This window comes from Paramisgurnus dabryanus, chromosome 4 (genome assembly GCF_030506205.2).
Source record: "Paramisgurnus dabryanus chromosome 4, PD_genome_1.1, whole genome shotgun sequence".
NCBI classification, from domain to species: Eukaryota; Metazoa; Chordata; class Actinopteri; order Cypriniformes; family Cobitidae; genus Paramisgurnus; species Paramisgurnus dabryanus.
Window position 1 is genome coordinate 18961858 of NC_133340.1, and position 134052 is coordinate 19095909.

At 36.9% G+C, this 134052-nt stretch overlaps 8 protein-coding genes, 1 long non-coding RNA gene and 1 pseudogene across 20 annotated transcripts; 3 read left to right on the forward strand and 7 right to left on the reverse strand.

Annotated features, from left to right (window-relative positions):
- Window positions 1-14978: 14978 nt before the first annotated feature.
- LOC135760523 (uncharacterized) lies at window positions 14979-23965 on the reverse strand. The gene is made up of 5 exons (XM_065274534.2): window positions 23527-23965; window positions 23107-23431; window positions 20801-22787; window positions 20301-20403; window positions 14979-15813 (listed from the first exon to the last, which is right to left on the reverse strand). Exons 1-3 carry the CDS (start codon window positions 23677-23679, stop codon window positions 21817-21819), a joined length of 1449 nt encoding a protein of 482 aa, XP_065130606.1. The 5' UTR covers window positions 23680-23965; the 3' UTR covers window positions 14979-15813; window positions 20301-20403; window positions 20801-21816.
- A 759-nt stretch (window positions 23966-24724) lies between these two features.
- Window positions 24725-27702, reverse strand: LOC135752413 (uncharacterized). 2 transcript variants are annotated; one of them, XR_010533153.2, is made up of 4 exons: window positions 27555-27702; window positions 26619-26753; window positions 26326-26409; window positions 24725-25542 (listed from the first exon to the last, which is right to left on the reverse strand). It is a non-coding gene; the product is annotated as an uncharacterized lncRNA (long non-coding RNA). The 2 variants fall into 2 exon arrangements; XR_012336604.1 differs by lacking the exon at window positions 24725-25542 and adding an exon at window positions 25955-25977.
- A 3446-nt stretch (window positions 27703-31148) lies between these two features.
- Window positions 31149-77889, reverse strand: LOC135760498 (NLR family CARD domain-containing protein 3-like). Of its 7 annotated transcripts, none has more exons than XM_065274495.2 (9): window positions 59002-59276; window positions 58431-58623; window positions 58190-58330; window positions 57938-58024; window positions 43557-45500; window positions 35821-35994; window positions 34343-34519; window positions 33974-34020; window positions 31149-32880 (listed from the first exon to the last, which is right to left on the reverse strand). In XM_065274495.2, the coding sequence occupies exons 2-9, from the start codon at window positions 58580-58582 to the stop codon at window positions 32336-32338; spliced, it is 3267 nt and encodes a 1088-aa protein (XP_065130567.1). In that variant the 5' UTR covers window positions 58583-58623; window positions 59002-59276; the 3' UTR covers window positions 31149-32335. The 7 variants fall into 7 exon arrangements, with proteins under 7 accessions (XP_065130567.1, XP_073670597.1, XP_065130573.1 ...); XM_065274496.2 differs by lacking the exons at window positions 31149-32880; window positions 33974-34020; window positions 34343-34519; window positions 35821-35994; window positions 43557-45500 and adding exons at window positions 51461-52616; window positions 53693-53739; window positions 54015-54191; window positions 54266-54439; window positions 55127-57076 and having other exon boundaries at window positions 59002-59256; XM_073814496.1 differs by lacking the exons at window positions 43557-45500; window positions 57938-58024; window positions 58190-58330; window positions 58431-58623; window positions 59002-59276 and adding exons at window positions 74538-76385; window positions 76848-77007; window positions 77648-77889.
- LOC135752283 (glutathione hydrolase 1 proenzyme-like) lies at window positions 60875-77680 on the reverse strand. Of its 2 annotated transcripts, XM_065270756.2 has the most exons (14): window positions 77648-77680; window positions 68159-68251; window positions 67497-67640; window positions 67244-67377; window positions 66939-67028; window positions 66621-66813; window positions 66385-66545; window positions 66138-66287; window positions 64596-64732; window positions 64111-64298; window positions 63842-63957; window positions 62826-62950; window positions 62572-62685; window positions 60875-62454 (listed from the first exon to the last, which is right to left on the reverse strand). In XM_065270756.2, the coding sequence occupies exons 2-14, from the start codon at window positions 68233-68235 to the stop codon at window positions 62311-62313; spliced, it is 1773 nt and encodes a 590-aa protein (XP_065126828.2). In that variant the 5' UTR covers window positions 68236-68251; window positions 77648-77680; the 3' UTR covers window positions 60875-62310. The 2 variants fall into 2 exon arrangements, with proteins under 2 accessions (XP_065126828.2, XP_065126827.2); XM_065270755.2 differs by lacking the exon at window positions 77648-77680 and having other exon boundaries at window positions 68159-68332.
- An 826-nt stretch (window positions 77890-78715) lies between the features above and the next one.
- Window positions 78716-81883, reverse strand: trim35-1 (tripartite motif containing 35-1). The gene is made up of 6 exons (XM_065270804.2): window positions 81225-81883; window positions 80748-80843; window positions 79446-79667; window positions 79338-79360; window positions 78967-79085; window positions 78716-78858 (listed from the first exon to the last, which is right to left on the reverse strand). Exons 1-6 carry the CDS (start codon window positions 81606-81608, stop codon window positions 78716-78718), a joined length of 987 nt encoding a protein of 328 aa, XP_065126876.2. The 5' UTR covers window positions 81609-81883.
- A 515-nt stretch (window positions 81884-82398) lies between these two features.
- Window positions 82399-96142, forward strand: colgalt1b (collagen beta(1-O)galactosyltransferase 1b). Its single transcript, XM_065270754.2, has 13 exons — window positions 82399-82463; window positions 82630-82942; window positions 89949-90059; window positions 90149-90266; window positions 90961-91095; window positions 91178-91382; window positions 91468-91587; window positions 91678-91754; window positions 91978-92084; window positions 92241-92373; window positions 93918-94045; window positions 94157-94363; window positions 94445-96142. The coding sequence occupies exons 2-13, from the start codon at window positions 82734-82736 to the stop codon at window positions 94710-94712; spliced, it is 1818 nt and encodes a 605-aa protein (XP_065126826.2). The 5' UTR covers window positions 82399-82463; window positions 82630-82733; the 3' UTR covers window positions 94713-96142.
- A 1552-nt stretch (window positions 96143-97694) lies between these two features.
- anapc11 (APC11 anaphase promoting complex subunit 11 homolog (yeast)) lies at window positions 97695-98808 on the reverse strand. Of its 3 annotated transcripts, none has more exons than XM_065274567.2 (4): window positions 98703-98806; window positions 98402-98520; window positions 98128-98269; window positions 97695-98028 (listed from the first exon to the last, which is right to left on the reverse strand). In XM_065274567.2, exons 2-4 carry the CDS (start codon window positions 98508-98510, stop codon window positions 98013-98015), a joined length of 267 nt encoding a protein of 88 aa, XP_065130639.1. In that variant the 5' UTR covers window positions 98511-98520; window positions 98703-98806; the 3' UTR covers window positions 97695-98012. The 3 variants fall into 3 exon arrangements, with proteins under 3 accessions (XP_065130639.1, XP_073670640.1, XP_065130641.1); XM_073814539.1 differs by having other exon boundaries at window positions 98402-98510; window positions 98703-98784; XM_065274569.2 differs by lacking the exon at window positions 97695-98028 and having other exon boundaries at window positions 98124-98269; window positions 98703-98808.
- Window positions 98809-98962: 154 nt separating this feature from the next.
- On the forward strand, window positions 98963-102835 carry nxnl1 (nucleoredoxin like 1). Its single transcript, XM_065274563.2, has 3 exons — window positions 98963-100770; window positions 101248-101581; window positions 102262-102835. Exons 2-3 carry the CDS (start codon window positions 101256-101258, stop codon window positions 102572-102574), a joined length of 639 nt encoding a protein of 212 aa, XP_065130635.1. The 5' UTR covers window positions 98963-100770; window positions 101248-101255; the 3' UTR covers window positions 102575-102835.
- Window positions 102836-103279: 444 nt separating this feature from the next.
- Window positions 103280-106280, forward strand: LOC135760546 (caspase b). 2 transcript variants are annotated; one of them, XM_065274565.1, is made up of 3 exons: window positions 103280-103373; window positions 104959-105229; window positions 105300-106280. In XM_065274565.1, the coding sequence occupies exons 2-3, from the start codon at window positions 104968-104970 to the stop codon at window positions 105461-105463; spliced, it is 426 nt and encodes a 141-aa protein (XP_065130637.1). In that variant the 5' UTR covers window positions 103280-103373; window positions 104959-104967; the 3' UTR covers window positions 105464-106280. The 2 variants fall into 2 exon arrangements, with proteins under 2 accessions (XP_065130637.1, XP_065130638.1); XM_065274566.1 differs by having other exon boundaries at window positions 105312-106280.
- Window positions 106281-107845: 1565 nt separating this feature from the next.
- Window positions 107846-107962, reverse strand: LOC135752483 (5S ribosomal RNA; annotated as a pseudogene).
- Window positions 107963-134052: the final 26090 nt, after the last annotated feature.

Consider the following 134052-nt stretch of genomic DNA (forward strand, 5'->3'; position numbering starts at 1 on the left):
CATAAACATAGCCGTGACGTTAAGACTGCGTCTTAAGAACGATTCTGACTAACTAGCAATCAGTTAGGGCTAATCAGTCTTATTATTTGGATTTAAATTATACCGATCTACCTTTCTATGTAACATACTTAAAACAGTTATGATCAGTCTTGAAGAAAAAAGTTCATGACTAACTTTTAAGACTAGTCTTAAAGTTTTATGCAACCGGCCACTGTGGTGTTATTTTTTTTAACCTATTTCTGTGTAACTCTTAGACAGAACACATGTTGGGTTAATAAATAAACCTTGGGTTGTTTTAATGCAATGCTGAGTTGTTTTAACTCATGGTTGGGTTAGCAGCACAGCAAAATCCCCTGTGTTAAATTATATAATACACACCCTGATGGGTGTTAAAAAAAGACTGAATCAGTGTTTAAGGGGCCATAAGACAATGAAGTAATTAAGTTATTAATGGTCTGGCACCTGCTGGTCATTCCATGTCAAATCAACTACGTTTTGAAAATTTTCCGGTCTTTAATTTTTTATTTTGATGTTTTTTTTTCTGGAGAAAGTAATACTAAAATGATGAAGAAAGCCAAAATATTAAATGCAATATGTGGATCTTTTGTGATGTCATTGTTTATGTTTGTCGCGTTGCATCATGGGAATCGTGTGGCAGGAAACACCACTAGATACCTGTAATTTGATTGTTTTGCACGTTTGGAGGAGGATTTAGAGAAGAGGATGGTTCACTCTTGCTGTGTGGTCGATTGTACGGCTCGTTGGGGGCCTGATAAAAGTTTTTTCGAATTCCGTCAGAAAAGGATTTTGTTCATGGTAAGTCTTAGGCCCAATCCCATTTCTCTGTCTTACCCCTTACCCCAACCCCTTAGTTTTGCACATTCACGTGAGAGTAAGGCCCAATTGAGATAACCCTTTCGCTCTTGTGAACGTGCAAAATTAAGGGGTAGGGGGAAGGGGTAAGACAGATGTATTTATCAGAGGTGTAAAATCCATGTGCCATGAGTAAAAGTCCTCTCCAGTATTTTGTTCCAATCACCTGGATTTGCTAATTAGCACAGTTTTTCAGCAGGAGGTGACCTCCTGGCTCGTTGGTGTTTTAAGCCCTCAAGGAAGCCTTCAAGGCAGCACTGCCTGGAAGGCACTCCACGTGCCCCAAACGTTTCAGCCAATCACAGCACTGGTGCTAGATATCAAGCCTTCCGCCAATGTGACTGTTTTTGAATTCAGCTCGAAATGTTTTGTGCGTTTAAGTGACGTGTTTCCGCGTTTTCACGTGTCTGAGGCACAACTTTCTTTTGTGCCAGTTTCACGTATTGGTTATGGGCTTTTTTCCTTTTTTCAAATTATTGGGATTTGGGTTAGATTTGTGGTTTTCGTCTGATTTTTAAACTGTTTTCGAGCAAGGATTTGGATTGGGTTTGGCATAAATGCAGATGTCATTTTAAGCATTGGTTTTATGTTTATTTGTCAGAATTTTAAACTGTTTTTGCTTGGGGTTAGAGTTGGGTCAGGGTTAGGATATCATTTTATGTAACAGAAGGTTGTTCTAACCCATATCCCAAGTGACAATGGTTAGAAAATAGGAAAAACAATTGAGCAACCAATACGTGCCACAGACACATGAAAACGCAGAAACACGTAACTAAAACGCTCGAAACATTTCAAGCTAAACTTAAATACAATCACATTCCTATTTTACCATATCTCGCTACTCACTGGACCAACAGTGAGCTCAAACTGCCAGAAGCTGGCGGAAGTTTGAAAATGATATGAAATTATACAAACATTTTTGATAGACCTCTTTTGGTCTGATTGAATCTTTCAGTGTGCGGACAATTTCCACAATTTATTGGACTCAACGTGATGAGGCTTTAAAATGATTGCTCTGCACCTGATAAAACCTGTTAAATTACATGTTTCATTTATTTAGTGTCACATTGAAAACTTGTCAACTAGCAGAAGACACTAGCCGTTTCTCAATACCAAGTACGCCAAGTTCGGACTTGTATCCTTTCTAGTTCGGACTTGCAAGTTCAGACTCGGAAGAACGAACTTCTGACGCGAAATGCATTCTGGGAAACTTCGCTGTCATAAGTCCACACAAGTCTCCTCTGATGCATCCTCGATAAAATGGGCGGATCAAGAACACATCCGGGGATTTTATGTGAACTTGGGCTTGATGCGAACTTTGAATTGGAACAGTACTTGGGCCGCGACTGATGACGTTTCACAAGTCCACAAGAACGCAAGTACAGACAAGAACGCATATTGAGAAACGGCTACTGACATTTGCTCTTTAACCCTTGTGTGGTGTTCGGGTCTGTGGGACCCGTTTTTAATGTTTACCAAAAGAAAAATTATGCGATTAATTGTTGTTTCAACCTCAGATTCATTGGCCTTGGCTCATTTTCTATAAAGAACATAAAAATAATCAACTTTATAATGACTGTACACCCCCCTACACATTTATATTACATATGTGGTGTTCGGGTCCACTGGACCCGGGGGTAATAAGAGAGTGAAAATTTAATGTGCTATGTAACTTTACTCTGTTTTTCTCCTATCTGGGACTCCTGTGAGTGCATGAGTGTGTTTGTATATATGTCTGTACATATGTGATGGATGCATGGCAAAGTTTTGTCCTTCTGCACTTACAGTAACAGCACAAGGATGCAACATGTTATATATCAAGCATGAACACTTATCTGCCCCCACTGTCCCAAACACTTTACCTTTTGTCTAACAGGAACCATTCTACATTTTACCATTATATCCCTTACAAAAAATAACCATGGTTGTATTATAGTAAAAGTGTAGTAATCATGGTAAATTGGTGTATTGATTACCATTTGTAAAACCATGAGCCATGTGTTTGTGTGTGTGTATGAGTGTGTGAGAGAGAGTGAGAAATAGAGAAAGTAAAATTTCATATCTAAGCATTTTCATCATTTTAAGTTGTAGCCAAAAGCAACACATTGTACTGCAGTGTGTGTGGACATAAGATGGACAGGAAGACACAGTATACATGTATAAAATGCAAGAAATGCATATGCAACACAGCTACACAGTAAAAATCTGCTTCTTATGTGTTGTGGCTGGCATGAACAGGTTATGGGTTCAGTATGGATGATGTGTTATGATACTGCATCTTTTCAGATGGGGCTTGTGCTGTGTAAACGGACACAAATATGTACAATTTCAAACTAAGTTCAAAGAACTAAACATCAAAGTGATGAAAAACTTATTTGAGATGCAAAAGTGATGAAAATACTTATTTTAGATAAACATCTGGAGGAGTATAGAATTTTCTTCTCTTATTTCATATTATCACAAAAACGAATAGCACTTTAATCTATAAATAGTCCTCAACCAGTGGTAAATGACAAGTATTAACCATAAATTCTGTCTATATTACTTGCAATAAGGCTAAAGTAATCATCTGTAAACAATATTACATAAATTTGTATGACTGCATTGGTTTAAGATACAAATAATACAGTGGGTCCACTAGACCCACAAACATTGTCTAAGTAACAGAAATATGAACACCACACGAGGGTTAACCAAAAACAACAATAACAGCAAAACAAAACAGGTTTGCAGGGCAACATACTTTTCTAAATGAGGTTTAAATGAGAAATTGCAGTTTGTCACGAAAGAATTTGTGAAATGAATTTAACCCGTAGTACAAAAGCTTAGGAATGTTTATCTTTACATCAAACATGTTTAACAGGAGTATGAAAAAGTTTTCAAAAGAAAAACATGCAGACACACCCAATGATGCATGAGGAAACGTAGATTGTAATGTAGATTGCAGCACATAAGAATTTAGCAAAAAAGAGATGTGATGTGATCCAAAGTGTTGATGTCTCTGAAGCAAAAACCACAGCAGACACATTTGCAGCAATCTTAGGCATAAGAAAAAAATTTGTTTGGTTCCAATTTCCGACCGACCCTGCAAATTTATGTGCGACCCAAATTTATTCTATGAGCTTGGGGAAGAAATAATACACATTAAATAAATACACAAAAACTTTGAGGCGAAGTATAATTTACCTTTTAGTACAGCACCGTTTTTGTAAAGCACGCGATGCAACGTCCTCTACCAATGCTAAAAACAAGGCAGCTATACGGTCGTTAACACAATCGTTCACACATCGTTGTCGTCACTTACAAAAGCACTGGTAACTTTTGGTGTGCATTCGAGATGCTTTTTCGTGCACAGCAACGTAATCTTTTGCGCCCGCCGAAAGTTGTAACTTACAGACCAAAAAAGACGAGCTGAACAACGATAAACAAGTGGGCTTTTCTCTTCCAGAGAGGACAAGCCAAGTCTCATTTTTGCGGTCAGAAAGTGAATTATAATATTTGAATTTATGGTATTATGACCAGGGCTTGACATTAACACCCGCCAAATGCGGGTAGATTTCGGCATTGGCGGGTAAGACCAGTAGCGACTCACTGCAGAACACGACATCCAGGGGGCGGGGTTGGATTTAGATCCAGGGGCGGAGCTGGATCCCGATCCAGAGATCCCATTGGTCGCCAGTTTTACCACAAGACACGTCATACACGTGTTGCTGCGTTACCATTTCCGCATTTAGTCGTAACTAAATTAAGTTATTATTTTGACATAATAACTAACTTCACTTATGACTACAATAAAAGTAGTGCCTTTAGGGTGAAATGTAAGTTTTTTGCTATAATGTTTTGGAGTAAAACATTTCGGGTAAGCCTACTACGAGTAATCTTACCACATGCAGTTTAAGACCTATTAATGCAGGGGTGGGCAATTCCTGGTCCTGAGGGCCACAGCCCTGCAGAGTTTAGCTCCAACCCTAATCAAACACAGCTGAAAAATCTAATTGAAGTCTTCAGGACGCGTGATTTTTTTCCCAAACCAGTTTAGATAGGAGTTTTACTTAAACATGAGCTCAGGGGCAGAAAGAAATTTGATTGGTTCACAAAAATGACCAATGAAAGTCCTCAACCGGAGCCTTCAAGGAAGCTTCTGCAGTGAAGCAGTTCTAGCTCACCGTTGGTCAGGTGAGTAGCGCAGATGGTTAGATAGGAATGTGACTGGTTTTGTAATTCAGCTTGAAATGTTTCGAGTGTTTAAGTTACGTGTTACCACGTTTTCACGTGTCCGTGGCATTACTTTCTTTTTCGTGCCAGTTTCACGTAATGGTTACTCAATTGTTTTTTCCTTTTTTCAAACCATTGTCGTTTGGGTTTGGGGTTAGATTTGTGGGTTTTTTTCATTTTTAAACTGTTTTCGCGCGAGGATGAAGTTGGGTTTGGGTTAGAATGGCGGTGGTTTATACATTTATTTGTCAGAAATTTAAACTGCTTTCACTTGATGTTGGGGTTAGAGTTGGGTTTGGGTTAAGATGTCATTTTACATAACAGAAAGTTGTTCTAACCCCAATCCCAAACAACAATGGTAAGAAAATAGGAAAAACAATTGAGTAAACATTACGTGAAACTGGCACGAAAAAGAAAGTCGTGCCACGGACACGTGAAAACACTTAACTTAAACGCTCGAAACATTTCGAGCTGAATTCAAAACAGTCACATTCCTATCTAACCATCTGCGCTACTCACCTGACCAACGGTGAGCTCGAACTGCTTCACTGCAGAAGCTGCCTTGAAGGCTCCGGTTTAGAGGACTTTCATTGGTCATTTTTGTGAACCAATCAAATTTCTTTCTGCCCCTGAGCTCATGTTTAAGTAAAACTCCTATCTGAACTGGTTTGGGACAAAAAATCAAGCCTTCAGGACTGTTTGGAAATGACATTCAGGTGTGTTCGATTAAGGTTGAAGCTAAACTCTGCAGGACTGTGGCCCTCGATGCCCACCCCTGTATTAATGGATACAGTATTAATATGCATAATTATTAAGATATATAGGCTATGGCATGTTATTTAGAAATTAATAAATTGAATGTTTATCTTGTATGGACTTTGAACTTGTTTTAACGTCTTTGCTTACAGCTATTAGGAAACAGGTTTACTTTTTTTTTAAATTTGCTAATAAAAGATATCAAATAAATAAGTTTATATATTTACTCGTATAGGAATAGCTGTGTAAGTGGGATAATGTACAAATAAATCCCTTCAGTGATATCAAACTGTCGGGAACGTGTCCTTACCTCCCCTTACACCTAACTGTGATACTTTCTAAATTATGAATCTTTCTCAACTATATTATTGATCAAACGTACACTTAAATTGATAAGAGCAAACGTTGGTGACCACAGGTTGCAACTAATTGCGGGCTGCAACAACGCAAATATACTGGTTCATTTGGCGGAACAAAGTATATAAAGTGGGAGGAGTTGGATCTAGATCCAACCCCGCCCCCTGGATGTTGTGTTCCGCAGTGAGGACCATCTCGGTAAGACAGCCAATCCCACTAGCCACTTTGCCAGGTTGAATATAATTTTTTAATTATAGTTTTCTTAAAAGTTATGCGAAATGATAAACAATACGCAATGCGACAACTTCCATGAGCACTCTGCACCCAGCGCAACGCAAAGAGACCGTTTGTTGAGAGACGCGCACGCGATCAGCGGGGCGTTGCGGACCAAAGCTTCACCTTCCAGAGAGCGCGCAAGAGCTGATGGATTTGCGAATGCACAAGAGGACGCAGTCTGAGCGCATACACACTTCGGGAAAGATAAAACAATTGCATGGAAGTGATTGATTAGATATAAATTGCGTGCAAACTCTCAGGGCAAGAGCGAAGAGAAATTCAGCGCATACCTGAATGCACACGAAATCAAAGAAAACCCGCCAGCTGAGAGGTTTGCGCATCATTTTAATGTTACAATAATGCCCTCTCAACATTTGTCATTAAAAAGTCTTAAATCACTTTTATCAGTAACCATGATCAAGCTTATTAAATACAAATGCATAAACTAGCTGACAGTAAAATTAATGTACATTTCTTGACAGTATTTAATTTGTTGTTAATAAATATTTAAAGTGGTTGTCGATGGTTTTTGTGTTTATCTTTTCAGTTTAGAATTAGTGTTTCTTCTACACCCCTGCTCTACTTTTAATATATTCATTCAAAGTTAATCTATTTATGCTTTACTTACTAGCATGTTTTTCATGCACCTAAATATGATATGATCTATACTGATATACCAGCTATATACCAGCTAATAAATGTTGTCTGAATTTGGGTAGTCAGACTGCATTTGAAATTCAGTCTGCATCTAATTTATCAAGTACATTTGCTCGAATTAAAGTCATTTTAGGATGCCAAAGTCAAGTTTAATCATATAAAATTGATTTTACCAGCAACTAAAATTTGGCCAGTGAAAATGCTGAGTGGCTAGTAACTTTGAAAAAGCCACTTTGGCTGGTGAGCAAAAAAGTTAATGTCAAATCCTGATTATGACAAAAGAGATAATCTGTGGAGACGTGCTGCGCTGCGTGAAACAAACACGCAATATAGCCAAAGTCACCTCATATATCCGCTATTCAATTTAAAAATGTAACAATTTCCTACCTATCCCTTGCTGCCACTGAAAAAAAAATAAAAATAAAATAAAATCCCTACCGACCCATGACCTAAAACTGACAACCAACCAGAACCAAACTTTTTTTTTTGCCTTATTTAATACATTGTGTCTATAAATCAGCATAGAGTGTCACTCTTATACATTTCAGTTCTTGATTTTTATTTTACCATTTAAATTTAGATTTTAGGCCACATAACATAAAAACAACCAAGCTTAGATGACACCATAAACAATTCTCCTTTCAAACAACAAACAAATTGCAATTGCTATGAGCAAAACCACTGTTGCATTGTTAAAAGTGCAGAGTCAGTTCTGTGAAGGTCAAGGGACAAAAGCTTAACTAAAGGAAACACTAATCACCATAGTGGTGACTTCAAATGAATCTAAAAAAAACACAAACTGTAGATTGAATGTGATAAATGTTGTGGTAAATATCCATTTGACTTACACGTCACTTGTATCTTGTTCTGACAGCATTTGTTTAGAAGTTAAACATCATCCATGTAAGAAAATAACTGTAGATAGGAGTTTTCCTTACTCAAACATGTTCTGAGGGCAGAAAGAATGTGATTGGTTCACAAAAACGACCAATCTAAATGCTCATTACTGGTTTAAGCCCTCGGCGGAGCCTCCAAGGCAGCTTCTGCAGTGAAGCAGTTTGAGCTCACCGTCGGTCAGATGAGTAGCGCAGATATCGTAATATAGGAACGAGACTGTTTTTGAATTCAGCTCGAAACGTTTCAAGCTTTTAAGTGACACATTTTCACGTGTCCGTGGCACGACTTTCAATTTCGTGCCAGTTTCACATATTAGTTATTCAATTTTTTTCCTTTTTTCAAACCATTGTCGCTTGGGATTGGGGTTAGATTTGTGGTTTTCGGCACATTTTTATACTTTTTTCGCGCGAGGATAAAGTTGGGTTTGGGTTAGAATGTCATTGTTTATACATTATCTTGCTTGAAGTTGTGGTTAGACTTGGGTTAGGGTGAGGATGTCACTTTATGTAACAGAAAGTTGTCCTAACCCCAATCCCAAGCGACAATGGTAAGAAAATAGGAAAAACAATTGAATAACTAATACTGTATGTGAAACTTGCACGAAAAAGAAAGTCGTGCCACGGACACGTGAAAACGCGTCACTTAAATGCTCGAAACGTTGAATTCAAAAACAGTCTCGTTCCTATCTTACCATATCTGCGCTACTCATCTGACCGACGGTGAGCTCGAACTGCTTCACTGCAGAAGCTGCCTTGGAGGCTCCGCCGAGGGCTTAAACCAGTAACGAGCATTTTGATTGGTCGTTTTGTGAACCAATCACATTCTTTCTGCCCTCAGAACATGTTTGAGTAAGGAAAACTCCTACGTGAACTCTGCACGCAAGTTGTAATTTTAGGTTTCAAACAGAGATGGTGATAGAGAGGCAAAAGTGAAAGATTGCAGCAGGGGTTATTGCACCCATAATGCAACATGTTATTAAAAAAACAGGTAAAACGCCTGTAAAACACAAATACAGAAAATTACTTCATATTTACACAGTAATTTGTCCGTTTTTTTACGGATTTTTTTTAGAGTGTAACAATGTATCATGAGCCAGCTCACGTTAATGTCCCAATATGTTTTTTAGTTCTGGGCAGGAATAAATAAAACGGAATATGAATATGACTTATTAATAAAGTGATTTTGATCTTAATAGCACTGTATTTAATGCATTAGCGTGCATTAAGCGTCATGTTAATGTCCCTAAGGTTGTGTTAAGTTTTTTTTCAAAGAACTAAACATCAAAGTGATGAAAAACTTATTTGAGATGCAAAAGTGATGAAAATACTTATTTTAGATAAACATCTGGGGCCTCATTTATAAAGCGTGGTACGCACAGATTTGATCGTAAAGTTTGCGTACGCAAAAATCCACGGCAAAGTGCATATTTATAAAAGCTGTCTTTGACGTGGAAAAGTGCTTAGCGCCACGTCAGGGTCTGAGCAGACGTACGCTCTTTTGCTTGTCTGATTGCTGCAGGTTTTTGGAAATATAAGCCAATCTTGCTGCTCGAAATTTGGTTTAAACATTGAGAAGTGCTCTTTTATATGTCTGTGACATTAATTAGGCATCGTTTAAAGGCGGAGATCTGAAACTGCTCGGCTGCGCACAAGTTCAAGTTCATTTGCGATTTATAGATTTGAAAGGGGTACGCGCGTACGCATTTTTGATAAATGATCGTAAGATCAAATGTAGGATGGTTTTTACGCAGGATTTTATAAATGAGGCCCCTGGAGAAGAATAGAATTTTCTTCTCTTATTTCATATTATCACAAAAACGAATAGCACTTTAATCTATAAATAGTCCTCAACCAGTGGTAAATGACAAGTATTAACCATAAATTCGGTCTATATTACTTGCAAAAAGGCTAAAGTAATCATCTGTAAACAATATTACATAAATTTGTATGACTGCATTGGGTTAAGATACAAATAATACAGTGGGTCCACTAGACCCACAAACATTGTCTAAGTAACAGAAATATGAACACCACACGAGGGTTAACCAAAAACAACAATAACAGCAAAACAAAACAGGTTTGCAGGGCAACATACTTTTCTAAGTGAGGTTTAAATGAGAAATTGCAGTTTGTCACGAAAGAATTTGTGAAATGAATTTAACCCGTAGTACAAAAGCTTAGGAATGTTTATCTTTACAGGTAGACGTCCAAAAGGGGTCCGGGAAATCAAAACAAAAATATTTTATACAAATGTGGTCTATGAGTTCTGAGTCAAAAAACATAAACATCACGTGTATTTTTGTAGAATATTTTGTTAAGATGTTAAAATAATGTTATCTTTATATATGAATGAGTGTTCAAAAGCATAGCACTGCTCATAGATAAAGTTCCACCTTAAATGCTCTCTCTCTCTCTCTCTCTCTCTCTAATAAAAGAGATGTATATGCTGACGTTTTATTGAAAATCTTTTGTCACCATAATGACGATCAGTGATTCCTTTAGTTGGGTAGTTTGACTCTTTGACTTTTCATTTGAATATTTGGTCTTTGTAAGAGTGTTTGCTAAAGCATGTTTTTTGTTGCAAAGAAATTTTTTTATAAACAAAACTCACATGTGGATCTTATAACTTCACTGAACGTTTATCAACAGTAATACCACATATGTAAAGTCAGTAAATTCATTTTGTAAACCATGTAGTATTGTCTCAATTTCTCAGTTGATTTGAGAGGTCACATCCAACTTCTAATTTAGGTTCATACCACCACTGGGAAGCACTTATATAAAATTAAAAGTCCAGACGTTACTGTCACATATGCAGAGATCAAGAATCACCCCATGAATCACAACAGTGGTGACACTCTCTGGACTCATGAGTTTTTATAATACGCTGGTGGAATGCACGGCAACATTTAGAAAACTCACCATCGTTGTGATTCATGGGCTGATTCTTGATGTCTGCATCTGTGTCAAAAATTCTAGACTTTACATTTTTTATTACAGCCATGAGGTTTCATTTTTTGTTACAGTAGGCAGCAGGATGCACTGAAGTGTGTTTATTGCAGCTCCAAACCAAACTGAGATATAAGTTTACTTTTAAACAAAATTTATCATGTTTTATCTGTGTTTTTAGTTCAGCTACATTATACCAGCACTTCTGACAACCAATGTAATTAATAGGAAGCCACAAGCATTGGTCACAAACACTTTGTGCAATAATAATGTATTTTAGAGAATACCATCATCAAGCACACAAACTAAAATATAAAAACAAAGAGTCAAACTACCCAACTAAAGGAAACACTGATCACCATGATGGTGACAAAACATGTTCAATAAAACATCAGAATCTTTTAAATTCTCAAAAACGAGCCGTAGAAATGACAAAAAAACAAAGTAAATTTGGTTTGTTTAGTATGGTCCTACTTCAAAACAATTTAGAGTGAACCAAACTTTTTTTATGCCTTATTTAATACAGTGTGTCTATAAATCAGCATAGAGTGTCACTCTTATACATTTCAGTTCTTGATTCTTATTTTACCATTTAAATTTAGATTTTAGGCCACATAACATAAAAACAACCAAGCTTAGATGACACCATAAACAATTCTCCTTTCAAGCAACAAACAACTTGCAATTGCTATGAGCAAAACCACTGTTGCATTGTTAAAAGTGCAGAGTCAGTTCTGTGAAGGTCAAGGGACAAAAGCTTAACTAAAACACTAATCACCATAGTGGTGACTTCAAATGAATCTAAAAGAAACACAAACTGTAGATTTAATGTGATAAATGTTGTGGTAAATATCCATTTGACTTACACGTCACTTGTATCTTGTTCTGACAGCATTTGTTTAGAAGTTAAACATCATCCATGTTAGAAAATAACTCTGCAAGCAAGTTGTAATTTTAGGTTTCAAACAGAGATGGTGATAGAGAGGCAAAAGTGAAAGATTGCAGCAGGGGTTATTGCACCCATAATGCAACATGTTATTAAAAAAACAGGTAAAATGCCTGTAAAACACAAATACAGAAAATTACTTCATATTTACACAGTAATTAGTCCGTTTTTTTACGGATGTTTTTTAGAGTGTAGCAATGTATCATGAGCCAGCTCACGTTAATGTCCCAATATGTTTTTTAGTTCTGGGCAGGAATAAATAAAACGGAATATGACTTATTAATAAAGTGATTTTGATCTTAATAGCACTGTATTTAGTACATTAAGCGTCATGTTAATGTCCCTAAGGTTGTGTTAAGTTTTTTTTTATTCTGTACAGGAATTAATAAAACTGTACACAGCAAAATCCCCGGTGTTAAATTAACACCGGCTCGGTGTTTATATGGGTACCACCAGCAGGGTGTTAAAAGTAACACCGAAGCAGTGTTAGAGTTAATTAGATACTTTAGCAATCATTTGAGTGATTATTTGATTATTGAAGACACCTGGTGATAATGAGCCGAACTACAACTACAACTTCCAGTCACTGCCTTAGATAAAATCAACTGAAAAGACATCTCTCTTATTACAAACCAGACTGACTTTTGTCTACTTTGAAATTGTTTGGTCACCATTATGGTGATCAGTGGTTCCTTTAGATGGGTGGGTTGACTCTTGTTTTTGCCTTTGAGGTCTTTGCAACAGTGTTTATTAAACATGTTATATGTTTCAAACGTTGTTAAAGCAAAGTTTATATAGATTTATAACGATATTATAGATTTAAGTAAATTGTTTACACAGTCAAAAAATTCAGTATTCGTAGAAAATTAGATGTTGACAGACACATATTATTCTGCATTGGATATCAGTGAGATAGCTTTCCTCAGATCAAGCTTTTTCAATTTTATTGTTAAATACTTGCTGGAAATACTTCTTTGCCTCACGTGCAGATATAATGAATCACCCCACTAATCGGAATCATGGTGACAAACATCATGTTGCAAAGCATACTGGGATCTACCATAGTATAAAACTCATGACTCCCATCATGCATTGCAACATAAATTATGTCACCATTGTTGCGATTAATGGGGTGATTCATGATATCTGCACGTGAGGCAAAAAAATAAACTTTCCAGCAAGTATTTAAAAATAAAATTTAAAAAGCTTGATCTGAGGAAAGCTCTGTAAGTTAAAACAAATAAAGAATATATATTTGATCAACAATTTATTTTCTATGAATACTGAATTTTTTGACTGTGTAAACAATTTACTTAAATCTACAATCACTGTTATAAAAACTACATAAACTTTGCTTTAACATCCTTTGCAACAAATAATGTGTTCAATAAACACTGTTGCAAAGACCTCAAAGGCAGAAACAGGAGTCAACCCACCCAACTAAAGGAACCACTTATCACCATAATGGTGACCAAACAATTTCAAAGTAGACAAAAGTCAGTCTGGTTTGTGATAAGAGAGATGTCTTTTCAGTTGATTTTTTCTAAGGCAGTGGCTGGAAGTTGTAGTTGTAGTTCGGCTCATTATCACCAGGTGTCTTCAATAATCAAATAATCACTCAAATGATTGCTAAAGTATCTAATTAACTCTAACACTGCTTCGGTGTTACTTTTAACACCCTGCTGGTGGTACCCATATAAACACAGAGCCGGTGTTAATTTAACACCGGGGATTTTGCTGTGTATATGAAGTATGACTCATTAATAAGGTATATAGTAAACTTGATCTTTAAAGAGCACTGTATTTATGCGTTAAGCGTCATGTTAATGTCCCAATGTTTTTTTTTATTATTCCGGACAGGAATGAATAAAACGGTTTAAGACCCAAGATGTATGAATTTGATTCTGATATAGCACTGTGCGTTAGCTCACTTTATGTCCCAATGTTTTTTATGAAATTCTGGGAAGGAGTTAATAAAACTGTACGAGCCTAGGTGTATGAATTTTATACTTAATAGCGATGTATTAATGCATTGAGCTGCGATAAGCGTCACTATTCCGATAATTTTAATGAAATTCTTGGCAGGAATTTATAAAACTGCATTTAGTATGCGTCATTAATAATGTCTATAGTGAATTTATTCTTTTAATAAATATGTGTTAGCATTGTGTTAATGTCCCGATGGTTTAAATGAAATTCTGGGCACTAATTCATAAAACGTGGGCTCGATTTAACTTAATAGAGGGAACGAATTACTAAAACGTGGGCACGATTTAGCTTAAACGAGGGAACGAATTATTAAAACGTGGGCACGATTTAGCTTAAACGAGGGAACGAATTACTACAATTGAATTGTCAAGTCCTTCTTTTCTCCCTCTTTCTCTCTGCACTAAATGGAAGTGCTGTGGTTGGATAGTGCAGATAAAGGGGGCGGTATTATTGTAATTTGCCTTACTACCTACACTGTAAAACCTAATAAATTCACAGAACTTAAAATTTATTTTGTAACAGATTAAACAAAAATATTTTAGTGATGTTTTTAAATGTTTTAAGTTTACATAAAACAAAAATTACAATTTCAGTTGCCTTAAATTATCTCAATGTTATCTTATAAATATTTATATTCCTCAACTTATAATTAGGGAGTATTTCACTCAAAATGTTAAATATTCTTCAACTAATATATTGTGGGAAATACACTCAAAAATTTAAATATTCCTCAACTCATAATGTGGGAAATACACTCAAAAAATTTTATATTCCTAAACTCATATAATGTGGGAAATACACCCACATTTTTTATATTCTTAATTAATATTTATGAATAAATATTCAGTTATATCAGCTAGTAATGTTAGAAAACACAAAAGTGACACCACAGTGACAATTTAACAACTTTTTTATTAAACACAATGTGCTTTTAAAAGGCACAAATTAATACAGGTCTGTCAAAACAAAGTGCTTGTGATAAACTAAAACAAAAGAAAAAGACTAAAACATACTTTGTTTTTATAAAGTACCGTACACTGTGTTATTATTTCCATATTCTGATGGTGGTCAATGCTTCAGAGGGTAGATTCAGTATTTTGGTTCTAATAATATTTCATTATATTCAGTAAAAATTAGGATTAAAACTCACAAAGGATTTGAGATATAATTTAACAAGATTCTAAGTATAATCTATCCTCAACAGCAATAACAACTATTAGAATGTGGAGTCATTTAACACGATTTAAAAACATTTTCCCACTACTGTACCTTGAAGGCTGCAAATCACTTTTTCTTTAAATTAAACATTTGAATAAAGTGCTGGTTTCTACTGTGCCATACTTCAGCTGGCAACATCAAGGTAGGCATAAGGCAACAAAACATTAAACATGTATAGTGCATGAATTGAATGTCAATGTTTTTCATATTTAACAATAAATGTATTAAATCTGAGGTAGAACAGGCAAATAGTGTCACGTCTTAAATCTGAGGTAAAAGAGGCAAAGGGTTACATTTATAAAGAGGGGGGGGGACACTAAATATCTAAATATCCTAAAAATCTCAACAAATAATCCATTCTCCACTCATTTAACAAATCATTCTTCAGCATCAATAGACGCCATTTCAGTGGTTTGTTGTCCTCAAGACGCATGGCAACTTTTGGGATAAATCTCAATGTAAGCTCGTGATTCTTTGGGTACTGAAAGTCTATTGCATAGATGTACCCAAAGAGCAGGAGAAATTAGTCAAACCAGATTTATGGGACCACTCACAAGTATTTCATCCTCCACGACAATACTGATCCTCTCAGGGCTGAAGAGGGCACCATCAGTAGGGTCATACATGAAGACTGTTCAAGAGAGCCACCGGAGTGTCAGTGAGGTCTGGACCATCTGGTGACTATAAAACACAAATAAGACAAGAATGAGTTCAGACCCTCAAGGACACAAAACATTCTAATGATGTTAAGACATAACTGTCACTTAGCCTGCAACTAACCTATATGTTTAAACTATTTACATATGCTGATATCTTATGTTAGTTTCACACCTATCTGTTCGCATACTTTTTGTTTAATTGAATGCTTTATACTTACCTTTTTATTTATGTAATTTCTACATGCCAGTTTGAAGAATAACAACTCAAGTAAACTTCAGGTTATGCGGGTATTCCAGAAAGGAGGTTCAACAAACTCTGAGCCTAACCCTGAACTCTGAGTTGACTTACCCTGTTGAAGTGAAACTGAGTTTTCAGTTCCAGAACAGCTGATCTGAGTTAGGCAAGTCAACTCTGAGTATGTTAACTCTTAGTAGAGCTCCTGCATGACGACTAGTAAAAAGCCATCATCAATGGAGCTCCAATAATGAGATTCTCCATGACAACAGGAAAGAAAACAGGAAGCAGACATTTTCTAGCTGCGGCCGTAATAAAAATCACAGACCAGTCACTGAGTTTTAAGATTCAGCACAACTTTTCCATTCAGCTAGGTTCCTCGACCATCACGCCTTCCAAGACGGCCAAAAACCTGGGAGTGGTCATTGATGATCGGCTTAGCTTCACGGAGCATGTTGCCAGCACCGCTCGCTCTTGTAGATTCATCCTCTACAATATTAGGAAAATTAGACCTTTCCTAGATGAGCATGCTACGCAGGTCCTGGTCCAAGCTCTTGTCCTGTCCAGGCTGGACTACTGCAATGCGCTACTGGCAGGACTTCCAGCCTGCACGACCAAACCCTTACAGATGATTCAGAACGCAGCGGCAAGAGTGGTCTTCAATGAGCCAAAGAGGGCGCACGTCACTCCTCTCTTTGTCAAGTTACACTGGCTTCCTATAGCAGCCCGCATCAAATTTAAGGCTCTGCTCCTGGCCTTTAAAACCACCACTGGGTCAGCACCCCCTTACCTTCGCTTGCTTATAGAGCCTTATGTACCCTCTCGATCACTGCGCTCTGCCACCGAGCGACGACTTGTGGTACCATCTCAAAAAGGGAAAAAAACACTAACGCGTACCTTCTCAGGAACTGTCCCACAACTGTGGAATGATCTGCCGGTAGTGACACGATCAGCTGACACTGTAGCTGTCTTTAAGACTCGGCTAAAAACCCATCTCTTCCACCATTACCTAACTTCCTAATTACAGATTTACTATCTTTATTTAGTTACCCTTCTCTTTATCTCTTTCTCTATCTACCTTCCTCTTTATCTAAAAAATAAAAAAAAAATAAAAAACTACTAACATACCCTTGGCTACTAACATACCCTTGGCTATGTATATTGTGTTGGACTTGATGAGACTATTTCCAGTGCACTTATGTATTGCTGTCTTATGTTGCCATAATTGCTTCTATTGTTTACCTCACTTGTAAGTCGCTTTGGACAAAAGCGTCTGCTAAATGACTAAATGTAAATGTAAATGCAGTTGTCTTTTCATATTGAATTTAACATCACTTTCTTTTATATTAGCCTTTGAGGAAGTGGCTGAATGTTGTTCAATGTTTTATTTTAGGCTCATGAGAGCTGTTCCTGGGTTACGGTTTCCCTTTGGAATGGATAGGTCAAGAGTTTTTTCTTATCTCAGGGTTCACTCTAAGTTTTCAAATAACCTGCTTTCTGGAATACCACCCGGTAGAGCTGGCGAAAAAAAAATCATCTGCGATTCTCATGCGTGTCTCATTAGTAAAGCCAATACGGTGATTAGTAGTAAACCACTATCACCTGCTTTCAGATAAAGCGGCATTTACTACACAGAGCCGTATTTCACTGAAAGCTAGGCAAAATCGCGTTCATAATCGTGAAAGATCGTCTTCGATTATGAATGCGATTTTGCCAAGCTTCTTGGTGAAATACAGCTCTGTGTAGTAAATGCCGCTCCATCTGAAAGCAGGTGAAGGCAATTTACTACTAATCACCAAACCGGCTTTACTGATGAGACGCGCATGAGAATCACAGGCGATTGCTAGAGTCCGTTGAGTGATGTCATATGTAAAGCTGACTGAATAGCTACTGTAGGCAAAGGGATTGGTAGTGAGGCCAGTACCCCTGCAAGTAAGCTTACGATGGGCCTGTATGGGCATAGCCTAAGGGCCCCGCACAGGTTTGCTCACTGGCGAAACGTTGGCCCCTAGGGGGGCCCCCAGGAAGCCCTCACATAGAGAAATCCCCGGAGTTAAATGAACACTGCTGGATGTATATATTGTCCCATCTTACAGAGTGTTAAAAAGTAACAATGAAGCAGAATTAAAAGCGCTGTTATCCTCTCTCTCACCATCTCTGTCTGAAATCTAAAATTGCATTTTACATCTTACTTGTAGAGTCATTTTCTTACTTAGGTTGAGATTTTGTTTCATTTAAAGTCACCACTATTGTGATCAGTGTTTGATTTAGTTAAACTTGACTCGTGACTCTTACATTGTTCAATCGTTTGATTGTTATAACTTTGTGTGTTTAAGACATGTTTGTTATGGCAGAGTGCTAAACTTTGGTGGTGGTCAGTTCAGTAAATAAAGTCTAAACATCATCATATGAAAATGAATGTATTAATGTATTGTTTGCACACTTATGAGAAGCATCTCTGACAATGTGATACTACAGTACGAGATCCAGCTCGCTCTTAGCTGTTTGTCTTTCTGAAGAATTTTGAAACACTGACACTTAAAATTAACCGCTGCATGATGTAGACACACAAATATCAAGAATCAGAGTATGAATCACAATGATGGTGACAATAAAATGAAAAGTTTCATGCTGCAATGCATGCTGGGTATCAACAAATTACAAATCTCATCCAGGACTTCCAGAATGCACTGCGGCATGAATAAATAATGACCTTTATTTACCATTTTCTTTGTCACCATTGTTGAGATTCATACTCTGATTCTTGATGTCTGTGCATCTACATTATGCAGCGGTTAATGTTTATGTACACACTATGAAAATCCTTCAGAATAATAACCTGCTATGAGAGTTTTGGACCTTACACTGTAGTATTTCATTATTAACAGAAAATGATGCTTCTGATAAGGGGGAATAACTATATTATTAAATCTGTTCATTAAATGTTTATGTTTGATGTTGTTTATGTATCAACCATCAATATTCAATTACTATTGTCTTTTCTTTGCTATAACATGTGTTTCAAACACACTTAGATATAGCAGTTAGAAAACACTAACAAACCAACGGTCAAGAGTCAAAGTCCAATTAAAACAACCACTGATCACAATAATGGTGACTTTAAATGAAACAGCCAACATCTTAACATAAGTTAAGAAAATGACTCTACAAGTAAGATGTGAAATGCAATTTTAGGTTTCAGACAGAGATGGTGAGAGACGGGATAACAGAGCTTTTATTCTGCTTCATTGTTACTTTTTAACACTCTGTAAGATGGGACAATATATACATCCAGCAGTGTTCATTTAACTCTGGGGATTTTTCTGTATGAGGGCTTCCTGGGGGCTAAGTGAGGGCTGCCCGCGCAGGGCCAGCGCTAAAGGGCCAACGTTTTGCCAATGAGCAAACCTGCGCGGGGCCCTTATGGCGCTTTTCCATTGCATAGTACCCCACGGTTTAGTTTAGTTTGGGTCGGGTCAGCTCACCTCACTTTGGTGTGGTTAGCTTTTCCATCGAGTTTAGTATCACTTCGTAGTGGGAGGGATTATAGGCGTGTCGTTATATTTATGCTGCCTACTGCTGTGACATCATACACGTGAGAGCGTTGTTGTACATTCCCATACATTCATTTATTTCTCAGTCTACCACAAAATTAAAATTGGCCACCACAAATAGATGTTTGCACATCGCGTTTATAACTACCTCTGTCTCACATGACAGTTTCTGTTCAAACACCCGACCCGTGGCGTCAGTCGACGGCGCTCTGCTGAGCCTCATTCAAGTTGCATTTATGCATTTATAATACAGACGTGCACGTCGCGAATGTGCCGCCACAAACTGCAAGTCTGGAAAAAACTGTTATTGTGTCCCGGATTCTCAACCTGTGGATGTTTTTCATCGCTAAAAGGGTGTTTGGAAACTTATAGCAGAACACAGATAACAACATGTATGCTCAAGGCAGCGCAAGCTAGCAGTAAGCTAAAGCTAATATTTACATTGTAGGTCACTGATTGGTCTGAGAGAAGCGTCATCGCTATAGTGTTTTCGCGTCACGTTTGGTATCAGCTCGGGTCGCTTGGAACCCCAACCGAGGTGGTACAAAAAAAAGTATTGGGTACTACGTACTGCACCCAATGGAAAAGCTCCCAAAAGTAAGCTGACCCGACCCAAACTAAACTAAACCGTGGGGTACTATGCAATGGAAAAGCGCCATTAGACTAGCCCTGAGTGGGCCCATAAAGGGCCATCGTAGGCTTACTTGCAGGGACACTTACATTGCAGTTCCTGAAGAACTTGAAGACATCTTCACGCAGGTACACAGGTCGTGCACAAAGGACAAGGGCTCGTCTCATTTTCATCCTTTTCATCACTTTGTTCCTAGATGGACCAAAAAAATCCATTGCAATAGTCATTACAAAAATGCAGACCAAACGCTCAAAAAATTAAAGTGTTAAATAGCTCCATATTCTGATGTTGCTCATTGCTATACATGGTAGATTCAGTTTTTTGGGTCAGCATTTCTTTATTAAAACATTTTACAAATCAATAACTTTCTTTTGTAGATACTTTAACTCACAAAGGAAAAACACTTAAAATTGTAAATCAAATTAAACGACAACAGAAGTTATTTGGACTTCTCCAATTTAAACTGCTTGACAACACATCAGTAATTTGATGAAGTCTTCTGCTGCAAAAACCTTAAAGGAACACGCCCAGATTTTGGGAATTTAGATTATTCACCGTATCCCCCTTAGTTAGAGAAGTCCATACATACCTTTCTCATTTCCGTGCGTGGTGTAACTCTGTCTGACGCAGCCCTCGCTAGCTTAGCACAAAGTCTGGAAGTGAATGGCTCCAGCTAGCAAACTGCTCCCAATAAGTGACAAAATAACGCAAACATTTTCCTATTAATGTGTTGTGATTTGTATAGTCACACAATGTACAAATAACAAGGTGATATGAGACACAGCCATCTTTTAACAGTATATATACTGAGAACTATATTCTCAGAAGGAGAAGCACTGCTACATGGGCCACGACGAATTAATTCAACATTCAATTCAAGCAATATAACACACTGATCAATCACACAAAAACATTAATAGTAAAAATTTAGAGAGTTTATAAATGTTACCTGGCGATGAGAACTAAATCTTTGCTTTTGGCACCACAAATAACCAAGGTCAATGTAAAGTCATAGAAATAAATTGTTTTTGTTGTAGTACATTATCGAATCAAATATTCTCATCGCATATACACAACCAGTGTGTCAAGACAAACACTACAATGATTTCAGTGTACTTCGTTCTTTAGCGTGTTTCTTCTGATGATGCTGAAGACTTCCAGAATAAGAATCTCTCTCCACAGATCGAGCAGACATGAAGGTTTCTCTCCTGTTTGAACTCTCTCATGGACTTTTAATTACTTGACTGAGTAAACGACTTCTCACACTGAGATCTTTTGTAAGGTCTTTCACCTGTATGATTTCTCTGGTGTCTCACTAAATGTTCACGTTGACTGAAACTCTTCCCACAGACACTACAGTGATGAGGGTTCTCTCCAGTGTGAACTCTCTCATGAACTCTAAAACTAAATAAATGTGGGAAGCTCTTTCCACAGATTGAGCAGACGTAAGGTTTCTCTCCAGTATGAACTCTCTGATGGGCTTTTAAGTGTTCTGATCGAGCAAACGTCTTCTCACACTGAGAGCATTTGTAAGTTTTCTCTCCTGTATGAACTCGCTGGTGCTTTAAAACCTTAGCATGTTGCCTAAAACTCTTCCCACAAACATTACAGTGATGAGATTTTTACTCCAGTGTGAATTGTCTCATGGACTATCAGCTGAGATTTCTGACAGAAACGTTTATCACAGTGTGAACATTGATAGTGTTTTTCTTCAGAGTGAATTGTCTGGTGTAATTTTAATGAACTTGAATCCCTAAAGGCTTTGTCACATTGACTGCACTGATGCGGTCTCTCATTGGTGTGTATACGCACATGACTCTTCAGATGAGGTTTGTGGTTGAATCTCTTCTCACAGTGAGGACACTTGTATGGTTTTTCTCCTGTGTGAATTCTCTGATGAATAACAAGATTTGTTTTCCTGCTGAAATATCTGCCACATTCAGTGCAGTGGAAAGTTTTTTCTCCATTGTGAATTCTCTCATGGAGTATCAGCTGAGATTTCTGACAGAAACGTTTATCACAGTGTGAACATTGATAGGGTTTCTCTTCAGAGTGAATATTCTGGTGTGATTTTAATAACCTTGAATCCCTAAAGGCTTTGTCACATTCACTGCACTGATACGGTCTCTCATTGGTGTGTATAAGCACATGTTTCCTCAGATTAGATTTGTGGTTGAATCTCTTCTCACAGTGAGAACACTCGTATGGTTTTTCTCCTGTGTGAATTCTCTGATGAACATCAAGAGTTGTTTTCCTGCTGAAACATCTGCCACATTCAGTGCAGTGGAAAGGTTTTTCATGACTGTGTTTACTTATGTGACGTTTCAGATAAGATAAGAAGCCAAAATCCTTTCCACACTGCTGACAGTGAAACTTTATCTTCTTCTCTTTGTGCTCTTGTGAATGAAGTTCCTTCTCTTGTAAGGTAGTTAAGCTGATTTTAGATCTGGTGCAGAGTTTCTGTTCTGTGTGTTTTCTCTTTAAATGTCTCTGTGAGCTCAAAGTCTCTCCACCGGTGATGCAGGAAAGAGTCGAGGACGTTATTTTTCCATCCGAACATAAATCACTCTTCACATCTGAAAGAAAAATGAAACAAATAAATTCACTTTGATTTTCACACAGAAGGATGAATTGAGATTCTGTGTGTATTCACACAGAGACTGAAGACAGCTATCAGTCCCGTTTTTTAAAGCTGGGTCATTGATCATCAAATAAATCAAAATTTGGAAACATATGCAGCTAATTTTTTTAGTTGTTGTCCTAAAAATAAATGTTAGTCCTTATATTTTTTTGTCATTTGGTTAATGAGTCTGTGACTTAAACCCTCCTTTATAAAACAGGTACTCACATACAGTTAAAAATTTTACAAATACTACAATGATTTAGGAAACATACCTGTCAGAATAAAATCATAAGCATCATTGTGATTGTCTTCATATTCATCTGCTGTGGTTTCAGTTATTATTTCTGTTGGTTCAGTTTTTATCTCCATCGTGAGGTTCGAGCAGTCCATGGGTTTGACTGAACACATCTTGAGTTTGGTCTGCAGGATCTGCTGCTGTTCTCCAGCGTTCCAGACAGAATCCAGAGACTCTGTGGAGGTTTGATCAGTAGATTCCTCATCCTGTAAGCCCTGATTACTGTCACACACTGTAGTGTCCTGAGCGTCTGTGGGCTTTGACTCAGTATAACAGAGTAAAGTCAGACTGAGCTCGGAGTCCTGTGTGGAAGATTCACAACAAACACACACAGAGTAAGATTAGAAATGATTTGATGTTGTCTGATTCAGGTAAAGGATGTTTAAGCTGTACAAACCTCTCTCTTCAGTACTTCATCTCCTCTTAACCTCAGCTTTGTCTCCAGTAACGCCACCTCTTTCTTCAGCTGAGAGATTTCTGTGATGAAATCATCAATATCCAGCATGGACAGATCAGTTCCTACGGATTTACAGCACATCACATCCATCATCAACACTAAAATACACAGAGACAAGACTCTGTTTACACTCAATAAAACACTCAAGAGAGAAAAACAACAAGTACGTTAAAAATAAATCTCAAGTAAACTAACAGCGGGTGATGTTTGTGTCTCTTCGTTGGTTTTAACGGCGGTTTGAATTCATAGAGTGACTCTACTGCCATCTTCTGGAGATGTTTTAACTCCTGCACGCAGTCAGGTAAAATTCCTCGTTTTTAATAAACACCAGAAGTTCGTGTTATTCTAATTCTTCCTTTCATTCTTTTATCATTTATTTTTCACTAAGAAACATCAACCATCTTGTGTAATGAATGAGAGATGAATGAAGTGTGGAGCGTCCTTTCTCTCCAGTACAGCAGGAGGCGCTCTGCAGCTCTTTAGTCCGCCGATAAACCCACTAAAGAAAGAAAGAGCTCGCGACCCGGCGGGAGCTGGGAGGTTGGCTGAATCCCAAACCAATATCATACTATATAGTACGCAAAGTAGCGCTTTTTACATACTATATAGTATGGAAGTAGGCGGTTTGGGATTCAGCCGTTGTCAGTACCCGATGCGTGCCGCCTGCCCGATCTGTATTGCGCATGCGCATAATTGCGTAGTAGAAAACGTCACCATTTCACTGTGCGATTGGTACCACGCATGTGTGAAACACTTTACGGCTAAGCATAACAACTGGCAGCGTATTTTTGTAGGCTACACTTTTGTGTAGTTAATAAAGACTCTTTTTAAACATATTTAAATGAAGACTTATTGGCAATTATCCAAAACGGCGTCCCAGCTAATACACAGCGGCTCATTGTTCATAATCGTTTAATCACTCTAACCTAAATGTCTTTCAACACAATAATAAACAATATACAATAGCAACTGCAAATTTATTAGTTTCAGTAAACAGAATAAATATACAAATCCATTTACATTTATCAGATGCATTTAACCAACGAATAGAAACATTCAGTTTACACTTTTTTTCTGTCCCCATGCAAACGTTTTCTATAATTTTTTACCATAATTTGCAGTAAAACCACGGTAAATATAAAATCAACCATGGTTTATTAATACATAAAAAATAATCATGCTCTTAAACAAACATATAGTAGTGCATTTTAGTAACCACAAATTTACCATGATTTAAAATAATATGGTTACCACAGTTTCATTCCAGCATTTCAATATTGTTACTGTAGTAGAACCATGGTAACAAAACCTTGAAATAAGATCTGCAGTTTGACCATAGTAAAACCAATGCATGTTTCAAGGTTACAAAAAATCCCTTAATCAGTCCGAGGTAACAGTGACTCACTGAGGAGAATATTCTGGAAACAAAACAATATTAATATCACAATAGCTCTAAGATAATACAAGTCATGTGTTTAAAGTCATGTTCAGTTAAAAGACAATTATTATTATTATAGGGTAAGTTGGCAGAATTTCAACCCACTTTGTGTTGTTACAATGTCTGTAATTTGTAAATGAACCATTTGGATGATGCAAAACATAATTTTGGCAAAGTACTGTGGATAAAAAAAAGGGAATAAATCAGCACAATTAACTCAAGAATAAAGAAGAAACATTTTCTGTTCAAATGTTAGCATCTATTGTATTTGTAACAATATAAAGTGGGTTAAAAATCTGCAAACTTGCGCTTTGGGGCAGTAATTACAATATTATATTTGGCAATTTTGTATGTCCATCTATAGTTGCCATCATCTAAAGTCTTTGTGAGTGTTGCTTCATCTATTGTTGCCATCGTCTTAAGTCTCTGTGAGTGTTGACATCATCTGAAGTCTTCACAAATGAAGCTGGATCCAAAAAGGAGCTTCCGTAACCTCTAGTAATTTTAGGATGCGTATCCTGATGGGAAAAAAACAGGAAAGCAAAATTAGAAGGATTAGGATTGCTGCGGTTCATATTATTTCAAGCAAAAGCTTATGTGCACTTCTTATCATTTCATCACTGGAGAACAAGGTCATAAGATGTGTATGCAAATGCTTGGCTAGAAGAGGTGTTTTTCTTGATTAAGACTGGTAGAGTTTAACTGTTTTAGGTAAAGTGCAACTAGGTCTGATTCACTTTTTTGCATTTCCTGGTGTGTAAGTGTGTATTAGTAAGTGTTAACGATATGCTAAAGGTACAAACCACAAAGTAAAAGATGACACAAGTTATCGTCTCCATTGTAAATCTTTTTTCTTGGACAACAACAAACACACGGATTGTAGGCAACAGTTTACTTCCTGGGATTGGTGATGTAGACAAGACTGACAATATCATAATTCCTCCCACTTTGGCCTGTAAGTTTACTCCTGTTAGCATTGCATTGTGAGCGAATCTTTTAAACATGGTAAGGAGCGTCACAATGTACAGATTAGCTGGTCAATTAGGAACACAGAGCTTTTTAAATCACGGAGTTCTGTACAAAATCAATGCGTTTGAGGAAGGAGGGAAATCTAAACCTACAAAAATGTACGGTATGTGGAAAATAATGTTTTTTTTTTTACCAGAAACCACACAAACACATTATATTATACCATATACACAAGATAACGTTGTTTTCAGCAATGAAATGGGTGCATTTTAAATAAATAAAACCACAACCATAAACCTTTGAATAGCAATGTAGTTTGAGGTTCTACTTACTAGTCATAGGATTCAAAGCGCCTTAGAGATGTTTTCTGACAGGTCTGCTTCAACTATGCTGCATGGCCATCAGCATGGACAAATCTACAAACACAACATTTAATTTGTCACAAAGCAAACAATAGTATGCAGTGCGAGATTCATTAAATGGAAACAACCAAGAGCAGATGTAAAACACTGAAAAGAAAATAATAGTATACAAAAGATGATTGTCTGAAAAAGAGATGATTGATTAATTTATTGATTTACTGGTCTGTTTGTCTGTCTGTCCAATGTTATCTCAACTAACTTACCATCTACAACGAAGTGGTTGGCCACCCGCATGACTCTCTTCCAGTCAACCGCGACATCGACATCCCACTTAGTAGGTACTGCCGAAGGGCAGCATGAAATAAATACTGGTCCATGTTGGTCCTTTATACAAATTACTAAAAAAAAAGATATCTTGACTCACCATATTCTGCTACAATGTTAACACATAGATATAATGATGAAAGACTAAATCAAATTAAATCAACTTTATTTATATTGCACATTTTTAATGTGACATGCTCACACAATGAAAGGGATTAAAACAAAGATGACATGACGAAACAATAAAAATAAATTAGATAAACATAAAAAGATAGAGATTAAAACACACCCCTACTGGAAAATCCAGCTAAAACCAGCATAAGCTTTAAGGTGGCAGTAGCTGGTTTAAGCTGGTCCTCCCAGCCTGGCAAAGCTGGTGGGTCAGCTGTCTAACAGCCTGACCAGCTTAAACCAGCAAAAACAGCTACCAGCTTATGCTGGTTTTAGCTGGATTTTCAGAAGGGAAACCAAAAACTTGAAATTATGAAATGTAGTGGAGTAAAAATATGATAATATGCTTTGGAATGTATGTTTTCCAAAGTAAAACACTGATTAAAAAAGGAATACTTTTTATGTTGAAAGTAAAATACTTAAGTAGTGTCCACCTCTGGTATCAACAAGGATTGTAGTTTACATGTCACATGAATCTAGTCAGGGCCAATACACCATCAAATAAATGTAAGTTTAAACACTCGAAGTTTTCAGGTAACCGGACACACTGCATTTCATTGTAAGCCTAACCAGCCACCTAGGCTAGCTAACTACATGCTGATATGAAATACTGTATATTATGTCTTAGTGACCTTCTTGTTTATGCATAAAGAAGCCTGTATATCTGCATTAAAAACTTTTGAACGAACATTTCCGTCATTTACCTTAGCCTCCATATGTTCGCCGGTGTTGTTATATGACGCATTTCTTCACTATTTTTAAACTCCGGTTGTCGCGCATGCGTAGAACAGATCAGGTAGGGTCGTAAACTGTCGTAAAACACGTTGAGCTTCTGCGCATGCGCATAATTATGCGCATGCGCAAAACAGTTCGGGCAGGCGGCACGGATCGCGTACTGACAGAGGTCAAGGAGCTCGAGACGGAGAATGGCGAAGGCGATTGGCAAAAGCTGGATTGTAAATGGACAGGAGAGTGTGGAGGGAAGTGACGGATCAGGAAGTGATCTATAGGACAGTGGTTCCCAAACTTTTTCAGCATGCGGCCCCCCTTGTGTACAGTGCATTCCTTCGCGGCCCCCCAAAGAAAATTTGTGACAAAAAACTGTTCTAAAACTCAACATTTTAATACAAAAAAACATTAAATTATAAAAAAGTAGGGCTTTTGCTTAGTAGCCTTATTTTTTTAGGTTTAATTATACAGAATTCATGATAAGTTAATGTATTTCATAAAATGTCATAAAACTAGGGGCCCCCCTGGCACCATCCTGCGGCCCCCCTGGGGGCCCCTGCCCCCAGTTTGAAAACCACTGATCTAGGAAGTATGGAAGTAGGTGGCGTGGTGTATGAAAAATGGGAGATAACTAAAAATAACAAACGGAAAAAGAAAAGGAAAAATAAAACGTATGAAAGTGACTCAGAAAGGGGATTGATTACGGAGGAAAAGAGACGAGAGGAGTATGTGGTTTTTGCTAAACTTTTGGATGAAAGAGACTCATTTGGAGGTATGAATCCAGTACAGTTAACAAAATCGTTAAATAAAGATATTGGAGAAATAAAGAGTGCTAAGATATTAAGAAATAGTGCCCTGTTGATTGTTTGTAAAGATGACAGACAGCAAGCAAAAGCAATCAAAGTGAACATAATAAATGGGAAGAAAGTAGAATGTTCTTTGGCATTCAGGAAAAAAGGAGTTATTACTGGGATTCCGATAAACGTGTCAGTTGAAGATGACAAAAGAAATATAGCAAATGCAAGGGTAAATGAAGTCAGACGGCTTAAAATAAACAGGAATGGAAATGTGCAAGATAGTCTCTCGGTTTTGATAAATTTTGATCAGGAAAAGCTCCCTGAAAAAGTGTACATTGGATTTATTTGTTATGATGTGAGATTATATATACCCCCGCCAATAAGATGCTTCAAGTGCCAAAGATTTGGACATGTAGCGGCAGTGTGTAAGGGAAAGCAAATGTGAACGATCCTCAGTCGTATCCTGATCATCCAGAGAGATTTGAAGGTGTTCCTCAGCTTCTGTGTAAAGAGAGTCTGACTGGACGCTGTTACTGGGAGGTTGAATGGGAAGTGTGGACTCGTATAGTCATGACACGGAGTCAGCAGAAAAGCAGGGGGTAACAGTAGGCTTGAATGGATTCCAAAACGGTAAGAATTAAATGTTTAACTCAAGGGAAGCTGGAAAATTAGCATATATTCAAAAAAGTGGAATGTCCCTGTAAGATATAATAAAAGTTATGCTTGGAATTGAGATTTGTATGTGTACAAAGAAACTCTTTATATATATATATATATATATATATATATATATATATATATATGTATATGTATGTTCAATGATAAATGTATAATGTATAAGAAATGTCTTATTCAAATATTCCTATCATGAGAGCAGTTGACTCCTGGCTGGATCCCCACTGGAGCTTCTGGCTTCAGCACGGATCAAACGTGGAGTCATCTTTTATGTTCTTGTTACGTTACGGACTTACTATTGGGCTAGACTGCACTTGAGCCCACAGGTCTCACCCAGTAGGGGCCCCTCATGCTTCCGTTAGTTTGATTTGTAATAATGTCGGCGTTCTGAAATTTTTTTGTGTCCGAGAAATTTGGTGACTTTAAGAGGAGCATATTTATGAGTTTCCTGTGTGTTAAAGCGCCACTGTAATTATTACAGTCTTCTAATCTCATGCAAATCGATGATGTCATAATGATAGTTTATGCTTCAGCATTGAAAGAAGTTATGCATGTATTGTTACTGTTATGCTGTTTATGCACAATTTTTCATGGATTGTATCGTGTGTGTCTATTTCAATAAATACAGCAATTGATTTGCCACAGGAATTGAAAGGTGTGAAAGTGATACGCGCCAAAGATATTAGAAATATTTTTTTGTGTACTACTGTATTAGTTTGAGTCTTGAACTGTTAATAACATTATCAAAGTATTTTTATATTGTACTAATGTATGTGAGAGTCTTGACAACTGTTGGTTATGGTATAAATAAACAGTTTTATACCATAATAAAGTTTCTGTTGTAATGATTTTGTGGCTTTTGTGTTTTGCTCAGTTGGTATACATAACTGTCAGACGTATTAAATTTCATATTACTGTTTCTCAATTGTCTTCCCCAAAATCTGAATGTTTAGAAACATGGTTAGGTGGTGAAATTATAAACCACAAACTTTCACAATCTTTAGTCATTCTAGAAGTTTCCATGACTATGCTAATATTTAAATAAATAATCAAATAATAATAAGCCACATTGTGATTTGACATTAAAGGGATACTTCAACGATTTAGCATTCAGCTTTGTATCTGTAGAAACCCGGCAGTTTTACTGAATGACCATGTTTCCCTCCCTCATTTCCCCCTGAGAGGAGAGATATCTGCATTTTGGTTCTGCAAAAAAGTCCTCCGATGATGTAATATGACGATTTTTGCATCATCGGAGGACTTTTTTGCAGAACCAAAATGCAGATATCTCTCCTCTCAGGGGGAAATGATGGAGGGAAACATGGTCATTCAGTAATACTGCCGGGTTTCTACAGATACAAAGCTGAATGCTAAATCGGTGAAGTATCCCTTTAACTAAGTATTTTTGAAGCTAGGAGGATGCCACATTTTGCCTAAATTATTTTTTTATTAATCTCTTTGACTTCTGTTGTATGTAAAATACTTGCAATGTTTTTTATGGTTATCATGTGGTTGCGAATGCATTTTCTATTGTGTTATCTCTTGTTTAGCAGCATTTATAAAAACAGATCAGGTGAAGATGTTGTGTCTCTCTACAAACAGTTGCGTCAGTAAAATAAATAATGAATGCTCTCGTCTCCTGAAACAACAAACTGTGATGTTAAAAAGTAAGTTTCTTCATAGACATCTAGTCAAAAGAAGGATGGTTTCTTGATGAACCTGACTGAACATACAAGAACTTTCCTAAATGTACCAAGTGGAGCATATCATTTTTCATAACAGCCTAGGTAGTCAAATAAACCAGAAAATTAGCTTGTCCACTTTTGTGTCATCTTACATATTTCTATTATATCTAGTGAATTACAAGTGTACTTGGTTAATTATAATCAATCTGATAAATCATTATTAGATTTATGTTGTTATTATTTTGGAAATTGCGATAAGTATTATAATAATGTAATAATGTATTTACTATACATTAAAAGTAAATTATTTCCTTCAATATTTCAAGAATGGATCTACTTGTAGATAAAACAAATCACAACTTTGGTAGGTGGAATTAAAAAATTGATGCACAACGACTAATGTGCTGTGTAACATTATGTTGTTTATGTGGAGCTCATAGCTATAATCAGTATTTCTCTATTGCTGTCAGTATATTTTAACACACAAAGTTACAGCAGCCATGGAAAAACTAGTAAGCTGTAAGTCAAGGGTCAAGAGTCATAAAACAAATACTGATCGCCATAATGGTGACTTCAAATGAAACAAAACATCAACATCTAAACCCTTATAAGTGAATTGTGTCTTCTACAGCAATATTTTTACCAAACATTCAGAATTTTTTTTAACAGCTTTAAAAGAATAAAATGCAATGTTTTTAATCATTTACATATAACAAGCAAAAAAGTGAATATAAAAAAAACGTTGTTTTATACATTGTGTGAACATTAAAACATGAAATTGTCATAAGGTTTGGAAATTGTAGAATGTAACATTTTTCTAACATTCAGACCAAAAGAAACATTTTTAAAACGTTTTAAACATAACGTTTTTGGGATCGTTGGGAACTTTCTTAAAACTTTTCTCTGTTAGCTAGATCAGGTGACATTATCATGCAAAATACCTTGGCAGCAGTGCTTTGTTCTGTGGCATACAATAAATCCTGTGAAACCGGTTTAAAACAGCTTTAGAATGAACCTTGATCATCATCAGCCCTCACAAATATGTACATCACAGTAAAAGAAACAGAATAAAGATGTGTTTTCTTTCATTCAGAGTTTCTCCTGCAGTGTGTTCTGTCTAGATTAGTCATAAAAACTGCAAGAGCATTTGAGTTTGTTAAAAAAAGATTATAACCTTAACATACAGGGCAGGGGTTTTTAAAAGGCCATCAAATTTTTTTTTATCACAGTTAAGCTTAAAAATACACTTTCGATTACTTTTGATGAGACACAGTTGGCTTTAGTCTTTGTCTTAAATTTGTGTAAAAACTTCCAAACCTCATTCTAAATTTTCCTGATTTTTTGAAAAGCACCCAATCGTTGATGTCTGGTGCAGGACACATGTCTTTAAAAAAAAAAATTCAAGAACATGGAAAGCTCACAAAATCATTGCAAAAAAATCACAGCATTTTTCTTAGTTGCCGATGTGGAGCCAGCATGCCAACATGTTGAGTGTGTAGAAAGTGTAAGCACATAGATGTGTTTACTTTCATATGTGATGTATAACATTTAATGCATTTAATGAATAATATGGAAATAAATAATTTATGAATATGATAATTAGGTTAAAGTATTTTTACACAGAGACAATGAGGAGTTAAAATTAACTCCAAATCCAGCATATAGAGGTTGTGTGAATGTTGTGTTGAATGTGTGTAAGTGTGTGAGTGTTTGTGTATCAGAGACGCTGTAGAAGGACAGAGTGCCCGCTGGCCAGTCCAGATAAACTCCTACTTTATTAGATGGTTGTGATGTTGAAGGTATATCTGTCTGCTTTAGATTGTGACAAGCGGAGTAACTTCTGCTAGAACAGTAGAGATTCCAGGACTTTTCGTTGTAGCCAAACCAGCAGTCTTCACTCCGACCTTTCCTGCAGATTCCTTTATAAACCACTGAAATTCCAGCTCCCTGTCCGCTCCATTCAGCCTCCCAGTAACAGCGTCCAGTCAGACTCTCTTTACACAGTACCTGCTCAAAAGACTCAAATCTGTCTGGATGATCCGGATAGGGCTGTTGCTCTTCTACACGCATGACCTTTTTGTTGTCCTCAGACAGACTGAGAAGAGTGTTTGCTGTGTTTGGATCCAGTGTGAGATCACAGGCATCTGAAGACAAGATTTAAATTAAATGAAAGTACTAAAATAACAAATGTAATCAAAATCCCTTTGAGTTATTCTTTTAATAAACATAGTAAATAAAAAAGAAATTATGTACAATGACTCTGATGATTGCAGATTTGGTACTGGGATATGTGTGTTTAGCTAGGTACAAAGACCAGCGGTTGGCCATTATGAGAGTATTGAGCATTGTCATTTTTTTAGTGTGTTATGCACCATAGGCGAAAGCAAGTTTGAAAGGTGTAGTTTGTATGTTTAGCGGCATCTAGAGGTGAGATTGTGAATTGCAACCAATCGCAATTTTTGAAATGTATTAAGAAGCTACGGCAGCAACCACTAGACAAACATGTCATTGTCTGAGACAACGTAGTGATTAAGTTGGTTCGCAACCTGCCATAAAATCAAAAGACGACTACAATACAATATAATATAATACAAAAATTATATAAATACTGTTCGGTTTCTCGTACAAACCAAACATTTCATGTCTTAGGACATCAGTGTTTTCACAAGCCTCAGAGTTTAATTTGGATTTGTCTGTGCATTTTTTTCCACTGTTTTTTTCTACTGAAGAAACAAATCACCTACATCTCGGATGCCCTGGGGGTAAACTGATAAACATAAAATTTTCATTTTAAGGTGAACTATCGCTTTAAAGTCCCAATGGAATCAAAACTGAAATTTCTTATTTTTATATGATAATGACATCAGCTAGACGGCTTGGGTGGGAGCATCCGTTAACTCCTCCTGCAACTTTCGGTCTGCTGCCAGTTCTAAAAGAAATGCCTACTTTTCTATATCCAATTAAAGCAACGTTGAAAACACAAGCCAGGTCTACTATTTTTCTTGCGCGATGCTCTGTTTCACTCGGAAATACATCACAAACCAGAAGTAACGTCGATCGCGACTTTTGGTTCACGAGGACTTAACTATCACAAATCCATCTGTTAATGTTTTGTATCACTGCAGTCACTAGCTCTACTTGGCTGCCGTCCGTTTGATGTGTCAGGGCAACTTTAGACCCAAACACAGCAAAAACAACCTTACAGTCCCTACCATTTGATTGCATTTACCAACATACATTTTCTTAGTCCTGGAATAATCCTGGTCTTTCCACCATGGTCCACACTACAGTAACACACACACACAAGCAAATTATTGAAACATTTACACAAAAAATCAAAAGGTAATTGCTCTTTTTACCAAGCTGTGTCAAAAAATTATAAACTTACTTATTTACTATTCCCTGATAAGTGAATAAAATGCTCACTAAACAGGGAATTGTGAATTATTTCAACATACTTTACAGAAATCAGTAACCAAAAAAGGATCTACATGTATAAACAAGAGAGGATTGGGTTCATTTATACAGTAAAACAGCTGATTCTATAGTTCATATCAAACACATAAAGAATACAATACAACACTAGATTACATAAACTGTACACACTTGAGTTTCTCCAGTGTACACTTGGGATCATCGAGTTTCTGAGAAAGCATCTGCCGTCCTGAGTGTTGTGGGTGATTGTAGCTCAGATCCAGCTCTCTCAGGTGTGATGATGGGTTTGAACTCAGAGCTGAAGCCAAATAACAACAACCTTCATCTGTCACCATACAACCTGATAACCTAGAGACATCATGGCCGTTAGTGTCAGTATGTTTGTAGCACTTCTTTTCCAGAAGAAACGTTATTACAAATGTATTAAAATTAAAAACAGTTACATTCAAGTGTCACTAGATTAAGTACCAAGCAGGGTTGTGTGTAACGCGTTACAAAGTAACGCGTTACAGTAAAGTAACTACTTTTTTGGGTAAAAAGTAGTGTAACGCGCTACTACTGAACATTTGGTAACGTAACGTAGTTCATTTTGCAATTCAGCACAACGTTACTTTTGGTTAGATTTGACAGCGACACTGCCATCTGCGCACTTGTGCAATAGTCACAAGGTCCACACACATGACAGAGGCTGGTATATGATTTTATTTTGGCTAAAATGTCTTTGCCTCTAAGCTGTATTATGCCATTTTATTTTATTTTATTTACACAAGCCATCTACATCAAGCCATTTTTAAGTTATTCTTTTTTCTGTTGGATTTAGATGAGGCATGTATTTTTTATTTTGAGACATATGACCCATTTTGAGGTTACCATGTTGTTCCTAAGGAAATTATTGATACTTTTTTATAATAAAGAGCACAAAAGAAATACCTGTTATGTCCTCCATAGTATAACTTTATTTAGGACTACACATTTAGAAACAGATCTCAAGTCAAGCAACATAAAAGTAACGTAAAAGTAACAAGTAACGTAAAAAGTTACTTTCCAAAGGTGGTAACTAAGTAAAGTAATGCATTACTTTTGTAAAAAGTAACGAGTAACGAGCAAACACTACTTTTTTAAAGTAACTTCCCCAACACTGGTACCAAGAAAATGTATTAGTCATTGTTAATGCACTTATTTATGCTTGTTGGTATAGCATGTATAATTTGAGGAGCTCAGATGCAAAAGCTGCTGAACATTTTTCATCAAATACCTAAATCCACTTATTCCTGGCCTTAATTGCACAAAAGATAAATTAGACGAACGATGACATGCAAAACGACAGTGGATCAAACTTGTGTCCCTTGTAAGTACTTGGACCTATACAATCAGTATGTGGCAGTGACTTGCATCACAGCGCCCCTAATGTGTGGTTCAGTTTCTTCATTTGTACATTCCAGCTTTTATCGTTTGCAAAATTTCTAGTTGCATTTTTTGTGATTTTGCAGCTGTTTACTATGGCTTGTCCTAAGAAGTGGATTTTTTAAAAAGTGGAGGTTTTTGCCAATGCACTTAGAGGGTTTTGCAGCTGAAGAACCATTTACCTTAAGTCAAGTCAATAAAACTTATGTTTTTATAACTGTTGAAAACCTTAAAGATCTCCTTACCTTAGTATTTGTAATTTACAGTTGTGACTCTTGAGCGCATCAGAGATGAGCTTCACTCCTGAATCCTGCAAGTCATTGTTACTCAGGTCCAGATCTCTCACAGGTGAGTTTGAGGACTGTAGAGCTGAAGCCACAGCTTCATAGCACTGATGAGTAAGTTTACTATCAGCAAGTCTATAACAAAGAATTCATTTAAACACAATATGGTTAATTTGACCTTTATTACCCTTTTCTCAATTCTTAACATGTTCGGTAAACCTTTTATGTTTTTATGAACTCACTCCACAAGCTATGATTTGGCAAATAACTATAGTATATAATCAATGTAAATGCATTATCTTAATAACATATACTGCCAATGTCTTGCTATTGCATTTTTTTTTTCAGCGAGTTTCGTGTGATACATAAATAGGATAATAAAACAAACCTAAGACATGAATTCCACTGCACAAGGTATTTTTGGATACGAATACTATAATTCACACGTTAACATGCTTAATTTTCTTCTGATGATCGGATTCCAGATCCATTTGCGCCACCCCTTTGAATCTGATCGAAATTTTAATATGTTCATAATCATTCAGAATAATTTAGGTGTACACATGAAGGCTTTTCAGTCTGAATAAGCCATCATTATTTGGATTGCATGTAAACATAACTTATGATGCACTGGTGTCTGTTTATGTTTATGTGTTTCATCCAATGAGAGGTTTTTGTATTTATTTATTCATTATGGCACGCTGTGCTTTCCCATGACTGATGCTGATCACATAGTATAGCTTTTTTTGTCTTGGGAGAGCTACAAGGCTTGGAGGTGTGCTTTGGCCTTGCCCATGAAAGGAATTTAACGAAACTCTTTTGTTCTCCCTTGTAGGATTACAAATTTATAAAATGTTATATCTAGGTTCCAATGTAATAGTATGTAAACTGAAAAAGTGATATACATTGTGTTTTACATCTTGAGGTAAAGATTATGACATTCTACAATCAAGTCAGGCAGCCCAGTGGGTTAAGACATTAACCTTTTGTCTTTATGCTCTTCCTGACCATTGGGAAGAGTGCCAAGTTAAAGGTGATTGCTAAGCTCAAGGCACAAATGTCTTATTGCATTTGAAGGTATGGACAATACAGTAAGGATGATTGGATTAGCACCTGCATTTGAATGATACTGTTATGCTGATGAGATCAGAGCTGAAGCAATTCCGGTAACAGGCTGATTCCTTGACTGAATTTACATGCTTTGTTTAAAGTTGAGTGCTTTGTATTCCATTGGGACTGCCCCTCTAAGAGGCTGTTTACACTTGGCATTAACATGCGTTTTCATCGATCGGATCACAAGTGGACGAGAGAGACACATTGCGTTTACACCTGGTATTTAAATCCGTCTCTTTTGTCCACTTTCGACCGCATCTGTCCTGAATACTGTGAGGGGGTGGTCTGTGAGACGGGGGGCGAGTCTCTCTGCTGTCATTCAAACGCGAGCGGGAGTAATTATGAGTTTATATGGACGCAAACTTATATTATGTCGGAGCCCGCTGCTTGTTTAGCAAGTATACATGCTGCACAGTGTTTTGTACGTTTATTTGTTGGAGCTTTCTCTGAATTTTCAGCGCAATTGATGAAATAGGATCGCGCAACTTTCACGCTTTCAAAACGAAACTACGGAGAACACCCCGCAGTAGTTTTATCAATGAAAGGCTAAAAATAGCGCTGTTCACCGTATGTTCACGGCAGAAGTCAAAAAAGACGTAAAATTAGTGTTTAATACCTCAGATTAGATAAATGGGCGGAGAGAAGGCGGTCGCATGTGGCAGTTCGAACGCATTCAACCACATTGCGTTCCGCAACTCCAAAGCGATCCGATCGAAAGTGGTTTCGACTACCTCTGAATGTGGTTGAAAGTGGTCGAAAGTGGACGCGTTCAAAACGTTTTGAACACCGTTTACACCTGGCATTAACGTCGTCCACTTGTGATCCGATCGACGAAAACGCATGTTAATGCCAAGTGTAAACAGCCTCTAAAATGTGTATAAATGCAATACTGTAAGCCAGACTGCAGCGCCCCGAGCTCTATCCAAGTCTCCTGGGGCCTCATTTATCAACAGTGCGTAGAAAATGTTCTATATTTTGACCTACGAATGAAACTTAGTATGTGCGTAAGTACAAAAAAATCGGGATTTATCAAACGTGCGCACATGGTTTGTACGCACATCAGTAAGTAATCCTTGATGATAAATCCCATGTGTTCTTAAGCACCATGCTCGTGCACGTTCATGGTCATTCGCATTCTGAAACGCCTTCAATGAACCATATATGGTGACAAAACCTCCCGTTATAAGTCACGTGGTTTTGCTTTTTCCCTCATCGCAATAATGGCAAAGAGAGTGTAAAATAGGAATTTTACAGAGACAGAAATTGAGTTACTGGTGGATGAGGTTAAATCCTAATAACACATCTGTTTGGTTCACTTAGTGCGGGAGGAATGACTAACAAAAGAAAAAAAATCTGCATGGGAACATGTTACCAGCAAGTTTAATTCCGTTGGGTATGAGAACACTTGACATTAAATTATAAGCCAAAAAAAAAAACACGTCACACCACACCAACGATCTCTGAAAACGCGCTCCCGGTGGAATGGATGATTTGCTAAGTCTTCCAATAATGCAAGATAAGCCATTGCACTGTGTCAAGCATTTGACTGAGCTTTCTTATATAGGGTTAGACACTAATTTAATTAATTAACTTCAACACTGATTTGCAGTTACTTTATTAACAGTAATCATTTTTAACACCTGGGGTGGTTTGGATAATAAATAGACAAAGTGTTCTTTTAACCCACTTGTCACCAATAGCACAAGCAATGGCCGACAGGAAGTAGGTTGACGGTAGATACTCTCTCCACTCAAAGTTTTGTCTACTCTATTATCATTGCACTCTAACTTTAATGTCAGGGAATTAAACAAGGTCTTCTGTAAATATGCCCAAACCATCAAAACAACTGCCCAAAGACCGTGATGCCTCAGAGAGGGCGACCAGTCAGTTAGTTGACACTGGCATAGGTGCTAGTGCTAGTGCTAATTCTGAAGGGACTTCTTTTCTGATGACTGAAGCTTTGTTAAAGAGTATTTCTGCGGCGGTTGCTGAGGAGGGTAAGCGCATTTTACGATCAGTAAACGAGTCGCTTGGGAAACTCGAGACTAAAGTGGATAATATGATGAAGAGTATTGATGATGTCGCGGCTACGACAACGGCACTTGTTGCTCGCCAAGCCGAGGCTGAAACGCGCATCTCCCAGCTGGAGGATGACATCGCTCCGATAAAAGACAGAGTGGACGCGTTGGAAAAAGTGAATAAGGAGCTGAAAGATAAAGTATCGGAATTGGAATGCCGGCAGAGGCGGAAGAACATCAGGCTGTTAAATCTGAAGGAGTCTATAGAAGGGAATGACCCGCTCGCGTTCTTCGAGGTGTTTATTCCCAAGCTCCTGCAGCTACCCGTCCAGGCTATTTCCATTGACCGTGTTCATCGGGGTCTTCGAGTACCTGAAGAGGATCGCCCGCGCGCCGTGATCATCAAACTTCAACATTCTAGAGATGTTGTGAAGATAATGACAGCAGTGAAACGTTTTGGGAATATTCAGTATGAGGGTCGGTTACTGCGCATAGTGCCAGATGTACCTCCAGAGGTTCGGGCTGCAAGACGTGCATTTAACATGGTTTGTGCTGAACTTATTAGGAGGAACATACGTTTCAGGATGGCTTATCCAGCTATCCTGTCATTTAAGGTAAACGAAACGCAAAAATCATTCAAGGACCCTATTAAGGCCAAAACTTTTCTTTCAACCCTGACCTGACTGGTAAAGTAGTCTTTACTTATTAATGTGATTATGAGTGCTTTTTTGCCCCTTCTAGTCTCTTTGCTGATAGTTATGTGTGAATGGGGCACAGTAGTATTATACAATACATGATACATCTAAAGTGGAGAGTTGGTAATTGGATACTGTGAATAGATGGTTTTCTCTCTTCCTTTAACCTTGTTTTTTTATTTTTTTTTTGTTATTTTTTATTTTTTTTGCTCACAGGGTGTTGTAATAAAAAGGAGAATATGGTCCCAGGTTTTTCTGTATGATATATACCTTTATAATTAAGTGTGAATATGATTCCATCATAAATTATGGGAGTGATAGATATGAATTGGAGTATTGATAATGAGGAATTTGAACAGTACTTCTGTACATCTAACAGCATAAGCTGTGATTATTATAATCCTGAAGATTTGAAACAAAATGATGACTTTTCTTTTTCTCTAATGCATCTAAATATTAGAAGTCTTAAAAAACGTCATGATGACCTTGTTGCACTTCTTGCTAGCATTGGGAAAAGCTTTGATATAATTGGTTGCAGTGAAACTTGGATGAGTGAGCAAACCTTTTTGGATATTTATAAAATAGAAGGATACTCAATGTACTGTATTAATAGGCAGGGTAGAATTGGAGGAGGGGTATGTTTATATGTAAATTCACATTATTCTGTTAAGGTGCGCCATGATTTGTCAGTTAGTGATGGTTATACCGATTCGTTATTTCTAGAAGTTAAAATGTCAAATGGCTCATCTATCGTTATTGGAATAATTTATCGACCACCAAACTCTGATTATGAAACATTCAGAATCCACTTTGATAATCTTCTTTTTAGTATAAATCAGATGAATAAAAATAGTATTATTTTGGGAGATTTTAATATCGACATTTCTAAAGAAGATATAAAGGGAATTGATTTTATGAATATGCTTTACTCTTCATCATTCTTTCCTACGATTGATAAATACACACGTGTCACAGAGAGTAGTAGGTCTAAAATTGATAATATTATAACAAATATTCAAAACACTGACTGTAAATCAGGTGTATTATATTCTGACATCTCTGATCATTATCCTGTGTTTTTTTTCACAAACTGGATAAAAAGAGTATCTGATCCATGCATTGATAGGAAGGTAAAAGTTCTTAATAATAAAACATTAGCAAATCTAATTCAACACCTCCAGAGTAAAAGCTGGGATGAAATATATAATGCTAGTGATCCTAATTACGCTTATAATTTCTTAATTGGTGTACTAACTGATGCTATCAATGCGATTATTCCAGAAAAGATATTCAAACAAAAAAAGGAATCTCATCCGTGGATCACTAAAGGAATCCTAAAGTCTATCCAGAAGAAGGATAAACTTTACAAACAATATAGGAAGAATCCAAATAGCAATAATAAAATCTTATATACACAGTATAAAAATAAATTAACAAGTTTAATACGAGATAGTAAAGCGAATTATTTCACTGTTCGTCTCAAAACTGCTTCGGGGGATCAGAAGAAATCCTGGAAGGTGTTGAATGAGATACTTGGCCGTAGTAATAAATCCTCGGTTATCCCTGACACCGCTGTGCCAACCCAATCAGATAACTATATTATACAAGATCCCCTATCTGACAGATTAAATAGATATTTTGCTTCTGTCGGGAAGAATCTATCCCAACAACTTGGTCCACCAGGGGGTGCTATTTATAAAAAATTCTTGAGGAACACTTATCCAAACTCTTTTTATTTTAGACCTACTTGTAAAATGGAAGTCACTAACATTATTAATAAAATCAAATGCTCTTATACAGCTGGTGCTGATGGAATCTGTAGTAAGATCCTTAAAGCCATAGTAAATGTAATAGCGGAGCCCTTTGCCCATATAATAAATTTATCACTACAGTGTGGTGTAGTTCCTTGTCAAACTAAGGTGGCAAAGATAATACCAGTATATAAATCTGGGGATAAAAGTGATTTTCAAAATTATAGACCCATATCTATTCTACCAACATTTTCGAAGGTATTAGAAAGGGTGGTTTACGCACGATTGGTACATTACCTAAATAAACACAATATATTAGAATCGTCACAATATGGCTTTAGGAAGAACTGCAGCACAAGCATGGCCATTTTAGATCTGGTAGAGAAAATCAATGATGCTTTTGAAAGAAAGGAAGCTGGTATTGGGGTTTTTCTTGATCTTTCAAAAGCTTTTGATACGATTGACTTTCAAATATTACTTGATAAATTGTCGCACTACGGGGTCAGGGGTGTAGCTCTCCAGTGGTTCAGGGACTATATTTGTGGAAGACGGCAATATGTGAACTTAAAAGGTATAGATTCTGGATTAGAAAATATAGTATTTGGGGTTCCCCAGGGATCTATTTTGGGGCCTCTTTTGTTTATTGTTTACATTAATGATTTTGTATTTTGCTCCTGTGATGTTCAAAAAATACTTTTTGCTGACGATACAAATCTTTTTGTATCTCATACAAACATGAATTATTTGGAAAAATTCCTAAATGATAGATTAGCAGAAGTAGAGACCTGGTTTAAATGTAACAAATTATCGCTAAACATTAGTAAAACCTTTTATATTGTTTTTCGATCAAGTAGTCTTAAGTCTATGGATTATGACATTAATTTAAATATTGACGGTAGAGCAATACAAAGAGTTGATGCTATAAAATTTCTTGGAATTCATATTGATCAATTTATAAACTTTAAGGAACATATTAATGAGCTAATTAAAAAACTATCTAAACTTGTGGGTTTGTTCTTTAAAGTGAGACATGTGCTCCCATCTGATGTGCTCTTGTCACTATATAGGACTCTGTTTGAGCCTCATTTAAGTTACTGTAATTTTATCTGGAATAATACCTACCCTACTTATACTGAGAAACTTATGATATTACAAAAGAAAGCTATAAGAGCTATTTCTCGGTCCACATACAATGCTCATACAAATGCTCTCTTCCATGGATATGGTCTATTAAAGCTTCCTGAATGTAACTTTTATCATAATGCTTGCATAATGTACAAGGTGGTCAACAGGTTAAATACTAGATTATGTGAACTCATTCCATTATATACACCGTCTCACACACATCACACTAGACATAAACTACTTATAAAAGGGAAATGGAGGAAATTAACAAGTGCTAGGTTTAGTGTATGCTATAGAGGTCCTAAATTATGGACTGAACTGGATACTAATTTAAAACAATCTGAAACATTTTCTAAATTTAAAAAGAAATTAAAGCAACAACTACTGGAGAAATACAGACTTGAGGGATCTGCGGCTGAGGATTAAACTTCTCATATTGGTGCATGGATCAATGTAAATCATGATGCAAGGTATAGAAACTGTTATTTACTTGGTTAGGGGGATGGTGTCTGGTGGTGGGATGGACCCCTATTTATAAGCTATTGCTTCTTGGGAGTCCATTTTTCACAATAGTATTATTTGTATCTGCTGCATTGAAATGTAGTGATTGCAATGCAAAATATGTAATTTGTGATATTGATATATTGTGATATTGTGAAATAAATCAAATCAAATCAAAATCAAACCCTGGGGATGGACGGTCCTGTGTAGTATCGCTATTCTACCACTAGATGCTCTGCGTACGCATACTCCGAGGTGTGCGTATATTTATACACATTTCTACGTATAAGTGCAATTTGATAAATTCCACACTTTGCATAAAACTGTTCCTACGCACACTTCTGTTTGTAAGCACGCTTGATAAATGAGGCCCCTGGTCTTGCGAAAAAGGTTTACAACACCCTATAGTTTGCTTCAAGAAACCAGAGTCTTGGTGACAAAGTAACTGCAAACTATATTTTGTGTAAAAATCACTTCAAGTAATTAATACTTACATAGCTCGTGTGCAGTTGCTGATAGCTGGTATGAGTCTTCTTCTCCCATCCTCTGTTGTGTTGTATTTCTTCAGATTCAGCTCATCCAGCAACTCCTCTGACATCTGAAGCATGTAGGCTATTGCTGAACAGTGAGCAGCAGAGAGTTTCTTCTCTGAGTGTTTGTCTGATCTCACAAACTCCTCAATCTCTCTGTACAGAGTCTGATCATTCACTTCAAGAAGACACAGATACAGATTGATGGATCTTTCAGCTGAGAGTCCTTTTGTATTTTTTATGCTTTTGATTTTGGTTTTAATGTGTGTTATGATCTTCTTGATGGTTTCTGAGGTGTCCACTGTGTGTGTCAGTAGATCCTGTAAGAGTCTCTGATTGGACTCCAGTGAGATGCCCAGCAGGAATCGCAGAAAAAGATCCAGATGTCCAGTTTCACTTTCAAGAGCTTTAGCTACTGCACTTTTCAGTAAAGTGTAAATTATATCAAAAAACTTGTCTGATTTTAGGCTATTGTAATGGTAAAACACAAAAAATGCAGCCATGAACTCATGAAAGCTGAGATGTATGAAGCAGTAGATTTTCTTCTGATGCATCACAGATTCCTCCTTAAAGATCTCCGTACAAATCCCAGAATGCACTGAGGCGTCAGTGATGTCTATGCCAGACTCTCTCAGCTCCTCCTCATAAAACATCACATTACCCTTCATCAGCTGTTTGAAAGCCAGTTCAGACAGTTTGACAATCACTTCTCTGTTGGACTGCAGGAGTTTCTCTGGATCTCTCTCATCATACTTCTCATTCTTCATATTCATCTGAATCAGCAGGAAGTGGATGTACATTTCAGTCAGAGTTTTAGGGATTTCTGCTCTCTCATTGTCTTGTTTCAGGATGTTTTGAAGCACAGTGGATGAGATCCAACAGAAGACTGGTATGTGACACATGATGTGGAGACTTCTTGATCTTCTGACGTGTGAGATGATTCTGCTGGCTTGATGTTCATCACTGATTCTCTTTCTGAAATATTCCTCCTTTTGAGCGTCATTGAATCCCTGGATTTCTGTGAGACGGTTGATGTATTGAGATGGGATCTGATTGGCTGCTGCTGGTCTGGAGGTGATCCAGATGAGAGCAGAGGGAAGCAGATCTCCTTTAATGAGGTTTGATATCAACACAGGCACTGATGAAGTCTCAGACACGTCAGAAACTTTCTCAGCGTCTGAAAACATCAGTGTCATTCTGTTTTCATCCAGACCATCAAAGATGAACACAACTTTACATTCATCATAAATCTTTGAGTCCAGATCTTGAAGTTCAGGATAAAAGTCAAGCAGAAGTTTGTGAAGACTGTACTGATCATCTTGAATCAAGTTCAGCTCTCGAAATGGAAACACAAACATGAAATCTACATCCTGATTGGCTGTTCCTTCGGCCCAATCCAGAATTAACTTCTGCACAGAGACGGTTTTTCCAATTCCAGCGATGCCTTTAGTAAGCACGCTCTTGATTCTGTCTCTTTTTCTTCTTTTCTCTGTTTTATATTCTGGTTCAGGTAAGGGTTTAAAGATGTCATTGCAGTAGATTGTTGTGTCTTGAAAGTGTTGTGTTCTGGTGTTTTTCTCCATGTGTAAAACCTCATGTTCTTCATTCACTCCTTCACTCTCTCCCTCTATGACATACAGTTGTGTGTAAATCCTCTTCAGGAGAGTTTGATTCTCTCGTTGTTTGATTCCCTCAAATAAACTCTCATACTTGTTCTTCATGATGGTTTTCTGTTTGTCTTTGACTCTCTGCAGAACATCATCTACTGGTTGATCAGAATCCCGATGAAGATCTTCAGTCTCCTCCAGCAGTGTTTGTGTCTGTAGGTCTGATTCAGTCTTGTGATGTCTGATTTGAGTCTGACAGAAGGAATCAGTGTATTTCAGACTGGACTGCATCTCCTCACTGCTGAGAAAATAGCAGGAAAAAATTTGAACCTTTGGAGCACAATGAATATATAATTTAAACATTTAAATTCAAATAGGCCACCATTGTTTATCTGATTTATGTTTATGTGGGTTTTCCACTTCACACAATAAAAATCTCTTGACATTTACATTTAGTCGTTTAGCAGACGCTTTTGTCCAAAGCGATTTACAAGTGAGGTAAACAATAGAAGCAATTATAGCAACACAAGAACAGCAATACATAATTGCACTGGAAATAGTCTCAAGTCCAACACAGTATACATAGACAAGGGATTGTTAGTAATTTTTTTTTAAACAGATAAAGAGAAAGGGAAATAGAGAAAGATAGTAAGTTTGTTATTAGGAAGTGAGGTAATGGCGGAAGAGATAGGTTTTTAGACGAGTCTTAAAGACAGCTACAGTGTCAGCAGATCGTGTCACGGCTGGCAGATTATTCCACAGTTGTGGAACAGCTCCTGAGAAGGTACGCGCTAGTGTTTTTTTCCCTTTTTGAGATGGCGCTCAGTGGCAGAGCACAGTGATCGAGAGGGTACACAAGGCTCTACAAGTAAGTAAAGTTAAGGGGGTGCTGACCCAGAGGTGGTTTTAAAGGCCAGGAGCAGAGCCTTAAATTTTATGTAAGCTGCCATAGGAAGCCAATGTAACTTGACAAAGAGAGGAGTGAAGTTCGCCCTCTTTGGCTTATTGAAGACCACTCTTGCTGCTGCATTCTGAATCATCTGTAGGGGTTTGGTCATGCAGGCTGGAAGCCCTGCCAGTAGCACATTGCAGTAGTCCAGCCTGGACAGGACAAGAGCCTGGACTAGGACCTGCATAGCGTGCTCATTTACACAGGAAAATCCCCAGTGTTAAATTAACTCTACCAGTGTTAAATCAACACTATTTGGTGTTTATATAATCCACACCAAGATCGGTGTTAAAAAAGACTGGTGTTAAAAATATAACTCTGAATCAGTGTTAAAGTTAATGAGATAATGAAGTGATGATTAAGACAATAATGGTGAACACCTGCTGGTCATTCAAATCAATTACATTTTGGACATTTTCCTGTCTCTAAATTTTTATTTTGATGACTCGTTTTCTGGGGAAAATACTAAAATAATAAAGAAAGACAAATTACTAAAAGCAATAGATGAATACTGTTAGGTGTATGCCTCCAAAAGCTGCAATCTTTCACGTTTGCCTCTCTATCAGCATCTCTGTTTGAAAAATAAAATAACTTGCAGAGTTATTTTCTAAATGGATAAGTTTGACTGATAAACAGCTGTCAGAACAAAATACAAGTGCTCAACTATTCCAGCATCCACACACGTGATTTAGTAGACAAATCTTCTTTCTGACGTGATGTCTCACAAGTCAAATAGACATTTATCACAAAATGTATCACATTAAATCTTAAGTTTGTGTTTGTTATGAGTTCATTTGAAGTCACCATTACTGTGATTAGTGTTTCATTTAGTTAGGCATTTGTCCCTTGACTTTCACTGATCTAACTCTCCTCTTTTAGCAATAGCAACAATGTTTTAGTAAGACCACTTGTTCATTGCTTCATGTAGAGGGAAAACCTTCCAGACCTTCTCAGTTTATTTATATTATATTCCACCCTACAAATCATTGACACATTTGATCACAACTTATGAAGAAACAGGCATATAAAAAAGCTCTACGCAAATGACATTGTATTGAACAAGGCTGCCGAAATGCTTTAGTGTGTTTTTGTTGATATTTTTGCTTAAGAGAGACTTCATGATTTCGGATACAAATCTCAACAATGGTGACAGTTAATGGTAAAAAAGTTGCTAAAGTTTTGTCATGTTGCAATGCATGATGGGATGTATGATTGAGTTTGGGACCCAGCATGCATTGCGTCATGAAGCTTTGTTGTTGATTGTCACCATGATTGTGTTTTATAGGCTGATTGTTCATGTCTCAGTGTGTCTGACTAACACCACAGATTAGATTTGGGTAAACAATATTTAACTCTTCAGGGTATGTGGACTTTTATAGCGCTGTTGGATTTCATGGGAGCCTCACAGGGTTTGCAGAACATAAATTAAACACTTATATGCAGTGATGTGATTGCTTTTTTTATGATGTCATTGAATCCCTAGCCTTACACTTTCATAATAATTAACATAGCAACAGTAATTCACTACATTTCTATCATCTTCCTCTGCTTTAACAGATGTGTTTTATAACACATTGCCACAATTAGCAGAAGAAACTAATACTAAACTTCAAGACCCAAGTACCCAACTAAAGGAAACACTAATCGGACCAATGGTGACTTACTTTATTAACCAGATTTCTTTAGAAGTTAAACCTATCATCCATGTAACTCTGCAAGCAAGTTGTAATTTTAGTTTTCAAACAGAGATTATGATAGTGTTCATTTAACTATATATGGTGATTTCATCTATTGCATTTAATAATTTGGGTTTCTTCAACATTTTAGTATTACTTTCTCCAGAAAAAGAGTCAACAAAATAAAATATTTAAGACAGGAACAGTTCCAAAATTGAGTTGATTTGACATGGAATGACCAGCAGGTGTTCATCATTAATGACTCAATCACTTCATTATCTTATTAACTTTAACACTGATTTAGTGTTTTTTTAACACCAATCTTGGTGTGGATTATATAAACACCGAGCAGTGTTAATTTAACACTGGGGATTTTGCTGTGTAGGAAAGGTCTAATTTTCCTAATATTGTAGAGGATGAATCTACAAGAGCGAACAGTGCTGGCAACAGTCTCCGTGAATGGAAAGGTTGTGCTGAATCTTTGGTTCAGATGATATGACAAGCAGTTCTGTCTTCACAAGGTTGAGCTGGAGATGGTGATCCTTCTTCCAGAGTGAGATGTCCTTAGGCATGCTGAGATGCGGGCAGAAACCGTGGGATCATTAGGGTGGAACAACAAGTGGAGTTGAGTGTCGTCCACATAGCAGTGGTAGGAAAAGCCATGTTTTCAAATGACAGAGCCCAGGGATGTCATGTATATCGAAAAGAGCAGCGGTCCAAGCACAGAGCCTTTAGGCACCCCGATATCGAGACGTTGAGGTTGAGGAACGTCACCTCTCCAGAATACCCGAAATGACCTACCTGAGAGGTATGACTTGAACCATAGAAGCGCTGTGTCAGAGACACCCATGGACATGGGAGCCAACAGGAGGATGGGGTGATTGACAGTGTCAAAAGCGGCAGATAGATCCAGTAAGATCAGCACAGATGATTTGGAGGCTGCCCTTGCCTGCCTTAGGGCTTCAATGACTGAGAGCAGCGCAGTCTCAGTGGAGTGACCGCCTTTGAAACCAGACTGATTGCTATCCAGGAGGTTATTTTGTGTGAAGAAAGAGCCAAGCGTTCAAGAGTCTTGGCAATGAAGGGAAGAAGAGAAATGGGTTCTCTAGCATATCAGGATTGAGTGTGGGTTTCTTCAGCAGTGGGGTTATCCTAGCCTCTTTAAATGCTATGGGGAAGGTGCCAGTGGAAAGGGATGAATTGATAATGTGGGTGAGAGCAGGGATAACTGACGGAGAGATGGCATGAAAGAGATGTGTGGGTATGGGATCTAGCTGGCAGGTAGTCGGATAGAAGCAAAGACCTTGTAAACATCCGCTTCAGATAGGAGAGAGAAGGAGGGGAGCATGTCTCAGAGGTTCGTTTGAGCATGCGCAAGAAGCGGCGGCTCGAAGAGCGGACTGTTGATAGTTTTCGTTTCGATCTGCGCCACTTCCTCTCTGCAGCCCTGAGTGTGGAGCGATGCTCACGGAGAACCTCAGTTCGCCAAGGAGCAGGTGGTGTGGCCCGGGCCGGTCCAGATGTCAGAGGGCATAATGTGTCTAAGCAGGATGTAAGAGTGGAACAAAGTGTGTCTGTGGCATTGTCAGTATCTAACAGAGAGAGTTGTCTTGGAGCGGGGAGCGTGTAAGCGATCGCAGAGGATAAGCGGGAGGGAGAGAGCGTGCGCAGGTTGCGCCGGAACGTGCCCAATGGGGGATTGTGTGGAGTGACTGGGGGAGTTAGGTCAAGCTCAAGAGTAATGAGGAAGTGATCAGATGTTTCTTGACCAAACCATTAACTAGTTTTCATGTGTAGCTTAAATTCACTATAAATTGTATTGAATAAAACCATCTACCTTGGGTCAGAGGTCACTTTTCTATCACTGAAGGCAAAAGGAATGGACTGTTCACTCTTCATTGACACATAGCTTGGTTCCGGAGATGATAATCTGTGCATCTGGCTGTGATCATCATCATCTTCATTCTCCTTGACCTCCTCATGGTGACTCATTTTGCAGATGATCTCCTCTCCTTTGTCTCTTAATAAAGGCAGGCAGAAACACAGCAAACCCCTTAAAAAAGTGACAATGAAGAAGAATTGAAGTAAATGAGATAATGAACTGATGACTGCTCTTAAAACTATTTACAGTAACAGCTGGTCTACAGTACTGGTGTCTGCAGTCAGATACCTTCTCTTTTAGGTGGAAAAACCTAATCCGCCAGTTCTTCTTGCCTGAGTAAATGGTAAATGGACTGCATTTATATAGCGCTTTTTAACAGACCTATGGCCATCCAAAGCGCTGTACATGTTGCCTCACATTCACCCATTCACTCACACATTCATACACCGACGGAGTACTTAATGCATGTCGTTTTAAAGCAGTTAGATAGCACCTTACTATATTCTTCTCTCATATACTAAATCTTTTATATTTATAAATATGTATAAACATGCAGTCAGACTAAATTCTATTTCTTTATTGAAATCATATTATTAATGTGACCGGTGCAATAGTTTGAAATAGCTCTCTCTCTCTCTCTTTACCAAGATACACATTTTACACCTGCAACTCTTTGTCATCTTTCTTTCCAAAGTGTTACTGTTTTATAAGACAGCGGCTTATAAACCAACATCGCACGCAACGTTGATTTTAAATGCGTTCAATAGTTTTATTGTGGATTGATGGGATGTGCGAATAACAATTTTTGTGGTAATGTTATATGATAGGGTAATTTCTAGGCACACTGCGTTTAAAGCTTTATTTGTTTGCATTAAAATTAATGTTACAGACTATTATAATATAAAATAAATTCTTTTTTTACAAAAGTATTACACAGAAATCTTTTATAAACGGTGAACCGCCACCTGTGCATGTTCTTTATATTAACCTGCATGTTATTATACTGTTAAACAGTTTAATATTAGAAAAAGTTTTTTTCTCTTCTGACAGAAACTTAAGTTATGTTTATATAGCGTTCTCTGATATATTTGTCCTCTTTAAGGCTTAATGAAACATCAAGTTACATATTGACCTTTCTTCAGTCAGTCATAAAAATCACAAAACACAAATGGCAAAAGTTTATTTTAATATATTTACACGGTAACATGATGGACTTCTGAACTTACCTCACAATAAACCGAAATGTAAAATAGATCCACGATGGCGTCTCTGTTTCTCTTTTTACTTTCGTTTTAGTAGTCTAGGAAACAACGCGATATTTTTAACTGAGCATTTGAACTGTCATGTGTTCTCATGTTTACATTAAATAAGTCTATTTGTTTTTCTAATAGCCCAAATAAAGTATATGGGTCAAAGATAAGCCTGTTGGTGCGTCTCTTATGGGTTTGCAAATGTGGTTTACGGGGACATGAATAGTGTATAATGACATGTTAACTATCCTATTACCATGGTTTATGGGGAAACAGGAAGTGTCCCCATAAACTGAAACGCTAAAAAACATACTAAATGGTAGTTTATATGTTTATTAAATACATTTAAGTGTATCAATAGCTCTATAAAAACGACACATAGACCGCACTGTGCTGAGGCGCGAGTATCAGCCTTTTAAATGTCACGTGACCGTTGTAACTCAGAACTGTTTTGTAAAGTATGAATAATAGAGTTTAAAACATTCTTTAGAATAATACAACACATTTTAATTGTATGATGGTTTATTTAGTGATCTTACATGAATCATTTTGTCTGACAGCCTTAAAGAAGATTGTAATGACATGTTTTTGATTACCTGTGGTTTGAAGTATCTGATCACAAAATCAATGTGATTTTAGACCACATTTACACCTTTATTTATTGCTGGCCACATGTGATCAGATCACCTAAAACATTTCTTAATAGCACTTATCATATAAGGAAAAAACACAATTTGACCATTTCTAGTTCTAGACTAAAGTACATACAGAATAAATAATAATAATTTAAACAGTACTCATTCATTGTTCATTTTACATGCAAAGTTGGAAAATGCTGTAAAAAAAATCAAAATAAATATTTGTGTCAGTCATGCCTAACAATGCCCTCTTAGTCGTGACTATATTCACAATTTATGAATTAAATCTCTTGTAGATTATTGTGTGAATGAATAAAAGCTACACGTTTTACACATGAGGTCCCAGGTTTTGAACATTCATGCGGTCCCTTATAACAACATTATCCCTTAGTAAACACTTATGAATGAGTCTTGTGTGGTGTTACCTTTAAAATAATTTTACATAATCATTTTTAAATAAGTTTTAAGATGTATCCACTGTTTGGCACGTGCTTTCATCTAACACAAATACACAGAGGAGCCGGGATAAACCCCAATTCCAGCATATAATGGTTCAGTGAATGTTGTGTTGAATGTGTGTAAGTGTGTGAGTGTTTGTGTATCAGAGATGCTGTAGTAGGAGAGAGTACCGGCTGACCAGTCCAGATAAACTCCTACTCTGTTAGATGGGAAAGGTGCAGGTATGTCTGTGCTTTTTTTATTATGTATTGCAGAGTAATTGCGATTTGTGCAGTAAAGAGTCCAGGAATTTTCATTGAATCCAAAATAACACTCACTACTGTCGCCCTTTCTCTTTAACCCTTTATATACCACAGATATATCATTCACCCCGGTCCATTCAACTTCCCAGTAACAGCGTTCAGTCAGAGCCTCTTTACACAGAACGTTACCATAGTAATCAAATCTGTCTGGATGATCCGGATACGACTGCTTCTCTTTCACACGCATCACCATTCGGTTTCCCTGAGACAGAGCGAGACGACAATCTGTTGTGTTTAAATCCAAGGAGAGATAACAGGAGTCTGCGGATGAGAAAAGAAAGAAATTAATTATCTTTAGTAATCCAGTGTTTTATGATGAACTGATACATTTCAGTGGCGAATTGGCCATTTTTTGAAATTTTTAAATGGTCATCATTGGCAGACAAATCTGTCAATACTTAAAAAGGGTAGATTTATAAATATAATGAGTAAATTAATGTTTTACTTTCACTGTTTTTTCTGTTGTAGTGTTATATTGGGCTCATTGTGGCCAATCGATCACATCACAAAAATATATATTGGTCGTCCGTTAGTTTTTGACTAAACCATGATTCAAATGCGAGTTTTGAGCAGTGCAGAGTAGCACTTGTTGTTTCTACAATCACAAATGCAGACATGCTATTATGTTTTAGTATCTGTCAGTGCGTTAATTCTTTGTTTATTTCTTATTGGTTATACACGGTCACGTGGGCACAGGTGATCACTTCCGTTTTCTTTATTATCTCTTTGTCGGGTCGATTGAGTATTGGTTGGAGAGGTTGAGTAGCGGGAACCGACTTTCTGTTGACCGTATCAATGCATTACGCTGTATAAACGCTGTCTTATCATGTTGTATGTGCTTAAATAAAAACTAAAAGCAATTTAAATCGTCAGTGCTTCATTGAAGTCAGGATGACAGCGAACGAGTCACGAGCCCACTACAAAGCCTCTATGTGGCTATTGGATGCCGCAAATAGTATCCTTACCTCACCAATCTGTTACGTTCTGCTCAAGTCGTGCTGGCAAAGTTGATATATTAGCTCGGTCATCTACATTTTCTAGATTATATTCGGGCTCGTATTGATAAGGTATTAAAAAGCATATCTTCCAAATATTATAAGGAGCATCACATTTCCACCAAACAAGGTAAAATCACAACACACAGGATATCTGGCCAATCGGAGCACGTCGCGCCTTTCAGAATAATGACGCGTTTCAGAAAGGCAGGGCATAGAGGAGCAATAATAATGTACGGAATGTGGAAATAATATGTTTTTTGAACCATAAACCAGGCAAACACATTGCTTTCACAAAATAACGTTCTTTAAGCAATGTAATAGGTGCTCTTTAAAACTTACATTTTTTCAGTCCTGGTAAAAGTCTGTTCTCTCCTCCATAATCCAACCTACAGAATAGACACAAACACACATATAGTGATGCACAGATATGAGAGGATGAAATTTAAGACACAATGAAATGATTCTGTATTTACGCTCATAGATTAAACACTGCCCACTTCTGAAAAAAAATCTTTAATTCCAACACCAACCAAACATCTATAGCTGCCACCTAAAAAGGTCTTCAGGATTACTTAAAAATAACAGGCACCTGTGTTTGATTAGAACTGGAGCTAAACTCTGCAAGACAGGGTTGGAAAACCCTGGATGACATTGTACATACATGAGTTTGTTGAGTGCGCAGTTCGTATCATTGAGTATCTGAGAGAGCATCTGGCGTCCTGAGTGTTGTGGGTGATTGTAGCTCAGATCCAGCTCTCTCAGGTGTGATGATGGGTTTGAACTCAGAGCTGAAGCCAAATAACAACAACCTTCATCTGTCACCATACAACCTGATAATCTACAGAGAGATCACACATCAACATCAGTCAGTTCATCCTCTTTAGTTATAAATCAGTATCTAGAGATAAATACCTCAGTGTGTGTAGTTTACAGTTTGGATTCTTGAGAGCATCAGAGATGAGCTTCACTCCTGAATCCTGCAGGTCATTGTTACTCACATCCAGATCTCTCACAGAGGAGTTTGAGGATTGGAGACATAAAGACAACGTTTTACAGGAATCAACCGTAAGATAACAGTCAGCAAATCTAAAGAAAGTAAAATAATTTTAGTGTATAAAATATCAACTTTAATGACATTTCCATAATATTGGCTAATATGTTGAAATAAATGTACAAAATAAGGCTATGTCCACACGAAGCCGGTGCATTCCCTATCCGATCATTTTTTTTCCTTGCTCTAAAAAAATAATCCGTAAACACGAAACCACTGAAACCGACTGAAAGCGGTGTAGTATATATGCCGGACCAGTATGGGGCGCTGTAATTCTGCCACAGATATACACTATACATGGAGAAGAAGACTTTGAGCATGCGCATAACCAACGTATGGTGTTGTCCATTATCGCTTGTTGGTCACCACAATTGCATAGGAGCAATAGATTTTGCTGTAATAAAGCTAGTAGGCTTTAGTAGCTTCTGTAGCACGAACACAATCACGTAGTCCGCCGTTATTGTTGTTGCTGTTACGTGTGATGCTTCCGACACGTGATGTGATGACGTTTTCGCCTCACAAAATATACGGATTGGCTGTACAGACGAAACCGCAAGGGTATCGGTTTCAGATTTATCCACTTTAGGACCCGGTTTCAAAAAATTGCGGATTCAGTCTCCCAAAACGCCGGATCCGTGTGGATGAAACGCCAATACGATAACAAATTTATGCGTATATACAGTGATCCGCGTCTCCGTGTGGACAGCCCCTAAAACTCTCACATAGCTCTTGTGCAGTTGCTGACAGCTGGTATGAGTCTTCTTCTCCCCTCCTGTGTTGTGTTGTATTTCTTCAGATTTAGCTCATCCAGCACCTCCTCTGACATCTGAAGCATGTAGGCTATTGCTGAACAGTGAGCAGCAGAGAGTTTCTTCTCTGAGTGTTTGTCTGATCTCACAAACTCCTCAATCTTTCTGTACAGAGTCTGATCATTCACTTCAAGAAGACACAGAAACAGATTGATGGATCTTTCTGCAGAGAGTCGTTCAGTATTTTTTATGCTTTTGATTTTGGTTTTAATGTGTGTTATGATCTTCTTGATGGTTACTGAGGTGTCCACCGTGTGTGTCAGTAGATCCTGTAAGAGTCTCTGATTGGACTCTAGTGAGATGCCCAGCAGAAATCGCAGGAAAAGATCCAGATGTCCAGTTTCACTTTCAAGAGCTTTATCAACTGCATTTTTTAGAAAGCTATAAACTAAATCAAGAAACTTTAGGGTGTCAACTTTTTTGCTTACATACCAGTAAAATGCATAAAGAGCAGCCAGAAACTCCTGAAAGCTGAGATGTATGAAGCAGTAGATTTTCTTCTGATGCATCACAGATTCCTCCTTAAAGATCTCAGTACAAATCCCAGAATACACTGAGGCGTCAGTGATGTCTATGCCAGACTCTCTCAGCTCCTCCTCATAAAACATCACATTACCCTTCATCAGCTGTTTGAAAGCCAGTTCAGAGAGTTTGACAATCACTTCTCTGTTGGACTGCAGGAGTTTCTCTGGATCTCTCTCATCATACTTCTCATTCTTCATATTCATCTGAATCAGCAGGAAGTGGATGTACATTTCAGTCAGAGTTTTAGGGATTTCTGTTCTCTCATTGTCTTGTTTCAGGATGTTTTGAAGCACAGTGGATGAGATCCAACAGAAGACTGGTATGTGACACATGATGTGGAGACTTCTTGATCTTCTGACGTGTGAGATGATTCTGCTGGCTTGATGTTCATCACTGATTCTCTTCCTGAAATATTTCTCCTTCTGATCATCATTGAATCCCTGGATTTCTGTCAGACGGTTGATGTATTTAGAAGGGATCTGATTGGCTGCTGCTGGTCTGGAGGTGATCCAGATGAGAGCAGAAGGAAGCAGATCTCCTTTGATGAGGTTTGCTATCAACAGAGGCACTGATGAAGTCTCAGTCACCTCAGAAACTTTCTCAGTGTCTGAAAACATCAGTGTCATTCTGTTTTCATCCAGACCATCAAAGATGAACACAACTTTACACTCATCATAAATCTTTGAGTCCAGATCTTGAAGTTCAGGATGAAAGTCAAGCAGAAGTTTGTGAAGACTGTACTGATCATCTTGAATCAAGTTCAGCTCTCGAAATGGAAACACAAACATGAAATCTACATCCTGATTGGCTGTTCCCTCGGCCCAATCCAGAATGAACTTCTGTACAGAGACGGTTTTTCCAATTCCAGCGATGCCTTTAGTAAGAACGCTCTTGATTTTGTCTTTTCTTCTTCTTTTCTTTGTTTTATATTCTGGTTCAGGTAGGGGTTTAAAGATGTCAATGCAGTAGATTGTTGTGTCATGTAAGTGTTGTGTTCTGGTGTTTTTCTCCATGTGTAAAACCTCATGTTCTTCATTCACTCCTTCACTCTCTCCTTCTATGAGGTACAGTTGTGTGTAAATCCTCTTCACGAGGGTTTGATTCTCTTGGAGTTTGATTCCCTCAAATAAACTCTCAAACTTGTTCTTCATGATGGTTTTGTGTTGGTCTTTGACTCTCTGCAGAACATTATCTACTGGTTGATCAGAATCCTGATGAAGGTCTTCAGTATCCTCCAGCAATGTTTGTGTCTGTAGGTCTGATCCATTCTTGTGATGTCTGATGTGAGACTGACAGGAGGAATCAGTGTAGATCAAACTGGACTGCATCTCTTCACTGCTGAGAAGAAAAACAGCAAAAATATGTAATGTACATTATGAACAAGCAATACTATAGTCTCAATATACAATATCTTTATCATCGTTCTTCAGTCAGACTCCTGGACGGAGGGGGTGTGAGAGAGGTGAGATAAGGCACAATGGATGCAAATTATTCCTCAAAGTATAACTTCTCAACTTACTTGGTTTGATGTCCATCCTCATGGTGCCAGCTTGCGACAACTGACCACTTTCTCAATGAACAATTATGAAAAGCACTATATAAATACAATTGTCTTCACTTGATTTATCAAAGTCAATTTTACCAGAATGTGGCATATTATTTTGGACCTGGCTGCAATATTTCATATTTGATAAGGATTTCTTTACCAGCTGTAGCTTAGGGCAATGTTTCCCAACCTTTATCCACGGCACAGTTTTGATAAGTAAAAAATCATATGGCACGCCACGATCACAATAAGCATTAACAAAACTGCTTAAACCTCTATTGCAATGCTTAAATGACTTGTTAAACATTCAATGCAATTAAACTTGTTTTGATGAACACAAAAATGATTTCCTGGCTGGAATTGATGACAGTGACACACACAGTTGTGATTTTTTATTTTTCCATGGCACACCACACTTGTGTGCCGTGGAACATTGGTTGGGAAACACTGGCTTAGGGAATAAGATATGTACTAAGATGTTAACCTCAGGACACCCTTTATATATATATATATATATATATATATATATATATATATATATATATATATATATATAAATATATATATATATAAATATATATATATATATATATATATATATATATATATATATATATATATATATATATATATATATATATTTACACACTAACCGAAGGTCAGGTGATTGCCACATTGAGTGATCACTGTTCACTGACATCCAGCTGGCTTCTGGAGATGCTGTTCTAGGTCTCTTCAACCTGGTGGGACAACCAATAGACAAACAAAACAGCATTTAAGGCCCATCTGCTGTTTGTAGATCCCTTGTGCCAAACACAGGCTAGTGTTGTACTGTGTAGCTTGAATCCATTGTATGTTGCTTTGGAAAATGTGTTTGTCTAAATGCACAGACAGTTACTTTGTACCTAGAGTCAGAGATCAGTGTTTTAGAGGTCATCAGAGGTGCTCCTTTTTTTAATTCTATGGGTTCCAGCATGGACTGACGACTCTTCATTGACACACAGCTGGGTTCTGGAGTTGATGCTCTGGGTCCCTTCAACCCAATGCTTTTGACAAAAGAGAAAGTATTTGTCTGCTAAACTCGTGTCCCAATTTCCGAACATAGAGTAGTGTCATATTGTGTATCTTAAAAAGTTCTTACTGTACCTGGGGTGAGAGGTCACCGCCCCATCACTGAATACAGAGGGACGATCTATTATGGACTGATTCCTCCTTATAGACACACAGCTGGGTTCTTTGGGTATCTGGCTATGATCATCATCATCATCATCCTCTTCTTTCTCCTCATAGTGACTCATTGTAGAGGGGTGGATTTGATCTCTCTTTACGGAGTCAAGCCCTTTTTATAAAAACACAAAGTTAAAAAGAGATAAGACGATGACATCTTAAAAAGCAAAACCTGTCCTAACGCTTTGTTTTACACTGCTAAAGTGAACTGAATGCTTCTGTTGGCCATGTGAACAAACATCTGTCAGACACTTCTAAATCTAAATAAAACACACTGCACAAATAACCACATACTTGTGACTTTCTGTTTCCCTTTTAACCATGGTTTTACTACAGTTAAAACAAACCAAAAACATGGTTACATGGTTTCTGAAACCAGTAAACCATTGTTAGTGTACTAAAACTAAAAAATGAAATTAATATTTTGATTAAGGATTCATAACGATTTACTTGCTTACAAATAGTTTCAGTAAAGATTCATAACGATTACCTTAAATTACTTAAACTGTACGTCGAACGGATCCGGTTTAAATTCCAGTGTAAATAGCTTCACTTAACGTTCCTTCTAAACTTACCACACAACACACCGTAAATTTAAATACTTTGTGTTTAGGTTTAAAGTCGTGGGAGGGCTTCTCTTTTGATTCTTTCACTTTCGTTTCTAGATTGCGTTCACGCTAGTGAATGGTCGTTTTCGAAGCACTGCTTCATGAGGCTTCGAAACATTTACGAATCTTTTGTTTCGAATCAGTGGTTCGGAGCATATTTCAAACTGGCCCAAGTCACGTGATTTTAGCAAACGAGGCTTCATTACGTCATAACTGCTTCGAAACGTTTCGAAAATCCGATGGTTCACCACTAGGAGGAGTTGACCACAAATGACCAGTGTCATGTTTAGGTGAACTCGGGTCAGTTTTATTAAGCAAGTTCATCAAAACATTTATCCTTCTGACTAATAACACTACCATTTTGTCTACTTTTTGTTTATAGACAGATTGAATGACAAAAATGTGCATAATTAAAAGGTTAGTTAGTTTTAATGGTTTGTTTGCTCTAAATAAAACTAAAAACACATAATACACTTTTAATTATGTCTTAATTAAATTAAATATATATATTGTTTTACATCTTTTAATCAAAATCTTGCTATTATTTTGTAAAAAAAGTGTAAAATGTTTGGACATATGTGCTTTTACACTATTTTGACCAGCAGGGGTCGCCAGCGTGTGTGGTGTTTCGAACTGCTTCCAAAAGGTCACGCAATTCGAAACACCCCTCTCTCCCTCGCTGCAGCCGGAAGCGCGTAGTGGATTAAGTCCAGTTCACGCATGCGCAGTGAATATAATATGGAGTTAATTTTGTGCCATATTTAAACAAACACATCCAGCATGTTGCAAACAAACTTAATCTGCTTTGCAAAGTGAAACTTGACTTGTAAACAAACAGAAAATGTTTTGCAAGAACAAATGGCAATTTGAGAGAAAATGCAGAGGTGTTACAAATATGTACACATAATTTGTTTACTATTAGCACACACTTATTATTATTAACACTTTCAATAAATTCAATGAGATTAACAGAATGAAGCCTGACAATTAAAATATGTTTTTATTCAGTTGCTCCCACTGGCAGGTGTGGTATACAATTCACAGCTTTTCAGCGAAGTTGAAAAAGCACCATCTGCTGTTTGTGATTGCATGGTCACATTGTGAGACAATAATGGTCAGATTTGTGAGAGAATCATGGTCGCACTTGTGAAAAAATTATGGTCACATTTGTGAGAAACACAGTACATATTTGTAATACCTTTGCATTTTCTCTAAAATTGCCTTTTGTATTTGCAAAACATTTTGTGTTTGTTTGCGAGTCATGCTTCCCTTTGCAAAGCAGATTAAAGGAATAGTCTACCCTTTTGCCATATTAAACTATGTTATTACCTCAACCTAGACGAATTAATTCATACCTATCTTTTTTCAATGGGTGCACTGTACAGCGTGTTGTGAATGTGTTAGCATTTAGCCTATCCCCATTCATTCCTATGGTACCAAAAAAAGTTTTATTTTGTGGCACCATACTTACTGGTATAACTCCTCATGTAACAGTCTTTAAATAGGGAAAACACGGAAGTGTTTGGTGGCTTCCCTGTTTGGCACCATAGGAATGAATGGGGCTAGGCTAAATGCTAGGTATGTATTAATTTGTCTAGGTTGAGGTAATAACATAGTTTAATATGGCAAAAGGGTAGACTATTCCTTTAAGTTTGTTTGCAACATGCTGGATTTGTTCGTTTAAATATGGCACAAAATTCACTCTATAATGTAGTGGATGCTGTAATACCATAGACTGTAAAAATATGCCATTCAAAAAGGCAATTTAATTTAATTATCAGTGACAGCAAATATCAAAACATTTAAACAATCATCATTAAACATGAACATAGTGAAAACCCAGCTAGTCATCACCGCCATTCTTAAAAAGTTGATACAATACTCCTTAACTTTGTATGGAAGAATAAAACTCATTTTGTCAGGATATCTGTGGTGAATACCATTGATAAGGGGGGTTTAAATTTTCTTGATTTCCTTTTTATCCTTTTGTCACTCAGTGGATCTATGTAAAACAGTGTCTTTCTTCATCTAAGACAAAAATCAATAAGAAAATTAGAGTCTTGTTTCAGGAGGAATCCGTATCTATGCCATATGTTATTTATTACTGAAATTGACATGTAAGTGACATTCCCTGGAAAAAAAATTGGACATTATCTCACAAGTATTTAGTAATTAACAAAGTGAGAGAAATTATCTTTAAGTTAATTCATAGGTTTTACCCAGATAAGTGCTCCCTCAGAAGACTTAAGAATGATACCCTTCGTTTTTTCTGTTTAGAGAAACCTGAAACCTTTGAATTGTTCTCACACACTGACATTTTGGTGTGACTTTTGTGACTAGCCTATATTAAATGTTATGTTTATCCAAACTTTAAATGTACATCCAGAAATCTAATTTTTGGCTTTCATTAATGTTAAAAGAACCTTATGTTTCTGTTACATTTATAAAAGTAAATTTTCAAAGTGCAACCCCCTTTTTTTAAGATTAAACATGAGATGAATGTTTATTTATATAGCACAATTATCACAGCAGCGCTGACAAAGTGCTGAACAAAGCAGAAATAAAAACAGGGAAAGCAGAAATAAAACAGAAAGCACAGACAAAACAACATATTAAAAGACAGTAAATTAAAATGCCTGGGAGTACAAGTATGTTTTCAACAGTGTTTTAAAAGTTACAACAGAAGGTGCAAGGCGGATGTCCAGTGATTCCAGAGATGGGGAGCAGCAATTGAGAAAGCTCTATCACCTTTTGTTCGTGGGGACGAACAAACCAATTTAAATTATGAAGCTCAAAACAATAATCCATCAATAATGTTACTAATATCACTGTCATTTTACTGTGATTTCAATGTTTATTATTATGTGGCACTCTAAAATGCTTAATTCTGATCACCAAGATAAAAGAAATTAAGGTTTTCTGATGAACCTGACTGAACATACAATAATAATACAATAAAAAGTATTGTAGGGACCATTGTAGCAAATACCAGAAAGTAAGGATGGTTACTCTATCTCAAAACAACATGGCACTTGTAAACAAAAGCATAAAATATTAAGATATTGAGTCTTTTGTCAGATTCAGAATTGATAACAATAGATTAGACAAAATACAAATTTACTAGGTGGAATTAGAAAAATCGATGCACAACACGACTTTAAGGAGCTGTATACCCGACACAGTACTTGTTATCAGTATCCCGCAGGATAGCCGCCTTTCCTGTAGTCACATTCAGCACAGATTTGGTCAGCCTGTCGTACAGCTGCCTGGACCTTGCCCAATGGACCAATATTCTGAATTGTATGATTCTTCTGCTTTAATCCATCAATTACAAACTACATTCACATACATAAGACACAATAAATCATGCAAATAATTATTGACTGTGGGCATCTGTTTATGCAAATTGTTTTATTCGGAGCAACTTTTGTTGTGATGTGCAAGAATCTCACCTTATCGAATTTGTCTTCGACAAACGTCACATTAGGTTCCCATCCATTGTGAACTCTGGGTTCATCAACAGCTTTCTTCAGGCCATAGTCAAAGAACAGATAGTTTAAGATCACCTAGGATGAGAGAGACAGAGGGAGGATACATGTAAATTACATAACATGTAAATCACATGCTTAAATTCATACAGTTGAATTTGTATTTATACATGATCTGTGCTTCAATTGTATAAATCTGTTTCAGTGTTTGTGTTTACCAGTGCAGTTGCTGTTGTGATCTTTGTCCCACCTGAAGCTCCAATCAGCATTTTTACTCGCTTGTGTTTTGGCTGTGAGTTGTCCATAATTATTGTTGGACACATTGATGAAAGAGACCTTTTACCTTACAAAAAAGTTTGATTTGTTTATTCTGAGCTTGATACAGTAAATGATTACATGCACACTTCCACGTTACAAAAATTTGCATTAAACGGTCAGTGGATCTTTCAGTGTCTGAGAGCATAGTGGATATTATGGAGTATACTAATTTATTTCCATAATGCACTGCAATAGTGAGTGTACAAATGACGTACACTTAACAACTAGAATACCAATAATTTACCTTAAATTTTGTGCCAAATTACTTCCTGCTACTTAAAAATGGCATAAGAGTACAGGGGAGGACTGCCCTTTTGAGAAACTCAGTGTCTGTTCATTCACTTCTTTAATGTATTAGTGAACTAATGTAATAAAGTGTGAATGCGAGTATATGGGGTGATTTTGGATTCAACTAAAATCATCTCTGTCATCAGCTGTCATCCACACACCCATCCGAATGCAGCACAATTTCTAAGATGGTACGCATACATGCACGTGAAAATATTGAGATAGGACACTCCCCTATAAACAACACATAGAATGGCAATAGACTGTGTTTGCACACACCATCAATTTTAATTTTTTTCAAGAACAGAAAGCTAAGGAGCATTTCCTTTACCATAATGTTTGATTGTCTTTGCCTTCTTGTTCTGAGCTAAACATTGTTTGCAATGGTAGATCTGCTACCTTTCTTCATCTATCCTGATTTCTTTAATGTCCTGTAGGTCTTGTAGAGTAATCTTTTGAATAAGAAATCATGAATGTGTCAAAAGCGACCATCCACAAATATCTGCGGTTTAGTAGCCTGTGCAGTGAAAGCTGTGTGGATGCAAGACGGACGCAGAAAAAAGTATAACCGGCCCTTGAGCATGCTTAATACCATAATGTTATTGTCGATTGTCTTGTGAGTTTTTACCTGGTTCAATTAAGTTGTTCTGATTGATTTTCTTTCCTGTCTTATTGAAGCTGAAATCACTCATCTGGTCATTAAAGATGATGCCTGTTAAGTTTGACATCACCATGGAGCCAAAACTTTGAGGACAGAAAGCAACAATATTGATACAAAGATAAAAGCTTCATAGGAATAGATGGCAAAAGTAGATGAACATCATGGTTTCACTAGGCACACTGAGCAGATAGATAGATAGGTGGATGGATGGATGGATATCTGATAGATTCTCTCACCGATCATTGATACTGCTGGTGACAGCCACAGCGCTGCCATCTTCTGCAATGATAGACAGATGAGATGTCCCATTGTCATCAGATGGAGAGGTATCATGTTCATAACAGTCATCAGGTTTGGTGGTGTTGTCGTTGATCTTACTTCTAATGTAATCTGCAAACTTGTCTGATATCATTTCCTGAATGAACTGTAAAACAAGAATAAAAAACTGCATTAAAGAATTTAATGAGAAATCAAAGTCTGCTGTAATATTACGACACTATAAAGAGTTGCTTTAATGCTTTTAACAGATCTTGAATACATCTGGATCAGATGCAGAAGTTCTGAATTTGAAAGGCCGATTGGTTTAAAAGAACACAAAAAATGACACATTATTTACTCATTTTTTGAACTTGACGCGTGGCATAGACATTGAGGGAGAATAACATTAGTTCTTGCCTGTCTTCATTATTGAAATCCACGAGTGCAACTGAATTAAACTCACATCAGTGACATTGACATACTGAGGATCCCCCAGTCTACTCTTACGAGCGTAAGCGAAGCGGAAAGACTCTATTATCCGATGATATGTCAAAATCATACTTTCATTTGTCCACATACTGCTGCTTGAGATGTTGTATCCTAAAATAAGAAAGTGAATTATTTAGACAAAACTGCACAAAATTTTAACAGAATTAGGGGTGAAAGTTAATTGTAAAAAACATACAAATGTGGTCGTATGATTAATACAAATGGACCTTTCATAAAGACCCACCCCTTTTTGCCATGTCCAACATCAATCCCAAGTATTGTTTTAACTGTGGTTTGATTGTCAGACAAAATTATGGTTAGTAATAAACGGTTTCAGCAATAACAACATAAACAAGCAGCTTTCGTAGAAAACACGTAACTTCCGTTTAACTCGAATAAAAAAAGTAGTTTTTTTATATTACAAGCAAAATAAACAACACGCAGATTACCTAGGAAACCAAGACATTTGTTATTTTCCACGAGGTATTTGTTCAAGAGTTTAGTTTAGCAACTAGTCAGACCATTAAACAAACAGAAACCAGAAGTAAAGTTCCGACCAGACGCATAATCATCCCACGGCACGTGCGTTCAATGAAACCTAGAGGCACATAATATCGATGTAATGATTGGTCAGATTGCCTCCCAGTGAAAAGTCAATTAGCCACCTCTTAACTCTTTCCCCGCCAGCGTTTTTAAAAAAGTTGCCAGCCAGCGCCAGCATTTTTCATGATTTTCACAAAAGTATAATGCCTTCCAGAAATTTAAATCTTCTTTAAATATATAAACAAACAATATATCAAATAAAAGAACAGACCCTCTGCTTTAAAAAAAAAAAACAGTTTCATCCTACCTATTTTTTTATCACCTCTCAAATATGGGTAGGTTTCTTCAAAAACACCAAACTTTGAGCAAAAAGCTGAGATAATTCAATTTTTGTGAAGGACTTATGATAGAGATCAGATGCAGAGCGATCTTTAAAACATACACAGAGTTCTTTCTCTTTCATGTGAGGCGCTACTTTCAGGTTGTATAAGTTGCGGAAGTGGATAATAGCTGTATTGCGGCAAGCCGGAAATTCTTGTCATTGGCAGGGAAGCGTTTTCACTTGGCGGCGAAAGAGCTAATGGACGTCATTACGTAATACGTAAGGTCATGTTGGCGCATAGATGAGAAGTTGTGGTTAAAAGTACTTTTTTTTTGGTAAAAATGAGGATGGTTTTGCTAGATAAGACCCTTTTTCCTCGGTTGGGATAGTTTAGAGCTTTGAAGCTGCACTGAAACTGTAAACTGTTGAGGTCCACTAAAGTCCACTATATGGAGAAAAATCCTGGAATGTTTTCCTCAAAAAACATAAATTTTTCTCGACTGAACAAGGATTTTTTATGAAAGTTAACATCTGTACGAATTGCCATGAGATCGTGTTGGTTGTACAAAATAAAGAATAACACAGCAGATATAGATTTGAAAGTAATTGAAAGTAAGTAGAGTTCAGCTAAAAATGGTAGGAAAAACTCACCGTTGACTATCTTGAGGATCATTGCAAGCACAGGTCCACCAAATGGAGCAGTAGGGACATGAAATGTATAATTCCTCACTGTAAAGTTTAATGCGTATTCATTCAACCTCGCTCTATATCCCTGTAGATCCTCAGATGTTATAATTCCTCCTGAATTACAACAAACAAGCCAATCAGACAGATAAGTCAATTATTTGGTCTGCGGACCCTCAAACATCAATACAGGGAAATAATATGATGACATCACCTGCGGCCTGGATGTCCTTCACTATATTCTGGGTCAGTGATCCGTTGTAAAAAGCATTTGGCCCATGTTTTGATATCGTCTCATATGTGTCAGCTAGTTTGAGAAAATGTATTGTATCATTTTCCTTCCAAAGAGTCTTGTTGGATTTACAAAACACTTCACTGGAAAGAGAGGAAAATGAGCAGAAACTAAATAAATGGAAACTGTTAATAAGTGATGCAAAATACAACTCTTACCACCATATGGTGTCATTCAGAATCGAGACATTTTTCTCTTTGATGGCTTCACCCAGGGCATGGCCAATTTTAACACCCTCGCGTGCCAACTGTATACTGGGCTCAAACAGTTCACTCCATTTTAGTCTTCCATGCCTTTTGTGTGCCATCTCGAAACCACGGATGAGTCCTGGTACACCAATGGACAATCCACCTGTGAAGCAGTCGAGTCATTTACAAGAGTCAAAATGAAAAACTTTGCTGTTCTCATAATAACTAAATTCATTGTAAATGTTGTAAAATCATTATGGACACCGCATTTGGGGACATGTGGTTTACCTGACTCTGCTTTTTTGGGGTCTTTGTCAAACATATCTGCTGAAGCTTTAATTGGAGCAGTTTCTCTGGCATCAATCACCTCCACCCTTCCTGTTGGGTATCAGCAAACTTATAACATTTATTTATCAAAATTAAAAACATTCAGAAAGAAAATTGTGTTGTAAGGCTTGTATTTTATCATAAGTTATGTTATGCTTATCGTAACACTATGGTTTAGCTAGCCTTGTGGTCAATGTGATATAGTACATAAACCTGGACCAACATTCCCAAAATGGGAGTATGGGAGTATGTTCAGGTCCACATACCTGTAGATGCATTGTATATGGTGAACACCACTCCTCCTCCTATTCCCATACTGTGAGGATTAAACAGACCGACACACAACAGAGTAGCGATAGCTGCATCGACTGCTGAACCATTCTTCTTCTTCAAGATGTCCCTATCAACGATCAAGATTTTCTTCAATGTAATGCAGACGTTTTTTTTAAAGTTTTCATATAGCATGCTGTGAATTTCTCAGAGTAACATTAATGTTAATCGGTGTCTTTGGATTCATACCTGCCAACCTCAGAGCATCTCCCAGCATCTGCAGCCACTGCTACATGAGGATAACATTTCTCATTGGGTTTCACTGTGGGCTTCACATTAAGTTTCTTAACCATCACAACAATCACAGCAATCGCAGTGAAGAACAGCAAACATCTGAGAGTAAATTATGAGATGTGCATTACACAAACACAATACAAATGTCATGGTTTTGCACTTTTTCAATTTTATGATACACTGTGAGATTAGCATAAAAGGATTCACCAATTAATGTATGCATTCTTATTATAATAAATAAATACTAGATTTACCTATGTTTTGTTCCACAATCCAACAATTGTGTTAATTTGCCATCAACGTGGATCAAAAATTATATTATATATTATATTAAATACAAATTTTCTGGTTTAATGTAACCCATCGCTGGCTTTGTCCCATTTTAAGCCAATGATGGGTTGCAAACCCCCAGCATTTTTATTTTTAGGGTGCAAGACTACACAGACTTTCACATCGTCCACTTTTCAACATATTTCACTGGGCTACAATTTTATGTACAGCACATACTACAACTTATTATGGGCCTCAAAATGAAGGTGCCTTGTTATAAATGTATGTGTTACAGACATAAGACATAGAAAACAAGCCGTATAATATCGTAAAAACAGAAAAATTACCTTTTGAGATTCCACTGACATGATATTGTGTATTGTGATGTCTTGTATCTAAAAATCCGTCCTTCATGTGGATCCATTGAGTGGACCAAGTTACTGTAAAAGTTAAAATGAAACTCCTGAGAGGTTTAAAGCCATGATCTCAGCATTTGTGAACAGTAAACTGCTGTCTGATCAGCTTAAGACGGTTTTAAAATCATATGTCTGTGGCTTATAGAAGATTTCACTTCCAGATTTTTCAAAAATGTTTCCAAAGGACAAAAATTTCAACATTGCACAACACTGGATTGGGATTGCGGTCAAGGTAGTGCAACATAATAACATCTAGAAGTTAACCCAATATTATCAATCATATCTGATCGCAAAACACAAACAAATACACGCTGACAATAATTTTGTTTGATTTCTGTTCAAAACTTACCAGTAAAATTAATGCAACTTCTTTATCTCATCTTATGTGGACTCACAATAAATTAGAAAATATATTACATACAGCAGGGCTAGTCAGCATAAATATTTGTAGATTGAAGGCTCTTGCGATGGAATGAGCTTCTCTCCCATGTTGACATGGATTTACGATTAAACTGAAATTTCATTACGACTGCCACTAGGGGCCGAACTTTGACAGTCGTATCCGAATGTAGTGTACAATGGAAAGGTGGTTTAGCCTATATGTCTTTAAAATACTAAAAAAGAAAACAGGAAGTGCAATTTTAGTCATTGGGAGAAGACTGACTATATGTTGTGAATACGTGCAATGTAACAATTTATGAAAGTTAAACAATTATAAACAAAAGAAGTGTAAAAGTTTTCATAACAGTTAGTGCTATACAAAAATCCATGTGTTGATTATTTACACTTGCACATTTTTGTGCAATGTTCATAGGCTCTTGCAATGTTAAACTGCAATTGAGTTTTCAGTAATTAAAAGGCAAAATATTGGATAAAAGATGTGTGCATCTTTTTTTGAAAATGCATGTTTTTTAATATGACCTATAAAAAGTAAAAAAAAATTATAACATATATAATAAAAGGTAAAATTTGGGGTAAAAGTTTGGCCTGTATAATATTTACAATTTTAAAATCTGGTCCTCGAAGAAGAGTAGAAGACTCCTTGCATACAGGTTTCAATACTTTACAGCAGCTAAGCTTTTCCTTTTATAGATATAACAGATTTATATTAACCGTGTGAAAACCACATACAGTTATTAATCAGCATTTAATTTCATCTGTCATAACTTCAGTTCCCTATTTTACAGTTAATGATGTGTGTTCCTAGAGATAAAATGGCCAATTCCATGCAAAGTCAACCTTATTATGAAAAGTAAAGTTTTTACCAAAAGTTTTTAACTATACTGAAATTGCAGGTGGTTTAAATACCCGGTCTTGGTTTTTAAAGGAACACGCCCACATTTTGGGAATTTAGCTTATTCACCGTATCCCCCAGAGTTAGATAAGTCCATACATACCTTTCTCATCTCTGTGCGTGCTGTAACTCTGTCTGACGCAGCCCCCGCTAGCTTAGCTTATCACAAAGACTGGAAGTGAATGGCTCCAGCTAGCATACTGTTCCCAAAAAGTGATAAAATAACGCAAACATTTTCCTATTTATATGTTTTGATTTGTAAAGTCACACCGTGAAGGCGAAGCACTGCTACTTGGGCAGAGTGATGTGCTCACAGCACCCGAGACGCAAACTGGTAAGGAGCAGAGAGATCGGTCAGAGTCATTCCGCCCATGTAGCAGTGCTTCGCCTTCTGAGAATACAGGTCCCAGTAGGTATACGGTTAAAAGATACCTGTGTCTTATATGACCTTGTTATTTGTACACGGTGTGACTAGACAAATCACAACACATATAAATAAGAAAATGCTTGCGTTATTTTGTTACTTATTGGGAGCAGTATGCTAGCTGGAGCCATTCACTTCCAGTCTTTGTGATAAGCTAAGCTAGCTGGGGCTGCGTCAGACAGAGTTACAGCACGCACAGAGATGAAAAAGGTATGTATGGACTTATCTAACTCTGGGGGATACGGTGAATAAGCTAAATTCCCAAAATGTGGGCATGTTCCTTTAAAGTTTTTAAGGCATTTTTTAAAATTATTTTCTATAGTTAAGTAAGTGTCAATTTCAGAATTGTCACGTCCATAACTAATGTCATGTCTGTATTTCATCCTCATAAATGCACAAAAATGAAATTAAAATAAATATCAAAATGTCCTTTGAAGAGCCATCCTTTATTAATTTATTGCGCATTATTGCTTAGTTTGTGCGTTTTAATTCACAAAATTCCTACAAAGTATGTTGTCAACTAAAAACTTTTGTCCTTTTTGTCACATCTATAACGCTTGCATGTTTCCCTCATCTTAAACAGAAAAACGGCATTTAGACTTATATGCATTAATGCATTCTCTGAGAATTTATATGTCAAGTTTTGTACTGCAAATGTAACATAAGGCTGGATTTGCTCGTGTGACTATCCAGTAAATCAGTAAAAATGACTATTGATCTGGATTAAAATTATTTTATTGTATTGATTCAAACACGCAAGCTAAATTACAGAGTGATATGAGATACATTTACATTTAGTCATTTAACAGATGCTTTTGTCCAAAGCCACTTTGTGAACAATAAAAGCAATTATAGCAACACAAGAACAGCAATACATAAGCGCACTAGAACTAGTCTCACAAGTCTAACACTGTATACATAGCCAAGGGTCAGTTTTTTAAATGACAGAGAAGATAAATATAAAAATAGAAAATAGAAAAAGATATTATGCTGCGTTCCAGAGCCCATCCAAACCAGTGGGACGTGGGACTTATCCTTCCTGAAGTGTCCTAGCTCCTACTTCAAAGCGTTCCAGGCATTTGAAGTGGAACGTAAACAGAAAACATGGACGACCGACCGATCTTCTTAAGGCTCGTAAAGACTACATGACTTTTAAACGTCAGTCTGAACTGTGCAGTTCACACTACAGTAAAACATCAAGTTAAACATCTTTACAAAGTGTTCTGGGGCCATTATATAAAAGCGCTGCATGTCGCTAAGTAACTTGGTATACTTTTACCGTATTTTCATGCTAACAGATAATAACGACATAATTTCACGCCATAATATTAAAAAAACAAGTTGTGTTAAAATTACAGTGTCTAAAACAACCCTACAAGCAGAGAAGTACAATTTATAGTCTATTCCTTGAAGATTTCCTCTGACGACGACGCGATTTATGGGCGCCGCCATTGTCCTCCGACTTCATTTTCTGAAGTCGGGGTAGGTCAAACTCCCCCGAGTTCGCCGGTAGGAGGTTCCACTTCGACAGGCATTCCAGTGCACTTTTCCTAGTTGGAGGTAGGATAAGTCCCACGTCCCACTGGTTTGGATGGGCTCTGGAACGCAGCATTAGTAAGTGAGGTGTTGGTGGAAGAGATACATGATCATAGAAAACAGTGTCTCCAGTTAAGAATTTAGTGAACAGTTTGTTGTTGTTCAATCTGACAGAGAGACACAGAGCAGTCATAAACTCTAACAGCACCATACAGAGGTTCAGTGAATGTTGTGTTGAATGTGTGCAAGTGTGTGAGTGTTTGTGTATCAGAGACGCTGTAGAAGGACAAAGTGCCAGCCGACCAGTCCAGATAAACTCCTACTCTATTAGATGGAGGTGAAGGTGCAGGTATATCTCGGTTTGTGTTATTGTGCCAAGCACTGTATCTGTCAGAAATACAGAAGAGACACCAGGACATTTCATTGTATCCTAACCTACTCAGATTTCCTCCATCCCTGCTGATTCCTTCATACGTCATACCTATATAACTCCATCCGGTCCATTCAGCCTCCCAATAATGGCGTCCAGAGAAACTCTCTTTAGACAAAATCTGCTCGTAGTGTTTAAATCGGTCTGACCGATCAGGATACGGCTGGGGATCTTTCACATACGTCAACTTTCTGTTTCCTTCAGACAGAACGAGACGAACGTTTGCTGTGTTCGGTTCCAGTGTGAGATCACACGCATCTGAACACAAGAAGATTTGAACTTTATTACATAAAGTCGCATAAAGGTGTGACCACAGCAAGAAATTAAACCTGTTTTGTAGATGCAAAATAACCAAGGCCACAGATATGCAGTTTTGTAATCTATTTAGTGAAGTTTATACATTTTACAAAGAAAGATTCAGGTTTTCAACTGCAAAAATACTTTATAATTTAACCTTTTCAAACTCGTTATGTTTGCAACATACAAGTTTTTCTTCCAATGCGACACATATATAAATACTTATTTTTTAAAATATATTGTAAAATATACAAAAAAGGCAAAAAAAATATTTTGGTGAAAAAAATGTTTGGAAACATATTTCAAACTATATTTCAGCAAATATATATATTAAATATAATTTCTTTTAAATGTATATGAAAATATATATTTTTGCCCTATGAGCTGAAATCTATTGGCTCATGTCTACCAAACAAATCATTTAATACTGTTGGGAGTGCCTCTATGATACAACATTTGGACGAAATTTGGACATATATTTAGACACATGAATAAATCCAGAGCTCAGCGGAATTCTGATTTTAGCACATAAAATTACAAACAGGATACACAAAAATGTAAATTAGTCCATTTTACGCCCCACATTGTGGATGATTCTCACATAATTAAAAAAATAGCCTCTCAATAGTCCGTTAGGGGCAGTTCACAATTCATGTCTTTTGCCGCGAAAAAAAGAGATTACTTTGAATGTTGTCGTGTGGGAAGCACGCTGAAATAGAGAGCAACATGGTTGCAATGCGGTCGCAATGCACACTTGGTATAAAGCACTCTTTTTCCAGGTATTTCGGTGCCACAGCCAGCCGAGAAAAAAAGCAAGAGAATCTGGCGTGGTCGCATTTTTCACACGGTTTTAAAGGCGAAATGTGAACCACCACTGAACAAAAGTATTGGGAAATCTTACACCAACAGGGACTTTACGTTGTCTTCTGCTTGGTGGCCGAGTTACTGTTGTCCCTAAACGCTTCCCCTTTACAATAATACCACTTACAGCTTACCGTAAAATATCCAGTAGAAATGAACTTTCATAAACCATCTTATTGCAACAGTACCGCAGTTGGAAGTCACCGAGCTTTTTAGAACCACCCATTTTTTTGGGTGCATGACTGGTGCTTGATATGGCAATGGGTCTGATTAACACCTAAATTTAATAATGCTGTCCCCCAACACTTTTGCCCATATAGTGTGACAGTACTGATGTCAGTCCAGGTACCTCGTGTCATTTTCTAACTAACAAATTATTTTACATTAAGTATGTGTGATTTGGGCTCCCAACCGGACCAAGAAAAAGAGAAGAAAAAAAATTCCACTTCCACTTCCCTGGAGCCACAGTAATCTATGTATAAGAGGAAGTGTAATATTCTTCTATATATATATATATATATATATATATATATGTATAACTTGGTTTACTCTTTGTGTGCTGTATTCACATTTGTTTATGTATTTGTTTATGTAAGGCCCTTGAGAAGCTACTTTAAAGTCACTATATCAAAATAAAAGTTATTATTATTACATGACTTACATTTTCGCAATCCTGGTGTGATCCTAAAATGTCCTCCATGCTTCAGACTAGAGAAAGACAAACACATTCTGGTTGGTGTCTCCTGTAATTCAAATCCAAAACTGCCTCCCTTCATTTGCCTCATTGTACCATGATATTTTTTGCCCGTATAAACCATTTTAAATGAGATTTAGGGGTGATTTACCACACAAAAAGCTACTTAAATCAAGATGAACTTAATTCTTATAAGCACAAATTGATAATAAATACCCCACATACTTGAGTTTCTCCAGTGTACACTTGGGACCATTGAGTATCTGAGAGAGCATCTGGCGTCCTGAGTGTTGTGGGTGATTGTAGCTCAGATCCAGCTCTCTCAGGTGTGATGATGGGTTTGAACTCAGAGCTGAAGCCAAATAACAACAACCTTCATCTGTCACCATACAACCTGATAATCTACAGAGAGATCACACATCAACATCAGTCAGTTCATCCTCTTTAGTTATAAATCAGTAAATCAGTATCTAGAGATAAATACCTCAGTGTGTGTAGTTTACAGTCTGGACTCTTGAGAGCATCAGAGATGAGCTTCACTCCTGAATCCTGCAGGTCATTGTTACTCACATCCAGATCTCTCACAGAGGAGTTTGAAGATCTGAGACATGAAGCCACAATTTCACAGGACTTGGCAGTGAGATTACAGTCAGCAAGTCTAAAGAAAATAAAAGAGTATCCAAACTATAAAAATTACCATTTTATTGACTTTCCATAATATTGGCTTTATAATAAATAACATGTAGAAATAAATGTACAAAATTAAACTCTCACATAGCTCTTGTGCAGTTGCTGACAGCTGGTATGAGTCTTCTTCTCCCCTCCTCTGTTGTGTTGTATTTCTTCAGATTCAGCTCATCCAGCACCTCCTCTGACATCTGAAGCATGTAGGCTATTGCTGAACAGTGAGCAGCAGAGAGTTTCTTCTCTGAGTGTTTGTCTGATCTCACAAACTCCTCAATCTCTCTGTACAGAGTCTGATCATTCACTTCAAGAAGACACAGAAACAGATTGATGGCTCTTTCTGCAGAGAGATCTTCATTATGCTTGACTTTATCTTTAATGTACTGTGTGATTTCACTGATAGTTTCTGAGGTGTCCACCTTGTGTGTCAGTAGATCCTTTAAGAGTCTCTGATTGGACTCCAGTGAGATGCCCAGCAGGAATCGCAGGAAAAGATCCAGATGTCCAGCTTCACATTTAAGGGCATCATCTACTGCACCTTTAAGCAATTTCTGGACTGAAGCAAAATACTTCAAGGTTTCCATTGTTGTGCTTACATAGTATTGAAACACATAAAATGCAGCCAGAAACTCCTGACAGCTGAGATGTATGAAGCAGTAGATTTTCCTCTGATGCATCACAGATTCCTCCTTAAAGATCTCAGTACAAATCCCAGAATACACTGAGGCGTCAGTGATGTCTATGCCAGACTCTTTCAGCTCCTCCTCATAAAACATCACATTACCCTTCATCAGCTGTTTGAAAGCCAGTTCAGACAGTTTGACAATCACTTCTCTGTTGGACTGCAGGAGTTTCTCTGGATCTCTCTCATCATACTTCTCATTCTTTATATTCATCTGAATCAGCAGGAAGTGGATGTACATTTCAGTCAGAGTTTTAGGGATTTCTGCTCTCTCATTGTCTTGTTTCAGGATGTTTTGAAGGACAGTGGATGAGATCCAACAGAAGACTGGTATGTGACACATGATGTGGAGACTTCTTGATCTTCTGACGTGTGAGATGATTCTGCTGGCTTGATGTTCATCACTGATTCTCTTCCTGAAATATTCCTCCTTCTGATCGTCATTGAATCCCTGTATTTCTGTCAGACGGTTGATGTATTTAGATGGGATCTGATTGGCTGCTGCTGGTCTGGAGGTGATCCAGATGAAAGCAGAAGGAATCAGATCTCCTTTCATGAGGTTTGATATCAACACAGGCACTGATGAAGTCTCAGTCACATCAGAAACTTTCTTAGCATCTGAAAACATCAGTGTCATTCTGTTTTCATCCAGACCATCAAAGATGAACACAACTTTACACTCATCATAAATCTTTGGATTTAGATCTTTGAGTTCAGGATGAAAGTCAAGCAGAAGTTTGTGAAGACTGTACCGATCATCTTGAATCAAGTTCAGTTCTCGAAATGGAAGCACAAACATGAAATCTACATCCTGATTGGCCGTTCCCTCTGCCCAATCCAGAATGAACTTCTGTACAGAGACGGTTTTTCCAATTCCAGCGATGCCTTTAGTAAGAACGCTTTTGATTTTGTCTTTTCGCTCTCTTCTTTTCTCAGTTTTATATTCTGGTTCAGGTAAGAGTTTAAAGATGTCATTGCAGTAGATTGTTGTGTCTTGTAATTGTTGTGTTCTGGTGTTTTTCTCTATGTGTAAAACCTCATGTTCTTCATTCACTCCTTCTCTCTCTCCTTCTATGATGTACAGTTGTGTGTAAATCCTCTTCAGGAGGGTTTGATTCTCTTGAAGTGTAATTCCCTCAAATAAACTCTCATACTTGATCTTCATGATGATTTTGTGTTCGTTTTTAACTTTCAGCAGATTCACTGGTTTACAAGAATCTTGCTGCAGGTCTTTAGTAAGATCATCTCTATCCAACCTGAACAAAATTGAGTGAGATAAAACTTCTTTTCAGCTGCTGTTATGAACAGCTTACAGATTTATAAATCTCTCGCTATTACTGCTAATAGTAGATCATTAATTTTCTTATCCTTAATTTGTATCCTGATATTGTTGCTTTAACCTACTGTACTATTAATGTAGACGGCATACACATGGTGCAGATAATGAATTACTTATTTAAGAATTTCTCTTATAATATCATAATATCACATTTATCATTTAGTGGATATTTGGAAACCTGCAGGTAAGAGTACCACGACACACAAAGAAACATGCTCATTCATTTTTTTATATCGAAACTTAATTTTACATAAAGGGCAACATAATTATTTGCATTATAACCATTTTATTATGAATCATTACGTATTTAGTTACATATCTGCAAAAATATTACATTTTCTTATTATTTATTTCATATTAAAAGTATTATTTATCTTACCCTGGGTTAGAGGTCACGGCTCCATCATTGAATTTAATGGGAGTATTCATTGATTTGTTAGTCTTCATTGACACACAGCTGTTTTCAGGAAATTCTGCAATTTCTTCATCTTTCTCCTCAGAGAAACTCAACGTCTTTGCTCTTCTCATTCTCCTTAGGTCTTGAAAGAAAAAGTATACATATGAATCATGCAGTTATAAATAAAAGTTATATTTATATCATAAGTTATATTTCAGAGATGACATTACCTAAAATGTTTGCAGTCAAAATTCCTCAAAATGTAACTTCCTGGTTAAAATGTGGGGGTATTCAAATTTGGTAAACATATAAAACAATAATCAATAACGAACTTGAGTTCTTTCAAATAAAATGTTGAAGCTCAGTTCTGTACCTGTCAAATTACATTAAGCCCAGTTTATAAACTACATTACAATACATCTTTATGAGAATTAACCCTGGTTTTATTGTAGTAAAAGTGTAGTAAACATATTTTTCAGGAAATGTATTAACATTACTAATATAGTTTTACTATCATGTATAATATGGTACTTGTGACGAGTCCAAAGGAAATTGTATACTTGAAATAAAACCATATGCATGGTTGAAACATGTTAAGATTTTCGAAAAACCAGTTCTACAGTGAACATTTGCTCCCAAATCAAGATTTTTTTATTTAAATGTTTGTTCAAACGTCATGTACTCATATGATGAGGGCAGGAAAACAATAAACACACAAGACAAAATTATAAGTTACTAACTACAGAGTAGACAAACTTTTACAGATTTATAAATGTACATACCGTTAGAAACGTTCCCGCTGCTCTCAGCTCTGTCAGTTTCTTGCGACAGTTTTACTTTTGGTTCTGCTTTAAAAAAGGGCACGCATTTACCCATACAGCATATATAAAATATATCTGGTAAAATATATTTAGAAATATGTTTACAAAAAATGTATTTTTCACAAATATTTTTTGCCCATTTTTGTATATTTTGAAATACATATAAAAAATTTATATATTAAATAAATATACATGCTTGTATTATTTGAAAAACCTTAAATAAAAAAGAGAGAGTTAAAAGAAGAAAGGGAAAAAAAAAAATATATATATATATATATATATATATATATATATACACATGTTTGTATTATTTGAAAAACCTTAATAAAAGAAGAGAGTTAAAAGAAAAAAGGGGGAAAAAAATAAAAAAATAAATACAAAAACAAGTTTAGAAATAAAACACACAAATCAGATACTGTTAGATTATACACATCACTAAGAAACAAAGCACCTGACTGCTGAAACTTCAAAACTAATTTACATAATAAAAGTATATAATATATAAATTCTAAAAGCATTTATCCCTTTGCTTCCACGTCACTACTGTATTTATCTGGCATCTCACCACCAAACTCCACCTTTATTTTAATTTATTGATAAATTAAGTCATTATTAGTTCAGACGAGTATTTAGAGTCTAAGTCAAGTCTCCTGCTGGTTAAACTCATGTTTAAAGCCCGGTATACACTCTGTCTTTTAGGATTGTTGCTTGCCACACTGTGCGATTAAGATCGTAATTAAGTTCATGTCACGCTATATGATCTCAGTTTCCATCAATGTCAGATTGTACGAGTTTAAAGACTTTTAAAAATCGGACGCACGCAAACAAACGCATCCGCAGTTTTACATCATCGATTGACGACGGCTGGGAAAACACACGCTGAAGCAAAGGCTAACAAACCGAAACAACATCTACTGTTCATTTTAATCATAACTTGTCTCCAGCATAAAAAGAAGAAAAAACAAAGGAGACAAGTACCTGGCATTTTAATTTCCAGCGCGATTTCTAGGCTGCTTCATTTTTATCCTATCATGGTAAAGTGGCAATGACTCGTTGTACAAAACCAAGAGGGTTGGGATCATCCTGTTGATGAACACACAAGGTCACAGAGGTCAGATCATCAGATACTGAGAAGCATGGTGCAGCTGTGTTTGGGTTCAGAGTCATGGGATCTAGAGAAACCAAAAAGAAACATTTATGTTTCTTCCTTATAGCTCCACACACTGATAAGATTGTATTTGCTACATTATATTTATATCTATACTAGATTTAGCACCTACAATAAGGGCAGATGTCCTTCATCTTCTCCCACACGTTGTACTTCAGGTTTCCCAGATGTTTAGAAACATCAATTAAAGCTTCTGAACACAACCATGGATCTAGGATTGTGTACTCAATTCTAAACGAACACACAAAGGGGGGGTTTCCATTACAGGGCTTAAGTCTTATTCCCCGACTAAAATGCATGTTTAAGCTGTCTCAACTATCAGTGCCATTGTTTTGTCTCAGTACTGACATCAGTAATGTTTTTTGTAAGGTATGTTGGTAAAAACTACTTAAATGTCCTACTTATCAAAGACCTAGTCCTGGATTAGCCCCACTACTCAACTCATTGTGTAAGAAATATTTTCTTTAAGAGATGACAAAGTACCTGTTCATAATGCTGTTGTAATTCTGTGAAAACACACAAGACAGCTAAATTAATAAGAACCGTTAGACAACCAAACAGAAAAGTGTGAGTGTGTTTGTGTACAGCAACCTGAAGGAAGTTGATGTCATCATCCATGATTTCCTCCTCCACCTCTCTGATCATATCTGAGAGTGACTGTATTCTTCCCTTTATTCTTCTCTCCATCTTTCCTCTCTTTTCTTTCTCTTCTTTATTCAGAGCAGCTATCCTGCTTTCCTCCTCCCTTTTGAGGAACTGATGAAGCTTCCTGAACTCTTCCTTGAGTTTCTTTTCAGTCTGCCGAGTTTGAGTCTGGGGGAAACGGAGTTATGTAATGTGTAAAACTTTGTTCTGTTTTTAAATGTCATGTCAAATCTAAAGTCTAGTGTGATATTTCTATTTAGTTAGACCTCCGTAGAATCTGGAAAGTTTCTAGATTTTTCAGAAAAAGTTTTTTTTTTTCAGATAAAATGTCAAGAGAACCTCAGAGACCTAAAGGGGTCATAGTGTGAAAATCTGACTTTTTCCATGTTTAAGTGGTATAATTGTGTCCCCAGTGCTTCTATCAACCTAGAAAATGTGAAAAATATCCACCCAGTAACTTTTTGTGGGTAAGCCATTTTATGCAACCATGTGAAAAATTAGGTCATTCAGATTTTTGTGAGGTAGGTAGCAAGGCGAATTACAATAATACCGCCCCCTTAATCTGCACTATCCAACCACAGCACTTCCATTTAGTACAGAGAGAAAGAGGAAGAAGGAATTGACAGCACAATTAAGTTTCTATTACAACAAACCACCATTATTGCGATCAGTGTTTGCATTAGGGATGCTTAACGATTAATCGCGATTAATCGATAGCAGAATAAAAGTTTTTGTTTACATTATATATATGTGTGAACTGTATATAATAACTTTGTATAAATAAATGCACACACATGCATGTATATATTTAAGAAATGTTTACATGTGTATATACATTTGTATATTTATTTATATTATATATAAATATAAATACCTAATATATAAATATATATTTTTCTTATAATTATACATGCATGTGTGCATATTTATATATACATAATTATTATACACAGTTCACACACACACATGATGTAAACAAAAACTTTTATTCTGCTATCGATTAATCGCGATTAATCGTTAAGCATCCCTAGTTTGCATTTCATCAGCTCATTTGCATTTTAAATGACACACCCAAAAACGGCAGATTTCTGCTCAGGCCTACACAGTGGCACTTTTAACATGCTGTAATAATACCCGTGGAGTATTTTAAAAACTTCACATACGCACTCTGGGGACACCGAAGATTTATTTTACATTTTTTAAAAATCTAACAATATGATCACTTTAAGATAAGTCTGACTTGATCACCTGAATGTATTTAGAGATTTCACCATCCTGTGATGTACCATTCTGTAATGATAATAGGGTCTTCTCAACTGGACGTAGAGCTGCTTTAAGCTTCCCCTTAAAAACATTTAAAAAAATATTCAGTTTAGAAGATGATAAAATAGGGCAATTTAAGCATTTTCTAATTTAAAGTATCACACAGTCTGTGATTAATCCACAAACTGCAAACGTATAACTTAATACATGTAATATACAATACAACAATACGTAAAGATTAACTGACGATTAATTATTTGAAAATAATGCATACCCGATGTGCTAAAGCTTGTTTGCATTAAAAAACAAGCAGGCAATCAATGTTTATTTACTGTATTGATTTTCTGATCTTTTAATTATTTTATTTATTCTATTTTTTGCTACCACATATATATTCATGTTTTAATAAATAAATATTGAGTAATATTTGAATAATAAATGTAATAAATGTAACAGTCCCACCTTGCGCAGGCGCACAGTTTGCGGCAGAGTTTGTGTTTTGTGGTATTTGTGCTCGTGTTTTTTACACTCCGCACATATGGGCAGTTCTTCTGTTTGGCAAAAGAGCTGAACTTTCTCTCCGTGTATTTGACACAGCAGACCTTTATCCTTCTGTTTGCCGGATCTGCGTTCTTTCACGTACGTCTCGCAGGCGTTGCGAAGGCTCAGATTGGAGAGAGGCTCGTGCGGGGAGAGCTGGCGACAGACCGGACAGCTTCTGGACCGGCTCGTCGTCCAATGATCGGTAATACACCGACGGCAGTAACTGTGTCCACAGCTCAATAACACGGGCTCACGGAAGAGCTCCGTACACACGGGACACGACAGATCCTCTTCAAGTGCCATTTCACCACAGAGACACGAGGGTACAATGTAAAAAAATGATGAAAACACAAACGTAGAAAGTTGTTTAATTGAGAGCAAATTAAGCGAGCAAAGAGAAAAAGCAAGCTACATATAGCGACAGGTGCAAGCAGTTTCACTTCCTAATAAATATTGACACACTGTGTTTTAGTAGGAATTAGGAAATGACATGTTAGAATGTGATTGGCAAAGAAAATAAATAAGAGTCACGGGTTTAAAATGTTTTATATACCTGTACAGCAGAGGGCGCTGTGCGCGTATAAAACGTCAGATTTAATTTAATAAGTAGCTTTCCATTTACACGCAAATATGGTATAAAGAAATAACAACAATATTACAATAATAAATATAACAAAAAATATTTATTTTCACACAAATATTTAAAGAATGTTGTTACTTTTGAATAATTCTGAAACAGACTGCTCAATACAAAATAGTTATTTAAAGTGACTGTAATTTCTGTAACCATAGGCTAAATACCATATTGACCCTATATATTATGTATGAGTGTATGTGTGTGCAGGTCTTGCTATACTTATAGTACAGCAGTATATACTAAAACTTGAGGACTTGCAGAAAAATACAAAGACAAATAATTTCATGCTACATCGTGTCCACTCTGCCAGCATAGAAACATTTAAATACATAATAAATAAAAACATAAAAATATAATCATAAGAAATAAATGTGTCTGTTTTATACAAACTGCAAACTCTAACAAAAATGTGTGCGTGTGCGTACCACGCCCACTGTAGACTCTGGAAGATTCTTACTGGACGCAACAGTTTCTCTTAAAGGGGCGACCGCTAAATTAGAGGCGAGCACATCAGATTGAGGGTTTGTCATAAACTCTTTTACACTTTGTACATTTTAATAAGCATATTTTATCACATTTCTCTCTGTCATTTACTAGATGATTTAGAACAAGAGATTTGCCACATTCGTTTGAATACCACAATGTTTCCATTTTAGCAAAAAGGCCTCCCCTTTAATTCTTCTTCAGGGACCACCAACAGTCTCTTCCGCTTTAACGTCGTCTGACAATAAATATCCAGTAGTGTCGGCGCTCGACCACTTCAGCCGCAGATCTTGTCTCTTTCTCCGGAAATGCATCTGCTCGCTGTCTCTCTGCTGCTTCTGCTCTGGACCGGCTCGGTTCGCTCTTATTTCCCGGAGGAGCGCTGGAGCCCGGAGTCCGCGCTGCTCGCGCCGCGGGTCCTGGTCGCGTTGGTGTGCCGCAACTCCGAGCACTCTCTGCCGCACGTCCTCGGTGCGATCGACCGCCTCAACTACCCCAAAGATCGCATGGCCTTGTGGTAAGTTCAGTTTCATTATTTTGCTTTTTATTGCATCAGGGTCAGTCTATCACATCCAGTGTGTTGTGCGTTTAACGCGAAGCCGAAATCTTTACTGACGTTTGTGTATCAGATGTAGGTAACTTTAAGAGAAAAATGTAAACAATGCACGCGTGAAGGTATGTGCACTAATCGCAGCTGTGTTCACATGAAATCTGGAGATGTTTAAGTTGGAAAAGGGGGAAATGTGTAGCTTTGGATCTGCTGTAGCCTGCGTGGATTGAGGGGAAACGAACGAGTTAAGACTTGTCCACGAAAGACAGATATTCATTCATTCATTCATTCCCACTCCATCACTTTTTACTCGAACCAATCTGATCAGCCGACGTGTCCTTATGATGTGCGCGTGGCATGGGGATGCATGGGGCAGAGAGTAGTGTAAGGAAAGTTGGCTGGACAAACTGTTCCAGTCCTGTTTAAATCTGAGAGACGGTGATGAAAAACTTCCCTGAGGAAACAGTGAGAGATTAATTTGGGAGAGAGAGGGGAGAGAGAATGATAGGTTGTGTTTCTACATTTGTAAAATACACTTTAGTTGCATTTAGTATTAAACTACTTTTCTAAAGTTTAGGAAAATATCATTTATTTTTTTATTGTTTAAAAAATAGTTAAGACATCAAAACTGTGGAATAAAATATGTGAATTATATTGTGACCAAAGAAAACTCAAAACTCATCAAAACTATGTTATATAATTTGACCATCTTCAGTGTAATTACACTTGGCAGACATTTAGGGCAATGCAAAAACATCGATACAGCCAACTATCGTGATCAACTTTTTCCACGATATTGTGTCAATATTTCGATCTCTACTGTCTATATATATTTAAAAAATCCCTCTGTATGAGTCAAACCACCTCCTCCGCCGCTGTTGTTGATGTCACAGTCCAGTTGTCTGTCATATACAGCCATTCGGCCAATGTCTCAGAAGTTAGCAGGAGTGAGAAAATGGCAGAAATGTTAAAAACGCCTGCAGCTTTCCAAGCCGACCTGTGAAAGCACTTTGGCTTAAAAAAAAAAGAAAGAAATAAATTCTGCTTTTTACATTTTTGATAAAAAAAAGAAAAAGTATGGCAATGTATTGCAACATGTAACGCATCGTATCCTATCGTGATACATTGTATCATGGCCATGTATCATGATATGTATTGTATCGTGAGGCCCTTGTCAATACCCAGCCCTAGCAGACAATTTGTAAAAATGTCACTTTATCAAGCATCTCCTTGAGGTTTCACACTTAGTGGATTTTTAAACAATATTGAAAAAATTCAAATGTATTCTGGGCTCTTACTGGCTGCTTTCGCACATTTTCTAATCTATATACAAGTTAATCCTCAAAAGTTGATCTATACACCCGTTGTGGGAAGGGCCATTTGAAATCCCCAATTAACCTAACCTGCATGTTTTTAACTGTTTTTGGATGGAGTACCCGGAGTAAACCCCACCTCCACACAGAAAGACCTCTTGACCCAGCCAGGGCACAAACTAGGGATATGTGCTACCCATGAGCAGCCTGGCATGTTTAATGTGTAATGTACAGCGTTCCCAAGGGTCCTTGAAATCCTTGACATTTTGTGGATCTGTAAAAAAATTCAAGGCTCTGGAAAGTTTAAATAAATATACATAGATACAGGTCATTGAAAGGACATAAATTTTATTTTGTCCAAGAAGTTTTCTGGAAAAATATTTCATAATATTCCCTATGTAGTGTAGGGTGACGTCATTAAAAGTATATACTTTTTTAGCGCACATGCCAAATTGTTAGTTTTAAATACTTTTATCTTCTGTCAGCATTTGGGCCATACCAAAATGCTTTTTTGCATAGTTGTGTTTGATGCATGAACAATGTAACCTTGCTTTCACTTGAAATGTGTCCCCACATTATTTTATATATTTTTTTAAATTGATGGCATTGGACCTAGAAAAAGGTTTAAAAGGTCCTTGAATTTTAAGTGAACCAAGGTGTGAGAACCTGAATGTACTTGGTGTGTAACAAAGCAGTTACTTTGGATAAAAAAAATTAAAAAGTGATGTTAAAAGAATATGATATGAATAATATGACATATGATGGTCTCATCCGCAAAACATTTTGACAGCTGTTCAAAGCTGGCACAGAAAAGTAAAGTTTTGTGATTATATCATCCTTGTGTCATGATGTTACTTTTACTGGTGTCTGTTAGGAGCCTGGACTGAAGCTTTGTTGTCTCAGTGTTTGTAAACCGAACTGTCAGGGTTTGTATTGTTACCACAAATGGACCAAAAGTCAACCACACGCTGCCCAATGTTGCCAAGAGGACCTGTGAGAATGTATTCAGCACTCGTTGGCACTATAACACTCTGCACTGATCCGAGACCTGCCCAACACTACTCCTAAAATAACTTCTTTCTTTGGAGTTGATGCTCAAAATTAAAATGATTTGGCAGGTCTGTGCTTTAGCACATTAAATTATATATATAATCCAAAGATTTATTACAAAAGAAAAGTAGAAGTGTCACATATAAGAGGCTGTGACTGCTAACATAACATTTGCAATAGAGGTTCACATGCACAAGAGAAAAGTCAAAACACGAAAAATCGCACTAAACATCTCAAACATGTTTCTCCACAAGCTCCTCTGTAATCTGTTCCCACTTTCATTTACTGAAGACGCATCCACATAAAATAGATCTGTTGTAGATACATCAGACAAGTGGATCTGGAATGGAATTTGACACAGGAATTTTCTGAAGCTCAGCATGGTAGTGTTTTTATAATCCTGTGTATTTAGTGAATATCAGATAGAGAGAAAACCAAGGAACAGACTGATAGGTTTATTTTGACTTTTTATGGTTTCTGGCAACATCTTTGCCTAAATCGTGTGTGAACATGTGCAATCTTGTTTGAAATCTCTTCACAACTGAATGCTTTGGTTGATTACAAGCTGTTGCTGTGTTACTTACAAAAAAGATGCAATCCTGCACACTATCAACACTTGCTGAATATTTATTAATACAAGCAAAATTTCTGTCCACTAACCTTCATCAGGCATGTACAAGGTCAGTGGACCAAAACCATCTTGGACCAGCTTGTAAGTGAACTACGGCTTTGTGTAGTAAATGGCGCTCAATCTGAAAACAGTTGATGGTGATTTTACTACTAATCAAGGAACCGGCTTTACTGACGAGATGTGCATGATATTGCATGCAAATTATTGCTCATCCCTACTTGTATTAAAGGGGTCATAGTATGAAAATCTGACTTTTTTATGTTTAAGTGCTATAATTGTATCTCCAGTCCTTCTATTAACCTAAAAAAAACGTGAAAAAGAACAACCCAGTAGCTTAGTTTTGGTAAACCATTATCTGCAAGAATTTGATTTCACTTGTTTTGTAACGTAGGTAGCGAGTCTTATTATAATAATACAGAGAACAGTAACTGACAATCATGGCGATCATTGATTGCATTTTATCAGTGTTAACGCACTGGGGACACCAAAGACTTATTTTAAATCTTAAAAAAATCTTGTGATATGACCCCTTTAAAAAAATTAGCAAGTATTGATAGATTGCGACATTTTGGATTCAACATAATTGTTGGACCATTTTTCCTACACACCTATCGTTTTTTTCAGGTGTGCTGAGTTTGTGTTGAACAAATATAGGTTCAACCAAGTGTGTAAATGTTTTTGTTATATGCCTTTTAAGCCTGGATTTACGCTGCAGATCTTAATGACCAATTCCGATTTGTTGCATTTATCTGTTTTGTTTAAACACCCGCCTTTAACACATCGTCTTTTAAAAGTGATTTGTACACTATTTCTGCATTTACACTAAATGTAAACATCATGACCCAGAACATCTTAAACCATAGAGGAAATACAACTGTATGCGTATTTCTTCATCAAGACATAAAACTGAGTGGGGCTTCGTTGCACTGGTAAAAGATTTGGGTGGTATCCACCTTAGTTGATGTCATTTGCCAACACTGTTTATTTAATGACGTACGACACATCTTGACATGGGGATATCCACTTACATTGCAGAAGTGAATGCATGTATCAGATTCATATCTGATGTATTTCCATATATGAATTATAAATGATCCAAGCTGAGAATATCATAATCTATACGCTTACACATTCGTGGCTCGTATTAGATCTGTGCCACATGACAGAAAACAAAATCGAAATTGAGTCACTTTAAACAGGCCGTGTAAATGAAGCACTATGATGAACTCTACATGTCATGCTTGTGAAGGTTTTTTAATTTCTGAATGATTTATTACTCTGTTTAACACCACACCATCTTGTCCGGGGCAAATGTGTTTAGGGTCAAATTCCTTTTGTGTTTATGTATACCAGCTGTCTCTCTCTCTTACTATACTGAGAGGTCATTTCATAGACTTCCATTGGTTTTATATCTGAATATTAATATTTTCTATGACCTAAAAACCTATATCTAAGGCCTTACATTAAAAAAACAAACAAAAAAATCTGTTTGATTTATGAGGATATCTATGACTGAAAAGCAGTAAAATGTCCCCAAGAAGCAAAAGTTTCACTATTGGCACTTTTCCACTGCATGGTATGGTTCACTTTTGGGTTGTTCAAATGTGTATAGTATATAGCACATACTTGCACCAGATACTTTTTTTTTGTACCGCCTTGGTTTAGGTTGCAAGAGCACCGTATTATACAAAAATATGATGTGTAAACAAACCATGCAGAACATTGATTGGTCAGAGAGAATGATCACTACCAGCGTCATTACTAAACGCAAAATTAGCTTAGCTTCTTGTGCCATCACGCAGACCAAGTGATACAAATTTTTGTACTTTTTATCAGTGAAAAACATCCACATGTTGTGCACTTGTTTGTGTCGTGTTAAAGACGATGTAACACCAGTAGAGGCGGCACAACTGTAACGATAAGTCTATAATCCCACCCACTTTAAAACCGTTCTGCTGTGTGAAAGCAAACCGAAGCAAGTCGAGTCATGCCGAGCTTATTGGTTCTATGCAGTGGAAAGTTAGTGAGAAAGTTTGGCCTTTACAAATATAACTAAACCTGTACACACACACACACTTTCTGGTTAGCAAAATGCAGGCCTTAATCCTTCAGGTCTAACCAAACTAAAAGCAAGCTTTTCTTTTCAAAGGTCAGTGAAAGTTAAACACTGTATAATTGTACAGCGTTGAAGATGAAAGCATAAACTATAATTAGAAAAAGTCATTGTAAATGCTCAACTCTACAATTGATTTTAGCTTTGTTATTTTATATATATTTTATTTTTTAGAATTTGACATCTTGGAGGGACAACTGCCCTGCAAGTAAGCTTACAATGGGCCTGTATGGGCATAGCTTAAGGGCCCCACACAGGTTTGCTCACTGGCGAAACGTTGGCCCCTTAGCGCTGGCCCTGCATGGGCAGCCCTCACTTAGCCCCCAGGAAGCCCTCACATAGAGAAATCCCCAGAGTTAAATAAACACTGCTGGATGTATATATTGTCCCATCTTACAGAGTGTTAAAAAGTAACAATGAAGCAGAATTAAAAGCGCTGTTATCCTCTCTCTCACCATCTCTGTCTGAAACCTAAAATTGCATTTTTACATCTTACTGGTAGAGTCATTTTCTTACTTTAGGTTGAGATTTTGTTTCATTTAAAGTCACCACTATTGTGATCAGTGTTTGATTTAGTTAAACTTGACTCGTGACTCTTACATTGTTCAATTGTTTGATTGCTATAACTTTGTGTGTTTAAGACATGCTTGGTATAGCAGAGTGCGATACTTGGTGGTGGTCAGTTCAGTAAATAAAGTCTAAATATCATCATATAAAAACGTATGTATTAATTTATTGCTTGCGCACTTATCAGAAATATCTTTCTCTGACAATGTGATACTATAGTACGAGATCCAGCTCTCTCTTAGCAGTTTGTCTTTCTGAAGAATTTTGAAATACTGACACTCTAAATTAACTGCTCTACAATGTAGACACACAAATATAAAGAATCAGAGTATGAATCACAATGATGGTGACAATAAAATGAAAAGCTTCATGCTGCAATGCATGCTGGGTATCAACAAATTACAAATCTCATCCAGGACTCCCAGAATGCACTGCGGCATGAATAAATAATGACCTTTTTTACCATTTTCTTTGTCACCATTGTTGAGATTCATACCCTGATTCTTGATGTCTGTGCATCTACATTGTTCAGCGGTTAATGTTTATGTGCAAACTATCAAAATCCTTCAGAATGATAAACTGCTATGAGAGTTCTGGACCTAACACTGTAATATTTCATTATTAACAGAAAATTATGCTTCTGATGAGGGGGAAAACTATATTAATAAATCTGTTTATTAAATGATTACGTTTGATGCTGTTTATGTATCAATCATCAATATTCAATTACTATTGCCTTTTCTTTGCTATAACATGTGTTCAAACACACTTAGATATAGCAGCCAGAAAACACTAACAAGCCAACGGTCAAGAGTCAAAGTCCAATTAAAACAACCACTGATCACAATAATGGTGACTTTAAATGAAACAGCCAACATCTTAACATAAGTTAAGAAAATGACTCTACAAGTAAGATGTGAAATGCAATTAAAGGTTTCAGACAGAGATGTTGAGAAAGAGGATAACAGCGCTTTTAATTCTGCTTCATTGTTACTTTTTAACACTCTGTAAGATGGGACAATATATACATACAGCAGTGTTCATTTAACTCTGGAGATTTTTCTGTATGAGGGCTTCCTGGGGGCTAAGTGAGGGCTGCCCGCGCAGGGCCAGCGCTAAAGGGCCAGCGCTAAAGGGCCAACGTTTTGCCAATGAGCAAACCTGCGCGGGGCCCTTAGACTAGCCCTAAGTGGGCCCATAAAGGGCCATCGTAGGCTTACTTGCAGGGTGATTATTTTATTTGTATAAAATGAGATCCAGATTTCTTTTTAATTTCTTAATATATTTCTCTTACCTCAGGGTGGCAACAGATCATAATTCTGACAACACTACTGAGCTTCTCAGGGAATGGCTTATAAACGTCCAGAACTTTTATCATTATGTGGAGTGGAGCCCACAGGAGGAGCCCAGGTGAGCTGAACCTAAACTTTCCAGGTCATGTTTTGTAAATGAATCTCCTGTGTTTATATCTCATGCTTGGTTGTATATGTGTGTGTCAGTTTATATGAGAACGAGAGTGGACCGAAACAATGGACTGACCCTCGATATGAACACGTGATGAAGCTGCGGCAGGCGGCGCTGGAGACGGCTCGGGAGATGTGGGCCGATTATTTTCTGGTACTTCGTGGCTGAATTTAGATGTTTTATCCTGAACTTGAACCAGTTTGAGCCTCATCCTCTGCTTTAAAGGCAACATGAAGCAATTCTGTAATGTGAAACGTAAATCTTCTACCAGAAAATTGTATGGCGGGACGTTTTTCTTCTGAATGTTTAGTTCTTCAAAGTTAAAAATGCTGTTGGAGGAACTCAAGACGTGTAAAGCGTCTCCTCTCTGTGTTTATTTATAGTTCTCTGTTCTGGCAGCCCTTTGATTTGCTGTTTTTCCATCTAGCATCGCAGTCTTGAAGTTTCTCATTGGTCTGTATGTGTATCTACAGTATTTTGGACAAGTGTAGGTTTATAATCAATCTGGTGAGTGTATAACGATTTTCTGTGTTGAGGTAAACCACTAGTTGGGGATTGTGAATGCTGTTTCTGTGTTGTATAAAGCTATAGCTCAGATCCAAAAAGCGTACATAGCGTTCAACCTTTCAAGGGAGCATCAAAACCAAACTGAGCCTCAACACGAGTCTTCATGGACATTAACATTCTTGTGCATAACAATGCATTATGGGATTGTCTAGAAAATTGTGATGCTGCTTTAAACCTCACGAAATGATGCCTTACATTTTTTGAAGCTCACTTTGCTTTGGATTGGGGCTTTTATCGCTGTACTATTATGTGATAATTTTAATTCGTCTTTTCTACCCAGGTGGTGGATTGCGATAATTTGCTGACAAACCGAGACGTTTTATGGAAGTTGATGAAGGAAAATAAGACCATTGTGGCACCCATGCTGGAGTCCAGAGCTGCGTACTCCAACTTCTGGTGCGGCATGACGTCTCAGGTGTGTGAGGAAGAGGAGAACAGAATTGGAGATGATCCATACACCTATAAACTGATCTCAGATCTTGTACGTGTGTTTATAGGGTTACTACAGGCGGACGCCGTCTTACATGCCCATCAGGAGGCAGGAGAGAAAGGGGTGTTTTGCTGTTCCAATGGTTCACTCCACGTACCTGGTGGATCTGAGGAAGGAGGCGTCCCGTCAACTGGCCTTCTACCCACCTCACCCCGACTACAGCTGGGCCTTTGATGACATCATTATATTTGCGTTCTCTGCCCGGATGGCAGGTCCATATTTCTGTTTGCTTGACTTTATTATAGAGTAAATTATCATGTCACTCCCTCCTTAAAATGTAAATGTTATTTTCTCCAGATGTTCAGATGTACATCTGCAACAAAGAGACTTATGGATATTTTCCTGCACCCCTGCGCTCCCATAATACACTGCAGGACGAGGCAGAAAGTTTTCTTCACTCTCAGCTGGAGGTTATGGGTGAGTCAAATGATGAGAATCTACCATTTCCAAGTTCCTGTCTTATTTGTCATCATGTCCTCAATTGTTCTGTATGTGTTTTCTCCTCAGTGCGTGGACCTCCAGCAGAACCATCTGTCTATCTGTCTGTTCCTCATAAGCAGCCTGATAAACTGGGTTTTGATGAGGTGAGACTTATATTCAGAGATCTACTACCCGACCCATTTGGGGTTTTAGGTTGGGTTTGGGCTCGTTTTTATGTATTTCTGTCTGTCTCAAACAGAAGTTTCTTCTACGTGATACAAGTCGCTGTTGCCAAACGTCAGTAGAACATGTTCACGGTTGATAGTTGATGTTAATCCAGTTTGATCAGATCAAGTTGTGGACCAATCACGTGCTATCTTTGTTCAGGTGTTCATGATAAATCTGCGCAGACGCGCTGATCGCAGAGAGCGCATGCTGAGGACTCTGTATGAACAAGAGATCGCATGCAAGATCATCGCAGCTGTAGATGGCAAGTATGTGACACCTAATCTTCACACGTATACGTAAACATACTTCCAGAACATCAGCAAACATCAACTTACCGTAATTTTTATCTCTAACCTATTTGGTAGATTGCACAGACTGTTTCACATACGCATACGATGTCTCTTTCTCTCTCTGTCTTTCAGGGCATTAAATGCGAGTCAGATTCAAGCCATGGGCATTGAGATGATGCCTGGATACAGTGATCCGTACCACGGGCGGCCGCTCACTAAAGGAGAACTGGGCTGTTTTCTGTCACATTACAACATCTGGACTGAGGTGTGTCAAGCTTGTCACAGTACCGATGTGTCGCATGAAAAATGTGAAAAGGAAGTGAAAGTGAACAGGGTTCCCACGGGTCCTTAAAAGTTTTTGAATCTGGGGGAACATTTTTTTTTTCATAGTTGTGTTTGACAAATGAAAACATCTCGGGTTACGTATGTAACTGTTGTTCCCTGAGAAGGGAACGAGACGCTGCGTCTCCCTTGCCATATTTCCTGCATCCCTGTAATGTCGTCTTTGGCAATATTTTAGATAGCGATATACTTCCTGACTCCCGCGCCACCCTGTCTTTGTCGTTAAGCCTCACCATTGGTTGAATTAGATATACACATTCAGACGCACTTACCCCTGGGGACGTCCCCAAAGTGTCACCGCAGTGACGCAGCGCGAGTTCCCTCGAAAGGGAACTGTAACAATGTATCTTAAAAGGTAACACGATGTAACCTTGCTCTCACTTGAAATGTGTCCCCACATTTAGTCCTTGAATTTCAGGGAATCGGACCTTGAAAGGTCCTTGAATTTGAAGTTAACTAAGGTGTGGGAACCCTGAGTGAAGTGATGTACAATAAAACTATCACTCGCATTTAAAATCATAACAAAAAACATATTGATGAGAACAGCAACAGCAGTAAAGGGTGCATGAAACAAACAAGTAATGTAGCCAAAATCACCTCGTATATCCGCTTTTCAATATAAATGTATGGTGATTTTTTTGCTATAGAAGTCAATGGTGCCCCAGGTCTGTTTGGTTACAAACATATAGTATAAACTAATGTAAATATAAACGAATCTAAGTTCAAACAATGCTTTGTATTCTTTAATTATTTCTCAATAACTGGCGAGTAAACGTTTAAATTATGTAGTCAACTCTGTTTTTCTGTTTTGTCCTGCCTGTCCAATTAAGAAAATAGTCAGACATATTTGGGTATATACAAGACCATGCCATTTAGATTTTTTTAAAGGGGACACTTCACAAGACTTTTTTTTAGATGTAAAATCTTTGGTGTCAGCAGAGAACACGTGAAGTAGCTCAAAATACCATATAAATAATTTATTATAACATGTTAAAATTGACACTTGACAAAAATGTGTCATTTTGGGTGTGTCCTTTAAATGCAAATGAGCCGATGAAATGCAAACACTGATCACAATGATGGTGGTTTGTTGCAATTAAAACTTAATTGTGCTGTAAAATATTTTCTGTCTGCACTAAATGGCTGTGCCATAGTTGGATAGTGCAGATTAAGGGGGCGGTATAATTATAATAAGATCTCTTTATTAGACAATAAGGAGAGCCAAATTTCAATGACCAAATTTTTCACATGCTTGCAGAGAATAGTTTACCAAAACTAAGTTACTAGGTTGATCTTTTTCACGTGTTTCAGGTTGAGAGAAGCACTGAGGACCCAATTATAGCACTTCAACATGAAAAAGTCATTTTCATGCCATGGCCCCTTTAAAGTGCGAGTAACAACTAAAACAAGCGAGGTGTGATAGGAACTTTTACAGTTTGAGAAATACATGTGCATGTCTGTGTGCAGATTGTGGATCGGGGGTTGAAGGTGTCTCTGGTGATCGAGGATGATTTGCGTTTTGAGGTTTTCTTCAAACGCCGCCTGCAGAATCTAATGCACGAGATTGAAACTCAGAAGCTGGATTGGGACTTAATGTAAGTATATAGAAACATACACCTGCAAACAGCACAATCTGAATTTGAGTGGCTGGAATCAGTTGAATTATAAATGCATCATGAGTTGTGTTTATCTTGTCATCTTAACAGTTATATTGGAAGGAAGAGGATGCAGGTGGATCACCAGGAGAAGTCTGTACCCAGAATCCACAACCTGGTGGTGGCGGATTATTCCTATTGGACGCTGGGCTACATGATCTCATTAAGTGGAGCTCAGAAGCTCCTGCGAGCAGAACCTCTGAAGAAGATGCTGCCGGTGGATGAGTTCCTTCCTGTCATGTACAACAAACACCCAGTGTGAGATATCTGTCTGTCTTATCGTATTTTTTTGTGTTTTCTTTCCACATGAATATTAATGTAATTTCTTGGTCTCGGCAGTGAGGAGTACATGTCTCACTTTGAACGAAGAGACCTGCGGGCGTTTTCGGCCGAGCCTCTGCTGGTTTTCCCCACGCACTACACGGGTGACCCAGGCTACATAAGCGACACAGAGACATCCACCGTCTGGGACAACGAGACCGTGCACACCGATTGGGACCGAGCGCGCTCACGAAAGAGTAACGAGCAGGAGGAGCTGAGCACTGACGCTCAGAATACAGACGTGCTACAGTCTTCGCTGGACAGCACGGCCAGAGAGGAACTTTAAGACCTCCTTATACACTTTAATAAGTATTGACTGTTTCATCTAACACAAACTATTAACAGTGTGTTGGGAACATTGAAGATGCTGCGTCTACGAAATGAAACAGAAGCAGATTTTTAACAGGGAAAGGAACCCAAGTGAAGCTGGTCATCTTGCAGTCTTCCACCAAGACACAGGGTCAGTCACGCGATCTTGATTTGATGCATATTGTTTTGTGAAATCACTACAGGAGCAACGCCGACAGTCAACACATTATGGTATGTTGAATGATCAGGTTGACATGTTTATAATCTCTGTACTGAGTGATGATTTTAACCTGATCTCGTGGGTCAGATAGAAAGCTTGTCAGGGATCCTGGCCAATCTTTCGCGCTCATACGTGACTTTACTTTATTGTCTCGTTCTGAGGATAACTTAAGAACATTTTATTACTGTGAGCATTTTATTTTCTGTGTAAAGCCTTTTAGTGTTGATATAGGCTACGTTATCCAGACATCATTGAGCATTTAACAAAATTCACTCTTGATAGTATGTGAGGTGACCCTGCTTGCAGATGACTAATTTATTGCTTGTTCAGCTGAGATCTTCACAATGTTAGTATAAATACAGACTTGATGGTTCTGTCTGTGTTTTTGTCACTGTCGCCCTCGATCGCTCATGATGTGAATAGCAGGTGTAGAGCTCTGTTATTATTTAGCCTCTTTCATTTGATTTTATTTGCCATAAGAGATTATTTTGTAATATGGAAACTTTATTAAGAAAGAATCTAAGAAATATATGTTAGAAAATCACATTTTTACATTGTTTGTAAGAAGTGAAAGCTGCTCTAATAAAACTTACTTTGGTAACACCTAAAAATTTTTTATAAACTTATATTTTTTCACTTTAATGAAAAATCTAAGGTGAGAAAAGGTTACAATTACTTAAATTGGTAACACCATAAGTATTTAAACATTTTTCACTTAAAGTGAGAAAATTTAAGTTGATTTTAGGCATTACCAGTGGAAGTATTTTTTTAAGTTGATCCAACTTTTACTTTTTACAGTGTATTAAAAAGCAACCTGCTGAAAAGACCAGATAAAACCAGCCTACGCTGGTTTTAGAGGGGTTTGGCCACTTGTTTAGCTGGTCAGGCTGGGAGACCAGCTGACCCACCAACTTTGCAAGGTTGGGAGGACCAGCTTAAACCAGCCAACAAATTTAGCCAAACCAGCCAAGCTTCCAGCCTGATCAAAAAGTGGCCTAAACCCCTCTAAAACCATCCTGCTACACCAACCAACCAGATTAGACTGATTATTAGCTGGTCTTTTCAGTATAGAAAACAAGACTTTTTAGCAAAACTTTACTTTTTATTTACCAAATTATTATTTTCTTTTCGTTACATGTGCCTTTTATACCAAAGAATAAAGTTAATACAGTTTGTTTTAAAAAATATATATATATGTTTTTTGCTGTCTTGCGTATAAACAGACCTGATTAGAAAATATTGATGACTTCCCTTATGAAGATGAATCATGTTTTTGCCATATTGACTACCATTGGCAAAACCATTGTTTTAATACAGTAAACAAGGTTTATCCATGGTTTCTGTAGCAAGGTTATTTTGTGGTAGGTTTTACTTGTAGTAAAACCATGGTTAATTTTTTTCTTTTTTTTAGATTATTTGGAAAAAATCCTGTTTCTCACTCACAACATGTATGCATGTTTATTCAGACTGTGTGTCTACTAACAAAAATAGACTGGTATTTTTCTCCAGAACTGTGAGCTGCTGAACGTGTCATTCAAGATGAACAGGACTGTTAATAGAGGATCTTTGCAGGTATTATAGACCTTTTGTCTTCTGGGAAACAAGTATGCATTTTTATTGCTTCTGAAGGACCAAAATAAGATATTTAAATCAAATAATTATTTACATTAGTCACCAAGTTTACATGCACCTGACTTTAAATTTAGGGTGTTGACTTCTTGAGCATCACTGAGAATTTGTATCTATTTTAATAGTTGCATCTCTTGATTGTCCTCCATGTGATAAGATAAATCTCAACATCATGGTGAACCGGGTTCAAATACACAAAAGTTGCTAAAAAGCACAGATTTTGGTGGATTTTTCTGAACATCAGTGAAAGTTTAATGGCTTGAGACAAAACAAAAGAAATTGTAACTGATTGTCCAGGTAATATCGTGCCTTATTAAGAATCAGGTGTATGTAAACTTTTGAACGTTTTTATTTTTTAATTCTGTTACTATTCTGTATTGCAAACTTTCTTTAAACATTAAGGGGCGGTTTCCCGGAAAGGCATTAGACAAGTCCTAGACTAAAATAAATGTAAGAGCTGTCCAAACTGAAAACAACTTGCACTGACATATCCTTAAATACATCAGTGTCCTTTGTTTGGCCTCAAAATTCATATAAGTAATGTTTTTAGGAAGACATGATTGTTAAAACTAGTTATATTTCTTCTTATTAAGGATGAGCTAATCCTTGTCCGTGAAACCAACCCTAAATAACTTTGACTTAATTACAAACAAACCTTACTTTTTAAAGTTACACTTTTTTCAAACATTTCAGCACTTTCCAGATTCTGCAAGGTGAGTATAAACGTAGGACCTCAACTGTACATAATCACACAGTATATCTGCTAAGGTAACATGACTGTCCCTTCGAGTATGTAAGAGCCATAATCCATATTTAGAATTTATTATTTTCATATTTTTTATTATGTAATTTTGGTTCAATAAGGTTTGTAAATAAGTCAGTTCCTGTTGTGTGTATTATATTTATCTGGTTTATATTTTTTCCTACTGCGCATGTGCAGTTACGTCATTTTTGTAGTTCACTTAAAGAGTTGTCGACGCACATGCTATACGTGCTCATAATTAGTGGAAGAACACAAGCTTTTGACTGTCTCTCTATCATCTCATTATTTTGTAATATAGCATATTTAAGTTTATCGATCTCTTCAAATAAGTTGTTGAGAAAACATCGTTGGATTATGCTGTATTTGCAAATGTTTATTGAAATTAAGGAAGAAGAAGAAATCACTGTAAAGGAATAAGGACTTTGAGTGATATATACAAGAAAGCAAGATACGCGTCAAAACTGGTGGAAAACAAATAAGAATCTCACATGTTCCTTACAGAGTGTATAAAGCAGCCAAGTGATTCTTTAGTAGCCATTTAGTACAAAGCTGATTTAAAAATGTTAAGTGGGATATTTATTTACAGTTTTACATACATTTTATGATGTAAAAGACACAAATATACATAAATAAAAGCACTTGATTAAGCAATTGCTGTATTCTCCTCAGGTGGTGTCTCGCCTAAATAAAAAGAAAAAACATCAATATTGTGAGTATATGGAGAGTTCACACACAGTTATAAATCAAAGTGTGGTGGTGTTGTCTGACATGCGTGCTCACTCCTTAAATTTCCATTCCTGACGACACATGGGGCACTGCTGCTGCACCTGCTGGGAGTTTAGCCACTTTAGGATGCAGTGCATGTGGAAACAGTGAGAGCACTGACCCCAGACCAGCGGGCAGTCATCTCCTGGGACCTTGCCTAATAAAGTACATTTCATTTCGTAAAGATAATAAACACAATGGGTTCAGAACTCAAATATAGTCAAAAACAAAAGGTTTCATTCATTGCATGGCAAATTTTCGTCAATGAAAATAAAATGAGATTACGCACAATCTGGACAACAGCCATTGAACGGCGCGCGACAGATGCCACAGTTCTCATCGTTGGCCACCCATAACCAGGATGCCACACCATTCCACTGCTTAATCTTTACCTTCATCTTGGAAATCCTCAGAAACGCAAAACAGAAAATATTTTCAATACTTCAGTCTCCACATAAGACCCACACATAAACAATGTAACGTTAGATAAATAAAGTTCTGCAAACACATCACACTATCAGGTTAACAACGAATAAAACAGCAAAATCGTCTTACAACAAGAACGCAGGGAAAAATGTTAAGAAACTTACAACAGAAGAAACAAACCCTCGATTAAGCTCAAAATATTGATGTTCCCATTGCTGCTTTCTTCCTCGCCGCACTGAAACGTCTAGCTGTCTGTGTGCTCGATAGCGCCACTTCCTGTGCTGGACAAGTATATAGCGTTCAGCCTTTTCATTCTAATATTTTTATTATTTTACTTTGGTACTGTTTTAACATAAAATATCGATTATGAATAAAATACGTTTTACTTTGAGAGTTAGTGTTCGCGTGTTTTCATCGCTTTTATTAATAGTATGCTAACTTCGTCAAAAACCCCAAAAGGCGAAACTCTGATGCTTGTTTGGTAACAGACGCTAGATGGCGCCTCAGTAGTGCGGCCGCCATTTTGGAGTGAAAAGGCCGAATGGACAAGAGACAGCAATGAAAACCAAATAGAAGTCAAAGTGGAATAAAATATTGTTCGACAATCCATTCAAAAAAATAAATAAAAAAAAACTATCAATGTAACAATACAAAAATATTACCTTTTTGAAATATGTTTACAAAAATTTATTTTTCAAAAAATTCTTGGCCATTTTTTGCATTAAAAATGCATTTTAAAAGCATTCATATTCACGATGCATTGAAAGACAAACTTTGTGTTACGAACCTGTAAACATAACAGGTTGGAAAGAAAATAATTTTTTGCTGTATGTTTGGAATAATAAACTTTAATTCTTTTTAGGAACTGCAAGTCCTTGAAACATCATGGGGCGTTTTCCAGACAGGTCTTATCCTAGTCCCAGATTAAAATGCATGTTTGAGCTGCCTTAATTAAAAAAAAAAAACCTCTTGCACTTACTTAAAGGCGGGGTGCACGATTTCTGAAAGCCAATGTTGAAATTTGAAATCAACTACACAAACACGCCCCTACCCCTGGACCTTCTTTTGATAGACCCGCCTCACACATACGCAACCCAGACAACGATGTCAGTTAGTAGACACGCCCCTTACTGCTGATTGGCTACAAATGTGTTTTGGTACTCGGCCCGACTCCCTTTTCCAAAGTGTTTCTCAAAAATCATGCACCCCGCCTTTAACATATATCAGTGTCATTGTGTCTTAAGAATGTCCTAATACAACTGAAGCCTGGTCCTGATTTATATAAACCCTGTCCGGGAAACCACCCCTATGCATATGACACTAGAGCTTATTAAACTCACTTGCCGAGTTTATTTATTTTATTGGAAACTTATTTTGCAGGTCAGGTAAGCCTAATTAATTGATTACTTACTTTGCAGATCATATAAAACATAATAATGATTTATATGACACTAAATTAGCCTATGAAATTGATAACCTATATTTGTACATAATGTTATGTGTACCTTATATTATAACGTTAGATGAACTATCACTTTATTCTTACCTGTCATACTTAGTCATGTTATGCTGTATTACGGAGCAGAGGATGCTCTCTCGCTCTCTCTCTCTCTTCCTCTCTCTCTCTCTCTCTCTCTCTCTCTCTCTCTCTCTCTCTCTCCCTCTCTCTCTCTCTCTCTCCCTCTCTCTCTCTCTCTCTCTCTCTCTCTCTCTCTCTCTCTCTCTCTTCCTCTCTACCTCTCTACCTCTATTGGATTAAAACCTTGGTGTATTTTGAAACCAAGGCAGCTTACTTATTTTAATCTGTCCTCAGACTTCACAGCAATTAATTTGCTTAGAAACAGTGATAAAAGCAATATCACATTTGTCAGATAATTTGCTTTTAAAAAAGCTAGTTAGTTTCATCAATTTAAAACGTTTGTGTGTAAACTAACAATTGTAATCTAATTTCATTCTCCTTCTCTCTTTCAAGCAATAGGATTATGACTGTGGGTGTGTAAAGATTAGGTGGACACTTCACGACATTATCTCCATTTGAAATGCTTGTAAACACATGAATGATGTTAGACATTGTCTGGCCATCAGATTTAATCCTGTAATCTTTATGGATGAGGACACAACAAGAGAGAAAGTAATGAGACATAACAATATCAAGAAAAAAAAGTACAAACCGTTCTTATGAACTCATGACTGATTCTTATGGGATTTAGATCTATTCTGACCACACAGAAGGTGAGTTAACTGTCTGTCTGTTGCATCTGTTTAGTTTATTTAGATCTAAACCGATAGTACTGAAATAATTTTTTTTGAAAGGGTTGTCTGCTAACCTTCTTAAAAGTTAAATGTTGTTGTTGTTACTGAACTGATGTCAGTATCTTGCAAAGTTATCCTGGACATAGAAATATATAAGATTATAACAAGAAGTTCGATCAGCATCTTATAAATGTGTAGATCAAACTCTTAAATTCTGAATAAGAAAACTAGAATTAGCTTGATTTTTATAATGACAGAGTGCAATCCTGAATAATTCCTGTTGAATTTAAATTAAATATGTTTTTATAACTATTCTGATGAAACCTCTCTTATGCTCACTTGGTTAGCTGGGAGGTCAACTGCTGGTTAACCTGCACAGAGTGTGTAAAGCTTTCATCTACAGTGTGTGCAGTTGTTTGAACATCCTAAGTAAGCTTCAATTATCTCTCTTTGTAGATCTTGTCATGGTGGACCTGTTCTTGGGGAAGGTTTTGGTGAAAAACAACAAAGACAAAGATGAGCTGGACACCGAGCGTGAGATCATCCTGCGGCTCCAGAATCGCCTCCTCATGCTGTTTTTTGCTTCTGGTGAATGCGAGCGGTGTCAGGACTTTGCTCCAACGCTCAAAGACTTCTACAAGAAACTAACAGATGAGTTTTACGTGGAGCGCTCGGCCCAGCTGGTTCTGCTGTACATCTCTCTGGATTCATCAGAGGAACAGCAGGAGAAGTTCCTGAAGGAGCTGCCCAAACGCTGCCTGTTCCTGCCATATGAAGATCCTTACAGGAAGTATGTATGCAGCATTCTGTGGTTATACGTGCCACTTCGCATTTTTGGATATCATAATATTTAAAGCTGCAATCGGTAACTTTTGCCTCTCTATCGCCATCTCTGTTTAAAATACAAACCTGCAGATTACTTTATGTATTGTGTTTTGAAAAACAACTTCTGACACCACATAAAATCTGACCTGACAGCTGAATTTAATAATCATTATTATAAGCTGAAATTGGGGGCAAGGTAAAGCCCTGGGTATAGTTTTTTTTACGCTAGTCGAACATATGACGTATCCACGTGCGCTGACGTTCAACGCATGTGCATTGCAACAAATTGCAGTACCTCTGTTGGCCCAGTATGCGTGCACTTTACTGATGATAAAAATTATGTCACATGCATTCTACATCAGCCCTCGTGTATGCATAAACTTTGACTATACTTCGGCCTTAAGGAGACAGTTTTGAACACTGATAACTTGCGTTTTTTTACTTTTAACCAAAAAGATATATATTTTGATACAATTTTATATCAAAACAACATTTGTAAATTCAAGGGTGAGCCATTTCTATTATGGTTGCTCACGACGTGCATGATTATGAACCCGTTACAATGCGTAGCTGTAAGCTGTAATATATGAATGGGAGGAGCTTTGTTGCATGTGTTTATGATGTTGTTTACTGATTGTGTCACAGTGAGCTGGCAGTGATGTTTGAAGTGCACGATCTGCCCAGCGTGGTGGTGTTGCGTCCAGACTGCTCCGTTCTCTCGCCGAACGCCGTGGCAGAAATCTGCACCCTGGGACCGGACTGCTACCGCAACTGGCAGGAAGGGGCGGAGCTAATCGACAGGAACTTCATGATGAATGAGGAATATGATGAGGGCAAAATGCGCAGTATGACTGACCCCTTCAGACGACTCAAATACAAGTTGGAAGACAAGAAGAAAAAGAAGGAAGGGAGGAGTGCAGAGGAAGACATGGAAGATGATGGAGGAGCACCGTGGTAATAAATTTACAACTGATGAAAACATCTGCTCTGGATCAGCTGACCTGCCTCATTGGGATTGGCTGACTGATGCTTTTATAACATTAGTGATGTGGACAGATGTAAGGAGGACAGCTTTACCATTAACTTTATCTATAAATCAGTATATGGACAGATACTTGAGATCAATTTCTCATTAGATTCTTTATTACTAATTGAATATTTCTGAAAGTATTTTTAACTCATTTTTTAGGAGATAAATGTTGGATTACACTAGGGTAAGGATCCTTCTTCATCTGCAGTGTTTTTTATTGTTTATTAAATTTTGAAATTACAAACAAACTTGTGTGCAAATTCTGATGGGATTTTGTATACACTTATTTTTAGATTTTTTTGATTAGGTAATTTATATTAACTAATATATAATATAATATAATATAATATAATAATGTTTTTCTTTGTTTACCTGTGTTTCCTATATATTTCATAAAACAGTCATGAATAAACTAAACAAGAAGAACAGGAAGATATTTTTAATGTAGTGTTTAGACTGAGTGCAGCTGTCTGTCACTGTGAGATATTCTATGCACACATAAGATTAACTGGTGTAGAAACTCCTTATACATCCATAACTCCAATAAAAAACACTAAACCTCAACCTTAAGAAACCTGTGGATAGACATACTGTATGCACATAAAGCACGCGCGCGCACCCGGCATGTACACAAGCGCGCGCACCTACAAATCTTCCGGTGAAAAGCAAACGTTGCTGACGAAAGACGCGAGAACAGACATCGCATAATCAACTTCTTCAAACGTTTGTAAGTACAAGATGAATTAAATATGATATTGTCTTGTGGTTTTATGTTAGATATCAAGCGAGGAAGTAGTCAGCTCTGTATTACAGCATCTATGCAGTTTTATAGCCAAAGTCCACGCAATAAAAATGTGTGTGCATGTTAACTAACTCTGCTTGTTTCAAACTTGACAAGAAATAAATTTAAACTGTTAAATGTGAACATGTCCGAGACGAGTTTTATGTGTAAGACCTTACCTTATTTAAAAATACACCTTCATCTTCATCCCTGAAGTCATTCGCATCGCTTGAGTTCGTCAGTGTCGACTGTGGATGCACTTTACTCGTCTCTCACTAGAAATGTTCACGTTTAAAGAGCGCTCATGAAAATTATCGATGCTTTTAGTATAGTAACCATACCCTTAGGAAAATCATGCTTTTACTACAGTATACTGTGTAGCCTACTAATTTTTTTCCAATTTAATAGTAAAACTGAAAGTGAAAGTGATGATAACTTTTGGGTTAGAATGTCAACTCTCTAACCATTAGGCCACGACTGCCCAGTATATACCCCTTATGAAAATTAACCATGGTTTTACTACAGTTAAAACCAAAAAACCATGGTTACTGTAGTAAAACCATGGTAACCACAAAATAACCATGGTTTTAACAACCATGGTTTTTAAAAACCATAGTTAAATCAATGCACCAAAAAACCATGGGTACTACACTATTACCACAATAAAACTATAGTTATTTTTCGTAAGGGCTATAGTATAGTATACAGTAATATGTGGTACCACATTAATCATAGTTTAACAATGAGATTTATAGTAAAACTACGATAATACAAATTGATCAATCTGCCAAAAAAAGGTTACTTCGACTGTAATAAACCATCCTACATTATTATACACAGATAGCAAGCAACCGTTGAAACAATGTCAAAAATTGTTGATTTGGCAATGTTAATCCCATTGAATCCATATCAGGTTTGCACCCTCCAATAATATTGAAAAGATATTAAAATGTAAAAAAACCAATATGGTGATAAGTGTTTGCTTTACTGAAGCCCTTGACTTTCAGTAAGTTAAAACGTTATCAGTGTTTGTATGTGTTTAAGTTGAAAATGCATTGGAAAAGAAAGATGACTTTAAAGCTGAAAGATGAAATTGGTTGCTTTTTATAAAAACCTTGGTTCATTTTCATTTTCATCAAGTGTGCAAAAAGTAAAAATACTGGAAAAAACACTGCACTCTTGTTTATAGTAAAATCATGTGGATTTGCATGATAAATGTCATGTTTCAGTGAAGTTGTTTTATGTTGTGACAGTTTGTATAATTATACACATATGTAATTTTTCGCCTGATAATCCTATTATACTGTATTGTGGTTCAGTGTTTAGTCACCTGTACAGCAAAAATATGAAATTGGCATGCACTCCCATAGTCATATACAGTAGGTAAGAATGTAAGTGTTTGAAACAAGTCTAGCGTGTTTACAACCAGTTTACTGATGACACTGATGTTATGAAAAGTTTTGTTTGTTAAGTTACCTGCTATAAGAGCGTAACGGTCCTAGATCATCCAAGACTCTTGTATTTCCCCTAGTGAGTCAAAATGCCCACAACCAAAACAGTGATTTTGGACGCACTGGAAGATCTTCTGGATGCAGAGTTCAAAGACTTCAAATGGCATCTGTGCAATCAAGAGAATAATCCTGTTTCTCGCGGAAAGCTTGAGAAAGCTAACTGCTGTGATGTTGTGGATATCCTGGTGCAGCACTACAGTGCTTCAGATGCAGGGAAGATCGCAGTCAGAGCCCTACGCAATATTAAACAAAATGAACTTGCCATTCAACTGAAGGGGAAACTTCAGGAAGGTACTACAACTTAACATATTAAGTGATGTACTTTTATTAACTGTTAAACTGTTAACTCATTCTCTCTCAGTTTCTTCATCAGTGTCAGAAGAAGCATCAGAAGAAGCATCCAGTGCAGGAGTTCCTGCTAAAGCTTCAGGGGTTTCAGTCAGTATAAATGCTACAGATGGAGGAAAAGTAAAGGCTCCAGTTCTTCAGGGTGGTACTTTTAATGGCCCAATAACATTTAATTAATTTCATTGGAATGAAATTGAATATCTATCTATCTTTCTATTCAGGTAATTCTCAGGGGAACCAATCTGTCTTTCTATATATAAAGATGCTGCTAAAACTATTGGCTTAACCCCTTTAGACCTAATTCTTCCATTTTTTATTCAGTTTGCCTTATTTTGATTGTTTATCAGGGCATCGGTTCTCAGCATTTTTATACCACAAAACGTGATGTCCATTCCAGTGGACGCAGGGTCTGAAGGGGTTAAATAAAAGTGAACACTGATTAGTAAATAATACATACTTTATTATCATATTTAGTTAAACAAGATTCTATATTGTATAATGTTTTGTTACTGAGCATTGCTGATGTCATGCTAAAGCAGGGGTCTCAAACTCAAACTGGCTTGGGGCCATTTCAGTGACTGACATTTCATCGAAGGGCCGCAGAGCTATTTTAACATAAAAAAGTACAATATTTCGGTTTATGTACTGTTTAAATTCTATTATTGAATGTATAATAACACTTGAAAACTATACAAGCAGTGGTTTTTATCTTTTTAATAAACGTTATATTATAAAAGTAAGTAAATCTTTTCTTAACCTTATCTTAAATAATTAAGGCCTATTAAAACCTTGCACTAAACTAACAAATTTAATTCCTCTATACATTTATAAACTATTATTAAAAAATGTACGCGACGAACTCTTATACATTTGAAGGCGGAGGGCCGGGAGTTTGAGACCACTGTGCTAAAGTCTCCGGGAGTCTTGATCTTTGTACCAAAAACACAGAGATTTTAATTTCCATTGTACAAATAAAAAATCTTGTGTACATCAATTCAGTATGAACTGACTTTCATTTCAGATAAACACTGCAAGTGTGTTTTTTGACATCCTCGGGATTCCTGTTACAGTAACAGCAGAAAAAAATCTAATAATTAACTATGCACACAAACTCACATTTACAGGCACCAAGACGTGTCAAATCTAAGCGCAACAAAACATTCACTTCTATCTGTTACAGTGAGACCCATTTAAACCCAGAAGTCTACTCCCCAAGACCAGCCCATTATTTCCCCTGTGGTGAAACTTCAATAAATGAAGTGACAAATATGGTTTTACTATCCTGTGTTGTGGAAAAAATACTAGGTTTAATCTTTCTCATGTGATGCCAAGGTGAAAATCAACACAGGGGGCTTGTGTTTTGTGGCTTAGTCTTGCAAGAAGATCATCTAACCTACAGAGAGTTCTGCAGTGAGAGGACCAAGATCAACTCTCAGGCCACTCTACAGCAATATATTTACTAAACATTCAGAAATAATGTTTTATAAAATAATAAAATGCAATGTTACGCTCAGACAACACAAAAACATTCAAAACACTTTTTACGTTGGCAGAACGTTTTTGGGAACTTTCAGGGAACGTTCTTAGAACTTTGTTCTGTTAGCTGGGTTAATGTTACTCCGGTCAGGAACAGCACTGGCTTCCTCCAGCGACAGCAAAACCTCCCAAATAAAAAATGCAAAGCAAAACGGAACTTTACAGATAATAAATATGATCATGGATTTGATTACTTTTCGATCTCTTTTGCTTCTATGATAAACTGCTCTAAAATTTTCTATAGACTAGCGCTGCTGAAAACCCTTATATGTGGCTGGTTTGGGCGTGTTTTATTCAAATTACCAACATTATGCACGTGGCCAATCATGTAGAACACTCCAAATTCACTAATGTAAGAACAAGTTTTTTAGTTTTTAGAAGCAATTATAAGGGAATGAGTTGGTTCCGCTACAAAACATTCAACTGTAACATTGAGTAATGTTAAGTAATGTCTACTTTCAAAATTAAAAAACTGCAAAGCACTGGAGAAAATCAGCAACAAAGGTGACATAATTTTGAAAAGAACACTCTTACACCATGATGATGGACATTGCTTATACTAATTTCTCGAAATTCAGAAAGTTAATTTTTTTTACAGATAAACAAGAATAACAACATAAAAATGGTAGAAATAAAACAACATAATGGTAGAAAAGAGATCGCACTCAGAGACTGAATCAAATACAAAAACTGTATTAAAGTACAGAATAATGTAAACAGGCCATAACAAACACAAGGACAAACGTTTCGGGCTTAGCCCATCATCAGTGTCACAACTTGGAAGTTTGTCCTTGTGTTTGTTATGGCCTGTTTACATTATTCGGTACTTTAATACAGTTTTTGTATTTGATTCAGTCTCTGAGTGCGGTCTCTTTTCTACCATTATACTACTTTATCTTGGAGTTACCTTATCCAAAGAACGGTGCTTTTTTTGACAGTATAGTGTCCCCATCACTATACTGGGGTGTTAGGACCCACACAGACCACATGGTGAGCACCCCCTGCTGGTCTCACTAACACCACTACCAGCAGCAACCTGGTTTTCCCAGGTGGTCTCCCATCCAAGTACTGACCAGGCTCAGCCCTGCTTAGCTTCAGTGGGCAAGCTGTCTAGGGCTACAGGGTGATATGGCTGCTGGCTTTATATGAATGTAGAGCCTACAGCAGACCTCAACTGGAAAATGATGCATGTTTTGCAGAACACAGAAGTTGCATGGAAGCCCCCTGTCGTCTGTTTACAAGAGGATTTCCTTTTCAGTTCCTGTTAACATAAGTGCCTCTAAATAAGACATTGAGTTTTTTAGCCTATTCCTAACAAGGTGGTCTGAGTGACTGGGATTGCCGACTTATATGTCTATGCCTATGCATAAACTTAGAAGGTTGTACTTTGAGAGGATGAGATACAGAACTGGCACACACACACACACGATAGTAACACTGTAAACATAGATAAAGAAATCTGCTATAGAAGTTACTCCAGATGACACAAGGACAAAGTACCACTGTCCACCTTAAATCCAGCATAGAGAGGTTCTTTAAAAGAAACAAGGAATGTGTACAAATGTGTTAGTGTGCGTATGTCAGAAACACTGTAGAAGGAAAGTCTGCCGGCCTCCGTGTCCAAAAACACTCCGGCTCTAGAGGAATGAGAGGTTGAGGTCTGTATGTTGATGTCTTGTTGATCGTGAGAAACATATGATCTCACTCCACAGGTCAGTTTCCATGAAACATCATTGTTTCCAAGATCAGCGGTTGCCTCCACCATACCGAGGTCATCCTTTTTCCTGAGAATGTGTTTGTAGGTCACCCCTAAAGTCCCCTCTGGACCGCTCCATTCAGCCTCCCAATAACAGCGTCCAGTCAGACTCTCTCTACACAAAACCTGAGGATAAGACTCAAATCTGTCTGGATGATCGGGGTACGGCTGTTTCTGATTGGTGTGAGTCACACTTCTGTCTCCAGAAGAGAGACACAGTTCAACGTGTGCTGTATCTGGATCCAGTGTGAGATCGCAAGCATCTGTGAGAGATACAGAGGATTTTATTAGTCAGAAAGAGATACATACACAAATTGAGAGAGAGAGAGAGAGAGAGAGAGAGAGAGAGAGACTTACACTTTTTTATCCCTGACTTGATGAAACACTCACCCCGAGGTTCAGTTCTGCAAAAGCAAATAATTCATTATGTTAAAGCAAAGAAACGCAGAGTATTTGAGAAAATTAAGAATAAGGAAGGAAGCAATGTATTTTCTCACTCATTGAGAACACAATGATAAAAAATACAGATCTTCATGATTCATTTGGTTTCTTTGGCGCATTACACGAAGTCATTCTGATAACACTGACATGTTCATCTTCACTGACAAGTAATTCTTTTTTCAACAATGGGATCAACAATAAATTTTAAACAAGGTACAGGGTTTTGCAGTGAATCCGTGGTGTTGTGCTGTTTGTATGAATTGTTTTGATAAACACACTGACTGATTTGCAAATGCACCAAAGAAAATGAGAAACACTGAAAAAGCAGCATTAAATGGCAGACATTTTATTCTCTACACACCCTAAATTTACTTACTTATTCATTTAGCTGACGCGTTTATCCAAAGCGACTTACAATTTCTATGTATGTCAGAGGTCGCACGCCTCTGGAGCAATTCGAACCCGGGTCTCTCACACCAAAGGCGTGTGTCTTATCCACTGCGCCATCACCACCCCTTAATTATTCTGCATAATTTTTTTTTTGAAGTCTAATGTGATTTCTTTTTGGAGTCCTAAGTTCATGGTCTTTGTAGGCTGGGAGGAAACATGTCAACTGCCTTGGGTGTCGGACACAGCCATAGGGTGCTTCTCAATTCTTATTTGTGCATCCTTTCCTTGCTTCCTTTCCTCAGACAAAGTATTAAGTGAAATGATATCCTCTTTCCTTACTCTCTTTATAACGTTTATTCTCTGTTATCAAATTATCAACTGCATTAAAACCCCCAAATATTTAAAAAAATAAAGTTAAATACATTCTTGAGTTAGAGTTCATATCCTTACTCCATTAAAATATAAAAATATATGATCATTTATATAGATATGTGGTTTATACATAAATATTAAATATACTGTCTGAAACGAGTCTACATTTACAATAATTTAATGATTAATAGCAAGATTTATGTGTGGTTAATGATGTGACGATGTGAAGGGGGAGGAGATTTATACGTGCGTCAGGTTTAGTTGATAAAACACTTCCGCATAGAATACACTTGTGAATCCCATAGGATGCTTCTCAATATGCGTCTTGGGCTGCGTTCCACTGCAGTTTTAGACACACACTCGCCAACTTCCCTAAACACTTCCCCTCGGGGAATCCCTGTCGCCATTTTGAAGTGCGTTCCACTTCGTCAAGTGGAAATGTTCAATAACGTCAAAGTTCTGCGTTACTATAACCTAATAGATCAGGCCACAACAATAAAAATCATTAACCCACTACATACATAAGTTTGTTGAGTCTCTGAGAGAGCATCTGGCGTCCTGAGTGTTGTGGGTGATTGTAGCTCAGATCCAGCTCTCTCAGGTGTGATGATGGGTTTGAACTCAGAGCTGAAGCCAAATAACAACAACCTTCATCTGTCACCATACAACCTGATAATCTACAGAGAGATCACACATCAACATCAGTCAGTTCATCCTCTTTAGTTATAAATCAGTAAATCAGTATCTAGAGATAAATACCTCAGTGTGTGTAGTTTACAGTCTGGACTCTTGAGAGCATCAGAGATGAGCTTCACTCCTGAATCCTGCAGGTCATTGTTACTCACATCCAGATCTCTCACAGGTGAGTTTGAGGTGAGAATTGAGGAGAGCATCTCACAACTTTTATCAGTGAGATTACACCAGCTCAGTCTGCATTAAACCATTTCAAAACCATCTTTTGTCAATTACTTGAGACCACAAAGGACATTTTTCTATTGTTTTATACCTCAATAACATTAAAAAATGTATTTAATATCAGCATAACAATTTCTGTGCATCTTTATGCGCATTAAAATCTGAACTTTTGCACACAATAGTTAACATGCTCATCGTCACATAGCTGTTTAATGTACATCTCTAAAATGTTCTGTGTATGCAACCTAGACTTGCAATGTAGGTCCTACATTGTAGATAATGTGTGAAATGGACTTTATGCTTTGATTAACCATCATTCAGGAAATACGTTTCCATATTTCTACAGCTCCTACTGCTGCGACACGAAATAATCTCATGAATACTTACTTCAGAACTTCAAGCTTTCTCCCTGTATTATCCATTCCATGTAAGAGCTGCTGGAGTCCAGAGTCCTGTAGGTCATTGCCGCTCAAATCAAGCTCTCTTAGACGATGTAAGATACCCCTAAGAGCAAACACCAGCTCTATACAGCTGTCGTGGCCCAGATGACACTGGCCCAACCTGAAAAATATCCAATCTTAGCATGGCATTTCTGTTCAACTATTATTTGATAATGTATTTCCTAAAACACAACTGACCTCAGTATCTCTAATTTACAATGTAAGCTCTTTAGTCCAGCAGAGAGTAGCTTCACCCCAGCATCAATGTTAAAGTTATCACTCAGGTCGAGCTCTGTCAGAGGACAGTTTTCTATCTGAAGAGCAGAAGCCACCGTTTCACAGCATGTTTCTGTGAGTCCACAGTCTGAAAACCTGCAATGACGGCAAGAGGTTTACTCAGGAATGATATTGTTCATAACAGATATCGTGCAATGTGTTCACTTAGGCCTAGATGATTTTCAAATCTTAACCAATAATTCACAAGTTTGCATGAAAATGTCATTAAAATTGAAAAATGTTGAAATGTCAACAAATCACCATTATGGTGATCAGTGTTTGCTTAAGTTGGGCCCTTGACTCTTGTGTTTTAATGGTAAGTTTTCTTTGGCTGTTAAACAGTGTTTTAAAAAACTAACATCTAATGTGATCATGTAGTTTAATATTATTAAGGTATATCTACAATAATTAATAATATAGTGTTAATGATTTGTAAAAAATTGATGATATTACAGTATTAGCTGGAAACAGTGTCAGATCTATTACTTTCAGAAATATAAAAGCACTTAGAAGATCAAACTTTTGAATCTGACTTCTGATTTCTGACATCATAATTTGATCTATGAAACTCATCAATGGTGACGATCAACAAAAGAAAGCTTCATGCTGCAACTCATGCTGGGTATTATCAGAGTACTAAACTAATTTATGACTCTCAGCATGCATTGCAGTTGATCGTTTTATCTGAATTTGTTTGATGATTGTCACCATTGTTGAGATTTGTAGGATGAGTAATGATGTCTGAATCGGAATGCGTAAATATTCTTTCTGTTTACCTTGTCACAGCAGATTTACAAACCTGAACAATTATAACGTTCAAAATTGAATCAATGTCATCATGTAAAGCAGCTTAATTTTATCCCATCTTGACATAAAAAGCAACTAATTTCAACTTAACTTTAAAACACATCTTTCTTTTCCAATGCACATGTGTTTCTACACTGATCACGATAATGGTGGTTTGTTGAAATTTCAATATTTTTTATATTAATGGAGGGTGCAAACCTGATATTGATTCAATGGTATTAACATTGACAAATCAACGATTTTTTACATTGTTTCAATTGTTTGCTTGCTATCTGGGTAGGTTAATGAGATAAAGCATATTTGCCGTGCTGTCCAAGCTCAAAATATTAGCCCAAACCCAGAGTACTCCCCCCCTCTTTTACTAAAATAGATGTAAAAGCAGAGAGTGAGGCGATGTGGAGGGATGCTGCAAAAAACTGTCATGAGACAGGGGTGAGGGACAGCCATATATAGAGTCCTCTTCATGCTGATTAGTTGGATTACATGCCCATGCTCCTACTGAACTTAGTTAAATAAACTTTATTAAACATTACTCACAGAGCTCTTTTGCAACATCTCACTACTGGCACCAGTCTCCTTCGTCCCGCGTATGTCATGTTAAACTTCTTTGCGTCAAAGTCATCCAGCACTTCCTCTGACATCATAAGCACATAGACGAGTGCTGAGCAATTTGAGGCGGATATTTCCCTCTTTTGGCCCGATTCTGAACTCAAATATTTCCTGATCTGATGGTACAGAGATCTATCCTGCAGTTCAAGGATGCAGAAAAAGTGATTGATGGATTTATCTGGGCACTTGTCGTTGTTCTGCAGTTGCTTGATGTACTGGATTGTTTTCGCAATGCACTTTTTACCGTCCTCCTTGCGGACCAACAAGCCTGTGAGGAGTTTTTGATTAGACTCGAGAGAAATTCCCAACAAGAACCGAAGGAAGAGATCAAAATGACCCCTATCATTTTCCCGTGCATAATCGATGGCTTTCCTTAGCAAAACATACAACAGGTCTTTATTGCTTGGATGTGATTCCCCAAGGAACAAACTGAGCTCATCCATATTGTTGCTTTGGTAGGAGAGGAACACGTGAAGTGCAGCGAGAAACTCCTGGACACTCAGATGTACAAAGTAATAAACCTTCATCTCATGAAGCACAGAGTCTTTCTGAAAGATCTCGGCAATCATTCCCGTGTTCTCAGAGTCTTCACTTACATCAATGCCACATTCTTGCAGATCTTCTTCGTAGAACATGATATTTTCTTTCTTCAGCTGTTCGAATGCCAGTTTGGCCAACTTGAAAATCATCTCCTTGTTTGTTCCCAGCAGCTTTGGGCGTTCCCTTACATGTTTTTCTTCATACTTTTGGTTCTTCATGTTCATCTGAATCAGCAAGAAGTGAATGTACATTTCAGTGAGGGTTGTGGGAATGTCCTCCCCATTGTTCTTGATGAGAATTTCATGAAGTACAGTGGCCGCAATCCAACAGAAGACAGGAATGTGGCACATGATGTAGAGACTACGAGATGTCTTAATGTGTTTGATAATTTCAGACGCCTGAGTTTCATCTTTGATTCTCTTTCTGAAGTATTCCTCCTTCTGCCGGTCATTGAATCCTCGCACCTCGGTGAACAAACCTACACAATCAGGAGGCAGCTGATTGGCTGCTGCTGGTCTTGATGTTATCCAGATGATAGCTGATGGAAGCAGATGACCTCTAACTAAGTTTGTAAATAAGGCATCAACAGATGATTTTGTATTAACAGAGGTCACTGGACTGCAGTTGAAATTCAGTGGAAGGCGACTTTCGTCAAGTCCGTCAAAAACAAAAGCAAGCGAACAACTTTTAAACAACTCTTCATCCTTTAGTCCTTTGAGTTCGGGATGAAATTCAAGCAGAAACTCATGAAAACTGATCTTTTTATCTTTGATCAAGTTGATCTCTCTGAATGGAAACAGGAACATTGCATCTACATCCTGATTGGCGCATCCCTCAGCCCAGTCCAGAATGAACTTGTGCACAGAGAAGGTTTTTCCAATGCCAGCGATGCCTTTGGTGAGCACAATGTTTTCCTTTTTCTTTTGTCTCAGTAAACAGAAGATGTCATTGCAGTCGATTGGTGTGTCCTTAAATTTGGGGGTTTTGAAAGCTCTGTCAACTTTTATAATCTCATGTTCGTTATTAACATCTGTTATATCCCCTTCGGCTATAAACAGCTCTGTGAACACTTTCTTGAGCTGTGTTTTGTTTTCTTTTTTGCCCTCAAAAATGTGTTCTGTTTTCTCCTTCATGTTGGATTTGTGCTGTTTCAGGACATCTTCCTCTGTTAAAAATGAAACAAGAACACAGAATTTTGTTTCTGAATATAAGATATTGTGAATAAAGCAGTAACTTATCTAAAGTGCACACGCCAAATACATTTATGACCCCACTATAAAGAAGAGACTTTGGTTTCTGTACTTTGTTTTACTGCATGATTCCCCGATGTCTCATCCAGTGAGGGGTCTTGTAGCCCTGTTAAAGAGCAAAAAAAAATCTAGTTCAGCAAGAAAGCATTTAAAGTGTTTTATAAATATAAACTTTTATAATTTATGTGGTGATAAATCATGCTAGAGTAACGTTTATAGTTTTGCGATCATACCAACTTCAGGACTGTTTGTGCCCAGGTTGAAGGTTACTGGTCCTGAGATAACATTACCAGCAAGTACTGGAGTATTTACAGTTGCACCCATTTGACCTCTGACATCAACACAAAGTCCAGTTTGAGAAGGGCTTTTAATCTGAACTACAGCATTGTGCGCTAAAAAAGAGACGGACAAATTTATACATTACATAAGTTCTAAAAATGTTCCAGTAACGTTATACAAATGTTTAAAAAGTTTTTCAAAACGTAGCAATAATTCTCAGTTATGTGAATGTTAGAGGAACATTACATTGTCATAACGTTTTAAAATTATACAATGTCACATTTTAACATTCCTTCAACATTTTGTGGCGCACCTGCCATTTTAATAACGTTTTTTGCTTGTTATGCAGTTGTTAAAGAAAAATTGTATACTATTATTTTAAAACTGTTATAAAACGTTATTTCTGAATGTTCTGTAAAAACATTGCTTTAGAAAATGCTATTCCCTTATTACAAACCAGTTTGTTTCCTATACAAAGAGGTTTTTGTTTTGTTTAAAGTTGGCAACCTTCAAGGATTATTTTATAGATGGTTTGTAAACATTAGTGATATGCTTTCAATATTACCTTCCTTCCTCTCTAATTGTTCAGCTAGCTGGAGGTGTTTCATCTTCTTCAGGATATCCTGTGTGGTCTTCACTGCTCCTTCTGGTCCAAAACTCTCCACCATCTTATCCACTGTGTCTGTGACATCTGCATTCTCCAGTTCATCAGCTGTAATTGCTTCGTTTTGTTTTAAAAACCACTTGAACCTCTTAAGTTTCCCTTCGTCCAGCTCATCCAGTGTTTCCACAAGCTGCTCTAGGACAGACGCCATTTTGTTTACCTAAAGATTCTGTATTAAATCACACTAGAGACGTTATTTGAGCAGAAACTTGATATCTAATACTTAGACCACAGCAATGAATAAAGAGTGAAATATCTTCCCTTACGAAATTTAACCATGGTTTTATTGTGGTAAAAGTGTAGTAACCATTGTTCTTTTGCATATTGATTACTATCAGCAAAACCATGGTTATTTTGTGGTTACCATGGTTTTACTACAGTAACCATGGATTTTTTGGTATAGTAAAACATGGTTAATTTTCGTAAGTGTTGGCAGATACCCTCACGAAAATTTGCCATTGTTTCACTACAGTAAAAACATGGTTACTGTAGTAAAACCATGGTTTTGCTAATAGTAATCACACCAAAAAAACATGGTTACTACACTTTTGCCACAAAAAAACAATAAATTTTCGTAAGAGGGCAATTCCGCGTTTCACTAATGTGTGGTTGTTTTTATAAATAATATTAAACATATGCATTCCCCTACGAAAATGAACCATGTTTTTACTGTGGTAAAATTGTAGTAACCATGTTTTTTTTTTAGTAGCCAGGGTTTATTTATAAACAGCAGTTGATAAACACAAAGCATAGACTCCATTTACGTAAAACAGCAGTATTAATGTCTTGAAGGTTAATCAAACCACAAGAGCCAATAATATTAAACAATACTACAAAAACACTACTGATTCTGTCAGTTTGAAGTGCGCTGGACGGAAGCAGTGCAGTAACGTTATTTCGTTAGTACAGGAAATTATTTACCTCTAAAAATTAGCTATCTTTATTTATTTAAATATACTCACCGTCCTATTTGAGCAAAAAGAAACGCAAACGTGTGGAAGTATTAACAACATAGCCTACACGACTCTCAGACAAGAAGCTTTACTTTCACTTTTGAAACCGCATTTCGTCCCAAGTGCAGTCTTGCTCCTCAAGGAACCACCATACAAACTCAAACCAAACTTAACATAACCGTCAATCGCGTTCTCACCTTAGACCTGACGGGGGCGCTGATGAACAGTTGTAACAAACACAAACGTTTGCTCTAACAAACCATAATAATTTTCTCCTTATTGGATTTATTCACATTGTATATATTTTTTAAATATACAATGTGAACATAAATATAATCTAATAAACACAGCTAGTTTATATGTAGCCTACAGGTTTCACCATTTTGGCTACAACATCTGTTGTTTTAAATATGCTTCATTAAACTAAACTAAACTAAACTAGACTAGATTAGACTATTCATTCAGCCAGTCACAGTTGTACAGTCAGATGCTACAGTGTTACTCACAAAAAGAAACTTAACACAGTGCAATTTCACTTGTTTTTAATCTTTCATGTAACAAATGAAACACATAAAATCATGGAGCTGGGGTTTTTAAACTGGGGTCCAGGACAGGTTCTAAAGGGTCCTCTGAAAAAATGTTTAAGTTTGAAAACCTCTGGACTCTCTAAATCTACATTTGATTTAAGTCAGAATTCTGAGAATAAAGTCAGAATTCTGAGAATAAAGTCAGAATTCAAATATTTTTTTCACCAGTGGCCCTAATCCTCTTCCGTAGGAATCAGATGATTGGGAAAAAACTGTGGCAATTATTTAAACTTATATATGTGATTTCCCAGACATGGATGAGACTCGTCCAAGACTAAAATAAATGTAAGAGCTGTCCAAACTGAAAACAACTTGCACTCACTTATCTTAAAATACATCAGTGCCCTTTGTTTTGCCTCAAAATGCACACAAGTAATGTTTTTAGTAAGGCATGTTTGTTAAAACTAGTTATATTTCCTAATTAAACTAAGGCCTAGTCCTGGCTAAAAGGGGCCATGGCATGAAAATCTCAATTGTCCATGTTTAAGTGCTATGCTTGTGTTCCCAGTGCTTCTATCAACCTAGAAAATGTGAAAAAGATCAACCCAGTAACTTAGTTTTGGTAAACCATTCTCTGCAAGCATGTGAAAAATTAGGTCATTGAAATTTGGCTCCTCCTTATGATGTCATAAGGAGATCTTATTATAATAATACCGAATTTTATCAGCTCATTTGCATTTTAAAGGACACACCCAAAACGCCACATTTTTGCTCACGCCTATAAAAAGTCAATTTTAACATGTTATAATAAATTATCTATATGGTATTTTGAGCTTAAACTTCACATGTGTACTCTGGGGACACCAAAGATTTATTTTACATTTCAAAAAAGTCTTGTGCCATGGCCCCTTTAAGTTAAATGGTCAATGGACTGCATTTATATAGTGCTTTTGACAGACGTATGGCCATCCAAAGCGCTTTAAAATTCACCTATTCACTCGTCAGCCATGCAAGGCGCCATCCAGCTCGTTGGGAGCTTGTTAAATCCTGCCTGGGAAACCACCCCAAAGTGGCGATTAGACAGGGCTTATCCTAGTCCACATTAAAATCCATGTTTGAGCTGCCTTAATTTAAAAAACTCCCTGCATTGACATATTTTAACATATATCAGTGTTTTGTCTCAAGATGCATACCTGTAGTGTTTTGTAATGTTTGTTTGTAAAAACTTCTTTAATGTCCTAATATAACCTAAACCCTGTCCGAGAAACCGCCCCAGAGTGTAGGCTATGAACAAGAAAGATTTAAACTACAACATAATTCATGGAAACAATTTTTACATCTCATTCCAGTGTTGAAAACAAACACGGTGGTTCTTGGTAATTTTGCCAAAATCAGTATAAATTGTACAATTAGACACTTTGTTATATATTTGTAGATGCAACACTCGCTGATGTCATATTCATGGGGAATTAATGTTATTTTATGACATTGATTCAAAATGTTAAATCATTTCTGGAAATGTAAACCATGCTGAAGTTCAAAATATCCAAATAAAAAATGATTAAAATAATATCCAGAATCAAGGTGCCAGATTTTACAGTCGTATGTAGATGAGGTTACATTGGGAGACCTTAGGAGTAACATTACTTGGTTTGAGCTGAGTTGGTGGATGCTGACAGTGTTTCATGGAATAACAGTTGCATAATCACTTGTTGTTTGTCCATCAGGAGAAGTTTTGGCTGAATGGTCTGTAAATTTGATGGTGGAATAGTTGAGATTATCAGAGACGTTTAGTGCTAAAGCATAAACAGGAGCATCATCTTCACCAGATACAGGACGGGGCAAACTGTAGATTGGAGGATCATTTGTGAGCTGGATCTCTTCATATTCACAGACAGAGACCTGAAGTAAAAGAGCAGATGAAACAAGAAATCAACTTACTAAGTTTAACTTCTTTGTTGGTGCATCCATGTGCTAAACAGAGGTATAATAATAAGCCGTTAATTACAGATTTGACAACTGAAAAGCTTAAATAAAAGCAGATGTTTAATAAGACTTACTCTGGTTTCTCTTAACTGTACATTGTTCAGATTCCCATCTGAGCCCAGAGTGAAACCACTGAGCTGCAATCCTGATTTATGACACCAGAGGGAGACAGAGATCGTTTGTGTGAGTGTTTACAGTTAAAAACCATGAGCAGCTGTGCAACACTGAAGTTATTTGACTATGAAGATGCACAGCTATCATTGTGATAATAAAAGAGAAGTGAGACAACATTATCTACAATGTGTTTAACAGAAGAATGAGCTACCTTTGTTTGTTTTACTCCGCCTGAAGTAAATAAACAAAAGGAATCCACACAACATCAACATCGCAATAAACAACAGAATCACGATCCACATTAAACCTTAAAATAGACCACAAAAATAAGACTGCATTTAGTATTATTAACAGAAAAACGCAAATGAACTTTGAGCATCAAAAGTCAACATACTTGACTGTGGTTTTGAAGACAATGAGCTCAGTGAAGATGAAGGTGATGATGATGATGTGGTCGGTCTGGATGAAGAATGAGTAGATGCTGGTTTGGGGGTGTGAAATGAAGCTGTTGTTGGTGTTTGTGATGTCCTCTCTGATGTGACTGCCCATACGGAAATGTAATATATGACATATATGTCCCTATATCAAAACCGATCTTGGCATATATGTTACATATATATGCAATATATTAATATCACATATATAGATCCTCTGGATATATGAATATATAGGTTTAAAACATATATGAAATACTCATATTAAAATGTATATAAATACATATATTAATATCACATATATAGATACTCTTGATATATGAAGATATATGTTTTAAACCTATATGAAATACTCATATTAAAATGTATATAAATACATATATGAATATCACATATATAAATACTCTTGATATATGAGATATATGTTTTAAACCTATATGAAATACTCATATTAAAATGTATATAAATACATATAATAATATAACATATATAGATACTCTTGATATATGAAGATATATGTTTTAAACCTATATGGAATACTCATATTAAAATGTATTTAAATACATATATTTAAAATATGTATATGTATGAATTCTTATATGGGTTTGTATTTTACAACCATATAAGATGGATTTTTACATGATACTGTATGCTCCAACCATATGATATCAATATGTTTTATGTCTAGATTTCTAAAACAACATAGCCTATATAGGTCTGTAAATATATTGTTTAAAAATTATTCGGATCATAACATTATAACCCTGCCTAGTTTCAAACTGCATGCATTTGGCACCGCAATGCGGGGTTAATCCCACAAAAACAGGGCTAACCGTGCTTCCGAGGAGTGTTTCATAACCCTGGGTTAATTTCAGGGATAACCCTGCTTCTAAATTACAAGTGTGAAATGCTCCTTAACCTAGGGTTAAAAGTGGGGTTTAGAGAGAACCATGGTTTTAATACAGGAACCATGTTTTTTTGGTTTTAATTGTAGTAAAACCATGGTTAGTGATCGTAGGGGTAGGGTTTAGGAATGCACAGTGTGAAATGTCAGATTATGAATACCCAGGGTTTTGTAGTTAAACCATTTTAACCACAAATGTATCATTGTCTCACTATAATCAAAATATAATAAACCATGTGAAAAAATAGTAAACTGCAGTCTCAGAAGAAAAGCTGTCACTAGGTACAGATATGAATACATGTTGGTTCATGTGGTATTGTACTAATATGTACATTTAATTATACTAATACCACGCACAAATAGGGTGTAAGTTACTTTTTTAAAAACCACCTCAGTGGCATTTGTAGTTTTTTTCTGAGTGTGTACATTCCACTGACAATCCCCACTATATGCTTTATACTATAGTATGCTAAACTTTTCAAACTTATTGTTTACCATACTATACTACATTGACCTACTATTGTGCACTATAGTTTTAGTTATAATATTTAGGCTAAATCAACCTGCAGAAAACATGGTTATTATATGGTTATATTCATTAGAGATGAAAGCAGTCTCTTTTCTGTCTTAATATGCGATAAACACTGCAAAAATTCATGTGATTGTGTCAATTTACCAGATCATAAAGTAGCCTATTACTGGATCAAGATGATTTTAAAACACACTCGCACGCACACACAAATACACACACAATACTATAGACTAGTCCTAGACTAAAACATTTTTAAGACCTGTCCAAACTGAAAACAACTTGCACTGACATATCTTAAAATACATCAGGGCCCTTTGTTTTGCCTCAAAATGCATACAGGTAATGTTTTTAGTAAGGCATGTTTGTTAAAACTAGTTATATTTCCTAATTAATCTAAGGCCTAGTCCTGGATTAAGATAATCCCTGTCCGGGAAACCGCCCCATATTACTCAATGTACAAGCTAGAAATTAAGATCTGCACAGCACAGGTCTACTAAAGGGTTAATGGTGCCACATGGTGATCAACAGTAAAAATGACAAATTTGACCTCTTTGCAAAAGTAAAAACCACCAACATTCAAAAATGCATGATAACAAGGTGTCATTGCTCTGCAATCAAAAAATGTGGTTATAATGGAAGTCAATGGGGCAAAAACAGCCACTAACAATAAATGAGGAAGAAAACAATAATCAAAAGCTAATGTTTTTACTTTATATTTGACATGCCTAAGACTGCGAAAAAGTTTGAAAAAAAATCCAGTCTACAATCACTTTTTGTATTGAAATTTTGTCATTTAGGTTTTCCCTAAATCCACTTATGAACTTGGCAATTAAAGAGTTAAAATCATGGAATTTTTGTAAAAATTTGGTAGTTTTGATCAGTACTGACTAACAAATTTATGCAAAAAATAATCTGATACATTTTTACAGATGTTTAATTTAGTGGATGTATTAAATTTGAACACACAAATGTGAATGCACAAAGGGTTAAATTTGCACTGTGTACCCCTGCATAAAATAAAAACAGGAGGAATAATAAAACGAACACTGTAAAATACAAGCTAAACAGCGCCTACTTCAGTAACAGACAAATAGCTTAAGTTGTTAGCCCCTCCCATCCAACGGCTGGGTGGATCAGTGGATAGTGGAGGAGACTTTCAACGGGAGGACTCGGGTTCGAGGCCCGACTGGACTCATCAGGTACATTACAAATAATAAATTGTGTTTGTGTGTTAAGTTGTGTGAATGGGTTGTATGTCCTGCCTGTGGTCTGAAACATGCAAAAAGTAGATAAAATCCACGGTTCAAATTTAATTATTTTATGATATATGATAAGTATATGTATGCAACATATATTAGCCATATATGTGAAGTCATGTATGTCACATATATAAATAATTATATAGATGACATATATGTCTATGTATGTTTTTTGCACACATAGACATATATTTGTATGGGATAGACATATATGTCCATATATGAAATTGTTCCATTTTCGAATAGGTGTCATATATGGTTGTACATATATGTACATATATGTTTCTACTTTATATTACCATATATTTCATATAGGGATATTTCATATATTCACATATATTACATTTCCGTATGGGTGGAGCTGAAATCATTACAAAATAGAAAAAGAAATATCTATACATGATGATATTCACATATAACCTCTTTGACAACAAAACAATAATGCATAATCTGCACCTGTGTTGTAGTAATTTCATTTGTGGTGTGAAGAATGTATTTAAAGTTTGTTTAAAGGAATAGTCTATCCATTTTCCATATTAAACTATGTTATTACCTTAACTAAGAAGAGTTGATACATACCTCTATCATCTTAGTGCGTGCACGCAAGCGTGTGGCGCGCTGCGACAGTTCGATAGCATTTAGCTTAGCCCCATTCATTCAATGGTACCAAACAGAGATAAAGTTAGAAGTGACCAAACACATCAACGTTTTTCCTATTTAAGACGAGTAGTTATACGAGCAAGTATGGTGGTACAAAATAAAACGTAGCGCTTTTCTAAGCGGATTTAAAAGAGGAACTATATTTTATGGCCGAATAGCACTTTTGGGAGTACTTTGACTCGCCTGAAAAATCCGCTATCCTAATGGGAGAGGGAGAGTGATACTGCGCCGAGTCGAAGTACTTCCAAAAGTGCTATTCGGCAATAAAATATAGTTCCCCTTTAAATCCGCTTAGAAAAGCGCCACGTTTTATTTTGTGCCACCATACTTGCTCGTTTAACTAGGGGAGAGTGGGGTAAAGTGAGACATTTTTTACATTTGCTCCCCTCTAAGCGAGTTAAAATGATATATCAGTCAAATTTACACATTTCCCATTAATTCAGGATGTTTCCTAGCTATGGAAATTAGCAGAATGTATTCAGGACGAAGAGCAATGAAAATATGATTGTTTTAAAAAAAGTGGTCTTGTGTCTCACTTTACCCCAGCTTAGGGGTAAACTGAGACAGACCAGAAAAATCAAGGGGGTAAAGTGAACCAGCTCGGGGTAAACTGATCCACTTACTTTTTCCACTCTGAAACTACTATAACAGCACATATTGTAACAGATAAAATCCTGACGGCTAGCTTGACAACCACACATTCCAGAACTAATGTTGGACTAGTAAAAGAATCAAGGGGATTGGTCAATTAAGAACATTATTTTTCTAAACACTTGAAAGTACAATAACTCTGAACCAAAATCAAATACAACATAATATAATTCAAAAGTTATATTTTTTGGCCAGTTTTTGCCTTTATTTAACAGTGAGTTTTGGAGAGGACAGGAAAGGACAGGAAGGAGAGAAGGGTATTGGATCGGCAAATGACCACGAGCCGGGAATCGAACTCGGGTCCCAGAAAGTGTGAAAGCACCACATGTCGGAGCGCTGCCCACTATACACCATTGGTTCAGACAATTCAAATTTTTTAACATTCAAATGACATATAGAACCAGTTAGATTAGAACGAAGTCTGGGGTCAGAACAAAGGACCCTTAGAGCCAGCGCAAAAGTCAATCAGAACCATCTATTAATATTTCTATTAGGGATGCACCGAATCCAGGATTCGGCCGAATACTGGGCTTTTTGACAGGGTTCGGATTCGGCCGAATCCTAGATTTTTTTTCCACCGAACCGAACCCTAGGCTTGCGCTACGCTGGTCGACGTAACGTGGCCGTTGATTACACACATCGGGTGCTGACGTGGAGATGTTTTTTTTTCTTTTGGTGAGCCTTAGGGGCTGGACACACCAAAACTTTTAAAAACAGCTGAAAACGCCTTGAGGACGCCAAATTCCAGCTGTTTTTCAGCCGAGCGCTTGGTAGCTGTGATGCTTCAGCTGTGAGCCGGTTGGTTGCTGTGGTAATCTCCCGCCCCTCCTCCACTGTAATTGGACGGCCGTGTGAAACCTGACATTGACGAGCGGAGCTTCTCACTCAAAGTTAAATATAGTTTTCAGCGCGGAGCTGCTTGCTTATTGTAAAAACGAGCGTGTCGCAACGCATCACTTTCATTATGCATAGGCTTATGGTAATTGTCAAAATAGTTTTTCCAACTTGTCATCCTGGCATAATGTACAGTTAAAATTAAATAAAATGAAAACTACACTGCTGTGGACGTTGTTTACTTTATTAATGTGTTTTACTGTGTTAATGGAATAAGGATGCGAGTAGGATTCGGTATTCGGTTTCGGATTCGGCCGAATCCCGAATCCACCGTTTAAGATTCGGCCGAATCCGAAACCGAATACCGAATCCTTCTCGCATCCTTATTCCATTCGGATTCGGCCGAACCTAAAAAATCTGGATTCGGTGCATCCCTAATTTCTATCCCTTGCAGCTGCTCTTACTGTGGGTTCACACCAGATGCGAGTTCAACGATTTGTGCAAGTAGATTACATTCAAAGTTAATGCAAAGACACGATCAGACGCATCCTCGCCTGGGGCGATGCGAATGACGCCATATGAGCGGAGCATTTGCCGCGAACACACGCACTATTCACCTCAAACATGTCTTCGCCCAAGTTGAAAATATTTATCTCAAGCGAAAAATGTGCATGACACAATGTTAAATCCCGTGAGTAATCTAGAGTGAGTAATGCTATGTACACACCAAATGCAGGGCATCGCGTTACTTGATCTAGATTACTCGCAGGATTTAACATTGTGTAATGCAAATTTTTCGCTCAAGTTGAATATTTTCAATACGAGTTGAATATTTTCGAAGACGTGTTTGCGGCGAATAGCGCGTGTTTTCGTGGCAAACGCACCACCCATATCACGTCGCATTGCCATACGCGAGGACGTGTCTGATCGCGTCTTTGCATTGACTTTGTATGTTTTCTACTTGCGCAAATTGTTGAACTTGTGACTGGTGTGAATCCACAGTATCATGATGGCTCGTGTTTGGTGTGTACGTAGCATTAGAGACTTCTTTTCTTCCTTGACCTAAGCAGCTGCACTCTCCATCTCCTCAAGGGGTGTTTTTCCCCAGGCTGTCTTCCTGGTGTATTGACTAGGCATAATGGTTTTTCTGCAATGTTTATAACATTAAAAATAAACATATGTAATGTAATATTACATTAAAATATGTTTTAGACTAAACTGAACTTGTGCTCATGTCTCACTTTACCCCACAGCATTTGTCTCACTTTACCCCACCGCCACAATTTGGAAAAAAACTCTCTCTCTTGGAAATTCAGGCTAAGCTTCAGCTAGCATCAACACAAGGTTTTATATGTTGGTAGTTCATAAACATGTGTGATATAAGTTTTTCTACCTGAATCAATTTGCTTTGGCACAACAGTTGATTAAGTTGACAGCAAGAAAATTTACTTTTACAAGCAAAAAATATATTTTTGTGAAAAAAACATGCTAACCACAGCAGCATGAGGTCCTGTCCTTCATGGCCAAGGGGAAATTTGAGGGGCTTAAAAACATAATAGTCATAGGACCACAAATATGTTCCGTTGCCTAGATACAGGGGGTGTCTCACTTTACCCGATGTCTCACTTTACCCCACTCTCCCCTACTTGTCTTAAAGCAACACTAAATAGTTTTTTTTACCTTAAAATAACGTTTCCAAAAAAGTTTTAGTGGTTCATCAACTCAAAACAGGGTGAATGGCACTTTCACATTCGCTTTGCAGCCCTCTATCGGCCAAAACCGCACTAAAGAAGTTTCCAACCGTCGGGTAGTGGTCCTGTAGTTCGAGTGATAACTACAAAAACTTGCTTTACGGCAGACCTACAATCCAATCAGAGCCAGCTATGCTGCAGTATTTACGACAGTGCTAGTGAACAATTACGCTTCTAACCTGTAGGGGGAGCAAATAGCAATAACTCTTTAGTGTTGCTTTAAACGTTGATGTGTTTGGTCACTTCTAACTTTATCTCTGTTTGGTATCATTGAATGAATGGGGCTAAGCTAAATGCTATTGAAGTGTCGCAGCGCGCCACAGCTGCCTAAGAGGATAGAGGGATGTATCAACTCTTCTTAGTTAAGGTAATAACATAGTTTAATATGAAAAATGGATAGATTATTACTTTAAGATAACAAGTGACTCCTTTTTTATCCACAGTATGTAAATATATAAAATTTAACTTTGTCATGTTTAGCTCAGGTCAACCCTATAATCACTTTAACCACTTGTTCTACTTTTCATTTCAGGAAGTCAAATGTCTGTTTTTGTCATTTCCCCTAGCACAGCTCGTATTAATGCTTCATTGATGTGACGGGTGAGGCGGAAACACAACAGCTTGTGTAAACTAAGACATGAGCCTGGTGTCATATAATGAAAACAATTTGAATCTAATAACTTTATGTTCAAAAGGGAGAGGTTTATCCCAAAATGGATAAACTGTCATTAACTAAACTACTCACCCTGGTGTTATTTTACCTGATTGATTTTTTACTATGGACCACAAAAGGCAGTGAGTGACACCCTTATCTCACACAATTAAAGAAAATGGGGACTGAAGCCTAAACGTTTCTTTTTGTGTTCCACAGAAGAAAGTACTGTAGGTCATACAGTGAACAACATGAAAGTGATAAAATGATTACAGAATTGTAATTCTTCATTAAAATTAACTCTAAAAATGATACAGACACTCACGTCTCACCTTCAGATACCGTCAGATTGATCGCTGAAATCCACTTCTCATGTGCTGGTTGAGATCCTTTCGGTACATTTCCACACCAGTAGATCCCAGAATCCTCTTCTGTCAGATCAGTGATGGTCACAGTAAAAACTCTTGCAGATTTGTTATCATTCAGAGAGAATCTACCATTTGGAATTTTTCTTCTTGAAACTTTGACACCAGATGTTTCACAGAAAGTCGAATCTTCTCCTTTGCATAAGAATTTTTCATTATTGATGACACCACCATCATAATGGCATTGAACAGACAGCTGATCTCCTTTTACACCAGACACATGCGACACTAAATCAGAGGACAAATAAGAGAATTGAGCATAAAAACAGCTGATAACATTGAAATCACGTACTGTACACAAATCACACTACTGTAAATGTGGGTCTATAATATAATGAAAATAAGTATGTTTTAAATCACTTGCCATGTCTGACCAATAACAAGACCTCTGTGTAGTCATCCATCAGAGGCAATTTCACAGCACACCAGTATTGTCCTTCATCTGCTTCTTGTAGATCTGTGATAGTAATAGTAAAATGTTTGTCTCTTTTGTTATCATTTAAAGAGAATCTCTGATCTTCTGGTGGTACTCCAGACTCAACGGGTATATCTTTATCCTCAGCCAGTGGTCCTATGGGACATTCTCCTCTGCAGAGATATTTTGTGTTGTATATGTATCCAGCATCATATGGGCATCTGATGTTCACACGTCCTCCCTCATATGATGTGTAGGTCAGGATCTCTCCACAAAACACAGCTACATGCACAGAAAATGAACAAGCAGTAAAAACACAAAGAAACAGAACCAGACCAACAGATGAATTGCATGCAAAGACAAGTGAATATATGTAAAAATATGAAAAAATGTAATGCTTCATTAAAGAGGCAAGGAGAACAAAAGTTATGACTTCAGAAAGCTGATTTTTATATAGAAAAACTTACATGAGATGAAGATGATGGATAAATGAAAAAGACATATTTGAAGTTTTCCACACATCTGCCTTTGTATTTCTCTTTCTCAACTTCTCTGAACATGTAGGCTATTGTACACACTTCCCTCTTACTTGGGCGTTTTATTCTGATACTCATTCAGGAAGAGAGAGAGCCCTCTGCTGGTGCAGTAACATCAAAACACTTACGTCAGAAATGCACAATAAACAGTTAAAGGGGTCATATTATAAATGTTTAAATGTAAAATAAGTATTTGGTGTCCCCAGAGTGCATATGTGAAGTTTTAGCTCAAAATACTCCACAGAGAATGAATGTTAAAATTACCACTCTGCAAAATTTTGTCATTTTTGTATGCGTCCATTAAAATGGAAATGAGCTGATGAAATGCTAACACTGATCTCAATGATGGTGCTTTGTTGAATTTTAAACTCAATTGTGCTGTCTTCTTCTTCCTTTGTTTCTTAACGCCATTCCAGCATCTACGGCTATATTCATGGCAAGAACCAGGTAATCCATACACAAGTTTTTTATTTAGACAAGTTGATTCATACACAAGTTGGGGAAGGGACAATTTGGTATCTCCAATTTGCCTAACTTGCGTGTTTTTAGCCTGTGGGAGAAAACCGGAGTACCCGGAGTAAACCCACGCTGACACAGGGAGAACATGCAGAAACTCCACACAGAAAGGCCACCTGCCCTAGCCGGGGTCGAACCGGGAACCTTCTTGCTGTGAGGTAACAGTGCTACGCACTGAGCCACTGTGCAGCCCCCAATTGGTTGAATAGTGCAGAGCAAAGCGGACATGTCACAATAACTTTTTAAGATAACAAATAAATCTTTGGTGTCCCCCCAGAGTACAAATGTAAAAGTTTTAGCTCAAAATACCATACAGATAGTTTATTACATCATGTTAAAATTGCCACTCTGTGTGTGTACAAAAATTTGGCATTTTGTGTGTGTCCTTTAAAATACAAATGAGCTGATGTAATGCAAATACTGATCACAATTATGTTGTGCTGTCAATTATTTTTTTCTCTCTGCACTAAATGGCAGTGTCTGGTTAAATAGTGCAGATTAAGAGGCGGTATTATTATAATAAGGTCCCCTTATGACATCATAAGGAGAGACAAATTTCAATGGCCTATTTTTTCATGTGCTTGCAGAGAATGGTTTACCAAAATTAAGTTACTGGGTTGATCTTTTTCACATTTTCTAGATTGATAGAAGCATTGAGGACCCAATTATAGCACTTAAACATGTCAGATTTTCATGCTATGGCGCTTTTAAATTGTACTTAACCCCTGCTCTCCCCTATAGCAAAGAACAAGTCAGAGACAATTAAATCAATGCTGAAAATCGTTGCTTTGTTGATGTTAATTGCATTGAGTCAATATCACTTTTTGCACACTAGATTACTAAAAAATATTCAACAAACCATCAGTGTTTGCTTTAGTTGTACCCTTGACACTACGTAAATTATTTCTCAGTGCTTGAATGAGCTTAAATAAAAACATGTGTGCTGAAAAAATGTTGTGAAAATATTGTTCATTTGTGGTTGGTTATATGCATGTCAGATGAAATGACATTAACCTCTTCAACCCTGAGGACCCTGTCCCGGGTCCAGAATTTCGTATTTTGACTTAATATAAAATATTCTTTTAATCTTTGATGCTCCGTCATGGACCCCAGTAACACATATGAGATACTGTTTGAAAGCTTAGAGTCTCTACTTTCTGCAGATATGCATCACTTTGAGATATCTTTTACTGTAAGAAAGTTATTTACACTTAATTTACACTATCACCCCCCCGACAATTTATTATATGATTTAATATTCACATATTTCATATTTTTAAAGTATGACAAACATGGGCAAGTCTTATATCAAATGAAAGCTCTCATTCTCAGGAATAAGGCTACATCATTATTTTTGCTCTATTATTAACACATATCCAACAATCATCGAATGAATAATAAGGTAAAAAATGGTCTTTTGTAAACATATGGGAAACTTGAGTGTGAGCTGCCTCAGATTTCACATATTGCCACAAATGATACATCATCTTTTATTTTAGGTCCTACTCTAAACAATGAGTCCATTCACAGCATTTTCTTTGGTTGTTTGCATAATTAATCCCTAGCTTTTTATTATATGTGCCAAACAAAAAATTAACATTTATATGAAAAATTTATTTTCACACCCTTTAGTAAAATGAGAATAACTTTTGAATGCGACATGATAAAGAGTTCATTCTTTTTTTGGGTGTTTACTGTCTGCTGCTTGTAACAACCAGAACTGTCTGCAATCTGCTAGAGCACACAGAACCAGAGTTATACACTATCACAGACAGTGTTTACAACATAAAAAAAGACAATTTGGTGTTTCATCATATGAAAAACAACATAAATAACAAAATTTGTCACAAACAGCAGCTTTTTATGTAACTTCAAAGGGTTTTCTTTAAAATGATATAAAGAAATTGCATTTATTCCACTGTATGTGGTTATGGGGACACTTCAAATGTTTTTAGGCAGAAATTGTATACAAAAAGGGTATTATTCCTCCCTTCAGTTGGAGTAAAATAACTTTTGCATAGATTATGATAGAGAAAAAAATTATTTTTCCTCTGTAAGCTGACAATTGCTGGAATCAAACAAAACTGTCTGCAGGGACCTGAGATACCCAGGGCCAGAGTTATATACTTTCAAATAAAAACTTTAGAAAAAAACATCAAAAAGCGCCTATTTATTTTTGTGTTTATTAGAGGCCTGACATCACATACAACCATGTTTAGCACTTTCAACAGTGTTTTATGTAATTTCAAAGGGTTACCTGTAAAATGATACCAAACTTTTGTATGTAAACCTCTGCATGTGGGTATGGGAAGCTTCTGAAATTGGGTAGGCCAAATCCAAGCGAAAATCCCCAAAATAGCTTCAGGGTGGAAGAAGGGGCCATTGCATGAAAATGTTAGCATTGCCACTTTGTAGGTGTGAGCAAAAATAGGTCATTAAAATTTGGCTTTCATTATGATGTCATAAGGATATCTTATAAGAATAATACCGTCCCTTTTATCTGCACTATCCAACCACTGCACTGCCATTTAGTGCAGAGAGAAAGAGAGAGAAAAGAAGGACTTGACAGCACAATTGAGTTTGAATTACAACAAACCACCATCATTGTGATCAGTGTTTGCACTTCATCCGCTCATTTGCTTTTTAAAAAACACACCAAAAATGACACATTTTTGCTAAAACCTACAAAGTGGCAATGCTAACATTTTCATGATATGACCCCTTTAAACTATATTAGAGGATAAAGTTTCTCTTTCCTTGACTGTTTTAACTGTTCTGCTTTGCAAATGCACTCTGACAAAGCAGAAAAGGGCTGACAAACTTAAATGTCATCACTCATACAAATCTCAATTATGGTGACTATCATCAAACTAATTAAGATAAACCGATCAACTACAATGCATTCTGGGAGTCATGGATAAGTTTAGTACTATGTTGCTATCCAGCATTAAGCTTTCTTCTGTTGATGATCACTATTGATTATCACACTAATTTATGATGTTAGTGATTGACTACAAGCAATGAACAAGTGGTCTTAATAAAACAAAATATTTAAAGGGGACATATTATGAAAATCTGACTTTTTCCATGTTTAACTGCTATAATTGTGTCCCCAGTGCTTCTTTCAACCTAGAAAATGTGAAAAGATCAACCCAGTAACTTAGTTTTGGTAAACCATTCCCTGCAAGAATGTGAAAAAATAGGTCATTGTAATTTGGCTCCTATTGTGATGTCAGAATAAAGTAATACCGCCCCCTTTATCTGCAATATCCAACCACAGCACTGCCATTTAGTTCAGAGAGAAAGAGAGAGAGAAGAAGGACTTGACAGAACAATTGAGCTTCAATCTATATGGGGAGGCTGCAGACCTGGAGCCGGTAGATCTACGCCCCTGGCAGTTTTGCGCCCCTGTTGTTCCTCATGCGTCCAGTAGGGGGAGAGGGAAATACAACTAGGATACTAGCCTATTTAAAAAAACGTTTATGAGCACTATTTATTAATATTACACATTTAAGCGAAAATTGTATAAACTTAGAGTGTACACTGCAGTCTGCACTACGGAACTACAGACAGTTTAAAAAATCCATACAGGTCTGGTCATTTTATTATTGGAGATAAAAATAAGGATCATGGGTTTAAATAGTTTTGCATTATGACACGAGTGTATATTAGCGTGTTTTCCCGTTATTTCCTGTGGCATTTGAAATCGATTGGACCCGGAAGCAGCGCATGATGACGTCACACTTAACATTTATATTTATTTATAAACTGTTTTTATATAGAAGAGACTAACTGATATATGATGTTGTGAATTTATATTAAGTTACATTTAGATATTAACCATATTTAGGCCATTAGACATACAGTACTGTGTAATCATATGGATCCTAAATGAAATATCTGCTGTACAATTGGTCGTCATACAGCTACAAAACATGTCCTACATAGCATTTATGAAGACAAACACAATTTAACTTGACTAAAATTCCAAGGGTCATTTAAAAGAAAGAGACAGGTTCACACAAAAAATTATTAACACCATGACTTGGTTATTTCTTAGCATGACTCCTGTAGATGACTCTCCTATGGTTTGCCACTCTTCTTTGAATGTTTTTTATCCTGCTATCAAAGTGCTCTCGCTCACTGATAAAAATAAATAAAGCAAGGTTGAATAGTATTAAAAACAATGGTTACTTATAATTAATGGCAGGATGTTATGTTTCAAATTTTTTTCCTTTATAGGACATCTGACTCAATCAACGGTACTTTGCCTCTCAAAATAAATTATTGACCCCTCTTTTGAATTGATATCGCATCAATCGTTTATAAATAATAAATGTTGCATCATTACAATACAATCAACAACAATAACTTTAGCAGATTATTTAAAGGGGACATATTATGAAAATCTGACTTTTTCCATGTTTAAGTGCTATAATTGTGTCCCCAGTGCTTCTATCAACCTAGAAAATATTAAAAAGATCAACCCAATAACTTAGTTTTGGTAAACCATTTTCTGCAAGCATGTGAAAAATAGGTCATTGTAATTTGGCCCTTATTGTGATGTCAGAATAAGGTAATACCGCCCCCTTTATCTGCACTATCCAACCACAGCACAACCATTTAGTATGGAGAGAAAGAGAGAGATAAAATATTTCACAGCACAATTGAGTTTCAATTGCAACAAACCACCATCATTGTGATCAGTGTTTGCACTTCATCCGCTCATTTGCATTTTAAATGACACACCCAAAACGGCACACTTTTGCTCAGACCTATTTTAGACTTAGTTTTCATCTTTAAAAAAATCTCATAATATGTCCCCTTTAACATACCTCAATTCGTATCGCTTCAAGAAGGTCTGCTGCTATCATACGGTTCTGATATAGGCTCATATACTAATATACAGCCTCCCCCTACTGGACGCATGAGGAACAACAGGGGCGTAAAACTGCCAGGGGCGTAAAACTGTCAGGGGCGTAAAACTGTCAGGGGCGTAGATCTACCGGCTCCAGGTCTGCAGCCTCCCCCTACTCGCTTCAATTACAACAAACCACCATCATTGTGATCAGTGTTTGCACTTCAGCTGCTCATTTGCATTTTAAATAACACACCCAAAACGGCACACTTTTGCTCAGACCTAGATTAAGACTTAGTTTACATCTTTAAAAAAATCTCATAATATGTCCCCTTTAAATTGTCATGCATACAGCTTTTCTTCCTCATTCAATGGTTACAACATTTCTGGGTAAATATAATAACAGTTTACTGGTGCTCTAGTCATAACTGAAAAGTGTTACATGTAAGGGATAATGTAGAGGCAGCCGGTAGTTATTGGGAAA

Bases quoted from the DNA above. Each gene is read 5' to 3' on its own strand.
- LOC135760523 (XM_065274534.2), bottom strand. From the start codon at position 23,679: ATGATGGATGTGATGTGCTGTAAATCCGTAGGAACTGATCTGTCCATG. The intron at 23,432-23,526 runs GTTTGTACAGCT...TCTTCCACACAG, and splicing joins ATGAAGTACTGAAGAGAGAG to GACTCCGAGCTCAGTCTGAC. The intron at 22,788-23,106 runs GTATGTTTCCTA...TTTTTCTTTCAG, and splicing joins TTATGATTTTATTCTGACAG to ATGTGAAGAGTGATTTATGT.
- LOC135760498 (XM_065274495.2), bottom strand. From the start codon at position 58,582: ATGAGTCACTATGAGGAGAAAGAAGAGGATGATGATGATGATGATCAT. The intron at 45,501-57,937 runs GTTAGTGTGTAA...CTATTTTCTCAG, and splicing joins TGGCAATCACCTGACCTTCG to CAGTGAGGAGATGCAGTCCA. The intron at 32,881-33,973 runs GTATGTTGGTAA...TCTTGTCTTCAG, and splicing joins TATTCCAGGACTAAGAAAAT to ATGCCTGTGATCTCACACTG.
- LOC135752283 (XM_065270756.2), bottom strand. From the start codon at position 68,235: ATGGATCCACATGAAGGACGGATTTTTAGATACAAGACATCACAATAC. The intron at 66,546-66,620 runs GTAAGAGTTGTA...CTCTCTTTCCAG, and splicing joins CTGAATGACACCATATGGTG to TGAAGTGTTTTGTAAATCCA. The intron at 63,958-64,110 runs GTGAGAGAATCT...CTGTCCTCAAAG, and splicing joins ACCAGCAGTATCAATGATCG to TTTTGGCTCCATGGTGATGT.
- trim35-1 (XM_065270804.2), bottom strand. From the start codon at position 81,608: ATGGCACTTGAAGAGGATCTGTCGTGTCCCGTGTGTACGGAGCTCTTC. The intron at 79,668-80,747 runs GTGATCAAGTCA...CGTTTCCCCCAG, and splicing joins AAATCTCTAAATACATTCAG to ACTCAAACTCGGCAGACTGA. The intron at 79,086-79,337 runs GTACTTTGTCAT...GTGTTCGTTTAG, and splicing joins TACAACAGCATTATGAACAG to AATTGAGTACACAATCCTAG.
- colgalt1b (XM_065270754.2), top strand. From the start codon at position 82,734: ATGCATCTGCTCGCTGTCTCTCTGCTGCTTCTGCTCTGGACCGGCTCG. The intron at 82,943-89,948 runs GTAAGTTCAGTT...CTCTTACCTCAG, and splicing joins AAAGATCGCATGGCCTTGTG to GGTGGCAACAGATCATAATT. The intron at 94,364-94,444 runs GTGAGATATCTG...TGGTCTCGGCAG, and splicing joins ATGTACAACAAACACCCAGT to TGAGGAGTACATGTCTCACT.
- anapc11 (XM_065274567.2), bottom strand. From the start codon at position 98,510: ATGAAGGTAAAGATTAAGCAGTGGAATGGTGTGGCATCCTGGTTATGG. The intron at 98,270-98,401 runs GTGCGTAATCTC...GTACTTTATTAG, and splicing joins CAATGGCTGTTGTCCAGATT to GCAAGGTCCCAGGAGATGAC.
- nxnl1 (XM_065274563.2), top strand. From the start codon at position 101,256: ATGGTGGACCTGTTCTTGGGGAAGGTTTTGGTGAAAAACAACAAAGAC. The intron at 101,582-102,261 runs GTATGTATGCAG...ATTGTGTCACAG, and splicing joins TATGAAGATCCTTACAGGAA to TGAGCTGGCAGTGATGTTTG.
- LOC135760546 (XM_065274565.1), top strand. From the start codon at position 104,968: ATGCCCACAACCAAAACAGTGATTTTGGACGCACTGGAAGATCTTCTG. The intron at 105,230-105,299 runs GTACTACAACTT...ATTCTCTCTCAG, and splicing joins GAAGGGGAAACTTCAGGAAG to TTTCTTCATCAGTGTCAGAA.